This window comes from Bos mutus, chromosome 16, assembly GCF_027580195.1.
Source record: "Bos mutus isolate GX-2022 chromosome 16, NWIPB_WYAK_1.1, whole genome shotgun sequence".
NCBI classification, from domain to species: Eukaryota; Metazoa; Chordata; class Mammalia; order Artiodactyla; family Bovidae; genus Bos; species Bos mutus.
Window position 1 is genome coordinate 2,980,527 of NC_091632.1, and position 142,711 is coordinate 3,123,237.

Sequence of the window (142,711 nt, forward strand, 5' to 3'; positions counted from 1 at the left end):
CTGCAACTCCATGGACTGTAGCCCACTAGGCTCCTCTGTCCATGGAATTCTCCAGGCAAGAATACTGGAGTGGGTTGCCATGCCCTCCTCCAGGAGATCTTCCTAATCCAGGGATTGAGCCCATGTCTCTTTTTGTCTCCTGCATTGACAGGTGGCTTCTTTACCATCAGTGCCATCTGGGAAGCCCTTTAGGGTCCGTAAATGCTACTAAATAATTTTCCAAACTGCTCATGTTAGTTGACACTCCTGCAGGCAGTGTCTTAGCATTCCAATTGCTCCACATCCCCATCACACTGTCGTCACTCTATAATGATTTTAAAATGTTAGCCGGTCTGCTGGGTGTGCAATGGTACCTCATAGTGGTTCAGTTTTGCATTTCCTTAGTACTGACTGAGTTTAAGCACATTTCCATATGTTTATTTGCTATTTGGATGTCTGTTCAAGTACTTTATTTCTTTTGTCCATTTTCTTAAAAAAATGTATTTAATTGGAGGCTAATTACTTTACAATATTGTGGGTTTTGCCATACATTGACATGAATCAGCCATGGCTGTACATGTGTTCCCCACCATTCTCTATTAGGCTTTCTGTATTACCGTTTTATAGGAGTTCTTTATGCATTTTAGATATGAGTTCTTTGTTGGTTATGGGTATTGCAAATATCTCCATGAGTATATAAATACCGAAGACCTCGGTTTTGCAGGTCTTCTGAAGCCTCAGGGCCACTGGGTCACTAATGTATTCCCAGCTCTTAGCACTTAGGTGGTGCTAGTGGTAAAGAAACTGCCTGCCAATGCAGAAGATGTAACAGACATGGGTTCTTCTTCTGGATGGGGAAAATCCTCTGGAGGAGGGCATGGAAACCCACTCCAGTATTCTTGTCTGGAGAATCCCATGGACAGAGGAGCCTGGAGGGCTACCATCCATAAGGTTGCAAAGGATCAAACACAACTGAAATGCCTTAGCACACAGCACACACAGCACTTAGTAGGTACTAAATAAGTGTGTTGAATGAATGACGGATAAAATGGATGAGACTCATCCAGGTAGTCTGTTCTGTGCTGTGCTGCTTCCCAGGACCTCACACTGAGAGGGGCTAGAGGGGACAGATTTTCTTCCAGCCCAGCCAGCTGTGTGACCCTGGGAAGGGGAAGATGCCCAGCCCTTCCCTGCTGAAAAAGCAGAAATAGATACAGTCTGTGAAGAGAGAAGCACAGATATAGGGAACAGAGGTCACAAGTGAGAATACAGGAACTAGCGGCAGGTAGCAAGCCCGCCAGATGCTCCAGAAGGAGAGACTGGGAAGTGCAGGAGGTGATGGTGTCAAGGAGACGGTGAGGGTCTCTGAGCATCACAGTGGGTCTCCGTATGACAAGAACCTCCAAGCTCATGTAGGCGCTGCTCCTACTTACTCTCTCTCCCTCCTTTTTTTTGGCGGGTCTGCTTGGCTTCCGGGTTTTTAGTTCCCTGACCAGGATTGAAACCAGGCATCCCCCAGCAGTGAGAACACCGAGTCCTAAGCACGGGACTGCCAGGGAATGCCCTCCTGCTTACTCTTAAAGCATGTTAGGTGAGGCAGCTCTTCGATGGTTTTCCTTTCCAAAGGAGAGAACTTAAGGGGTTCTCATTCCTATCTCCCCATTAAGGAACTCTTTTTTTTTTTTTTTGGTCATGTCTGAAACTTCCTCATGGCCTGTAATGTCCATCGTGAAGATGGAAGACGGTTGCGTCAGTGCCGGCCCCCTCCTCTCCAGGGCGTCTTTCCCTAGGCCTGCACATTCTCTTGCCTTCTTATGTCACATTCTCTCCCCTGTCCTCTCTTTCTCCTCCTTCAGCTACAGCTGATACCAGGTCAGGCCAGAAGTCTGACCAACTTCCATGAGTTCAGAAGAGAAATTGCCCCCCTCGCAGCACCACAACAAACTCACAGCATCCGCTTCCCAGGTCTTCCCTCCAGAAGACAATGAGGCTGCAGCTGCTCCAGAATTTTCTATATAGGATAAACTTGGGGGCTTAGCACTTTAGTTGACAAGGGGTCCATGGAGTGTCATGGAATGGCACTCTTATAGCAAGCACAGCATTTCACTTAGACTATGAGACGGTTGACAGGAGAGGAGGATTTAGAGGAGGGAGGAGGTGTGGATAACTGCTGGGGCCGGTGGAGTAGCCTGTGAGGGACGAACTTCTGTGGGCAGCCAGCACTTTTCTAATACATGGTTCTTTTAGCTTCTGTACTGGGGTCCCCCAGGTCGTGTGGCCTTTCTTTCAGGAACAGCTGCTGTCTACCAGTGGCTTCTCCATAGACTACCTGCATGCTCATTCTGAAACATCGTAAAATTCCAGAGCCCTGTAAACCCTGAATCCCATAAGCAGCATGGCAGAGTCACAAGACTCACCTGACATGGCTGGAAAGTTTTCCGTTTTTCGTTTCTGCTGAGGAAGGGATGACGTGTCCCATTTTTCCCCTTCCTATAACCCCTCCCCAGCTATGTCCCTCCCAGAGGTCAACATCTTTCCTGCTGACCCGAAATAAGGTGATATCCTCTTCCGGCTTCCTTCAGTTCTAGGAGGATGTGGTGATGGGGGTGGATGGGGAAGTGTGGCCATCTGTGCTCAAAGCTGGGTGCTCTCATCATCCCCTTTTCTTCTCTCTGAACTCTATTCCCAAAGCTCCCTGGATACTCTCCCTGGATTCCTTCAGCCTGGATGGTTCCAGGTATTTTGGAGCTGTAGTTCTGAAATTCCTGGGTATAACTGGGAAAACTTAGCAGCAAGCAAAATAGTCTGGTGAGCTATAACTGGGGAGATGAAGTCATCTTTGAGAGACAGAGTTGTAGAGTGGAATGTGTCACAGCTTTGTAATCACATGGGTTTGAATCCATGCTTAGTCACACATTAGGTACGTGACCTTGAACAAACTCCTTTATGTCTCTGAGCCATATCTAAAAAAATGGAGACAGTGCTCACTTCCTTGGAGATGCTGTGGAGATTAGAGATACCATCACGTTTGGAGCATTTCCCGCACACAGTAGGAACAGGATGACTTCACCGAAGAGGAAGAGCCATAGAGAAGGGCTGAGGCCTCTGTCAGGGCAGCGCCAGCTCTCTGGGACTCACACTGAGGTCTGTCCTTCACATCGAGGGCCCTCCTGACTACAGAGGGTTTAAGAGGGCTGGTCTGTCACATGGGTGTGGCCGCAGACACAGTCTTGGGGAGGCAGCACCCCTGCAGTAAGTTTTCACCAAAAGTGAGCAAGCTTCACCTTTCCAGAGCCAGAATGCTAGATGATCATATTTTGAAAACCAGATTATCTAGTTTCAGAATGCCCCCTGTGTTTACTGCCCTTTGATTATCCACTAGCTCAAGGTTTCCTAAACAGGCCTGGTCATAGGAATCACCTGTGGGGACTTCTCTTAAAATATAGATTTCCAGGCCTCTCTCCTGGAAATTCTGTTTCCGCAGATCTGGCGCCAGGCCAGGAAATCCACCTTTATTAGTGTCCCAGGTGACGCCCACTGTCTGACCAGTTTGGGGAAGAGTGCCCCAACCCAGTGCTTCTCAATCATGGCTCCTAATAAGAACCTCTTGGGGGAGCTTTAACAACAATTTGGCTCCCCAAGAGGAGGAGCCTCCCCATAGGAGAAAACAATGAACACTTGGAAGGCTCTGGGGGTGTTTAAAGACACAGAGATGCTTCAGTTGAATCTTCCTGTGTGGATTTATATATTGACTCATTTAATCCTCATAATTACTCTATGAAGTAGGCTGTTGCAATATGATGGCTCAAAACCAAGTCATTGGATTGGAGATAAGTAGGTGCATTCTGGGGCTTCCTTGGTGGCTCAGATGGTAAAGAATCTGTCGGTAATGCAGGAGACCTGCGTTCGATTCCAGGTCAGGAAGATCCCCTAGAGAAGGGAATGGCAACCCTCTCCAGTATTCTTGGGCTTCTCTGGTGGCTCAGTGGTAAAGGATCCTCCTACAATGCAGGAGCTACAGCAGACGCAGGTTCGATCCCTGGGTTGCGAAGATCCTTTGAGATGGATTTGCCACCCCACTCCAGTATTCTGGGCTGGAAAATCCTATGGACAGAAGAGCCTGGTGAGCTACAGTCCATGGGGTCACAAAAGAGTCGGACATGATTTAGCAACTAAACAAGAAAGTGCATTCAAAAGTTACTTAGGGGGTTCCCTGGTGGCTCAGTGGTAAAGAATCCATCTGCCAATGCAGGAGACATGGGTTCCATCCCTGATCAGAGAGGATCCCAATTTTTGCGGGGAAACGAAGCCTGTGTGCCACAACTATTGAGCCTGTGCCTGGGAACCAGAGCTAATGAGCCTACCTGCTGCAATTACTGAAGCCTGAGGTCTAAAACAAGAGAAGCCACTGGAATGAGAAGCCCCAACTAGAGAAAAGCCTGTGCAGCAATGAAGACCCAGCACAGCCAAAAATAAATAAATAATAAAGATTTTTCAAAAACAAGTTACTCAAGACAGTCATGTATGCATCATAAGTCCCTTCAGTCATGTCTGACTCTTCCTGACCCTATGGACTGTAGCCTTCCAGGTTCCTCTGTACTTGGGGATTCTCCGGGCAAGAATATGGAGTGGGTTGCTGTGCCCTCCTCCAGGGGATATTCCTGACCCAGGAATCTGAACCTGTGTCTCTTAGGTCTCCTGCATTGCCAGGCAGTTCTTTACCACTAGTGCCACCTGGTAAGCACAGGATAGTCATGTTGTTTAGTCGTTAAGTTGTGTCTGACTCTGCAACCCCATGGATTGCAGTATGCCAGGCTTCCCTGTCCTTCACTATCTCCCTGAGTTTGCTCAAACTTATGTTCATTGAGTCAGTGATGCCATCCAACCATCTCATGCTCTGTTGCCCCCTTCTCTTCTTGCCCTCAATCTTTCCCAACATCAGGGTCTTTTCCAATGAGTTGGCTCTTCGCATCAGGTGGCCAAAGTATTGGAGTTTCAGCTTAAGCCTCAGTCCTTCCAATAAATATGCAGGGTTGATTTCCTTTAGGATGGACTAATTTGATCTTTCAGTCCAAGGGGGTCCCAAGAGCATCACAGTTCAAAAGCATCAGTTCTTCAGCACTCAGACTTTATAGTCCAACTCTCACATCTGTACTTGACTACTGGAAAAATCATAGCCTTGACTATATGGGCCTTTGTTGGCAAAGTAATGTTTCTGCTTTTTAATATGCTGTCTAGGTTGGTCATAGCTTTTCTTCCAAGGAGCAAGCATCTTTTAATTTCATGGCTGTAGTCATCATCTGCAATGATATTGGAACCCCAAAAAATATAGTCTGTCACTGTTTCCACTGTTTCCCCATCTATTTGCTGTGAAGTGATGGGACTGGATGCCATGATCTCGGTTTTCTGAATGTTGAGCTTTAAGCCAACTTGCATGTGTGTGTGCTAAGGCACTTAAGTCATGTCTGACTCTTTGTTACTCTATGGACTGGCTGTTTATCCATGGAAACCTCCAGGCAAGAATACTGGAGAGGGTTGCCATGCCCTCCTCCAGGGGATCTTCCCAACCGGGGAATTGAACTTGCATCTGCCTGTGTCTCCTGCACTGCAGGCAGATTCTTTACCCACTGAGCCATCTGGAAAGCCCTTAAGCTAGCTTAAGTGAAAGTGAAGTCGCTCAGTTGTGTCCGACTCTTTGTGACCCGTGGACTATAGCCCACCAAACTCCTCCATCCATGGGATTCTCCAGGCAAGAATACTGGAGTTGGTTGCCAGTTCCTTCTCCAGGGGATCTTCCCGACCCAGGGATCGAACCTGTCTCCCACATTGCAGGCAGACGCTTTAACCTCTGCACCACCAGGGAAGCCCTTTAAATGCAAGAATACAGTCTCTCAGAAAACCTCCTATAGAGACACAGAACTTCAGATCCAAGTACTAACATCAAATATTTCAAGGGAGGAAAGGAAGCCAGGTTGAAAGAAGAAGGGGGAGGAGGCGGGAGAGGTGGGGGGAAAAGGGTAGCCTTACAGACATCTCCTGCCAACTACAGATACCCAGGCATTATGGGACTTTTCCCTGGGCCTCCAGAGAAGGGAAGACTGGAACTCAGCCCTACCAGAAATCAGACAAGACCAGAACCAGAATTCGAGTTCTCTGCCAAGAGGAGGTGATCAGTCTCCAATCCTCAGCTCAGGCTGAGGGCCCTTTGACCAGATTCCTGCATCCAGGACCGGGGGACTAGAAAACCAGGGAAGGATAGGAAGGGTTAAGGAGAGGAAAGAGAGAGGGAAGGGGAGAGAGGTCAATAAAGTCTCTTGTTCCTTACCGGTCGGGGCACTCTGGCCAGTGGTCCATGTCAGGAGGAGACCAGGGACAAAAGGGTCCCAGTTGCAGCTGCTGGGTCTGGTCCATTGGTAGGCAAGCTGGCCCCTGAGTACCCCGAGTGGTCAGGATGTCAGTCTCAGCGAAGAAGAGCTTAAGGGAAATGCAAATCAAAACTACAATACGATACCACTTCACACTCACTAGATTGGTAATACAAAAAATAAGGGCAAAACCCAGAAAATATAGCAAGTGTTGGTGAGGACGTGAAGAAATTGGAACTATTGTACATTTGTTGGTGGAATGTAAAGTAGGGCAGCTTCTGTGGAAATAGTTCAGTGTTTCCTCGTAAAATTTAACACAAGATTATCATATTATCCAGCAATTCTACTCCCAAGCATATGCCCCTAAAGAATAGAAAACAGGAGAAAAGCATTCTAGTTAGAGGCAACGGAGTGAAATGACAGACAGGCAAGGGAGAATGTGTCATTTTCAGGAACAGGGAGTTCCCTACGTGGCTGCGTGCATTTGGAGAAGTGGAGGGTAAAAGACGAAATGTCTTTGATGGTTGTTACACAGCTTAAGACTCACTCTACCTGGATGTGTTGTTTCACCTGTTGATTTCATTCTCCCATGTAGGTCCTTGAACACAGAGATTTTATATTTTGAAATTTATATTAATTTTTAATGCCTTATGTTTTAAAATTTCTGTAATGTTTGCTGAGTCTACTTTTTATAATCTCTCTCTCTCTCTCTCTCTCTCTCTATATATATATATATATATGGGTTTTGGGGTTTTTTTTGGTCACATTGTGTGGCTTGTGGGATCTGAGTCCATGACCATGGATCCAGCTGTCACCCTGTGCATTGCAAGGCAGATTCTTAACCACTGGGCCGCCAGGGAAGTCTCCCTAAAGATTATCCTTTAAGAGCAGTTTTCTTAAAGAGCAGTTTTAAAATTTACAGTAGAGTTGAGAGGACAGTACAGAGATTTTCCTTATGCCCCCTGTCCCCATATGTTCATCGCCTCCCATTATCAACACTAATCAACAGAGTGGTGCATTTTTCACCAGTGTGAACCAACATGGACATCATAACCACCCAAAGTCTACCTTAGGGTTCACTTTTGGTGTTGTACATCCTATAGGTTTGGACAAGTATACAATGATATATTCCTCTCGTTATAATATCATATAGAGTATTTTCACTGCCCTGAAAATCCTCTGTGCTCTGCCTATTCATTTACTTTTAATATTAAATAATATTCCATTGGTTGGATGTACCATAGTTATGTATCCATTCACCTACTGAAAAATATCTTGGCTACTTCCAAGTTTTTGGCAATTATAAATAAAGCTGTTATGAACATATGTATACAGGTTTCAGTGTGGATATGTTTCCAACTCCTTTGGGTAAATACCAAGGAACCCAATTGTTGGCTTATATTCACTTTCTGCCATAAGGGTGGTATCATCTGCATATCTGAGGTTATTGATATTTCTCCAGGCAATCTTGATTCCAGCTTGTGCTTCTTCCAGCTCAGCGTTTCTTATGATGTACTGCATATAAGTTAAATAAGCAGGGTAACAATATACAGCCTTGACGTAGCCGCCGCCCCTACCTCAGACGTGGGGGTAGCTCCTCCCAGCCACTGCCCCTGACCTCGGACGTGGGGTAGCTCCTCTTGGCCGCTGCCCCTTGGGCATGGGGTCCTCCCTGCTTCTGCCCCTGACCTCGGACGTGAGGTAGCTCCTCTCGCCCGCCCGCGCTTGTGCGCCGTCGCAGCGACTGAACTGAACTGATGCTTAGTTTTGGAGAAGGGCATGGCAGCCCACTCCAGCACTTTTGCCTGGGGAATTGCATGGACGGAGGAGCCTGGCAGGCTGTAATACCTGGGGTCGTGGAGAGTCGGATGTGACTGAAGTGACTTAGCAAGCACACACTTAGTTTTGTAAGAAACTGCTGAACTGTCTTCCAAAGTGACTGTGCTATTTTGTATTTCTACCAGCAGTAAAGAGTCCCTGTTGTTCCACATCCTCAGCACCATCTGATGTTTTCAGTGTTCTGGATTTGGGCCTACAATTTTAATAGATGTGTGGCGGTTCCTCACTGTCTCAGTGTGTATTTCGCTGCTAACACGTGATGTGGAGCACATTTTCACATGCTTATTTTCCCTCTGTGTATCTTTGGTGAAGTGTCTGTTAAAGTTTTTGGCTCATTGTTTAACTGGATTGTTTCCTTATTGTTCAGTTTTAAGAGTTCTTGCACATTTTGGATAACAGTCCTTTATCAGATATGTCTTTTAACATGCTGATTTAAACTTACAAATTTGGTTCTTCTTTATTATTATTTTTTGATTAGACCCATAGCTATTAAGTATCATTTACTCTTTTTTTTTTAATTTTTAATTTTTTTTAATTATGAAAGTATCATAACAGTTACAGGAGACTCAGAAAATACAGAACAACATTACATGTAGTTCCACTGTATATTACAGTTACTTTTTTAAGGAGATAAATTAAGATTTTCAGTTGGAGTTTCAATATCAAACTCTCAAAAATTAATAGAATAAATATACAGAGAAGTAGAAGGATACAGTAGACCTGAAAAGCTCTGGGAACCAATTCAAGTCTCATTTACTCTTAAAGCGTTAATTTATGGTGCTACGTTGATGACTCCCAAGTATCTTTGTCTTAGACTTCTTCTGAGTGCCTCACTTGTGTGTCTCAACCCTTCTTACTTGTCATATCCAAAATGGAGCTCGTCATCTCCTAGATGGCTACTCCTTCAGTCTACCCCTTCTCAGTAAATGTACTCACTTTTCCCATTTGCTCAAGTCAGCTGGCTGGGAGTCCTTCTTGACTCCTTCTTTTACTTCTCCATCTCCCTTTGCTGTTGTTGTTTAGTTGCTAAGTTGTGTCCGAATCTTTTGCACCTCCTTGGACTATAGCCCACCAGGCTCCTCTCTTGATGGGATTTTCCAGGCAAGAGCACTGGAGTAGGTTGCATTTCCTTCTCCAGGGGACCTTCCTGACTCAGAGACTGAACCCATGTCTCTTGCATTGTCAGGCAGATTCTCTACCACTGAACCATCAGGGAAGCCCTCTTCATCTCCCTACCCTCCATCAATCATCAACTGCCGTCTACTGACTCCACCTCCTACAGACTTTTTTGATTTTTAAAAATTCAGATAAAATTCATACAACATAAAATTAATTATTTAAAAGCATACACTTAACTTGTTAATGGATAAACGTCAAGGTCCTACAGCATAGCACAGAGAACTATATTCAGTATCCTATGATTTAAAAAAGGATTACATAAAAATAATGTGTGTATATATATACATACATATATGTATAGCTGAAACATTTTGCTTTATAGCATAAATTAACACAACGTTGTAAATCAACTATACTTCAGTAAATAAAATCAAAGCATACAATTCACTGACATAGAAAAGAAACTTACACTTACCGAAGGGGAAGGTGGAGGGGATAAATTAGGACTTTAGGTTTAAAAGGTATACACGGTGTGCGTGTGTGCGTATGAAGTCACTTCAGCAAGAATACTGGAATGGGTTGCCATGCCCTCCTCCAGGGGATCTTCCCAAGGCAGGGATCAAACCTGCATCTCTTATGTCTCTTGCATCGGCACGTGGGTTCTTTACCACTAGTGCCACCTGGGAATCCCCAAAAGATAAACACTGCTATATATAAAATAGATAAACAAGGACCTACTTTATAGCACAGGGTACTATATTCAATATCTTGTAATAACATATAATGGAAAGGAATATGAAAAAGATTCACTTGTGTGTGTGTGTATATATATATATATGTAAAATTGAGTCACTTTGTTGTACATGTGAAACATTGAAAATCAAATATACTTCAGTTAAGAAAAAACATATAATCTGTTAGCTCTTAGTATATTTACAATGTTGTGCAACTATCACTTCTGTTTATTCTTTATAAGACATTTTCATCACCCCAAAAGGAAATTTCTTAACCATTACTCCTCACTCTCTCCTTCCCCTAGCTCCTGGCAATCACTAACCTGCTTTCTGACTCTATGGATTTTCCTATTCTGCTGCTGCTGCTAAGTCGCTTCAGTCATGTCCAACTCTGTGCGACCCCATAGATGGCAGCCCACCAGGCTCCGCCGTCCCTGGGATTCTCCAGGCAAGAACACTGGAGTGGGTTGCCATTTCCTTCTCCAATGCAGGAAAGTGAAAAGTGAAAGTGAAGTCACTCAGTCGTGTCCGACTCTTAGCGACCCCATGGACTGCAGCCTACCAGGCTCCTCTGTCCATGGGATTTTCCAAGCAAGAGTACTGGAGTGGGGTGCCATTGCCTCTCCTTTCCTATTCTAGACATTTCATAAAAATGGAGCCGTGTAATATGTGACCTTGTGTGTCTGGCTTCTTTCTCTCTCCACGTGATTAATTCGAGGTTCATCCATGTGGCAGCATGTGCCATTTCTTTCTATGGGTGACTAGTAGGCCATGGTGCAGACACAATGTATTTTCTTTATCCCTTCACCTATTGGTGTCCAGTTGGGTTGTTTCCATCTACTGGCTACTGTGAACAGTGCTGCCAGGAGTGCGAACTTTTGTTTGAATATGTGTTTCAATTCTTTTGAAGGAATGCTTCGGAGTGGAATTGCTGGGGCCTTCCCAGGTGGTGCTAGTGGTAAAGAACCTGCAAAGAGTTCGACAGAACTGAAACAACTTAGCACAGCACACACAGTGACTAACTGGAATATATTTTTAATACACCTACCTTTCTCTGATCCACTGACTGGATCTTTCACCTGTTACATTGTAACAGCCTACTTCACTGGGTAATTGTCGGTATTAAATGATTATAATTATATAATTGAATGACTATATACACACAAATATATGTCTATATATCTATTTCTATCTATTGTTGTTGTTTAGTCACCCAGTCGTGTCCGACCCTTTGCGACCCCATGTACTGCAGTGAGCCAGGCCTCCCGTCCCTTACCATCTCCAAGAGTTTACCCAAGTTCATGTTCATGGTGATGCCATCCAGCCATCTCATCCTCTGACGCCCTCTTCTCCTCTGCCCTCGAGTTTTCCCAGCATCCGGGACTTTTTAAATGAGTTGTCTATTCACCTCAGATGACCGTAATACTGGAGCTTCAGGTTGAGCATCAGTCCTTCCAGTGAATATTCAGGGTTGATCTCCCTCAAGATTGGTTTGATCTCCTTGCTGTCCAAGGGACTTTCAGGAGTCTTCTCCAGCATCACAGTTCGAAGGCATTAATTCTTTGACATTCTGCCTTCTTTACAGTCAAGCTCTCACAATCCTACGTGACCACTGGGAAGACCATAGCCTATGTGGACTACATGGACCTTTGTCGGCAGAGTAATGTCTCTGCTTTTCATCACACTGTCTAGGTTTGTCATTGCTTTCCTGCCAAGAAGCAATTGTCTTCTGATTTCTTGGCTGCAGTCACCATCCGCAGTGCTTTTGGAGCCCAAGAAGAGGAAATCTGCCACTACTTCCACCTTTCCCCCTTCTATTTGCCATGCAGTAATGGGATCAGATGCTATGCTCTTAGTTGTATTTTAATATTTAGTCTTACGGTGGCTTTTTCTACATTCACCCTCATCAAGAGGCTCTTTAGCGCCTCTTGGCTTTCTGCCATTAGAGTGGTATCATCCGCATATCTGAGGTTGTCTATGTTTCTCCCACCTGTCTTGATCCCAGCTTGTAACTCACCCAGACTGGCATTTCTTATGATGTGCTCAGCGTGTAGGTTAAACAAACAGGATGATGGCAGACAGCCCTGTCATACTCCCTTCTCAATCTTGAACCAATCAGTTGTTCCATACAGGGTTCTAACTGTTGCTTCTTGACCTGCATACAGGTTTCTCAGGAGACAGGTAAGATGGTCTGGTATTTCCACCTCTCTAAGAGTTTTCTTCAATTTGTCATGATCCATACAGTCAAAGGCTTTAGTGTAGTTGATGAAACAGAGATAGATGTTTTTCTGAAATTCCCTTACTTTCTCTATAATCCATCGAATGTTGGCAGTTTGATCTCTAGTTCCTCTTCCTTTTCTAAACCCGTCTTGGACATCTGGAAATTCTTGGTTCGCATAATACTGAAGCCTAGCATGCAAGATTTTAAGCATGACCTTACCAGCATGCGAGATGAGTGCTATTGTCTGATGGTTAGCACATTTTTATCCCTATTTCTATACCTACCCCTTTACCTATATTTATATCTAGGTATAATTATTTAGTACAGTGCCTGGAATATAGCAATCACTGTATGCATGTTAGAAAGAAGGAATAAAGTGAAGATGAGAAGGATGGAAAGGTGGAAGTGAGGGAAAGTGTCCCCTCACCTGTTCTGCCCTCTCCCTCTCATCACGTCAGGCTCCAGAGTTCCTGTCCTGACTCACGAGGCTCATCAAGCCTCTTTCCGTTTTCCTGAAGGCATCAGGCTCTCATTTGCACACTCTCTTCTGTTTGGCACATCCTTTATACCCCCCCTCCCCTATTCTCCCCACTTCTTTGCCTTGTTAACTCTTATCTAATCTTGAAGTCTTAGCTTATTCATGACCTTCTCACCACTAGGGCTTCCTGATTGCCCTGACGAGGCACCGTAAAAGTGAAAGTTAAGTCTCTCAGTTGTGTCCAACTCTTCGTGACCCCGTGGACTGTAGCCCTCCAGGCTCCTCCATCCGTGGGATTTTCTAGGCAAAAATACTGGAATGGGTTGCCATTTCTTCCTGCGGGGGATCTTCCTGACCTAGATCGGGAACCTGGGTCTCCTGAATTGCAGGCAGACTCTTTTTACTGTCTGAGGCACCAGGGAACCCTGACCAGGAACCATGGGGCATATAAAATAAGATTTTACCTCCTAGATCTGAGCAAGAGAGCTCCTTACCCCCAGCCTCATGCTTTAGAAGGTACCACAGATTACAGCCACAAAAGAACTAAATCTACTAAAAACCTAGAGGTGCTTCTGTCCCCCGGGGTTCAGCTCTCAGTGCTGGTTCAGAGCACCTGGTCACGCCAAACACGCGTTTCTGAGACGAACACAGTTCGGGTCCCAGAGAACCACTTCTCTACACAAGTTGCTCTATATCTTCGGAAAAGAAAAGTTATATCTGAAATGTCCCAAAGATGTGGCATTGTGGATTGTGTCAGTGTGAACTTTGGAGATGACATAGCTTTGGAGAGCAAGGAGGAATTGAGCTGTCAACGTGTGCTTACCTAAGGGAAAAGAAAATTGACTTGTCAAATCCTTCCTCTCAGATAGCAGGACGGCAATAGATTTCTGTACAGTGTGTTATTTCCCAGGAGTGCTGAGCGACCACCTTCTTGCTTCTCTTTGAGTTCCAATTTCTGGTTCTGGAGGCACTCAAGAATTAGTGTAATTTTGCTGAGGACATTTTGTAGTATTAAATAACTTATAGCATTCTTAAATTTGTAGTGTTGACTTAAAAAGTAATGCACAACATGAGAGTTAAGTTTTATTTGGGGCAAAATAAGGACACTGCAGCCTGGAAGACAGAATCTCAGATAGCTCTGAGAAACTGTTCCAAAGAGGCAGGGAGAAAGGTAAGTATGTATGTGATTTTGGTCAAGGGGGAATACAAGCAATCAAACACATATTTTCTCAGAAGGTTTCTGCTAGTCTCATGAAGCTTTTGCTAGTCATGAGAAATAGTCATCACCATGAAGGGTTTTAGTGCTTTTCTAGATTTGGGAAATATAAGAATTGGGCTCATATGAATAAAATTGGCTCCTGAAAATATCTATCTGAGGACTTGTCCTGCCAGTTCCCGATTCCTCCCTCATACTGGTTGGGGGTGGGGAGTTGAAAGATACCGGGACACATCCATCCAGCATCTAGACACTGGGTGGGGTTTGGTTGGAAGATATCAAGGAATACCTGCCCAGGTGAAAGAAACTGGGGTGGGGGCTGGTTGAAAGGCACCAGGGTTTGCTCAGTTGTGGGAGACTGAGTGGTCTTGCCTGAGTGGTCAGGAAAGGCTGATCTGACACTTTTCCTCAATCCAGCTGCCTTAATAGTAATTTGTTAGGATAAAAGTGAAGATATTACATGAGAGCTCAGCGCTGAAGTAAAAAGATGAGACTCCTCCTGAGCAGTTACAGTTTTCTCAGGTGACTGAGAAATTTATGGGAGTGGTAAAGGCTGAGTCCTCACGCCATTAATGAATGGGTTTCCCTATGGGTCCTATAGGGAAACCCATTCATTAATTAAAGCACTTGCTCTGCTAGCAGAGGGTGGAGGCTAAGAATTGGCGATTCAGTGCTCTGAGTATCCTTGGTGGTCTTAGACTGCTGGAGAGAGAAAACAGACATGTAAGAAGAACTTGTTAGGTAGGTAGACTAGGGAAAAAGAGTCCAAAATGGCGGTGGCTAAAAGACAAGGAAGGGAAAAGCCCATGAAAATAGAACAAAGGAAGGTCAAAGGAAGGTCAGAGGACCAGAGTGAAGACTTCAGGTAGAACAAACAGCACTCCTGGTTAAGCCCAATTTGCATAGGGCAGGCCCAGGTGGAGGAAAAAATATATAAAAGGAGGAGCCAAAGCGCTTTCTCCCTCTCTTTCTCTCCCGCGTGCGTGTGCTCTTTCTCTCTCTCCCTCTCTCACTCTCTCTCTCTCCCTCCCCCGCGCACTCCTCCACTCTCTTCTTCTCAAGTCTTTGGGTTGGCATGCCCTCACGCTTTGAGGATGGATTCTCCTGCTATCTTCTAAATAAAATAGAGCTGTAACACTGATTTGCCTAAGAGCTATAACACAGTTTGTCCAAGACCCGAGAGCTGTGACGCGCTGAGGGCTTTAATGTCCGTTGCTCCAAATCTTTGTTGTGACGAGACAAAGAACCGAGGAACATACACTCGTGTGACATCTATGGTGCTGTGACTCAGGTTTAACTTGGCTGAAACAACCTCTGCGTGGAAGAGGCCAAGCACAGCAGGAGCCCAACTCAGCGAAGCTCCCGCGCTAGAGGCGGAAGGTGAAGAAACCCAGCGCAGGGGAAGGCCCATCGTGCTGGAAACCGGGACAGCGAAAAATGAACTCAGCAGAAAGCTCACGTGGCCCAGTCTTAGATTCCAGAAGACCTCCGTTTAAGGAAAGAGGTCCTCATTCCTATGGCTGGAGGGACCTTTACGATCTCTGGTTTCTTGTTTCCTCTAACCTCCCGCGAACAGGCGGGTGGCAGAGGGCACAACTGAGGGACTCTGGAGAGGCTACTCCTCAACATGTCCCAAAGGCGCTATCTGCTGAGCCCCAGTAGCTGTTACCCAAGCCGGTGGGGGTTCTTCTGTCCTTTCTCTTCTCTGTGCCAAGGCTCAGACCAGTGAAACTGAGCACCAGTCAGATATTTAGCAAAATTTCCGGCGGGCTATGAAGGGGATTCCTTGGCACGGTTTTCCCACTGCTTTTTCCTCCTGTCCTTCAGCCCTCTCCCGGGACTCAAGCCCTGCCAGAACTAATGAAACTCAGGCTCTGATGTCTCATTGCAAACATTCATTGAGAGCAAAGCGGTAAGAGGTGGATTTGTTAGGATCCAGAGAGAAGCCACTGTTCAGGGTGTGAACCATTGCCGAGGGCAAGGGCTGGGGCCAAGGAATTAGGCCTGGCTAGGTTTTGTGAGGGGGTGGAATTCATAATGAGTGGGAGGATCATCCCAGCCATTGGGGAACCACCCACTCCTCCCTCTTTTGACTGTGCCTTGGAGCTGTCCTGCCACCTCTCGGTGTGTCTGTTGGCTTAGAGATTGAGGATCAAGGCTTACTTGAATTTGACTTGTCATCTTGGATCCAGTTGATTTTAATTGGTTTACATTACACCCTTGTGCTATGTCATTCTTTCAAAGGTTGTGCTCTCCCCTTCCTCCTGTTTCATACTCTTCCTGAGGCCCAGCCAGACCCACAAGTTTGCCTCTGCAATCTTCTGGAGAGACAACCAGAAAATAGCTGGCCTTGGGAGGGAAATACTCTATAATATCCAACCCCCTAATCCTACCCGGTACTGGTCACACTGGAGATCTTGGGGACGCCCAACTTCAGTCCGGGGGTCCCAGGAGGTCATCACGCCTTGACCTGCCTAGGGATCTGGTCCTCGAAAGTTTTTCACGCCTCAACCTGCTCGGGGATCCGCCAGTCCCAGGGGTCCCAGGAGGTCGTCAGGCCTCGACCTGCCCAGGGACCCAATTCTCAGGAGGCCGTCACACCTCGACCTGCCCGGGGATTCGATCTCTAAGGAGGCTGTCATGCCTCAGCCTGCCTGGGGATCTGCATCCTGACCCGGGGACGCCTGGTTCTCAGATTGCAACAGTTCTGGGTCGGATAAGCTTCAGAAAGACTCACCCCTAAGGAACTCCACGCATGAAAATCAAAAGAGGTCTTTTTCTTTTTTCCCTGTCACGACTGTCTTTCAGATGGGAAATAACCAATCCACTTCCCGGCAGATGCCCTTGAGATGCATCCTTGGTAACTGGAAGCTGTTCGACCCTCTAGCTCTAAGGAGAAGTTGCTTGAAATTCTTTTGTGCCACTGTGTGGCCACAGTATCCACTGGGGGAAGAGGAACACTGGCCTGAGGATGGAACTTTAAATTACGATACCATCCTGCAATTAGAATTATTCTGCAAAAAACAAGGGAAATGGACAGAGATCCCCTATGTCCAAATTTTCTTCCGACTAAGAGATATGAAGGAACTCTGTCTTAAGTATGGGATTGTTGTATGCCCTAGAAGTGAGCCCACTAGGTGTTAGGCACAGGCAACCAAGAAAAGGAACCCCCTCGTGAAGGCTCACCTCCCACAGCTCTCGAGTTGCCTGGTGCTCCTTCCCTGTATCCAAACGTGCCCCCATATCCGGGAGCACGCCCTCCACAAAAGCCAGCTCGAGTATGTCCCTTAGTTGAAACTGGAGAATTCGGACCAACCCGGGTCCATAAGCCCTTCTCAGTTTTAGAACTAAGACAGATCAAACAAGACCTGGGAAGCTATACAGATGACCCAGGCAAATATTTAGATACATTCCAACATGTTACCTTGGCCTTTGACTTGACGTGGAAAGACATCATGGTCATATTTAGTCAAACTTTATCTGACCCTGAACATACTAGGGTCTTAAAGGAAGCCCGGAGGTATGCAACAGGGTTTCACATGTCCAGTGATAGATACCCAGTAGGGGAAACTGCAGTCCCCTTCTCTGATTCTAATTGGAATTATAATGACCCTGAGCACATCTGGGATAGAGATCATTTTCTAATCCGTGTGAAGGCAGGACTGAAAGCAGCCCAACAAAACGTAATTAGCTATGCCCTGGTCTCAGCAATAACTCAGGAGCCCAATGAGAACCCCATTGCCTTTCTGGAAAGGCTAAAAGAGGCACTCCAAAAGTTTACCAATCTGGACTTAGACTCTTACGAGGGACAGGAGATTTTAAAGGACAAATTCCTGTCCCAATGTGCATCAGATATCAGAATTAAGTTACAACAGCTACAACAGCAGGACCCTGCTGCCTCTTTAGATGAGATGGTCCAGACAGCCACTGATACCTTTTATAACAGAGAACAGGAGAAGGAGGCCAAGGCCCAGGAGAAGGAGAGAAAGAAAGAGACAAGGCATGCCCAGATGCTGGCCGCCCTCCAGAGAAGCCCTATGGCAAACCCCGAGTCCTTGAAGGACAAGGCATGAGACAAATGCCTGATCTGTAGACAGGCGGGGCATTGGGCCAAAGAGTGTCCAAACCGTGACAAGTCTCCTAGAACGGCTTGCCACAAATGCCATCAACAGGGACACTGGGCAGCACTCTGCCCTTGGGACCCAAGAGCCTCAAGGTCAAGCGCCAAGCCTACCCTCACGATGGTTCAAAAGGACTGAAGTTGCCCGCTCCAGCCAGCCCGCCTGTCACAGATAATCATCACGGGGCTGGAGCCAAGGGTGCGACTGGGTGTGGCAGGTAGGTTCGAGAATTTCTTAGTTGACACAGGGGCTACCTACTCTGTCTTGATCTCCTACTCCAGAGCCTTCTCCTCCCAAACCTGTACCATTTTGGGTGCTACAGGAAAAGCAACTACTAAAAGATTCACCCAAGCACTTCTTTGTTGCTGAGATGGACAAATATTTTCCCACCAGTTTCTGGTGGTCCCTGAGAGTCCTACTCCCTTATTGGGAAGAGATATACTCACTAAACTGGGGACCACCCTTGTGATGGGAAGTTTTTCAGCCCCTAGAGCTCTACAGCTCCTGGTTACTACTGAAGAACCCATTACACCTTCAATAGAGAGGAACCAAAAACTATGGGAAGACAAAATTAACCCCCAGGTGTGGGACCAGGGGATTCCTGGACAAGCCCACCAAGCTGAATCGGTCATCATTGTCCTCCAAGATCCCACTCGGTTTCCTAACTGGAAACAATACCCTCTCAAAAGAGAGGCTCGGGAGGGACTACAGCCTTTAATAAATAAATTCCTTGCTTGTGGGCTATTGGTCCCCACCAGTTCGCCATGTAACACCCCAATCCTCTCAGTAAAGAAAAAAAGGCAGAACCTGGTGAATGGTTCAAGATCTCTGGATCATAAACGAAGCTGTAGTCCCCCTCCATCACACAGTACCCAATCCCTATGTAATCTTGGGAGAAATCCCACCCAGTGCCAAGTGGTTTACAGTCTTGGATCTCAAAGATGCATTTTTTTGCATACCACTGGTTAAAGAATCCCAATATCTTTTTGCCTTTGAGTGGGAAGCCCCAGGAGAAAAACACCAACAGATGACTTGGACAGTATTACCTCAGGGGTTCAGAGATAGCCCCCACCTGTTTGGACAGGCCCATAGCCAGGATCTCCTAGATCTGGACCTGGGACCTAATGGGAAAATATTACAATACGTAGATGACCTACTAATCTGCTCTCCAGATGAGAAAAGTGCCCAACAACATGCAATTCACTTTCTAAACTTCTTGGCAGAAAGGGGATATAAAGTCTCCCGTGCTAAGGCACAGATGGTTGAGACAAAGGTCACTTACCTGGGAGTTCAGATTACACACGGGTCCAGGAGGCTATCCTCTGATCGGGTACAAGGAATCCTCCAGTTGCCCTCCCCCATGACTTGAAAACAATTTCGAGCTTTCCTGGGGCTAACTGGATATTGTAGAATCTGGATACCCAACTATGGTCTAATTGCCAGCCCTTATATGAAAGCTTAAAGGGATGAGATGATTCAATCCCACTGATGTGGGGAACTCCTCAAAAGAAGGCAGTTCAGTTCAGTTCAGTCGCTCAGTCGTGTCCGACTCTTTGCGACCCCATGAATCGCAGCACGCCAGGCCTCCCTGTCCATCATCAACTCCCGGAGTTCACCCAGACTCACATCCATCGAGTCAGTGATGCCATCCAGCCATCTCATTCTCTGTCGTCCCCTTCTCCTCCTGCCCCCAATCCCTCCCAGCATCAGTCTTTTCCAATGAGTCAACTCTTCGCATGAGGTGGCCAAAATACTGGAGTTTCAGCTTTTAACATCATTCCTTCCAAAGAACACCCAGGGCTGATCTCCTTCAGAATGGACTGGTTGGATCTCCTTGCAGTCCAAGGGACTCTCAAGAGTCTTCTCCAACACCACAGTTCAAAAGCATCAGTTCTTCGCACTCAGCCTTCTTCACAGTCCAACTCTCACATCCATACATGACCACTGGAAAAACCATAGCCTTGACTAGACGGACCTTTGTTGGCAAAGTAATGTCTCTGCTTTTCAATATGCTATCTAGGTTGGTCATAACTTTTATTCCAAGGAGTAAGCGTCTTCTAATTTCATGGCTGCAGTCACCATCTGCAGTGATTTTGGAGCCCAAAAAAATAAAGTCTGACACTGTTTCCACTGTTTCCCCATCTATTTCCCATGAAGTGATGGGACCAGATGCCATGATCTTCGTTTTTTGAATGTTGAGCTTTAAGCCAACTTTTTCACTCTCCACTTTCACTTTCATCAAGAGGCTTTTTAGTTCCTCTTCCCTTTCTGCCATAAGGGTGGTGTCATCTGCACATCTGAGGTTATTGATATTTCTCCCAGCAATCTTGATTCCAGCTTGTGCTTCTTCCAGCCCAGCGTTTCTCATGATGTACTTTGCATAGAAGTTAAATAAGCAGGGTGACAATATACAGCCTTGACGAACTCCTTTTCCTATTTGGAACCAGTCTGTTGTTCCATGTCCAGTTCTAACTATTGCTTCCTGACCTGCATACAAATTTCTCAAGAGGCAGATCAGGCGGTCTGGTATCCCCATCTCTTTCAGAAATTTCCACAGTATATTGTGATCCACACAGTCAAAGGCTTTAGCATAGTCAATAAAGCAGAAATGGATGTTTTTCTGGAACTCTCTTGCTTTTTCCATGATCCAGCGGATATTGGCAATTTGATCTCTGGTTCCTCTGCCTTTTCTAAAACCAGCTTGAACATCAGGAAGTTCACAGTTCACATATTGTTGAAGCCTGGCTTGAAGAATTTTGAGCATTACTTTACTAGCATGTGAGATGAGTGCAATTGTGCGGTAGTTTGAGCATTTTTTGGCATTGCCTTTCTTTGGGATTGGAATGAAAGCTGACCTTTTCCAGTCCTGTGGCCACTGCTGAGTTTTCCAAATTTGCTGGCATATTGAGTGCAGCACTTTCACAGCATCATCTTTTAGGATTTGAAATAGCTCAACTGGAATTCCATCACCTCCACTAGCTTTGTTCGTAGTGATGCTTTCTAAGGCCCACTTGACTTCACATTCCAGAATGTCTGGCTCTAGGTCAGTGATCACACCATTGTGATTATCTGGGTCGTGAAGATCTTTTTTGTACAGTTCTTCTGTGTATTCTTGCCACCTCTTCTTAATATCTTCTGCTTCTGTTAGGTCCATACCATTTCTGTCCTTTATCGACCGGCGCACTAAGCTCGGCCGTGAGGAGCTACCCCACGTCCGAGTTCAGGGGCAGAAGCCAGGAGGACCCCATGCCCGAAGGCGGCAGCCAAGAGGAGTTACCCCCACGTCCGAGGTCATGGGGAGCGGCCAAGAGTGCCAGGCTGCGATGGCGCAGGAACGGCCGAGAGGAGCTACCCTGCGTCCAAGGTCCGGGAGGGTGGCTGAGAGGAGTTACCCCCCGTCCGAGGTCAGGGGCCACGGCTGGGAGGAGCTACCCCATGCCCCCACGCCTGAGGCCAGGGGCGGCGGCCGGGAGGAGCAAACCCCATGCCAGAAGCCAGGGGCGGTGGCCGGGAGGACCAACCCCACGTCCAAGGAGCCATGGCTGCCCGGGCGCAGGAGGGCCTAGAGGAGCTATCCCATGTTGAAGGTCAGGAAGGGCGGCAGTGAGGAGATACCCTTATCCAAGGTAAGGAGCAGCGGCTGCGCTTTGCTGGAGCAGCCTTGAAGAGATACTGCACGACCAAGGTAAGAGAAACCCAAGTAAGATGGTAGGTGTTGCAAGAGGGCATCAGAGGGCATCAGGGCAGACACACTGAAACCATACTCACAGAAAACTAGTCAATCTAATCACACTAGGACCACAGCCTTGTCTAACTCAATGAAACTAAGCCATGCCCGTGGGGCAACCCAAGATGGGCAGGTCATGGTGGAGAGATCTGACAGAATGTGGTCCACTGGAGAAGGGAATGGCAAACCACTTCAGTATTCTTGCCTTGAGAACCCCATGAACAGTATGAAAAGGCAAAATGATAGGATACCGAAAGAGGAACTCCCCAGGTCAGTAGGTGCCCAATATGCTACTGGAGATCAGTGGAGAAACAACTCCAGAAAGAATGAAGGGATGGAGCCAAAGCAAAAAGAATACCCAGTTGTGGATGTGACTGGTGATAGAAGCAAGGTCCAATGCTGTAAAGAGCAATATTGCATAGGAACCTGGAATGTCAGGTCCATGAATCAAGGCAAATTGGAAGTGGTCAAACAAGAGATGGCAAGAGTGAATGTCGACATTCTAGGAATCAGTGAAGTAAAATGGACTGGAATGGGTGAATTTAACTCAGATGACCATTATATCTACTACTGCAGGCAGGAATCCCTCAGAAGAAATGGAGTGGCCATCATGGTCAACAAAAGAGTCCGAAATGCAGTACTTGGATGCAATCTCAAAAACGACAGAATGATCTCTGTTCATTTCCAAGGCAAGCCATTCAATATCACAGTAATCCAAGTCTATGCCCCAACCAGTAATGCTGAAGAAGCTGAAGTTGAATGGTTCTATGAAGACCTACAAGACCTTTTAGAACTAACACCCCAAAAAGATGTCCTTTTCATTATAGGGGACTGGAATGCAAAAGTAGGAAGTCAAGAAACACCTGGAGTAACAGGCAAATTTGGCCTTGGAATATGGAATGAAGCAGGGCAAAGACTAATAGAGTTTTGCCAAGAAAATGCACTGGTCATAACAAACACCCTCTTCCAACAACACAAGAGAAGACTCTACACATGGACATCACCAGATGGTCAACACCGAAATCAGATTGATAATATTCTTTGCAGCCAAAGATGGACAATCTCTATACAGTCAGCAAAAACAAGACCAGGAGCTGACTGTGGCTCAGATCATGAACTTCTTATTGCCAAATTCAGACTGAAATTGAAGAAAGTAGGGAAAACCACTAGACCATTCAGGTATGACCTAAATCAAATCCCTTATGATTATACAGTGGAAGTGAGAAATAGATTTAAGGGCCTAGATCTGATAGATAGAGTGCCTGATGAACTATGGAATGAGGTTCGTGACATCGTACAGGAGACAGGGATCAAGACCATCCCCATGGAAAAGAAATGCAAAAAAGCAAAATGGCTGTCTGGGGAGGCCTTACAAATAGCTGTGAAAAGAAGAGAAGTGAAAAGCAAAGGAGAAAAGGAAAGATATAAACATCTGAATATGGAGTTCCAAAGAATAGCAAGAAGAGATAAGAAAGCCTTCTTCAGCGATCAATGCAAAGAATAGAGGAAAACAACAGAATGGGAAAGAGTAGAGATCTCTTCAAGAAAATTAGAGATACCAAGGGAACATTTCATGCAAAGATGGGCTCAGAGGCTACACTAAAACAGGCCTTAACTCAGGCACCTGCCTTGAGGTTGCCAGACCCAGAAAAAGCATTCCAACTTTATGCCCATGAAAGAGAGGGAATAGCCTTGGGAGTGTTAACTCAAAAGTTAGGATCTGAGCCCCAGCCTCACTTATCCAAGAGGCTCGATCCAACCACCCGAGGCTGGCCCCCCTGCCTTCGAAATCTTGCAGCTATTGCAATCATGATAAAAGATGCTTTAAGACTCTCCTTTGAGGACAAACTAACTATTTTTACCAGCCACCAAGTAAAACAACTCCTAAATGGGAGAAGCCATTTATGGATGTCTGATCAAAGAATCCTCAGATATCAAGTAATGCTGATGGAAAATCCAGGCCTCACTATATCCCCTTGTGAGGTTCTTAACACAGCTACCCTCCTGCCTACCCCCGAGGGCTCTCTCCCCTTTCACTCTTGCCTAGAAACCTTGGACCACTGGACAAAACCCTGAGAGGGATTATCAGAAGATCCTCTGACCAATCCTGAGGAAATCTGGTACACTGATGGAGGCAGCTTTGTCTTGGATGGAAAAAGAAGAGCCGGGTATGCAGTAGTCTCCAATTTTGAGGCCATAGAGGCTAAGCCTCTGCCACCAGGTACTTCAGGCCACTTAGCTGAGCTCATAGCCCTGACTCGAGCTTTAGAGCTGGGAAAAGGAAAAAGAATAGCCATTTACACTGACTCCAAGTATGCCTTTCTGGTGCTACATGCACATGTGGCTATTTGGAAAGAAAGGGGCCAGTTTACCACCCGAGGGTCCCCAGTCAAATATGGTGATCAGATTCTTCAACTCTTGGAGGCAGTCCATCTGCCCACTGAGGTTTCAGTCTCCTACAGTAAAGGACACCAAAAAGGGAGCACAGAAGTGGCACGAGGGAACCAAGCAGCTGATCAGGAAGCTAGGAGAGCAGCATTACAGAACCATGACCTAATAGGGATTGCCACCTTAGTTCCACAGGCTAATTTGCCAGAAACTCCTTCATATACTGAAGGTGAGACTCTTAAAGCTAAGAGCAAGGGCTTTCAAGAAGATCATATGGGGTGGTTCCAAAAGGAGGGACTCCTTTTTCTCCCTGGGAACCTCCAATGGAAATTGGTTAACTCCTTACATGCCACCACTCATTTAGGAGAAAAGGCCCTCCACAGATTACTAGAAATCTTTGTTTGTCCTCTGTCCTTCGGAGGAACAGGCTTCCAAACAACTATAAGACAGGTGGTCTCCTCTTGTCCCACTTGCCAATTAAACAACCCCCAAGGAGCTCAAAGACCCCAGCTGGCCCAGCCCGTCCAACGACGTGGGGCCTACCCAGGAGAGGACTGGCAGATGGACTTCACCCAGATGCCAATTTCTCAAGGGTATAAATACCTATTAGTCATGATAGATACATTCACAGGATGGATTGAAGGCTTTCCCACCCAGACAGAGAAGGCTGAGGAGGTGGTGAAAAAACTGCTCCCTGAAATCATTCCAAGATTTGGTCTGCCCAGGTCATTACGAAGTGACAATGGGATATCATTTACTTCTAAGGTCACCCAAGGCGTCTCAAAAGCATTGGGCATTACTTATTATCTCCACTGTGCCTGGAGGCCTCAATCTTCAGGAAAAGTAGAAAGAGCCAATCAATTCCTAAAATCAGCGATAAAAAAGATAACCCAGGAGACCTCCCTGGGATGGAAGGAGGCTTTACCAATAGCTCTCCTCTGCACCTGCATTGCCCCTAAGGAACAGGTTGGTCTTAGTCCTTATGAGATGCTATATGGGAGACCTTTTGTTTATGTCAATGACCTCTTCCTAGATCCAGAGGTTCAGACCCTCCAGTCTTATACAATGGCCATTGGGCAATTCCAACAGGATATACGCTTGTTGGGTATGAACCAGGACCCAAAAGATTCTAAAGAGTCACCACTATATGCTCCAGGGACTCAAGTCCTAATTAAAGTCTGGAAAGATGGGTCCTCAAAGGCTCAACTCCAGCCCACATGGACGGGCCCCTACCCTGTAACACTTTCTACCCCCACAGCAGTCAAGGTACCAGGACGTGACTCCTGGATTCACTACTCACGAGTCAAGCCGTGGAAGAAAACAGAAGAGGACACTCAATACACCTGTGAGCCCCTGGAAGATCTCGGATACCTATTCAGAACTACAAATGAGTGCCATTCCAATGAACACACCAAAAATCTGGTTTCTGGGGATAAGATTTCTCAGAATAACTCTAAAGAGCTAACACAGCTTGACAGAGACTGTACTCCAAAACAGACCCGAGATAGATCTTCTGATCCCTGAACAAGGAGGGACTTGAGCCATCCTGGCCATGTGAATTTAAAATTGACTAATGCCCCTACTAGTCCTTGTTATGCTATATTGATGATGCTTATGATTATTCCATGTACTGTCAATTGTCTAACCTGTTTTGTCTCTGCCCAGGTCAACCAGCTACAACATGCAGTGCCAGTTCAACAAAGATATAAAACCACAGCCGACCACGGAAAATATCACACACCCTTAGATGGACACCGCTATAAGGACTCTGAGGCTTGAGACTAGCAAGAGGGGGAGGCCCAACGTCCCTCGCCGTCCCAGTTCAGCAGGAAGTAGCCAGAAAGACCTCGACACCCCTATTCCCAAATAATTGGGCCTCCCATCTCTTGAGGGGGAATGTTAGGTAGGTAGAATAAGGAAAAGGAGTCCAAAGTGGCGGTGACTAAAAGACAAGGAAGGGAAAAGCCCGCGAAAATACAACAAAGGAAGGTCAAAGAAAGGTCCGAGGATCGGAGTGAAGACTTCAGGTAGAACAAACAGCACTCCTGGCTAAGCCCAATTTGCATAGGGAAGGCCCAGGTGGAGGAAAAAACATATAAAAGGCGGAGCCAAAGCGCTTTCTCCCTCTCTTTCTCTCCCACGTGCGTGTGCTCTTTCTCTCTCTCTCCCTCTCTCACTCTCTCTCCCTCCCCCGCACGCTCCTCCACTCTCTTCTCTTTGAGTCTTTGGGTTGGCACGCCCTCACGCTTCGAGGATGGATTCTCCTGCTATCTTCTAAATAAAATAGAGCTATAACACTGATTTGCCTAAGAGCTATAACACGGTTTGTCCAAGACCCGAGAGCTGTGACGCGCTGAGGGCTTTAATGTCCATCACTCCAAATCTTTGTTGTGACGAGACAAAGAACCGAGGAACATACAGTCATGTGACAAACTGAAATGTCTGGGGTGACGGCTAGAGGAGCTAAGCTCACAAGCAGCACAAGGGCCCACCACACAGTTTCACTGGGGAATTTTACCTCTGACAAACTCAACTTAAAACGGGAAATAGAGGCTCTGAAATACAGAAATAAGGCGCATCAGAGAGCCAGCCTTTAACTAACACCATAGCCAGGGTTATGTACATACAAAACTTAAACTTGCAAGTATCTACTTAATTTTGGGAAATTATACTAAAGGAGATCTCAACCTAAAATGACCAAATTGAGGTTCTTTGATATTCCAAAATTGATAGTTTTGTGCACAAAGAAAATGTTGGTCACAACATCAAACAGACTGAATAGAACTTTGATTGGTTCTATTGGTTCTTACTTTGATTGGTATCTAGAAACTTCTTTTGAAACTTCATCAGAATGAAAAAAGGCTGCTAGCAGTACTCTTGCCTGGAAAATCCCATGGACGGGGGAGCCTGGTGGGCTGCAGTCCATGGGGTTGAGAAGAGTCGGACACGACTGAGCGAATTTACTTTCACTTTTCACTTTCATGCATTGGAGAAGGAAATGGCAACCCACTCCAGTGTTCTTGCCTGGAGAATCCCAGGGACGGGGGAGCCTGGTGAGCTGCCGTCTATGGGGTCGCACAGAGTCGGACACGACCGAAGTGACTTAGCAGCAGTAGCAGCAGCGGTCTGTCATTGACTTGTTCTTCCTTCAGCCCAGCATTTCTCATGATGTACTCTGCATGTAAGTTAAATAAGCAGGGTGGACAATATACAGCCTTGACGTATTCCTTTCCCAATTTGGAACCATGTCTGGTTCTAACTGTTGCTTCTTGATCTGCATACAGATTTCTCAGGAGACAGGTCAAGTGGTCTGGTATTCTTATCTCTTGAAGAATTGTTCAGGAGAAAGTTAGCCTGAAGGAAAAAGAAAATGTCCTGAGGAAGGAAGTCTGACTTAGGAGAACCTGGTTTTCACTCCCTGTGCCTTGAGACCAGAGCTCTCAGGATCACTTATCTATCAAGGCCATCTCTATTTCCTGAAACCAAAAAACAAACACCAAAAACAAGGAATGAAGCTAGATCTCTCATTGTGTCTGTCTGAATATATGTATGTCTCAGCATGTATCTGTCTTTGGATAGAATTCTGAGGTTAATTTGCTAATGAGCTCTAATTTAATTTGCCTGAAGAAAAGTAAGTGCTTACAAATCAAACAATTCTAAATATAAGAAAAATTAAACTAAATGAATTTCACATTCATGTGAACTGGGAAATACTCAGTATTAAATTAGTACCTGTCAATGCACATGAGTTTGAGCAAGCTCTGAGGGATGGTGAAAGACAGGGAAGCCTGGCATGCTGCAGTCCATGGGGACACAAAGAGTTGGACATGACTGAGTGACTGAGCAATGACAACCTGGCATTAATGTTCAAGTCTGTTGATCTGATTAATACCGACATGTCTTAGAGTCATCAGTATAATACTTTCATTGTGCTTAGGTTTAATATAGACTAAATAAGATCTCATTGTATCTGTTACAAATTTGTCAGCAAGGAAAGGAACTTAATGTGAAGAAACTTTAAAGGAAAGAAAATGTAAATGAGATAAGAGCTTTCAGATAAGCTCCATTAAGAGTAATTATGTTTTAGTCTCTCCAGATTTTGAGAAATTGAATTACTAGGGTTGTGCTAAGTTAAGAGATGAAAGCTTATTGAATACCTAGGTCACTCCCAAATAAAATGAGATACTAAAACAGTAATTAATAATCACTGGCTTCCTCTTACAGAGAGACTAAGGATATTTTAGGCTATTCATGAATATGTGTGCTGCCATCTTGAGATGTTCTCTATAAGAAAGGAAGTGTTTTTAGAAACTATCACTAGTATTTATGCTCACCAATCTACAGAATGCTAATACAAAGGTCAGCTCATGGTTGCTTAAGGAAAGTAGGATGTGTTTTCAGTAAAAAAAGCATGAAGAATAGAATTGCATTTTATTAAGGGAAAAAGAAGTAGGTCTGACGTACAGATGTCTGTTTCTGAGTGGGAAAATAGTGATGGTATAGAAAGTTATGGCTACAAAGAGGTTTGTGAAAAGTGGGCCCTGAGAAAAGATTTTGTGCATCACAAGTTTTCTTAAGATGCTGAACTGCCTTTGATAACAGATTTTAAGCTCTTTACTTTTAAGTGATCTGCTCTGTATTTGTCTTTGAAATTTGTTACTTTGGCTAAGTGAATAACTATGGCTTCACAGGGACCTATGATCCTATCTGATTGAGTGTTCTAAATTCTTTTTGATAAAACTTCCTATATCAAAATTTAATGAAGTCCTTTGACCTCTAGCTAACTTTGGTATGCTTCAAAGGGCCCCAGAAACATACCAAAGAGAGATGTAAAATAGGTTCATTTGATACATTAAATTACATTCGAAGTATTGTCAAATGAGTAATAGATCTTCTCAGGTTATATCGTATGGTAAATGTTACTAATATAGATATTCTGAAATTTATATGGCGTTCCTAAAATTCTGAAATGTCCTGGTAAGATGTTATCAGTCATAATTCTAATTATTATCTGCAAGTGTTATGTCACAGCAGTAACCATGTTACTTTGTCAGTTGCATCGTAATCAGATTTTAAATGAGCCTTGTCATTATAGACAGTTACGGTTTTATGCTGATGCCTTTGCAAAAAAGCTTCCTCTTCAAGAAGATTACAGAATTGGATAAATGTAAGTTTCTGACTTTTAGACCATAATGCTGAACTGGGTAAGAAATTAAAGAATCCTAAGGAGCAACTGAACTGAACTGAACTGACTGAAGGAGAAACCAAATAGGGAAAGGAGTACGTCAAGGCTATATATTGTCACCTTGTTTATTTAACTTCTATGCAGAGTACATCAGGAGAAACGCTGGGCTGGAAGAAACACAAGCTGGAATCAGGATTGCCGGGAGAAATATCAATAACCTCAGATATGCAGATGACACCACCCTTATGGCAGAAAGGGAAGAGGAACTAAAAAGCCCCTGATGAAAGTGAAAGAGGAGAGTGAAAAAGTTGGCTTAAAGCTCAACATTCAGAAAACGAAGATCATGGCATCTGGTCCCATCACTTCATGGCCAATATATGGGGAAACAGTGGAAACAGTGTCAGACTTTATTTTTTGGGCTCCAAAATCACTGCAGATGGTGACTGCAGCCATGAAATTAAAAGACGCTTACTCCTTGGAAGAAAAGTTATGACCAACCTAGATAGCATATTGAAAAGCAGAGACATTACTTTGCCAACAAAGGTCCGTCTAGTCAAGGCTATGGTTTTTCCAGTGGTCATGTATGGATGTGAGAGTTGGACTGTGAAGAAGGCTGAGCGCCAAAGAATTGATGCTTTTGAACTGTGGTGTTGGAGAAGACTCTTGAGAGTCCCTTGGACTGCAAGGAGATCCAACCAGTCCATTCTGAAGGAGATCAGCCCTGGGTGTTCTTTGGAAGGAATGATGTTAAAAGCTGAAACTCCAGTATTTTGGCCACCTCATGCGAAGAGTTGACCTATTGGAAAAGACTCTGATGCTGGGAGGGACTGGGGGCAGGAGGAAAACGGGATGACAGAGGATGAGATGGCTGGATGGCATCACCGACTCGATGGACGTGAGTCTGAGTGAACTCCGGGAGTTGGTGATGGACAGGGAGGCCTGGCGTGCTGCGGTTCATGGGGTCGCAAAGAGTCGGACACGACTGAGCGACTGAACTGAACTGATGTTGAGGTAGGTTCCTCTGTGCCCATTTTTTGAAGAATTTTAATCATAAATGGCTGCTGAATTTTGTCAAAGGCTTTTTCTGCATCTATTGAGATTATCATATGGTTTTTATCTTTCAATTTGTTAATATGGTGTGTCACATTGATTGATTCACTTATATTGAAGAATCCTGGCATTCTGGAATAAACCCAACTTGATCATGGTGTGTGAGCTTTGTGATGTGTTGCTGAATTCCGTTTGCTAAAATTTTGTTTAGGATTTGTGCATCTGTTTTCATTAGTGATATTGGCCTGTAGTTTTGTGTGTGTATGTTGTCTATGTCTGGCTTTGGTATCAGGGTGATGGTGGCCTAGTAGAATGAGTTTGGAAGTGCTCCTTCCTCCGCAATTTTTTGGAAGAGTTTAGAAGGATAGGCCTTAGCTCTTTTCTAAATGTGTGATAGAATTCTTGTGTAAAGCCATCTGGTCCTGGGCTTTTGATTTGGGGTTTTTTTTTTTTTTTTTTATCACAGCTTCAATTAGGTTGTAGTTGGGTTGTTCATAATTTCCATTTCTTCCTGGTTCAGTCTTGGAAGATTGAACTTTTCTAAAAATCTGTCCTTAAAAAAAATTATAAAATAAAAATAAAAATCTGTCCTTTTCTTCCAGGTTATCCATTTTATTGCCATATAGTTGTTCATAATAGTCTCTTATAATCCTTTGTATTTCTGCATTATCTGTTGTAACCTCTCCTTTTTCATTTCTAATTTTGTTGATTTGATTCTTCTCTCTTTTTTTCTTGATGAGTCTGGCTAAAGGTTTGTCAATTTTGTTTATCTTCTCAAAGAACCAGCTTTTAGTTTTATTAATCTTTACTATTGTTTCTTTCATTTCTTTTTCACATATTTCTGCTCTGATCTTTATGATTTCTTTCCTTCTACTAATTTTGGTTTTTTTTTTTTGTTCTTTTTCCAGTTGTTTTAGGTGTAAAGTTAGGTTGTCTATTTGATGTTTTTCTTGTTTCTTGAGGTAGGGTTGTATTGCTGTAAACTTCCTTCTTAGAACTGCTTTTGCTGAATCCCATAAGTTTTAGTTGTCATGTTTTCATTGTCATTTGTTTCTAGAAATATTTTGATTTTCTTTTGATTTCTTCAGTAACCTGTTGGTTATTTAGAAACGTATTGTTTAATCTCCACGTGTTTGTGTTTCTTATAGTTTTTTTCTTGTAATCGGTATCTAGTCTCATAGTGTTGTGGTCAGAGAATATGCTTGATATGGTTTCAGTTTCCTTACATTTACTGAGGTTTGGTTTGTGACCCAAGATGTGGTCTGTCCTGGAGAATGTTCCATGTGCACTTGAGAAGGTGTATTCTGCATTTGGATGGAATGTCCTGAAGAAATCAATGAGATCCTTCTCTTCTAGTGTATCCTTTAAGACCTGTGTTTCCTTATTAATTTTCTGTTCTGATGGTCTGTCCACTGGTGTGAGTGGGGTGTTAAAGTCTCCTACTACTATTGTGTTATTGTCGATTTCTCCTTTTATGTCTGTTAGTGTTTGTCTTATGTACTGAGGTGCTCCTATGTTGGGTGCATAGACATTTACAATTGTTATGTTTTCCTCTTGGATTGAGCCCTTGATCATTATGTAGTGTCCTTCCTTATCTCTTGTAATCTTTATTTTAAGGTCTATTTTGTCTGATATGATGATTGCTACTCCAGCTTTCCTTTGCTTCTCCTTTGCATGGAATATATTTTTCCATCCTCTCACTTTCAGTCTATGTGTGTCTTGAGGTCTGAAGTGGGTTTCTTGTGGACAGCATATATATGTGTCTTGTTTTTGTATCCATTCAGCCAGTCTATGTCTTTTGGTTGGAGCATTTAATCCATTTACAGTTAAAGTAGTTATTGATATATGTGTTCCTATTGCCATTTTCTTAATTGTTTGGGGTTGATTTTGTAGATCTTTTTCTTCTCTTGTATTTCTTGACTATATAAGCCCCTTTAACATTTGTTGTAAAGGTTGTTTGGTGGTACTGAATTCTCTTAACTTTTGCTTTTCTGAAAAGCTTTTGATTTCTCCATCAATTTTGAATGAGATCCTTGCCAGGTACAGTAATCTTGTACTGTAGTATTTTTTCCCTTTCAGTACTTTAACTATATCCTGCCATTCCCTTCTGGCCTGCAGAGTTTCTGCTGAAAGATCAGCTGTTAAGCATATGGGGTTTCCTTTGTATGTTACTTGTTGCTTCTCCCTTGCCTCTTTTAATATTCTTTCTTTGTGTTTGGTCTTTGTTAGTTTGATTAGTATGTGTCTTGGCATGTTTCTCTTGGTGTCCTGTACAGGACTGTTTGTACCTCTTGGACTTGATTGACTATTTCCTTTTCCATATTGGGAAAATTTTCAACTATAATCTCTTCAAAATTTTTCTCATACCCTTTCTTTTCTCTTCGTCTTCTGGGACCCCTATAATTCAAATTTTGGTATATTTGATATTGTCTCAGAGGTCTCTGAGGTTATCCTCAGTTCTTTCCATTCTTTTTACTTTATTCTGCTCTTCAGAAGTTATTTCCACCATTTTATCTTCCAGCTCACTGATCTGTTCTTCTGCTTCAGATATTCTGCTCTTGATTCTTTCCACAGTATTTTTTATTTCAGTACTTGTGTTGTTTGTCTCTGTATGTTTGTTCTTTAATTCTTCTAGGTCTTTGTTAATTGAGTCTTGCATTTTCTCCGTTTTGTTTTTAAGGTTTTTGATCATCTTTACTATCATTATTCTGAATTCTTTTTCAGGTAGTTTGCCTATTTCCTCTTCATTTATTTGGACTTGTGTTTCTAGTTTGTTCCTTCATTTGTGTAGTATTTCTCTGCCTTTTCATCTTTTTTTTTTTTTTTAACTTATTGTGTTTGAGTTCTCCTCTTCCCAGGCTTCAAGGCTGAATTCTTTCTTCCTTTTGGCTTCTGGCCTCTTAAGGTTGGTCCAGTGGTTTGTGTAAGCATCTGTATAGGGTGAGATTTGTTTGTTTGTTTTTCCTCTGATGGGCAAGGCTGAGTGAGGTGGTAATCCTGTCTGCTGATGACTGGGTTTGTATTTTTGTTTCGTTTGTTGTTTAGATGAGGCCCCTGCACAGGATGCTACTGGTGGTTGGGTGATGCCAGGTCTTGTATTCAAGTGGTTTCCTTTGTGTGAGTTCTCATATTTGATACTCCCTAGGGTTAGTTCTATAGTAGTTTAGGGTCTTGGAGTCAGTGCTCCCACTCCAAAGGCTCAGGGCTTGATCTCTGGTCAGGAACGAAGATTCCACAAGTGGTTTGTTATGACATTGAGATTAAAGCAAATATCCGAAAATGAGATGCCAAAGATGAACCCCAGACAAATGGCAGTTACAAAATCAGGGAAATAATAATTAAAATAATGGAATATATACATATACACCCATGAGCAAAGTCAAAACAGTCCAACAAAAATAAACTACAATATATTGACCCAGTGAACAAAGAAAATCAAAAAGTATATTTACCAGTTAAGAACAAAACTAACTAGAGCACAAACTGGAAAACAAAACTAAAGCAAGGTGCCAAGTGGGCAATAGAGCAATGAAAACAAAACTAACAAATATATCGAGAGGACAGAAAAGAAAGAAAGAATAGATATGCAAAGTTAAATAGAGGTAGATGAAGAAGATTTATACACATTGAAGATTAACTGCAAGGGGAAAAGAACAGTAGGAAGGCAAACAAAGGAATAAATGTAGAACAATAGGTATTAAAAATTAAAATTAAAATTATAAAAAAAAAAAACAGAAGAAGAAAGAAAAGAGGGGGGAAAAAAGGAAAACTCCACAAAACTACAAAAGCCCAATGTAGAGGCAGAGATTTATAACAACATTAAAAAATGTGACTGAGAAAAAATTTAAAAACTCAGATGTTTAATTAGATTTCATAGTGCCAATAAAATCAGCAACTACTATGGTGGGGGGGTGGAGTGGGAGGAGGAAAAAAAAGAAAAAATACAAAAGAATCCACAGAACAAGTCAAAACCTAAGAATAATAAATGTTTCTCTTGAGTCACTGCTCTCAGAGTCCTTTCCCTCGCTGGGAGTCACAGTCCACCTCACCACCCTAGGATGCCCTCCAACACTGTGCTGATCTCTGGACCTGCTATAGGGGCAGATCAGGTTCTAATCTGGTCCTACTCCTGTGTGTTCTTGCCTCCAATGTCCACAGCTATCAAAACTAGTGCATTTTCTTTTGTGGGAGCTCTCAATGACTTTTATATGTTCCATAGACACAGAGGCCTGCTAGTTGATTGTGTGTATTTAATCTGCAGCTTGTACAGCTGGTGATAAGGTTTTAGGTCTTCTTCCTTAGCCACACTGCCCCTGGGTTTCAATTGTGGTTTTATTTCCACCTATACATGTGGGTCGTCCACTGGGGTTTGCTCCTGTGGGTGCCCTGGAGGACTTGGGTTTGCCCCTGTGAAGGCCAGGTGTGGAGGTGGTGCAGCTGCTTGGGTCGCAGGGGTTCTGGCAGCACCAGGTACTCAGGGGAGTTGGCGGCTAGGGCAGCAGGAAATACAGTGCTCTAGAAGGGTATGGCAACCAGTAGTGGCCAATACAATCCAGTATTCTTGCCTAGAGAACCCCCCTCCCTGACAGAGAAGCCTGGCAGGCTGCAGTCTACAGGGTCATAAAGGGTCGGACACAACCAAAATCCTGCGCACATAGACACAAGACTTTTTTTGCCTGTGGCAGGTCTGCCCCAGTGAGAGTTGAGTTTAAAGGTGGCACAGCTACTTGGGTCACAGGGACTCGGGCAGCACCAAATATGCAGGGACACGGACTGCTTCTGCCGCAGGAGTTATGGCCCTATCAGAGTCTTTTTCCGAGCCTCTTATAGCTGGCCATCAGAAGGCCCCTCTGGCCACTCTTTCTCCATTGCTCCGCCATTCAGGCCCTTAGAGGGCTCCCTTGCCTGGGGTCCTTCTCTGTTGTTCAGCACATCAGGCACACAGAAGGGGCCCCTGGCTGGGGTCCTACTCTGTAGTTCGGTGAGTCAGGCATTTGATGGGCCAGCCTCTGTATTGTTCAGCTGTGGATGCTGGCCTGTGGGGAAAGAGAGGCTATGGTGATGGCTCCACCCCCTACGTGTGACTCAGCAGTATTGCCTTGCTTCCATGGCTGCCTGGCTTTCCTCCACAGGCATTTCCCACCACAATCTCCTCCCTCACCTCCCCTCCATCTGTCTCTCCGCAGTCAACAGCAGCCCTCAGACTAGGATTACTCCTCAATCGCTAAACTCCAGCTCCCAACCACTGCCCCTTCCAGGAGACCTGCGTTCCTGCCCAGCATATGTATGGCTGCAACAAGGACTGTCTGATTCTCATTTCATTTATTCTCATTCCATTCTCTATTCCACTCCATTCTCATTTCCATTCCAGATCAGGTGTTTCACTCTCAAGCCTTAAATGTTTCTCCTCTGACCCAGACAATTGCCCTGATGCGGGGATGGGACCCCTGCTTCAGTTCCCCCTCCCGCCGAGGGCAGGTCCAGTCCTTCTAACACTCCTGTTTTTCCCCTGGTTCCTTCATCCTACCGAGTTTTGCGTGGTTCTATAAATTCTTTTCCTCTGGTCAGGTACTCCTGTCCACTCTCAGCTGGTGTTCTGCTTGCACGTCTGTGTCTGGAGGTGTATTCCTGATGTATCCGTGGGGAGAGATGCACTCCACGTCCACCTACTCCTCCGCCATCTTGTTCTCTCCTGAAGTCCCTTGATTTTGATGGTAGATTGCTGTAGACTTGGCCATTCTCAATCCAGTATTCTTTTCTTCCAGAGGAAATAATAGAGACAAAGTTCTTTCTGAAGAGCTGGACACTTCTTTAATTTTTAAAATATTTAAACCTAATTAAATATTTTAATAAAAATGAAGCTATCTGCAATTTCTGTGTTCAGTGTCCATGTGGCTGTTAATAAAAAACATAAGTATCATGTTTCATATGTGACATCTAGACCTACTTTTGACTTTTAAAAATGCACACCGTGGGAGTTGCAAGTTAAATTTTATTTGGAGCAAAGTGAGGACTTCAGCCTGGGAGACAGCACCTCAGATAGCTCTGAGAAACTTCTCCAAAGAGGCAGAGAGAAAGATCAGTACATACGTGATTTTGGTGAAGGGGGAATACATGCAGCCAAGCACATATTTTCCCAGAAGGTTTCTACTAGTCTCATGAAACTTTTGCTAATCACAAGGAACAGTTGTCACCATGAAGGATTTTAGTGTTTTTCTAGATATGGGGGGATACAAGAATTGGACTCATAAAATCAGCTCCTGAAAACAGAAGACCTATCCTATCAGTTTCCCCCCCAAGCACAGAGTGCCTCATTTCTGCTCTCTATCCTGAACTCCTTTCAGTGGGTATTGAAGGTCAGCAATAGCAGCAGCACAATTTTATCATTGTAGAGGTAGATGGTAAGTGCCAATTTGTAGTTGACAGAGTGCCATCACGGCCATAAATTCGACTTTGGGAGGCATTTCATGACTATTTCACTATTTCATGGTGCAAGGAAGGCTCATTCCTAGGTCTGGTGAAGATTTTGAAGATAGGCTACTCACTCAGTGTGCTATTACTGAACTAGGTCTTATCAGTAGCAATCAAAGGACTCTGGACCAACCTGTCTTCATCTGTTATGGTCCAGGAAAAATTCCCTCTTATGGTACCTTCCCATATCTAGAGTTACACTATTACAGTCATTGATCACGTACAGAACTATATATTTGATCAACTGCTTCAAATTGCTTAGTTGTTATTATTTTCATTGGAGGTTCAGTCACACATTTGGTAATGCCAAAAACAACTATCTTGTAAAACAAACAAAGTACAAATAACATAGCTAGCCATATTATTAAAGTCTTAAGTAAGAATGAAGCCAGAACTTACATTAGGTGCATCCCAGTATATTCTCAAGTCATCTGACTTAGACTATTCTGTACCAATTTTTATCTTTCAGGGAAATTTTATGTTGGCACTGTCCATAAGACTCCTAGCCCAGTTTCCTAGTGTGACTAAGGCTGGTTATCCTTAGTATAATTTAATTGTTCCCAAGATAAAGAAGGGGGCTTAAATCTGAAATGACCACAATCTAGTGTTAATGTCATAAACCCATCCCATAATTGTGGGAGGTTTTATTCCTTGAATTTTTGCTGCTGCTCTGATTGAGCTTGAATAGCTTAGAGGAAAATTCATATTATGGCCAGGGTCAAAGAAAGTGTTATTAATTCACCAGGTGAGAGAATTCCACCTAGTAATATCAAGAGTAGCCTAAATAGGACTGAACTTTCTTCCAGTTAGACTCTTGGAGTGGAGAAGTCCACCAAGGTAATCTAGAAGTAATAGATGCAGATAACTGACCACAACTCAACAATTGGGGTTGATTTTTAAAACTAGCATAGGATCATATCCATGATAGAAAATTTTTTATTTATATGCAAAAGTCTAAGAAGTCAAGATCACACAAATCAGGTCCAGGATCTTGGTAAGCTGTCTACTTCTCATGTCATTTTCTTCTCTTCCTGGTGTAGGTGTAGTTTCCTCTATTTAAGCATCGTTTTAAGATGAGTTTGAGGTCAGCAGTACTCTCTCTAGGTCAGTCCAGTATAGGGCCTTTAGAAGTGGGAATTCAGAGAAGGCAATGGCAACCCACTCCAGTACCCTTACCTGGAAAATCCCATGGATGGAGGAGCCTGGTAGGCTGCGGTCCATGGGGTCACTAAGAGTCAGCACGACTGAGCGACTTCACTTTCACTTTTCACTTTAATGCATTGGAGAAGGAAATGGCAACCCACTCCAGTGTTCTTGCCTGGAGAATCCCAGGGAAGGCGGAGCCTGGTGGGCTGCCGTCTATGGGGTCACACAGAGTCGGACACAACTGAAGTGATTCAGCAGCAGCAGCAGAAGTGGGAATTAATCCAAGAGTCAATTTCCCTTCAGTTTCACTGTACATGAACTAGTTAAGAATACTTGATTTAAAAGTCCTTCCATCCAGGTTGGAGACAGCCCTTTAAATTATGTCTTTTCCAGTGTATGTAATCCCCTGTTTGCAGGTCATGGAGCATCTGATCTTCATCCAGAGATTACCGAGATAAGCTTCAGAAACAAAACTTAGAGTGTCCTTTTAATAATTTGATTAACTTCATATTAATATAACATAACAACGAGGACCTATCTGGGAAGTGAGTGAGTAAATACAAACCCTCATTTACATAACTGGGATTTAACATTAATTGAAACATAATCATTTGAATCTCTAAAATTACTCTCATTTCTACCAAACTATCCAAATTAAGATTAATTTGTTTGCAAAATAAGCCTGGTCTCAAAAAATATATCTTGGCCTGATAATTTATATAACTATAATTGATCATATAGGCTTTTTGCTTTACTGAAATTGTTATAGGGAGTCTCAAATAACTTTTTTTTCCCAAAACTTAAAACTTCAAACTGAACTTTAAAAAAACCTCTCAGGGCTAGGAAAATCATGCCAAGGGCTTATTACATATTTCACCTTACAAATCTAGGTGAACTTCTCCCTTTACAAGGTCCCCAAAATACCTTAAGATTTCTGAACCTGTTGGTGAGGTAGCTTTCCTTTTGTTGAGCCCATCTTTGCATGAAATGTTCCCTTGGTATCTCTAATTTTCTTGAAGAGACCTCTAGTCTTTCCCATTCTGTTGTTTTCCTCTATTTCTTTGCATTGATCACTGAGGAAGGCTTTCTTATCTCTCCTTGCTATTCTTTGGAACTCTGCATTCAGATGCTTATATCTTTCCTTTTCTCCTTTGCTTTTCACTTCTCTTTTTTCACAGCTATTTGTAAGGCCTCCCCAGACAGCCATTTTGCATTTCTTTTCCATGGGGATGGTCTTGATCCCTGTCTCCTGTATGATGTCACGAACCTCATTCCATAGTTCATCAGGCACTCTATCTATCAGATCTAGGCCCTTAAATCTATTTCTCACTTCCACTGTATAATCATAAGGGATTTGATTTAGATCATACCTGAATGGTCTAGTGTTTTTCCCTACTTTCTTCAATTTCAGTCTGAATTTGGCAATAAGAAGTTCATGGTCTGAGCCACAGTCAGCTCCTGGTCTTGTTTTTGCTGACTATATAGAGCTTCTCCATCTTTGGCTGCAAAGAATATAATCAATCTGATTTCGGTGTTGACCATCTGGTGATGTCCATGTGTAGAGTCTTCTCTTGTTTTGTTGGAAGAGGGTGTTTGCTATGACCAGTGCATTTTCTTGTCAAAACTCTATTAGTCTTTTCCCTGCTTCATTCCATATTCCAAAGCCAAATTTGCCTGTTACTCCAGGTGTTTCTTGACTTCCTACTTTTGCATTCCAGTCCCCTATAATGAAAAGGACATCTTTTTTGGGTGTTAGTTCTAAAAGGTCTTGTAGGTCTTCATAGAACCGTTCAACTTCAGTTTCTTCAGCATTACTGGTTGGGGCATAGACTTGGATTACTGTGATATTGAATGGTTTGCCTTGGAAACGAACAGAGATCATTCTGTCATTTTTGAGATTGCATTCAAGTACTGCATTTCGGACTCTTTTGTTGACCACGATGGCTACTCCATTTCTTCTGAGGGATTCCTGCCTGCAGTAGTAGATATAATGGTCATCTGAGTTAAATTCACCCATTCCAGTCCATTTCAGTTTGCTGATTCCTAGAATTTCGACATGCACTCTTGCCATCTCTTGTTTGACCACTTCCAATTTGCCTTGATTCATGGACCTGACATTCCAGGTTCCTATGCAATATTGCTCTTTACAGTATTGGACCTTGCTTCTATCATCAGTCACATCCACAGCTGGGTATTCTTTTTGCTTTGGCTCCATCCCTTCATTCTTTCTGGAGTTATTTCTCCACTGATCTCCAGTAGCATATTGGGCACCTACTGACCTGGGGAGTTCCTCTTTCAGTATCCTATCATTTTGCCTTTTCATACTGTTCATGGGGTTCTCAAGGCAAGAATACTGAAGTGGTTTGCCATTCCCTTCTCTCTCCAACGTGAGAAGAGAAGCCTGCACACGGAAGGATGGGGGATGTTTATCAACCTAATCCTCCCGGATAGACCCACAAATTGTGGGTGGCCCTGTTTCCTGTGGTAACTCCCAGCAAAAGACCTCATTCTGTCAGATCTCTCCAACATGACCTGCCCATCTTGGGTTGCCCCATGGGCATGGCTTAGTTTCACTGAGTTAGACAAGGCTGTGGTCCTAGTGTGATTAGATTGACTAGTTTTCTGTGAGTATGGTTTCAGTGTGTCTGCCCTCTGATGCCCTCTTGCAACACCTACCATCTTACTTGGGTTTCTCTTACCTTGGGTGTGGGGTATCTCTTCATGGCTGCTCCAGCAAAGCACAGCTGCTGTTCCTTACCTTGATGATCCTACAGCAAACATTATTTTCAATGGTGAAAAACTGAAAACATTCCCCCTGAGATCAAGAGAACAAGACAAGTATGTCCACTTTCACCACTATTATTCAACATAGTTTGGGAAGTCCTATAGCATTTAGAGAAGAAAAAGAAATAAAAGGAATCCAGATCGGAAAAGTAGTAAAACTCTCAGTTTGCAGATGACATGATATCATACATAGAAAACCCTAAGTGAAGTCGCTCAGTTGTGTCTGACTGTTTGTGACCCCATGGAATGTAGCCTACCAGGCTCCTCCCTCCATGGGATTCTCCAGGCAAGAGTACTGGAGTGGGTTGCCATTTCCTTCTCCAGGGGATCTTCCCGAGCCATGGATCAAACCTAGGTCTCCCACATTCCAGGCAGACGCTTTAACCTCTGAGCCACCAGGGAAGCCAAAACATTACTAGAGCTAATCAGTGAATTTAGCAAAGTTGCAGGATACAAAATCAATACACAGAAATCACTTGCTTTTCTATATACTAGTATGAAAAATCAGAGAAATTAAGAAATAAATCCCATTCATCATTGCAACAAAAGGAATTAAATATCTAGGAATAATCTTACCTAAGGAGGCAAAAGAACTGTACACAGAAAATTATAAGACACTGATGAAAGAAATCAAAGATGACATAAACAGACGGAGAGATATTCCACGTTCCTGGGTAGTAAGAATAATATTGTGAAAATGACTATACTACCAAATGCAATCTACAGATTCAATGTGATCCCTATCAAATTACCAATGGCATTTTTCACAGAACTAGAACAAAAAAATTCACAATTCATATGGAAGCACAAAAGACCCTGAATAGCCAAAGCAGTCTTGAGAGAGAAGAATGGAGCTGGAGGAATCAACCTTCCTGACTTCAGATTATACTACAAAGCTACAGTCATCAAGACAGTATGGTACTGGCACAAAAACAGAAAATATTGCCCAATGGAACAAGACAGAAAGCCCAGAAATAAACCCATGCACCGATGGGTACTTTATTTTTGACAAAGGAGGCAAGAATATACAATGGGGCAAAGCCAACCTCTTCAATAAATGGTGCTGTGATAACTGGACAGCTACAAGTAAAATACTGAAATTAGGACACTTCCTAACACCATACACAAAGATAAACTCAAAATGGATTAAAGACCCAAATGTAAGACCAGAAACTATAAAACTCTTTGAGGAAAACATAGGCAGAACACTCAATGATATAAATCAAAACAAGATCCTTTATGACCCACCTCCTAGAGTAACCAAAATGAAAACAAAAGTAAACAAGTGGGACCTGATTAAACTTAAAAGCTTTTGCACAGCAAAGGAAACTATAAGCAAGGTGAAAAGACAATCCTCAGAATGGGAGAAAATAATAGCAAATGAAACAACTGACAAAGGATTGATTTCCAAAATACATAAGCAGTTCATAGAATTCAATGCCAGAAAAAAAACAACCCAATCAAAAAGTGGGAAAAAGACCTATACAGACATTTCTCCAAAGAAGACATACAGATGGCTAACAAATACATGAAAAGATGCTCAACATTGCTCATTATTAAAGAAACAAATCAAAACTACAATGAGATATCACCTCACACCAGTCAGAATAAAGTGGAGTCACTCAGTCCTGTTGGACTCTTTGCAGCCCCATGGACTGTAACCTACCAGGCCCCTCTGTCCATGGGATTTTCCAGACAAGAGTACTGGAGTGGGTTGCCATTTCCTTCTCCAGGGAATCTTCCCAACCCAGGGATCAAACCTGGGTCTCCTGCATTGCAGGCAGATGCTTTACCATCTGAGCCACCAGGGGAGCCCCTAAAAGTCTACAAACAATAAATGCTGGAGAGGGTGTGGAAAAAGTGAATGCTTTTGTACTGTTGGTGGGAATGTAAAATGTTGGTGGGAAAGTCACTATGGAAGATGGTATGGAGATTCCTTAAAAAATTAGGAATAAAACCACCATATGACCCAGCAATCCCACTCCTAGGCATATACCCTGAAGAAACCAAAACTGAAAAAGACACAGGTATCCCATTGTTCACTGCAGCACTATTTACAATAGCTAGAACATGGAAGCAACCTAGATGTCCATTGACAGATGATGGATAAAGAAGTTGTGTTACATATACACAATGGAGTATTACTCAGCAATAAAAAGGAATGCATTTGAATCAGCTCTGATGAGGTGGATGAACCTAGAACTTATTATACAGAGTGAAAGAGAAAGATAAATATTGTATTCTAATGCATATATACAGAATCTAGAAAAATGGTACTGAGGTATTTACAGGGCAGTACTGAAGTATTTACAGGGCAGGACTAAAGTATTTCAGAGAAGGCAATGGCACCCCACTCCAGTACTGTTGCCTGGAAAATCCCATGGATGGAAGAGCCTGGTAGGCTGCAGTCCATGGGGTCGCTGAGGGTCGGACATGACTGAGTGACTTCACTTTCACTTTTCACTTTCATGCATTGGAGAAGGAAATGGCAACCCACTCCAGTGTTCTTGCCTGGAGAATCCCATGGACGGAGAAGCCTGGTAGGCTGCAGTCCCTGTGGTTGCACAGAGTCAGACACGACTGAAGCGACTTAGCAGCAGCAGCAGCACTGAAGTATTTACAGGGCAGTACTCAAGTATTTACAGGGCAGAAATGGAGAAACAGACACAGAGAATAGACTTATGGACACGGGGAGTGGAGAGGAAAGGCTGAGATGTATGGAGAGAGTAACATGGAAACTTACATGACCATATGTAAAATAGATAGCCAATGGGAATTTGCTGTATGGCTCAGGAAACTCAAACAGGGGCTCTGTATCAATCTACAGGAGTGGGATGGGGTGGGAGATGGGAGGGAGGTTGGAAAGGGAGGGGGTATATGTGTACCTATGTCTGATTCGTGTTGTTTGACAGAAAACAACAAAATTCTGTAAAGCAATTATCCTTCAATAAAAAAAAATAAATTAATAAAAAAATCAAGGGTCTTCAGCCCAAATTTACTCCTTTCCCCTACTCTCTTTGCCTATGAATACTGTGTCTTGCTTCCAACCTTCGGGAGTGAGGTATGAATAAGATACTTGAGCCAAGTCCTTGATGGGAGTGTGCGGTATAACTGTGATTATCTGCTGGATCTCTTTCAGATGGATTTGGGGAGTGATACGTGCATGGAGTAAGGGTGGGGGAAAGTCCCAGGTTCATCGTCCCATCCTGCCCAGCATCATGTTATGTTGTTCTGGCCAGCACGTTCAACTGTTCTTTTCAGAAAACTTCAGAGGCCAAAGGGCTGAAATGTCTGTGTTCTCAGACCCAGGATTTGGAGCAGTTCCCTCTGGACAACTTCCCTCCCTGGGGGCTCGGAAGACTATTGTTCTGATGCTAGAAGAGAGAAGGGAGACCCAACAGGGACAGGGACCCCTTCTCACTTTTCCCCCAGTTATCCCACAGATCATTAGAGGCCTGGCTGTCCCCAAACTCAAGAAGGGAGAAGAGCTGAACACAGAAGCTGAGGGTGGGAGTGGCAAGGAATGTTGGCAGACAGTGGGACAAGTGTGAATAGCAAGAGGTCAGCCAGGGGAACAGAGAACTTGAGCTCAGAACCAAATTCAATAGAAGAACTGCCTTTGTCCTTGAGATCTCCCTGAATCAGAATGAATGAGCCACACACCAGAGGTTCTTGGGGGCAGGCAGTGTAGGATGATTGAAAAAGCAGTGGATTTGGGGATTTTTGAGTTGCATTTGAATTCTGAGGCTGCCCCTTCAGAACTGTGTCTTCTTGGGCAAATGACTCTTCTGCACACAAGCTTTGGATTCAGATAGGCTCTGCCCCTAACTCCTGCATGACAAATTAGTTAACCTCTGAGCCTCAGTTGCCTCATTTGTTAAAAACAGGGGCAATAGCACCTTTGGAGTTGTTGTCAGTGTTAAATAATATTTAATCTTGTTAAAGTAGATTTCATCTGTCACATTGGATCATGGAGTAACATTGAGCTTGGGGCCAGAGACATGCATTTGAATCTGCCTCCAGCTAGACGTGTAATCTCTCAGAGAAACAATTTCTCCTCAGTAAGAAGAATGATGCCTCTTCACGTAGCTCTCATGGGGCTCCAGTGAGATAAGTGGGGCTGCCCAGGTGGCTCAGTGGCAAAGAATCCACCTGCCAATGCAGGAGCCGCAGGAGACTCGGGTTTGATTCCTGAGTCAGGAAGATCCCCTGGAGGAGGAAACAGCAACCAGTTCTTGCCTGGGCGATCCCATGGACCGAGGAGCCTGGTGTGCTACAGTCCATGGGGTCCTGAAGACTCGGACACGACAGAGCACAAATTGGGTGATACGGGTGTGTGAAAGTACTTTGTACAGCTCTGTACAGATGTGAAGAATCCTTTTTGTTCTTCAGCTCACACTCTAACAAAGGCTGAATTAAATACAGAATTGGCCAAAAAAAGGAGGGCGAGGGAAGGGATGTGACTCTTAGGGGGAGTAGCAGAGAACCTGAAATAATCCCTGCTGTCCATGTTGAACACTTTCCATTAGGCTCCAGCTCCTGAGGAGCTGCTCACACCCACAGGTGGGTGGGAAGGGGCAGGGGATTGCAAGAAGGGAAAAGAAGCTACTGTCCCACTGCTGTTAAACCCCAGGAAGACGAGGAAGGTCCTGTCTGGACAGGAGAAAAAGAGGGAATGTCGTCTCAAGTCCCAGCTCCGTCTGTGTCTCCCTCTGTGACCTTGACTCCCTTGTGATCCACAAAGCATAGCTCCCAGCCTCGAGCCAAGAAATGCTGCCTTTCAATGCCTTGCACCTGACAGCTACTGAGCAGATTCCAATATGCTCCGGCTTGGACCCCACAGAAAACAGACTGGAGCTTTGTGGTCCCCTAAGGGAGGGCAGCTGGCCCTTGCCCCACCCGTGGAGCAGAGTCTCTGTAGGCAGTCCCCTCCCCACTTGCCCTCCACTTTCCCTCGATAAGTCTGATCCAGGACACGATGGCAGGGCCAGGGCCCTGCTGCTCCTGGGCTCCAGAGAGAGGCTGCCTTTCTCTTGGGAGCTCAGCTCGCAGGATGTGCCAGGGAAATGTTTCCGCAGATTAGTGTCTCCTGGGGTGGGGCGGCAGCAGCAGGTGGCAGGATAGGGCAGGGGAGCGAAACCCAGGGCGCCCTTGGGAGGAGCCCAAGGACGGAGGTTGTCTTCTCCAGGCTCCAACCTCCAGAACCAGGAGGTCTGGGGTTCCCCCAAAGCCCCCAGCCTCAGTTTACCCCCAGTGACCAGACGGTGCTGCACAGACCACTTTATTTGACCAGCTGTTGTGGTAATTGTGGTAGTGACATAGTTACAGTCCTGCTCCAGGTGTAGAATAAATGGGAGGGGAAGAGGTGAGAAGCAGGGGGAGGAGGGGAGAGATGAAGAACCAGATAAACAATCCAAGAAGAGAGGGGGAAAAAAAGGAAAGGAAGTTACGACAAGAACAAATTTATAAGCCGAGGAAAAGGCAGCCCAACAAGCGTGCCTTAAATTAAACTTTTAAAAGGTAAAATCTGGTTGATATTTTTCAAATCTGTATTTGCTCAGTTAGGCCTTAACAAGGAGCAGTGACATGACCAGTGCAAGGCAGACAAGCCAGATACCTTCTATTATAAGAGAGGAAAAAGAAGGCAATAACGGATGGCAAACCAAGGAGGTCGGGAGGGAGGGAGAAGCCAGCTTCCTGCTGGTCCTCCCCTTCTTGGCCATGAGTTTAGGAGTGACCAAGGCAGGTGGGTGAGGTCATTATAACATGATTTTTGACCAAAAGTTTCATCAACACTGGCTTCCCCCCTTGGGTTAGTCCTGGTCCAGCATCAGGCATCCCTAATCCAGCTGGTCCCCAACCTCACAGTTCATGCAGGTGAGGAACTGGCTCCACGTCTGTGTCACCATTCTGGATAAACTCGAAGATGAATTTCACCTGGGTCTCGTAGGCTTGGACCGAGATTTTCTCATTGATTCCGTGGATGCTGAGGGAGAGAAGTTTTGAGGGAGAGGCCATTGCTTTAGCACAAATGTTATTGCAGAGCACCCTACACCCCTGAAGCCACTGGCCTTTGACCCTCCAGGGGTCAAAGTGGGTAGGAAGTGGGAAAGGTGGGAGCAGCCATTTGGAAGAAGTGAGATTTCAGATGACAGGTTGGTCACCTCTCCAGGATCTACATCCACGGCAAAGTGCAGTGGGAGCAGATGATAGTCCTGGGGAGTACAAATCATCACCTGCTCTGGAATCCATTTAATAATTTCTCCTCTGAGGGGAAATTACTAAAGTTATCTTTTAATTCTCTCTCTAAGGCTGGAGTCCCAGCTAGACTTATCCCTATGCCAGCCACCCCTCCCCACATTATTAGGGGCACAAGTGGATAGGAACCCAGGCTACCTATGGGGTTCTCTGTTTCACCTCAAATTTCACTACCAGATCTGATGCCCACAGCCTGCGTCCACACAATACTACCGAAGCACACATGTAACCTTGAAGATGTAAGGAGATAAAGAATAGCTAACCCCACCTACACTCCTTAAAAAAACCAACGAACCCCCTTCCCATGAAATCTGTTCTTAAGTTCAAATTCAAATATATATTCAAACAACTTGACTTATGATGAGGAAATCAGAGCTGGGTATGGTAAGGAGCAGAGAGGTAAAAGGAAATCATGCCCCTATATCCCAGGACTAAAAATTTGCTGAAGAACCCACAAAGTAGTAGTTCACACACAGGAGGTGAAACTGGTGAATATGTTTTAGATTCCCAAAGTATGTTTTGAGAATTCAAAGCATGAGTTCATCTTTGACCTCAAATGTGTCTGCAGTTCACTAAGTGGAAGTTGAGAATTCTGGAGTACCCACTTTTGGGGGAAATGAGATCCAGAGGGGAGGGCTTCTCTCAAAGGAAGGAAGAGGTGGGACTCAAGGGCCCTAATTCTACCAGGTTCTTTCCAGTCATCTGATTATCTCCATCCCTGCAAAACAGTCACTGATTCCACCAAATTCTGGGGAGTGGCAAGACTCTGGCACTGAGAAAAGCTGGCCAGTTGGGCTCCGCAGTATCTTTTAGTTTGTACAAATTCCAGGTTTCCCCCATTCTATGGACTGTCAGGAGAATGAGTGGGAAAGGGACAGGTCAGATGTATCTCCTCTCTCCTCCAAGCTGTCCAAACCTGTTCCACTCACTCACCTACTGAAGTCCTGAGGTTGTAGGTAGATGGGGTTGAACCGGTAGATGCCAGTGGTAAGATTCAGATAGTGTCTGCTGTCTGTGTTGCCAATACAAGTACCTAGAAAGGAAGAATCCAGAGAAACGGAGCTTTATGTAAGCAGCCAAGCCAAGGAAGTGGTGGCAAGTAGGCTACCTAGAAAATTGGGACCCTTGTGTCACCACAGAAGACGTCTGGATCTTCCCTAGGAGACTGCAGCCAAGGATTTTTGTCCTTCAGCCTACCCATTTTCAAAACCTTTCTAAGATACCATTTCAGCCAAGAACATGGACTCAACTCCCAAGGGCATTAGAGAGACATCCCTTACATGGTCCAAGGCTAAGTGCCCTCTCTCCATGATGAACACAGAGGCCAGCGGCTTCATTTCATACCCATGGCCAGGTTATTCTATCAGTAGAAACCTAGATATCCAGAAATCTAAGCACCATTTCTTTATTGCCCAAGCTTTCTTGTGTATCACTCAGGTCAGAAACAAACACTCTCTGGGGGAGTTTTACTGCTGTAGATGGCAACCCTCTTAAAGTAGAACATGCTGTGCTGCTGTGCTTAGCCGCTCAGTTGTGTCTGACTCTTTGCGACTCTTTGTAGCCCACCAGGCTCCTCTCTCCATGGGGGTTCTCCAGGCAAGAAGAAAAGCAGAACATAATTTCTGGTTATTCCTGTCTTCTGAAGGAGGACTGTATCTTCCCAGAGTCAAACTTCAGGTCCGTATAGTCCCGGGATACTCTCTAGTGTCCCATTCTCCTGAAGGCAGTAGGTCGTCCCCCTCCCCAGCCGGGGCTGGGACTCCTCCCCATTATGAATGTTCTTTGAAAAAAGACTCCCTAGCTTATCAGTTAAAGTGTGGTGAGATGAATTTGAGATGGCAATTTGTGTTTTATTTTGATTGAGTTAACGCTTTTATTCTAGAAATGTATCCCATTTTTAAGTACTTTCAGGTGGAACAGATTTATCATGAAGCTATTAGGCTTATGCATAAAGATCCAGGGTCATAGCTCTGTATTCATGTAGTTGGATAGGTATTTTTAATAGTTTAAAAGTGACAGAAAAATTTCAAAAATACAACTGGCTGTTGCTTTATAGCAAACCTGGGATGATGTGCCGCACGCGCATTCTGTTTGAGCACCTTTTTAAAATCCAAGTATAGCTGACTTACAGTGTTGTGCCAGTTTCAGGTGGACAGCGAAGTGACCCAGCCATCCATGTTCAGATATACCTGTTCTTTCTCAGATTCTTTTCCATCACAGGTTATACAAGACACTGAATGTAGTTCCCTGTGCCACACAGTGGGTCCCCACTGCTCATCTACTTAATACACAGTAGTGTCTATCTGTTGTTCCCAAGCCCCCAGTCTGTCCTGCCCAACACCTTTCCCACTTGATAACCACACGTCTGTGCTCCGTGTCTTTGAGTCTGTTTCTGTTCTGCAGTAAGTTCACCTGTATCACTGCCCTAGATTTCACACGAGTGACACCATACGGCATTTGCCGTTCTCTGTCTGATTTGCTTCACTTAGTATGATAACCTCTAGGTCCGCTGCTCTACTTTCCACTCCTGGTTTCAAATGGGTCCCTTCACAATTCCTGGAGATTTCTGCCAGTTGATGTCTGCCTATCTTTATTCTGTACAAGCCTAACTGTGTTGATGAGATTATCGTAGGTGCCCCACAGGGAGAGGGAAAGGGAGAGAGCCTCTGAGGCCAACAGAGGAGAACCTGGGAGCCTGAAAGCCAGGGTTCCTCGATGGCAGGGGCCCAGGTCCTGCTTTGTGGCAGGAGTCCAAGGAGGCAGGGAATCTCAGAGGTAATGTTCAGGGGCAATCTTGGATCCAGAGCTCTCACCCCCAAGACAGGTCAAGGAATCAGAGGAAATCTGCAACCTGAAGTGACCTTGTGGGCAGGATAATGGATGTCTCAGAGGCAAACACAAGGACTGATGACCACAGACTAAGGGATCCTGACGCTATGCTATTGCATGAGACCCTGAGGCCTGATTCAAGGTGCGGGTGGTGGGGTTGCTTGGAGGCTTCAATAATGCCTGAGGTTGAATTTCTGAGAAATGAGTTAGATTTAAGTTGATTAAAAACTAAGAGTGCTTTTTTTTCCCCCCCAATACCCAAGGAGTTTATGGTTGTAGAATTTCACTATAATATCTTTAAGGTCCACGCCTAACAGGTCCTAAGAATTAGACTAGAAAAATGAAAGACTCCATGATTGAAGGTATATAAAAGCAAAGTGAACACAAGTCTTCACATTAGAGCATCTTTTCCTCACATCAGACCAGAGATTCTCAAACTGTGGTCAGCCATCAGCTGGTGTCAGAATCCCCTGGGATATTTGTTAAAAAGGCAGATTCCAGGGTGCTCTCCAGAGTTAATATACCTGAATCTTTGGGAGTGGGTCCAGGTAATCTGCATTTTAATAAGTTCCCTAGGTGATCCTCTTGTCCTCTTAAGTTTGAGAACCACTATCCATACAGCATAGATTTGGAAGGCATGCTGGAAGACTGGGGAAGGAGCATAGAGGCACTGCTACTGGGAGAGGTGAAGGGGGCTAATTCCAATGGTACAGCCAGGAGAAGTTCCTGGGCTGCAAATTCTGAGCTCTGTTGCTGAGCTTTTACCTTAGAACAGATCAGAACCAGACTGCATAGGTGGAACCCAACCCCCTCTGTGGCTCCTCCAGAGGAAGGGGAATCTGAGCCGATCCTTCCCTCTAGGCCAGAGTGGCCGGCCTAGGTTAAGCCAGGACCCAGGCTTGGCTGACCTAATTTATTGTTTCTGATCCTTTCCTGTTTGCTTTCTCACTTCCACTTGGAGGGGAAAATACAGCTCCAGTCCCATCAGGAGAGGAAGCAGCCAGCTGTTTCCAGGCTGAACAGCTGGCATGGGGGTGGGGCAGTGGATATCAGATAGGATACAGTTCCAGCACACCCCCTCTGCCCCCGCCAAACTCCCCCAGCCACAGCTGATGAAGTCATTACCTGGGGCAACAATGTTGACTTCCGGGAAGACAGAGTGTATGGTCTGGCGGAGCAGCTGGTAACCCAAGGCCTGATCATCAGAAGGGCTGATGGGCAGGGGGTCAAAGGCATCCAACACATGGAACTGGACCCGGTCATCAGCCACAATGTCCTTGGCTAGTTTTAGAACCTTGAGAGAGGAAACAAAGAAAGTCTGATTTCTTATTGATCTGCTATTCAAATACTTTATGAATCTATACGGTCCTGATTTCTCTCCAGCAAGGCAGAGCCTTTACAGAGGAGATTCACTGTAGCTCTGAGACCTCAATTTCAGCCTACTGGTTGTAGGAGATAGAATGGCTGTTCTTCCTGGAAATCTACAGCATAGTAGATTTAGGTTAGATGCTTGGAAGGCTTGCCTTATAGCCGTGAGGCAGGTCAGGAACTACAAAATCAGGATATTGGGTAATTTCCCTTAGGCTGAGAACCATGGGCTAGGTAAAAATGTAGGAGACAGCACAGTGGAAATCTCAACCATCTCGAGGCAGAGGGGTAGATATGATGACCTCACTTCAGCCTGGGAGAGTCTCAGACAGGTGGTGACAGGTCATACACTTTCTTCCTTCTCTGGGCATCCCTGCTTCCTGTTTGTAACCATCTGCACTGGGGCCAGGAAGATGAGCTCAACAGACAAAAAGTTAGAAGTTGGGGGGCTAGTATTCAAGTTTTCTCTCTGAGCCTCCTTTCCTCAGGAAGGAACATGAAGAAGCTTCTAGAAATTTCAGTCTGAAGTAACTAAAGCTGAACTCAGCAAAAGTCCTGGTCCCAGGCAGGATGTAGACCAGACCCTGAGGATCAGATCACATGAAGCTGTGTGGGAATGGATTAGGATGCTGACAGTCTAGCCCCACAAACCCACCCAGCCATCTAGGGAAAGCTCCAGCACCAGTCTCAAGCTATCTGATAAACACTTGCTTTAGGATGGTCTCTGCCCTAGAAAGGGGAGTGTCTGTCTCATAACTGGGGGGCATTATCTCGGGAGGACCTCTTTTAGGTCAGTGTCAGGTCTGGAAAGGAAATGAGGGTTCCTTCTTCTGACTTAGAAACCATCATTTGAGGCAAAGCAAATTCTGTGCTGCTGGACTGAGGGGAGGGGCAACTCACTTGTCAGAGCTTATTTTCACTCCAGCACAGATGTCTCAAATACTCTGATAGAAGAATTAATATATAGTCTAGATATGTTCTTGACCCTCTGGAAGGCTCCTAAAGTCATCCCCAGAAGTGTCTTCTGTGCCCTACCCCACATTACTTAAAGATTCCTGCCTCCAGAAACTGAAGAAGGCACACAGACTGGACCTCAGTGAGCAAGTGGCTCAGCAGCAAAGGGTCTGCCTGGCGATGCAGGAGACACGCGTTCGATTCCTGGGTGGGGAAGATGCCCTGGAGGAGGAAATGGCAACCCACTCCAGTACTCTTGCCTGGAGAATCCCATGGACAGAGGAGACTGGCAGGCTACAGTCCATGGGGTCGCAAAGAGTGGGACATGACTGAGCCCACACACCTGCAATGAGCACTACAGAGCTCAGGTTTCCCACCAGCTGCTAGGCTAGGTCCGGACTCAAAGGCCTCATTTCCTTATGTCTAGTACCAAGAATATAAAAGGTACGCAATGAATGTTGCATATATACATTTTACAAGATGTGAAACAATAATAATAATAAAAACAACAGGAGTTGTCTCATTAAGGAATTTGCCCAAGGTTTATAGAGGTGGCATCGCTGGGCTGGGCATCTGACTTCACAAGGATGGTTGTTTACTGTTTCCAAAGTGCCTGCAGGTTGAAATGGCATTGAGTAGAGGAGAAGGCAATGGCACCCCACTCCAGTACTCTTGCCTGGAAAATCCCATGGACGGGGGAGCCATGGGGTCCATGGGGTCGCTGAGGGTCGGACACGACTGAGCGACTTCACTTTCACTTTTCACTTTCATGCGTTTGAGAAGGAAATGGCAACCCACTCCAGTGTTCTTGCCTGGAGAATCCCAGGGACGGGGGAGCCTTGTGGGCTGCTGTCTATGGGGTCGCACAGAGTCGGACACGACTGAAGTGACAGCAGCAGCAGCAGCAGCAGAGCCAGAAAGAGGGTGGTGCTCATTTAAGACAGATTTCTTAGTGGTATGAATTTTGAGCCAGAATTTGAAGGCAGGATATGAGAATGATGGAGAAGAGGCAAGAGACAGTCTGAGCATGGAGGGGTCATGCACAAAGACTCAGCTCTGTGCTTCGTGGAGCCACTCACAGCTGTGTGACACTCCATGAGCTCCTTAGCTTTTTGCGTCTCAGGTTGCTCATCTGTTAACAGAAGGATAACAGCAGCACCTACCTGGTAAGGTGGTTGTTACCATGACTGGATGCATGTAATATGCTTAGGCTGGTTCCTGGCACTCAATGTATGTTAGTTGTTATTTGCCTGTTTAGAAGGGAGGGACCACTCTGGGCAACGATCAGAGGCACAAGGACGGGACTAAGAGGAGGGATTCATCAACGGTAACGGGGACCTCAAAGGCAGAGCACATTGATTCCTCATTTCTCTGAGCTCCTACAGTCCGTATTCCCACATTATGTTGTTTTCTATTTTAGGCTAAGCTGTGTTTTCTTCTTGAGTGAATAAGTTCGAGGGCAAGGACAGTGGGTACTTAGCAAGACCGGCTTCCACCCGACTGTGAGGCTGGTCATCAAAACAACCACGACAGGCTGTCACTGGCTTGTGCTTCAGTATCTCCAGCGGCAGAAAGCTCACCATCATGTGTTTCAATCCATCTCATCTTTGAACTCTGCGATGAGCATCTTCTTAATGATGAACTGAGGTACGGCTTCCTGTAGCATCTAACCTACTCATACTCTTTTATTTATTTTAAAAATATTCTGTAGAGTCCACAGGATAAAGTATCAATAGTACTCGAGCCATCAGCAGGATTTCACCTCTATTGAGAATAGAGGCCTGTGCTCTTGATGCCTGAATGCTGTTTCCAGGTCTTTGCTCCTTTTTGGGTTTTGGTGTAAATGCCTCATGAGAGAGGACTGTGTATGTGCTCAGTCATTTAGTCACGTACGACTCTTTGCGACCCCATGGACTGTAGCCTGCCAGGCTCCTCTGTTCATGGAATTTTTGAGGCAAGAATACTGGAGTGGGTTGCCATTTTCCTCCTCCAGGGGATCTTCCCGACCCAGGGATTGAACCTGCCTCTCCTGTGACTCCTGCATTGCAGGCAGATTCTTAACCTGCTGAGCCATAGGGGAAGCCCCTAAGAGAGGACTGACCATGGATACAAAGCTGCTTACTGCCCCAACCCCACTTCACAACCATTTCGTGACACCTTGTCCTATGATTTTCTTTGTGGTGCCTACTTCTCCCACTTGTTCATATATTTGATTACTTACAGCCACTAGCATGTAAACATCTTTAGAATGGGAATCTTGGCCTGTTCACCATTTTCCCAAGTGCTTGGAAGAATGTCTAGCCCACAGTAGCCATTGAATAAACACTTAGTGAATGAATAAATGAAGGAAGACAGGAATTTTCTGTAAAACACTCTAGTTAGGTGGACATCCAGCCTCTGAGAAGCTCACTATCATGCGAGGTGCCATACTCTAAAACTCTGCTTTAAGTGGGGGCTCCCAGAAACATCTCCCAGTGGCCTTCTCTCTCTCCTTCGAGGGCCACAGGACAAGCCTTCCTTCCCACGTGGCAGTGTGTTACGTTTCTGAAGGCTCTTGTTCCTCACAGATGGGGCCACAAAGTTCATTCAGATCCTTCCTGGAAAAACTTATGGGTGAGACCAGGTAAAGATGGACGAAGAGGGCTCAGGGAGCCATTTAGAATCAGGGCATGAGGAAGAGGCGTGACCAGGACGAAGAGGTACTGTGTGCTCCTGGGGTGATGGGGGCTTTCCATTCCCCACGTGTGCAGGGGAGCAGGGGAGCAGGGTGGGCCTACGGAGCCCAGAGATCTCATCAGATCGGCAGGGAAGGAAAGCCACTGCGGCAGGGGACTGGAGAGGAGGGCAGCGTGCCAGAACCTGGGGAGATGAAAGCCCCAGCTGGTGGAAAACAGCCCTTGGAAAGGGCATGGAGTTGGAATGAGGCTGGAAAAAAACTGGTGGAAAGAAGCTCAGTGAGGGGAATTCAGTGATTTCCTGGCCCCATGAGCCCCCAGGGAGACGACAAAGGCTGGCACTGGATGAAAAGCAGCAGAGCCCAGGGCTTACACTGTCCCAGCCCCCTGCCAATGCTGGGTGACTCTGGGCAGGCTGCCCCAGCCCCTGCAACACGGGCACGCCCCCCAGCCTGTGCAAGGACACAGCATCCTCCATAGGGAAGGCCCCAGGCAGAAAGGACCATAGAAATTGAAGCGTGGCAGACCCCTGAGGATCCGCCAGGAGGATCATCAGGAAACACCACCTGGCCCTCACCTTGCTTAATCCTGGAATATAATGCTCATCTCATAGCTGTCAGGTGGGTTTTTTTTATCATTTTCGGAAGGATCAGATTTACCTTCTGAATTATTTTTAGCTCAACCTGATGTTTAAATAAACTAGTCTTTCCTAGATATGTCAAATGTTCTGTGTATTTCTTCTCACCCTTTAGCTTTCAGCTCAGATATCACGCAGGGAAGTCTTGCCTGACCTGTGGACAGATTCTCATTCCTTCTTAGATTCTTCGATAGCAGCAGCCCCCTTTCCTCATAGCGCTCATCATGGTTTGCAGTTACACATTCATTTTTCTATCTTTTAAATTGATGTTCATAGCAGAACATCACAAGTCTGTCTGCAACCTCTTCTCTTCAAGGAGTTACACACCCTTCCCATGGTATTTTATTGGCTCTACAGGTTTCAATTAATAATACTCCAGCCTCTGTCTCTATTATCTCTTTGGATCTAAGGAATTTATAACTGTCTATTAATATATTAGAAGCCTCTCAAATTTCTAAACCATTATATTTCTCTGAGAAATTGCTTTCCTCTTGAATTCCCAATCTTGGTTACAGGCACCAGCACCCGACCAACCACCATCACAAACTGCGTCCTGACGAGCCAGCCTCTCACTCCTCGGCGGGCACCTACTCTACCCCACGACGAGCTACCATCACACACTGCGTCCTGATGAGCCCACCTCTCACTCCTCTGTGGGCACCTACTCTACCCCACGATGAGCTACCATCACACACTGCGTCCTGATGAGCCCATCTCTCACTCCTCTGCGGGCATCTACTCTACCCTACGACCTACTAACATCACACACTGCGTCCTGATGAGCCCACCTCTCACTCCTCTGCGGGCACCTACTCTATGCAATGACCAACTAACATCAAACACTGTGTCCTGAGGAGCCCACCTCTCACTCCTCAGCGGGCACCTACTCTACCCAACGACCAATCATGAAACACTGCATTCTGATGAAGCCACCTCTCACTCCTCTGCGGACACTTACTCTACCCAAAGACCTACTAACATCACACACTGTATCCAGATGAGCCCATCTCTCACTCCTCTGCAGGCACCTACTCTACCCCACAACCAGCTACCATCACACACTGCGTCCTGATGAGCCCACCTCTCACTCCTCTGCGGGCACCTACTCTACCCAAAGACCTACTAACATCACACACTGTATCCAGATGAGCCCATCTCTCACTCCTCTGCAGGCACCTACTCTACCCCACAACCAGCTACCATCACACACTGCGTCCTGATGAGCCCACCTCTCACTCCTCTGCGGGCACCTACTCTACCCCACGACCAATCATGAAACACTGCATTCTGATGAAGCCACCTCTCACTCCTCTGCGGGCACCTACTCTACCCTACGACCTACTAACATCACACACTGCATGAGCCCATCTCACTCCTCTGAGGCTCACCCACCTACTCACTCCCCTGATGAGGCACCTCACTCTGCACTCTACCCTACGACCTACTAACATCACACACTGCATCCTGATGAGCCCACCTCTCACTCCTCTGTGGGCATCTACTCTACCCCAACCTACTACCTCACACACTGCGTCCTGATGAGCCCACCTCAACATCTACACACTAACATCACACACTGCTGATGAGCCCACCTCTCACTCCCTCTGTGGGCATCTACTCTAACCAAACACGACCTCAGTCCTAACATCACAACCACTCATCAAACAAACACTGCATTCTGATGAGCCTCACCTCTCACTGGCCAACTAACTCAAACACTGTGTCCTGAGGGCATCTACTTCTGCGGACACCCTACCCTATGACCTACTAACATCACACTGCATCCTGATGAGCCCACCTTTCACTCCTCTGTGGGCACCCTGATGAGCTCACCTCACACTGCTCCTGAGGGACACCTGCGGACACCTACTCTACGCAATGACCAACTAACATCAAACACTGCGTCCTGAGGAGCCCACCTCTCAGTCCTCAGCGGGCACCTACTCTACCCAACAGCCAATCATGAAACACTGCATTCTGATGAAGCCACCTCTCACTCCTCTGCGGGCACCTAGTCTATGCAATGACCATCTAACATCAAACACTGCGTCCTGAGGAGCCCACCTCTCACTCCTCTGCGGACACCTACTCTACCCAACGACCTACTAACATCACACACTGTATCCTGATGAGCCCATCTCTCACTCCTCTGCAGGCACCTACTCTACCCCACGACCAGCTACCATCACACACTGCGTCCTGATGAGCCCACCTCTCACTCCTCTGCAGGCACCTACTCTACCCTACGACCTACTAACATCACACACTGCATCCTGATGAGCCCACCTCTCACTCCTCGACCTACTAACATCACACACTGCATCCTGATGAGCCCACCTCTCACTCCTCTGTGGGCACCTACTCTACCCTATGACCTACTAACATCACACACTGCATCCTGATGAGCCCACCTCTCACTCCTCTGTGGGCACCTACTCTACCCCATGACCAGCTACCATCACACACTGCGTCCTGAGGAGCCCACCTCTCACTCCTCTGCGGACACCTACTCTACTCAATGACCAACTAACATCAAACACTGTGTCCTGAGGAGCCCACCTCTCACTCCTCTGTGGGCATCTACTCTACCCAACGACCAATCATGAAACACTGCATTCTGATGAAGCCATCTCTCACTCCTCTGCGGGCACCTACTCTACCCTATGACCTACTAACATCACACACTGCATCCTGATGGCACCTGGGCACCTACTCTATGCAATGACCATCTAACATCAAACACCTGAGGAGCCACCTCCTGAGAGGACACCACCTCAATGACCACTAACATCAAACACTGTGTCCTGAGGAGCCCACCACTCTGGGCACCTACCCACCCACCTACTAACATCACACACTGCATCCTGATGAGCCCATCTCTCACTCCTCTGCACAGGCACCATCTAACATCAAACACCCCCTGACCAGCTCTCACCATCACACACCTACTCTACCCTGACTTACTAACATCACCACTGTATCCTGATGAGCCCACCTCTCACTCCTCTGCAGGCACCTACTCTACCCTACGACCTACTAACATCACACACTGCATCCTGATGAGCCCACCTCTCACTCCTCTGTGGGCATCTACTCTACCCTATGACCTACTAACATCACACACTGCGTCCTGATGAGCCCACCTCTCACTCCTCTGTGGGCATCTACTCTACCCTACGACCTACTAACATCACACACTGCGTCCTGATGAGCCCACCTCTCACTCCTCTGGGGACACCTACTCTACGCAATGACCAACTAACATCAAACACTGCGTCCTGAGGAGCCCACCTCTCAGTCCTCAGTGGGCACCTACTCTACCCCATGATCATAGCCTCAGTTAAGACCTCCATACCCACTGCCTGAGATGCTGCAACAATTGAATTGTTTCTTCTTACTTCAAGGCTTCCTCAGGATCGCCACCAGCAGTGTTTCTCTAAGAGAACCTGAGTCTCTCACAGCCCTGTTTGAAGACCTCTGACATTTGTCCACAGATTAGAGCCCAAATTCGTTGGCATGCACACAAAGCCTTGAGCCCCAAACTATCAATACAACTCCATTTTCATCTTCCATCACTTTCCCCCAAATTATTCTACTCTTTAGATTTCATTTTCCCTGTACCCTGAATGTCCTGCTGCTGCTGCTGCTGCTAAGTCGCTTCAGTCGTGTCCCACTCTGTGAATGGCCAACTTCTAGCAAATCCTATTTGTCCTTTAAGTCCTTTCTAGTGGTTGGAAAAGACTTCCTTGGTTCTTCGAGGTAGCATCAGTCCCCTGTTTTGGCTCAGGTTCTATGGTAATTTGTTTATCCCTCATTGTTATAATCCTAGTATGGTGTGAGGCTGAGAGCACAGACTCTGGAACTGGTCCTGGATGTATAATACTGGGCATGTTACTTACCTGCTGTGTGGATCTGTGCCTCCATTTTCCCTGTTAAATGAGGATAATACATTCCCCACTTCACAGAACGGCTGCAGGGGTTAAATGTATATGTATAGTATATGTTTACTGTACATGTATATAGTATGTGTGTGTGTGTATATATATATATATAAATATATACTATGTATATAGTATAGTGTATGTATACCTGAGAACAGTGCCAAGAGCACAGCAAACCCACTATCTGTGTTGCTACTATTATCATTTCCTATTTATCATTAATTATCATCATTCATCTCCCACTCCTAAACTCCACGTTCCCTAAAGCCAGAGATCTCCTATCCCAGCCAAGCACTCGGCACATAGGAAGCCTTTGAAAAATCACCGAACAAATGAGGCCCTGGGCCAGCTCCGCCCAGTCCCAACGGACACACTTCAGTGGGGCTGAGCCAGTCCTCGGGAGCACATGGTACGTACCTCCTGAACAGTCTGTGCAGGGTGAAGTCGGAAGTTGATGATGGCCTCGGCCACAGGGGGGATGACATTCACCTGGAGAGAGAACCACAAACCTTGGCCTGAGCTGACCTCTAGTCCCTCACACCTGACCCCTGCCCAGGAAAAGCCAATTACCACCAGTAGAGGGAGAGGAAGCTGATTTGACTGAAGAACTCAAGGCTTAATATTTTTAGCCAGCCACTGTCTTCTCTGGGCCCTTGACATGTGGTTATGTTCAATGCTAGTGGCCTGTCTCTGCTTCAGGCCAGACCTTCATGTTTCTTGGTCCTGGAGGGCTCACAGAGAGCTGCTCAGAGCAAGACCGCTTTCCTGGGGCTGCCAGGACGCCTCTGTTTTGGCCTGTACAGTGCTGCAGGCGGTCTTCCGTATGCGCTCTTTCCAGGGTGCCTAGGGCAGTTCTGCAGTGGTCAGAGTCGGTTCTCACTCAGGAGGGGCACCCCAGAGCCTCTGAGGCCCCATTAAGCCCTGAGGAGGATGATCACTATAACCGAGGGTGGTAGTGATTTTCCATATCCTACTGTGAACTTTGTTCTCTGTCTGATGAGGAAAAAACTCAGGACTAATTAGAAAAGAGGGTTGAGCTATGGAGGGAATTTCTCCTCAGAGCCCATGAGAGAAGAGATTACCCAACTGTGTATCTTTCTTTGAACTGCTATGGTGCAAAAAAGCACCAGGCTAGGGCCAGGAGAACTGGGCTGATACAAATTGGCTGTGTGATTTTCAGATATGACAACCTCTTTGTGTCTCTGTCTCTCAGCTGGCTCCTCCTCTGTTAGGAGGACCAAATGGAAAAACAGATGTGAAAGTATTCTGGACAGATAAAAACACCATTCAAATGCAAGGACATAGTACACAGTACTATTATTTTGGTGAATTCTCTAGGCAGCTGGTGAAAACAGCTCAGGTCTGGCTGACATGCCAAACACACCGACCAGCCACAGCAGAGATGAATTCTGAGGCACCATTCACTTATTCTCAACCTGGGCTGCACGTTAGCAGAGCTCCGCAAGGCTGCATTGGGTGAATGATCCTCCTTGACGTTGCACTGGTGGTACTGGTAGAAACTGGAACGGTCTAACTCCTTTCAAGATTTCAGAAAAGTCTCAGCCCTGGTGAGCTAGTGTGGCTAGTTCAAACAGAAAAGCTCCTTAGCGGCTTGGTCTAGCTGAAAGTAGACCGATTTGCTGAAAAATAGTTCTCAGAAAAAAACTTTATCAAAGTATTGGTTCACCTGAGACTTATTTCTATAAAAGTAAACCTTAGGGGTTCCCTGGTGGTCCAGTGGTTAGGAGTCTACATTCTCACTGCCAAGGGCCAGGGTTCAATCCCTGCTCAGGGAAGTAGGATCCCACAAGCCAAAAAAGTAAATCTCATATAGAATTTATATATTTGAAGGCCACCCAAAATTTACCTTATTTTGGAGAATGACAATGTATGTATTTTAAGGCTGTATACATCACAAATGTTATAGATTTTTAAAATAGTAGGTGAGTTTCTCTAATTTAACTCAGGGAAAAGATATTAATCATTCATTAAATTTGTGAGGTGAATAAAGCTTTCAAAACATGACAAAGAATAATAAAAAGGTGGTAAAGAGGTTGGGAATCTTTAGCCTACATGACCAAAATGCTAGATGAATATATTACATGTTAAATGAGTATAGGTCACAAAAATTAACTCCCAAATAATGTCTCTTCACATCAGTGTAATGGTTATGTTTTTCAACGGGTACAGTCCCAAAGAACCTGAGGGAGGCCTCTGAAACACACATACATGAAACTTGGCCAGCAACTTCATGGAGTTTGCAGATGTCAGTTAGAACCCTTGCTCCTGAGGTTTACCCATCTGATGACATAGGACAGTTCAGCACTGAGCCTTCCTACTATCCAAACTGTAGCCAGAGAAGGAAGGAGAAGCCAAGAAGATAAAGCCAAGGGATGGAGGGGTGTGTGGGAGGAGTCAGGTGGCGTTACCTTGACCCCGGCATTGAACATGGTGAGCGCCGTGGTGGTCCTGACCAGCGAATTGGTTACGTAATTCCTCTCCATCAACCTAAGGCAAAAGGAAGAGAGGGTTGTAGGATACCCCCTTTCCTGAACCTTGGAGATCTTTAAGACTAGGAGGGATGTCCTGCGTACCAGTTAGATGTAGTGTCTGGTGGCTGAGGGATGGTTAGTCAGGCCTGGTTAAGCCAAAGAGAGGAGATGGGGAAGTGGGTAGGTTTGGGGTGGGGATGTGAGGAACGGAAAGATAAAACTTTACCTGCTTACAAGGGGTCGAAAGAGCCACAGGTTGTTCAAGACTATATTGGTAGGGAAGGGAAACTGAAAAGGAAAGCACCAGGTCAGAGGGTTTCAAAGGGGTCAGCATAACAGGCTCACTGTTCGGGACCTGGGCCTGTCCTTGCTTTAGACCCGCCTCGAGGGCCTGGGGCAGTAGCCTCAAGGGTAAGTGGGAGCCACCTCCCTCAGAGTGGCTGGTGTTGGGGCTCAGGTTCTCAGCCTGAGCACCAACAGCCCCAATGAACAAGCTGTGTTTTGGCCCAGCCAGCAGCTGGAAATAGGGGAGAATGGGCAGAGCACTGGTTATCAGTAGGGCCCCTTTATTACTCTGAAGGTGGCTTCTCCACCACCCTTTCTTCCCCTTCCACAGCTGACCAGAGTCTGTGAGACTCCTCACACCTCATTTGCCAGTTGCTCCACTGCCGTCATCAACGGCCCACTTCCAAACATGTTCGGCATTGGTGTCTGCTCCAGTCTGGAAGAGAAAGGGAGCTTTCAAGACTCACCCAACTCAGCAGTCCAAGGAGAAGACGAGAGACAGGGCATTTCCACAGGCCTGGCCAGGAGGTCTCCTGCTCACCGCCCCATCACCTCCACCATTCCAGATCTCCAAGCACAAGTGGGGCTACTTCTACTGCACTCACAGGAGCTGTCCCCGAATACCAAATCTGAGAGAGGGCACCCCCGTCTCATCACACCTACCACACTGTAGCAAAGCTGTCAGCCTCTCCTACTAGCTGTTGAGTTCCTGGAGGAAAGGGACTGTCCGTTTCTTCCACCACCACGTGCCCATTACTGGACACAAAGTCTCAAACATGGTAGATAGTTAAATATTTAGCTGAAAGAATATAGCTTTTCTTCCTACTCTCCAAGAAAACCAGCCAGAGGTAAGCTCTGCTGTTACAAACCCTGCTGTCCTCATCCACAGACAGCAGCCTTTGCTTATCTTGAAGTCATCTTGCTGGGGCAAGGGGAGAAATTAGATGGTTCTTTTCCAGCTTGTGATCTATCATTTCTGGCCTGGACTATTCCAGCTACCTAACCTAGCTTTTGTCTGCTGGCCCTTGCTTGCCATACGGATAGGTCCTTTTCTGACCTATAACCCTTGCCAGGGTACTGCTAGCTCTGTCCTCCCTATAACCTCCATCGTGGCTTCTCAGCCCACCATCAGGACAGGAAGCTTAACCTCCTCAACTCAAAGTGGGGAAGTGCCAGGTCTTCTAGCCGGAGTCTGGTGTGGGTAGCAAGGCCAGGAATTGCTTACCGGCTGACCGCGGCTGCGAGAATGCCTATGCTTGTTTCTTTTGGAGGAGCTGAAGAGTGGCCTGTAGTCGTGTTGACTTGCAGCATGAGGTTAATCGCACCCTTCTCAGAAACGGAAACCCTGTAAGAAGGATCAGAGAAGGCCCTCCTGACTTCCTCCCACCCTGAATGACCCCCAGGCCCATCTGTACAGGGGTCTGGTAAGCCAAGAGGTCTGTTTCATGCTGCTTAAAGAGTTTTACTTTAGAAGAGATAGGGAAAGGAGAGCTCAGACTTGGTCAAAGCTTGGGGTGATTAAAGCAAGTGCGTGCCTGTGTATATGGCTCAGTCGTGTCTGATGCTTTGTGACCGCATCTACTGTGGCTCACTAGGCTCCTCTGTCCATGGGATTTTCCAGGCAAGAATCCTGGAGCAGGTTGATTAAAGCAAGAGGAGTAGGCTTATCGATAACCAGACTGAGGTCAACTCCCATGTGAGAACCTCTTCTGAGGTAGGGCTGGGGTGCTATACTCACATGGCAAAGGGCTTCTTGAGGTAGGGAATGAAACCGTCCAAGATGAAGCTCCCCTCATCCACCACGAAGGCTAGCTGGACACCCCTTGCCTGTAGCAGGGCTGAGATCTTCTGAGCCCCGTTTATCCCTGATATCTGCAGATATTAAACCCAGAGCCACAGTTCTCCTCAGTCAGATCTCCAGAGATAGCTCACAGAGACCCATTCAGCATAGCTGGGTGCTCCAGAGCCTCCCCATCCAGGCTCCTTCATGAGGGACAGGGCCCTCAACAATCCTGCCTCAAAGAATCTGGAATGTCAGAGCCGGAAGGGCCCAACCCCCTCATTTCCCAAACTAAGAAACCAGGACCCAGAGTATGAAGTGATTTGCCCAGGGTCAAAATAAGTGGCATCATTAGAAATAAAACACATTCATTGATCTGCCTGTTCTCTCTCTTCCCATTACACTGGTGTTTCTCAAGGTGTAGTTGATGGACTATGTGCCTACTGCAGATGTCACCAGGGAGTTTGTTAAACATTCAGATCTGTGCATAACACTGGGCGAAAGAAGCCAATCTGAAAAGACTACATTCTGTATAGTTCCAACTATATAACATTCTAGACAAGACAAAATTATGGAGGTAGTCAAAAGATCAACAGTTGCCAGGGTTTGGGGAAGGAGAGAGGGATGAATGGCAGAACACAGAGGTTTCTTAAGGCAGTGAAAATACTCTGTACGATACCATAATGACACACCATTATAGTGTACAACACCAAAAGTGAACCCTAATGTAAACAATAGCTTTGGGTAACTATGATGTGTCCAGGTAGGTGCATCAGTTGTCACAAATGTATGACTCCGGTGGGGGACGTTGATATTGGGTAAGGCTGTGCATGTGTGTGGGTTGGAGAAGAAAGGAAATTTCTGTATCTTCTAATTTTTGCCGTGAACCTAAAACTGCTCTTAAAAAGAAATAGAAAAAAACATCGAGTCTGTGGCACAGAGCCCAGGCATCTACATTTTGGTCAAAGTCCTTAGAAATTTCTGGTGACACATGCACAGTGTGTGTGTACTCAGTTGTGTCCAGCTCTTTGCAACTCCTGGGACTGTGACCCACCAGGCTCCTCTGCCCATGGAATTTTCCAGGCAAGAAGACATATCCACAGAGAAGTTGGCAAACTGTGCAGCCAGGGAGCAAACCGGACCAAAGTGAAGCTTACTCCCTCCCCAAGGAGGGGACCCAGAGATAGGCTTAGGATGAAGGCATTCTACCTCCTCATCATGGCCCAGAGCAATGAAGAAAGATCTTCGGGGGATGTAGTTTCTGATCAGTAGAAGCTCCAAGGCCTGCAGGATTGCCTGGGGGACAGAAGGACAATGGGAGAAGAGAAAGGCTTATTATCTAAGTGGTGGTACCAAGGCATCAGAGATATTCAGCAGCTGGGAACAGGGCTAGGATGTGATTCCTTTTAGAGAGAACACATTAAAATGGCCCCAGGGATGGAATGGAGGGAAGCAGCGGGTGTATGCATGGTCAGTCACTCAGTTGTGTCTGGCTCTTTGTGGCCCCACTGACTGTAGCCCACCAGGCTCCTCTGTCAGTGGGATTTTCCCAGCAAGAATACTGAAGTGGGTTGCCATTTCCTCTTTCAGGGGATCTTCCCCACCCAGGGATTGAACCCACAACTCCTGCATCTCCTGCATTGATAGGTGGATTCTTTATCACTGAACCACCTGGGAATCCCTGTAGGGAAACAGAGCTCACATAAAACCATCCCCGCCTGGAGAAAAGCATAAATTTATCAATGTCAGAGCTGAAAGGGTACCTGGGATCATCTACTCTGATCTATATTTCACAGTTGAGAAATCAGGACCCAGAGAAGTGACCAACTGATGACTGGAACTCAGATCTCCTGGCACCAAGGTTTTCTCTACCAGAACCTCCCACCTCCCAGGGGTTAGCAGAGCACTCCCACCCTGGATCGATCTTTAGGACTCTAAGGCAGAGGGAACACAGCATTTCAGACCATAAGAGAGTTCTTGTTGTCCAGTGTGCCTCGACCATAGATGAAGCCATCACGCTCCAACCCAGAGAAGGGGGGCACGTCCCAGCCTTTGTCCGGGGCAGGCACCACGTCAATGTGAGCGAGGAGCATGTAGGGCTGCATGCTGGGGTCTGAGCCTTTGATAGTGAACAGGTGGCTGTAATTTCCTACGACCTCATGCCGGATAAAGCTGGTATGGAACACAGTAGGAAAGACTAGAAGCAAAGAGATGCAAAGCAATGAGAGAAAGCCAGATTCAACAGTTGCCTTTGGTTTTCCTCCTAACTGATTCTCCCTGCCTTTTTCCTCCCCTTTAAAACAGGCAGCCTCCTTTAGGAAGCCCTCTGGGCCAAAGCTAGTCTGATTCCTGATTCGCCCAGACAATCTCTGAAATATCTCTTCCTCATATTACAATGTGCTATTACTGTGTAATCACATGCATATCAAGACCGCATCATTTATGACAGATAAAGAGCTCAAGATCTGGACTGACCCGACCTCTAATGTTGTCACAAATACAAGTTATAGAGTGATGCAGACTAGGATTACATTAAATTTTAAATATAATAGGCCCCAGTATCCAAATTATTTGGAACCAAACATGACTCTTATCTATATATATTAAAAAATCAGAAATATTTTTCCTTTGCAAAACAATACTCCTAATGTTTGTGTTATATGGAGATAAAAGATGATCCTGTCGAGCACATGGCCATACTTCCGTGTTCAAGTGTTCTCAGGGTCAACTATGCTAGTTACAGATAGGTAATAACACAGGTGGCTTTAGAAGCATGGGAGAAAGAACTTTGATCTCCCTTTGTGCTGTGTTGGAAGAATCCATACACGCCTCTGTGGATAACTGAAAACAAGCAAGCAGGCAAACAAACAAAAAACTGAAGAAGAATAAACATTTTTTCTTGTCAGCCTGCTTATCTAGTCTACTATTGCTGAACATTTCTTTCCCAATTTTATTTCCTATTTAGTGAAGACTTTCAGCCTGGCCACTGGGGATTGATCCCAGATTCCCACCCCACCCCAATTGCCCGTCCCAGAGTGTTAGAGAAGGGACTACTTGCTGTGCTGTGCCAGCCTCTCCCACTCCTGATGACTTGAGAGGGGGCTGTTTTTTATTTGATTTAGTAAAGTGGCCTCACTACTCTGCATGAGCTTTCTCTATGGGGAGGGGGAGCTCCAGGTCTCCTTTTTCCCCTTGACCCATCCTTCTTTAGCTCATGGGCAGTGGGGTGAGAAGAGAGCAACTATGCGACAGTTTAAAGTTTTTGACTGCCTAGCAGCTCAGTGTTAGTAATGAATCTGGAGCAGGGCCTGGGTAGGTGGAGTGTGCCTGTGTGTAGGCTGTAGGTGTGTGTATGGAGGTAGGGAGGGGAGGAGCCCGTGGTGCAGTTCTGGAAACTTGCAAATGAAGAAGGAATTCCAAGTCCTATCTTTTTATTTTATTGACTGACATTAAAGGGCAAAAATTGACAGCCAACCCAATGGCTATATTGCCTTGGTTCTTCAAAGGGTAAATCTAGTCTCTACTCTGTGTCTACTCTAACTCCTGAACTCTCCCTTCTATCCCTCCCCCTTGTATACAAACACATGCAAAGAGGCCCAAGCACACTAGGTTGCCCTCTGGTCAGTCACAAGATAAACTTCTTTATCACCTTGTAAAATCACTGTGTCTCCAGTGCTACCTCTCCTAACCCTTTCCCATGGTTTGTGGCTGACCTTTACGAATGTATTCTCCAAACTCAGCCAGGGCTGTTGTGTTGAGCTCCTTGGGGCTGAAAGACACTGTTGGAATCTGGATGGCACCTGTTGGAGTCAGAGATGGAAGATGATAACAACCACTGATTTTTCCACAGCCCTGTGTACATAAAAAGTTCTCTTGCACTCATTATCCTATTGTGGAGGGCAAAACAATCATTCCAGGTAGGCATTGTTGTTTTCCCTAATTCAAAGGTGAGGAAACAAGCTTAGAAGCATTAGGTGAGCTGCTCAACATTGTCCAGTAGAACTGGGATTTAAACTCAAGTCCTTTGTTTAGGCTAATATGGTTTTAAAGGAACATAAAGTCCAAACTGGCATGGGGTGGGGGAGGTCAGACAGGAGTAAATTTTGATCCTAAGTGGGAAGCCGCTATAAATTGCTGCTAAGGCCTCACTCTGCCTCTGAAACCACCAACCCTTTGATGAATCCAAGGAGCCCACTGTCCTGGGTCCCTTTGCGAACAAAGCTTTGTATCTTTTTGTGTACAGTGAGTATGTGAAAGTCCCTCAGTCGTGTCTGACTCTCTGTGATCCCATGGACTATACAGTGCATGGAATTCTCCAGTCCAGAATACTGGAGTGGGTAGCCTTTTCCTTCTCCAGGGGATCTTCCTAACCCAGGGATTGAACCCAGGTCTCCCGCATTGCGGGCAGATTCTTGACCATCTGAGCCACAAGGGAAGTACTCTTTGTGTACAGAGAGTAGGCTTATTCCTCATAGACTGGTTAATCCAGAGTGTCATTGATCTCAGCCCAAGTCAGCTTTGGGGGCACATGATGCCTGGGAAGGGGGCGGGGATTTAGAAGCTCCCAAACAAGCTCCTTTGTCATAAACGATCTAATCCATTCTACCCAGAAGTCCAGTTCTTGAGTTGTCACTAGGTTCATTCCTTGGGGAAGGTTTTATATTCTTAGAGTTCCACTGTCAAATGCAAACAGTAGGGGGTGGGGGTGGGGTCAAAAGATAATTTGATTAGAAAGTGAAAGAAAGTGAAGTCACTCAGTCGTGTCCGGCTCCTCTGTCCATGGGATTTTCCAGGCAATAGTACTGGAGTGGATTGCCATTTCCTTCTCCAGGGGATCTTCCCAACCCAGGGATCGAACCTGGGTCTCCCGCATTGTAGACAGACGCTTTACCGTCTGAGCCACCAGGGAAGTCAATTTGATTAGATGGCTATCCAAAAACAGTAGGAAGAAAAATACCCAGAGCAGCTTGATGTCAAGGGAGGCCTCTGACTTCTGTACTCAGTTTTGTGAAGAATCAACCCTGCACCATAGCCTACCAATAGGTGGGGAAGCCAAGGTTCAAAAAGACTAAAGGAACTGCCTATGTGAGATTGAGAGGCAGACTCAAGATCTGAACTCAGATGTTTTGCCCTCGGCCCACAATGCTGGAGACCCAGGTTCGATCCCTGGGTCGGTAAGATCCCCTGGAGAAGGACATGGCAACCCCACTCCAGTATTCCTGCCTGGAGAATCCCATGGATGCAGGGGCCTGGTGGGCTATATGTATAGTCCATGGGGTCACAGAGAGTAGGACATGACTGAGTGACTTCAATATTCCATATATTTGGGGTTCTAAGTCATGGTGCTATGAGGTCTGTATTTTAGTTTCTTATTTAGCTTTTGCTTTCTTTTGTGCAAAGAGACTCTGGTGAATGGCTGCCCAATGCCTTTCAGAGAACTCTTTACACTAGGATGCTTTGGGAAAGCCCTGCTCTGCCTCCCAGGCCTATCACTCCAGCACAAACACAGTTTATATTTAACAACAAGGGCTAGCTTTTGCATTTACCTGCAGGTTTATTTAGGCAGTTTCTTTCAATCCATTACTTAATGGAAGGGAAAAGACTGAAGGTAAGCCCAAGGGTGAGGAAGGATCTCATTGTTTTCATTGTTGTTTATTCCCTAAGTCATGTCCTGACTCTTTTGCGACCCCATGGACTGACGCCTGCAGCCTGTCAGGCTCCTCTGTCCATGCGATTTCCCAGACAAGAATACTGGAGTGGGTTGTCATTTCCTTCTCCAGGGGATCTTCCCGACCTAGGGATTGAACCCGTGTCTTTCCCATCCTTTCAATATTGAGCCACCACCTCTTTTCTCCTGGATAATGCAGACTGAGAAGGTAAGTAAGTTTTTAGCTTGGTTTGATGTCTAGGGGAAAGATGTCCTTTAAGTGGTAGAGGAAATTAGGAACATCTCACACCTCAGCAACAGCCCCATACTTCTTTATGGAGCCATCTAGAACCCGCAGGATCCTACAGGCAATAGAGGCTGTCACCCAGTGCTTTATATGTAGGGTCCTGGGGAAGATGGTTCAGCTGACCTAAACTTCAGTTTCCTCATGGGTACATAAGGTTCAGATCGTTTAGTCCTAAGAAACTTAACAAGTGAAGACTGCCAAAGGTTAAAGGCTGTAATGTTCCAGGCAAGCGGAGGTTGGTGTGGGGGTGGGGTGGGGTGGATGACAGCCTGGTCAACCCGGGCGAAGTTGAAGCTTCCAGGGTAGGCAAGGAACGCCCTGGAGTCCCCAGAAGGCAGGTCTAGGAGCAGAGTGCGGTCTCCAGGGGCCGGAAATGGGTCCGGGGCTTGGTGGTGGGGTGTTGCGGAGCTCAAGCTCGAGGGGCGGACCTCTGCGGCAGGGGAAGGGAGTCACGGGTTGGCCCGAGGAGACGGGGACCTTTATCTGAGAATAAGCGGTGAAGGGGACCAGGGTTCACCTTTGAGCGCTTCCTTCATGGCGATGCGCTGCTCTTGGCTGAACTGAGAAGGGATTCGCGGCTCCCTTTGACTCTCCGTGCCCCGCAGGCCCTTCGATCTGGAGACGGCGGCGATACCTAGGAGCAGCGCAGACAGCGAGGCCAGCAGGCAGACGGACGGCCGAGCCATTCTCCTCTCACGTCCTCACTGCCAGTCGGCGGCTGGAGTTTGGACCTAAACGCGCAGACCGAGTTCTTCCCCCTTTCACGGCTCCAATTCCCGCAACTGCCTTAGCCCCGCCCATTCCCAGAGCTGGCCAATCGCCGCTCTCCTGGAGACGCTGGCCCACCAATCCATGGACTGCCCTGCCCCAGGCCCGCAAGGCCTTTCGGGGGTTGTGGCCTCCAGCGGGTAGCGGGTCGCGGTGGAGCTGAGGTGTAGTGGGGCACCAGGTTAGTTACCCAGCAGGTCTTGCGTGCGTCTCACCCTCTGCTTTGAGATGCTAGTCAATCCCTTTCTTCGTGACAACAAATCAGATAAAAGGGGGAAGAGGTAAGTAAATGAACCAAGCTTATCAGACCTTGATCTCGCTTCCTCTGAAGCTTAGGGTTTGACCATTCTCCTAGGTACCTTGAGGGAGCTCTCCAACACTCGGCTCGGTTTCATTTGAATCAGGACAATATTGTTCTGTCCATGGACATTATTCTAAAGTATTTTGGAACAGAAGGATTGCTTCTGCTTAGGAATTCATTGGAAGTGTTTTTGATATCAATGTTAAATTCCATTTTTGCAATTCTAGGCAAATGCATTAAGACTGAAGGATTTTTAGAAAGATTATGTGTTATTAGACTTCCCTGGTGGCTCGGGCGGTAAAGCATCTAGCCTACAATGTGGGAGACCCGGGTTCGGTCCCTGGGTCGGGAAGATCCTCTGGAGGAGGAAATGGCACCCCACTCCAGTACTCTTGCCTGGAAAATCCCATGGACGGAGGAGCCTGGTGGGCTACAGTCCATGGGGTCACAAAGAGTCGGACACGACTGAGCGACTAAACTTTCACTTTCATGTATTACTAACTTCAGTGTGTCCAACAAACTGAAATGTGATAGCTTTCAGAGTAGAGGGTCATTCTGGAAAAAAAAAGTCTTGTAAAATACACTTAAAATTAGATTTCTTGGAACCAAAAAAACTTTTCCTTTCAGATCCCTTGATGCAATTTAATATGATATCACTTTCACATTTTACAATTCTCTAAAAAAAACTCATGGTCAGTAACTAGTCATGACCAAACTTGCAAATTCACACTCCTGGTGTTTGCAAAAGCTCAGAAAGGAAGTATTTTGCTCCAACTCTTTAACTTATCCTACTTGAAAAACCAAAATAAAAAAAACTCTGCAATCATATACTTGCTTTTCAATAGAATTTTGAAACAATATTATGAAAACTTCACACATGTAGAAAGATGTAAATATAATAAAATGAACATTTCTGTATTCACTACGCAGCTTAATCCCTAGAATATTAAAGACGGAATTGACCTGGGGTCCAGCTTAGACCCTCTAGCCGCCCGCCTGGCGCTTGGGGAGAGTGCAGTCTCCTTCAGCTGCTTCTTCTGCCACTTCTGGCTGTGGGTGGACTGAAGGGCCCCTGGGTTTCTGAATGGCTGTCCAAGGGGCTGGGATGCCCTTTGACGGTGTGGAAGCTCACTCCCCAAGGGGCAAAACTTGGCTAATGGGAAGAGGGAGACTAGATGGAAAGTGGTCATTTCCCCTCTTTCCTCTTTCCTCAGCTGTCCTGGGGGTGTGGTCACATCTGCTGCAGGGCCAACTGTGTGACTCCTGGTGAACCAGGGCCCAGCCTCCACCCACACTCACTACCCTTTGGGATTGTGTCTCTCCTGTGAAATATTTGCCCCTGGCTCTGATTTCAGGGAACCAACCATGCATGTCAGAACAAGATACCCAGATCTTAGAGGCTTAAACAACTTTGTGTCTCATGATCTGTGGGTCACTCATTTGGGCTGGGCTCAGCTGGGGGCAGTTCTGCCAGTCTGGCCTGAGATCACACTGTGACCATTGTCAGCTGGCAGCAGGCTTGAGTCTGGATGGTCTAACATGGCCACACTTAAGTTTGGCAGTAGGGCCAGGCCCTGGCTGGTGGGCTGGGGAGACTCAGCTGCTCTAGGAGGTCCCTTGTCACCCCTTCCCTGTCTTGCCTGCTGCTGGGAGTGGGCTCAAGGGGAACCATAGTCCTCCCGTCTCCCTGCTGGGATGGGGCCAGGGAATGCATTCCGCCTCCTGCCCCGAACCTGCCCTTTGTGCTATGGGCAGCTAATGGCGCTGGCCCTCTGTCCACACTCCCGGTAGGGTATGTGGTCCTGTTTGTAGGGTCCCCCACCCCTCCATTCTTAAGGCTCAAGCACATCAAGACCCAAGTCTGTGCTACTCTGAAGATGATGACAAAACACAAGTGAGGAAGTTCCAGCTAATCTTCTGAACACCACTGCCCAGATCAGCACAGACCCTAGATGTGTGGCTTTCTGGCTACCTTGGCCCACTGCTCCCAGCTCTGTACTGCCTCCCTCCAGGTTCCCACAAGGTTGACCTGGGGAGAGGGGAGGCTCTCTCCCCAGCCTCCCCAGCTCCGGCTGCCCGTGGTCTGTAAAGTGGACCTTCGCCACATACTATACTCGTGCCACAGACTTGTGTTGCCATTTCTCACCAAAAAGAACTAGAAGCATCACTACAAACAAAGCTAGTGGAGGTGATGGAATTCCAATGGAGCTATTTCAAAGCCTAAAAGATGATGCTTTGAAAGTGCTGCACTCAATATGCCAGCAAATTTGGAAAACACAGCAGTGGCCACAGGACTGGAAAAGGTCAGTTTTCACTCCAATCCCTAAGAAAGGCAATGCCAAAGAATGCTCAAAGTACCGCACAATTGCACTCATCTCACATACTAGCAAAGTAATCTCAAAATTCTCCAAGCCAGGCTTCAACAATGGACCATGAACTTCCAGATGTTCAAGCTGGTTTTAGAAAAGGCAGAGGAACCAGAGATCAAATTGTCAACATCCGCAGGATCATGGAAAAAGGAAGAGAGTTCCAGAAAAACATCTATTTCTGCTTTATTGACTATGCTAAAGCCTTTGACTGTGTGGATCACCACAAACTGTGGAAAATTCTTCAAGAGATGGGAATACCAGACCACCTGACCTGCCTCTTGAGAAATTTGTATGCAGGTCAGGAAGCAACAGTTAGAACTGGACATGGAACAACAGACTGGTTCCAAATAGGAAAAGGAGTACATCAAGGCTGTATATTGTCACCCTACTTATTTAACTTCTATGCAGAGTACATCATGAGAAACGCTGGACTGGAAGAAGCACAAGCTGGAATCAAGATTGCTGGGAGAAATATCAATAACCTCAGATATGCAGATGACACCACCCTTTTGGCAGAAAGTGAAGAACTAAAGAGACTCTTGATGAAAGTGAAAGAGGAGAGTGAAAAAGCTGGCTTAAAGCTCAACATTCAGAAAACGAAGATCATGGCATCTGGTCCCATCACTTCATGGGAAATAGATGGGGAAACAGTAGAAACAGTGGCAGACTTTATTTTTTCGGGCTCCAAAATCACTGCAGGTAGTGACTGCAGTCATGAAATCAAGAGACGCTTGCTCCTTGGAAGAAGAGCTATGACCAACCTAGACAGCATATTAAAAAGAAGAGAAATTAATTTGCCAACAAAGGTATATCTAGTCAAAGCTATGGTTTTTTTTTCAGTAGTCATGTATAGATGTGAGAGTTGGACTATAAAGAAAGCTGAGCACTGAAGAAGTAATGCTTTTGAACTGTGATGTTGGAGAAGACTCTTGACCCCTTGGACTGCAAGGAGATCCAACCAGTCAATCCTAAAGGAAATCAGTCCAGAATATTCATTGGAAGGACTCATGCTGAAGCTCCAATACTTTGGCCACCTGATGAGAAGAAATGACTCATTTGAAAAGACCCCGATGCTGGGAAAGATTGAAGGCAGAAGAAGGGGACAACAGAGGATGAGATGGTTGGATGGCATCACTTACTCAATGGACATGAGTTTGGGTAAACTCTGGGAGTTGGTGATGGACAGGGAGGCCTGGCATGCTGCAGTCCATGGGGTTGCAAAGAGTCGGACACAAGTGAGCGACTGAACTGAACTGAAGTTGCTTGTTGGCCAGAGTCTGCCCTGAAGTTAGGCAGAGGGTTGGGGCAGGGGTGCAGCAGAGCTGTAGGTATACCTGTGCCCCAATCTGGGTCATAGTCCCAGCGGCGCTCCCGTCATGCCATGTTAGCATCTGTCCTTTCACCATGGGGCCATTATCACCTCCCCTGTCATCCCTCAAGCAAAACTACTCTGTGGAAGTACAAGGTCCTAATGGATATGTCTATTTTTTGCACCACAAATTAGATGAGATTTCTGAATGTGAAAAAAAAATAGAGTTGAAATGATTTTTTAAAATGGGACATTGACAGAATTTTTATTAAAAGTAGTTTAATTCTTACCAACTCAATTTTTTTTTTTTTTTTTTTTTTTGACCAAGCTGCTGGGCTTGTAGGAACTCAGGTCCCCAACCAAGGATTGAACCCTGGGCCATGGCAATGAAAGCTCGGAATCCTAACCACCAGGCCATCAGGGAACTCCCCCCAAACTTAAAAATTTTAATTGTCAACTTAATATACATTTATGCTCCTGTGAACTATTTGGAAAACACAGGAAAGAGAAAGAAAAAAAAAATCAGGTGCCATCCCAATATCCAAAGATATTCACTCATAATATTTTGATGTTGCCCAGTTTTTTCCTACGTTCACAAATATTCACACATGAAGTATGTTTAAAATGAAACAGATGCATACTATACGCAGAGTTCTATATTCTGCTTCTTTCTTTTGGCATTATCACGAATATTACCCTGTCCTTAAATATTCTTTAAATTCTCTTATCATGTAATATTTAAAAGTTAATGAGTATATGCAATGACTATGTAAAGCAAATAATAATGCAAACAACTGTGACCTCCCCACAATGGTCAATAACACTGAAGATGTGTATGTGACCCATTGCCTCTATCCCTCAATTCCTGCCCAAGTAACCACTATCTGAAATCGTGTGTGTCTATGTGTGTGCTTTAAATAGTTCTACCACATATGTGTGAGCCCTGACATGTATGTATTTGTATGAGAGGAGAGTTTGGTTTTGCTTGCTTTCATAAAAATGAGAGCATGCAATCCAAAGTCCTATGAAAAGTTTTTTCACTCAAAATTTTGTTTGTGGCATTTATTTATACTGTTATATCTAGCTGTGGTCTATTCACATTCCACTACGCATGATATTGCATTCTGTGAACATATAAACATACATTGTACTTGTCTCTTGGGCTACAGGTGAGAGAGATTCTCTGGTGTATATCCCAGAGTGGAAAAGCTGGGTTGTTCTGTATGAGAGTATTCAACTTGAAATTCTGAATCATTTTCCAAGGCTACTGAATCGGTTTGTATTCCCATCATTGGGCTGTGCATAGCATGTAAGTTCCTGTTGCTTCACTTTCTCGCCAGCACTAGACACTTCAGATGAATAATTTGGCTTATTTTGTGGCTGGAAAATGATATCTCATTGTGGTGTTAATTTGTACTTCCCAGTTTATTAAGGAGTTTAAGTATCTGTTCATATGTTTATTTGCTATTTGTGTTTTCCCAACAAAATGGCTGTTTACTTCTTTTGCCCATTTTTGCTTTGAGTTGTTTTCCTTCTTATTGACTCTTTAGAGTATCTAAATATTGTGGATAGTAATATTCTGTTGGTTATATTTATGTTGCACATATTTATGTTCATTTGTGTCTTATATTTTCACTTTCTTTATGTTCTTTTGATGAACTGAAGTCTAATTTTAATGTAGGTGAATTTATCAATCTTTTGTTTTCTTGTTTAATGTCATTTCCTATTTAAGGTTATAAATATATTTTGATATGCTATCATTTTAAACTTTTGCCTTTTACATCAAAGATCTTAATCCATCTGAAATTGCTTTTCTATAAATGGTGTGAGGTCAGGTCTAATTGTATTTTTCTCCAACTAGATAGCAGTTTTCCCAGGACTGTTCATGAAACACTCTATCCTTTCCTCAGTGATCTACAAGGACAACTTTCCTATTTACTAAGTTTTCAGTTGAATGAGCCCATTACTGGGCTTTCTATATTGTTGCATTGGCTTTGTTTATTCCTATGCTAATATGACTGTCTTAATTACTATAACTTTAAAATATATCTCAACATCTGGTGGAGCATGTTTCTCCTTTAGCCTGTTAATGTAATGAATTCTATCAATAAGTTGAAAAAATGTAAATCACCCTGACATTCCTAGGATAAACTCAACTTAGGTAAACCCATTGCTGGGTCTTCTTTTAGGGTTTTTGCAATTCTCTTTTTAAGTGTGATTGGTCTGTAATTTTTCTTTTTTGGATTTGGTATCAAGTGTATAGTAGAAATCTAGTTAGAGAATATTGTAGTGATTTCTAGCTGCCCCTGTAATCGTTTCTCCTTCTTTCTAAGTAATAAGAACCCCGATGAACTCAACACATTGACACCCAGATAAAAAAACAAATTTCCCAGACCCACCCTTGTAGCTAGGTTTGCCATGTGACTAAATTTGGAGAATGAAGGATAAGTAGATACTCTCTGCTTAAATCACTTTCTCCAGTTTCACATGTGATGGCTGGCAGCTCTAGCAGGCACGCTGGACCATGAGGATCTGCTTTTATGGGGAGGGAAGGAGGTAGAGAGAGAGAGGGAGAGAGTTGGTTGTGGGTGGAGGTGGTGGAGAGAGAAGAAGGAGGAGAAGAAGAAGGGGAGGGGAGGGAAAAGAAAGGGAAATCTAGGCTTGACTTTCCTCCCACTTGTTTTGTTTGTTTGTTTTTTGTATTTTCTGGAAGAGTGTATATAAAGTAGGATCAAATATCTAAGATATTTTCTCATAATTCTAAAAAATAGAATAATTTGGACCTGATGTTGTCTCTGTGGGAAGATTTTAAACTGATGATTTCACTTAATAGTTACAGGACTTTTCAGCTTTCTACTGTTTTCTTGATTCCATTTTTGGTACATTATATTTACTAGCAATTTATTCATCACTTAAGTTTTCAACTTTATATTAGCTAAGAGTTTAAACTCTGGAGCCAGATTGTCTGAGCTAAATTCCTAGGCCTTCCACATTCACTGAGTTGTGCTGAATGATCTTGGGAAATTCACTTAACCTTTCTGAGCTTCAGTTTCCTCATCTGTAAAATGGAGATACTAACAGTATGTACCTCTTAGAGTTGTTAGGAAGATTAAATTAGTTTATGTACATGAAGGACTTAGAAGATCACATGGCATATAGTAATTGTTGAATGGATGTTAGCAGTTCTTACTGTCTCCTGTCTTTTGTTTTCTTTACATTTGCTTGTTTTCCAACTGCCATAGTTGAATATTTGGTTCATTAATTTTTGTCTTTTTTTCTTTTTTGATAAAAGCATTTAGAGCTACAAATTTATTTTGATGCACTCTTCCCTGTGTACCAGGGGTTTTGATATTTTCATTATTGTTTAGGTCTAAGTGTTTTAAAGCTTCCATATAATTTCTTCTTTGTGAGTTTTTCAGAAGTGTTTTTAAAATTTTTAAAAATGCATACCATTTTATTCCCTTTTTGTAACTGATTTTTAACTACAATGCAGTGTCACAAAATGTGGACTGATACCTCTGTTTGAAATTTGTTGAGCATTGCTGTGGGGCCTAGTATATGAACACTTTTTGTAAATATTTCATGTGTACTTAAGAAGTGTGCATTTTAGTTGTTGTGTGCATAATTCTGTGTATATTCACTTCCTCAAGATTGTTTATTTTATTACTTAACTCTTTCCTACCTAACTTTGAAAAAATCTGTGTGAGTTCCCAACAGTATATTGAAAGCTTCCATTATGTTGCTGGATTTGCCATTTTTTCCAGTTTTTAAAGTGTCGATTTTGCTCTACTTACTTTGAGACTTCTATTGGGTTCATTCAAATTTAGAACTGTTGAAAATTTTATCATGACATAGTGGCCTTCTTTATGCTTCAATGGCCTCCTGGTCTTAAAGCCAATTTTTTGCAATTAATATAGCTACCTCATTCTTTTGGTGAATATTTGTCTTGTATATGTTTTCTTCCATTTTTTGTGACCCTATGTTTTACAGGGTCTCTGAATTTAATTTTCAATCTAATCAGACAATTTCTTTTACTAGTGAGATTAGTTATATTTTTGGTGATTTCTTGTGTATTTGGGCTTATTTCTATCTTCGTTCTATTAGCACTACATTTTCTATGCTTCTTTCCCCCCATGTACTGGCTTTTTAAACAGCTTATTACATTTTCATCATGTGCATTTTTTTATTATCCTATTCTCCTCTGCCTCACTGGTTTGGAAATTATATTCTTTGCTATCTTATGATTTACTATTGAAATTTTATATTCATACTTAATAAATTTGAATTTAATACTATAGTTCTTTTCCTTTGAAAAATAAGAAGACATTTGAACACTTTAACTCTGGTTGCCTTCTCTTTATATGCTCTTGTAGTTTGTTATTTTAATTTTCAAATTTATTTTAAAAAATAGTATAGTTATTGCTATTATTATTATATAGACATTTCTTTATATTTACCAATATGTTTACCAGTTTTCTTGTTTAATCTTTCTTCTTGAATCTCAAACCTTACTTCTGGAATAATTTTTATTCTTCCCAAAATTCATTCTTTTGAAGCTACTTTACTGAAAGTCATGACAGTCAACTCTCTCAATTGTTGTCTATTTGAAAATATCTTTATTTTATACTCATTCTTGCAAGATAATTTTCTTGAGTATACAATTTTAAGTTGATGGTTGTTTTAGCACTTTGAAGACATTAATTTACTGTTTTCTGGCTTCCATTTTTTTCTGTTGAGAAGTTGGCTGATAATGTAATTATTGATGTTTTGTAGTGAACTGTTCTCTCTGGCTCCTTTTAAGGACTTCTCTTTGTTTTTAGTGTTCTTAAGTTTCATTACAAGGTGTCTAGATGTCAAATTTCTTTTTTTTTTAAGTATACAATTCAATATGTTCACAGAATTGTGCAACCATCACCACAGTCAATTTTAGAATATTTTCATCACCCCTTAAAGAAACCTTGTACCTTTTAACCATCATCCCTTAATTCCATTCACCTTTCTTCCTCAGTTCAGTTCAGTTCAAATGCTCTCACAGCACGCCAGGCCTCCCTGTCCATCACCAACTCCCGGAGTTCACTCAGACTCACGTTCATTGAGTCAGTGATGCCATCCAGCCGTCTCATCCTCTGTCGTCCGTCCCCTTCTCCTCCTGCCCCCAATCCCTCCCAGCATCAGAGTCTTTTCCAATGAGTCAACTCTTCACATGAGGTGGCCAAAGTACTGGAGTTTCAGCTTTAGCATCATTCCTTCCAAAGAAATCCCAGGGCTGATCTCCTTCAGAATGGACTGGTTGCATCTCCTTGCAGTCCAAGGGACTCTCAAGAGTCTTCTCCAACACCACAGTTCAAAAGCATCAATTCTTCGGCGCTCAACTTTCTTCACAGTCCAACTCTCACATGCATACATGACCACTGGAAAAACCATAGCCTTGACTAGACGGACCTTTGTTGGCAAAGTAATGTCTCTGCTTTTCAATATGCTATCTAGGTTGGTCATAACTTTCCTTCCAAGGAGTAAGCGTCTTTTAATTTCATGGTTGCAGTCACCATCTGCAGTGATTTTGGAGCCCAGAAAAATAGTCTGACACTGTTTCCACTGTTTCCCATCTATTTCCCATGAAGTGATGGGACCAGATGCCATGATCTTCATTTTCTGAATGTTGAGCTTTAAGCCAACTTTTTCACTCTCCACTTTCACTTTCATCAAGAGGCTTTTTAGTTCCTCTTCACTTTCTGCCATAAGGGTGGTGTCATCTGCATATCTGAGGTGATTGATATTTCTCCCTAGACCTAAGCAATCACTAATCTACTTTCTATCTCTATATACATGCCTACTCTGGACATCTCATGTAAATGGAACAATATAATATGTGATCTTTTGTGCCTGGTTTCTTTCATTCAACATATTTTTCAAGGTTCACCTGTATTAGTACTTCATTCCTTTTTCTGTCCAAATAATGTTACATTATATGAGTATACCACATTTCATTTATTAATCTTTTCATATATTGGTGGACATTTGGATTTTCACTGTTTGACTATTATGAATAATGTTAGTATAAACCTTCGTGTATATTAAAGAATAGTTGATTTACAATGTTGTGCCAATCTCTGCTGTTCAGTGAAGTGACTTAGTTATACATGTATAAACAATAAGATCCTAATGTATAGCACAGGGAACTATAGTCAATATCTTGTGATAAAGCATAATGGAAAAGAATATTAAGAATGTATAATATGGATAATTCATTGTGGGTTTGATTTGCATTTCCCAGGTGACAAATGATGATGTTGACACGTGCTTATTGGCCATTTGTAAATCTTCCCTGGAGAAATGTCTATTAGAATGTTTTGAGCTGTAAGTGTTTTTTAATGTTCTAGATACAAGTCGCTGCTATCAGATGTATGATTTGCAAATATTTTATCCCGTTCTGTGGGTTGTATTTTTACTTTCTTGACTGTATCTTTTGAAGCACAGAAGTTTTAAATTGTGATGAATTCAATGTACCTATTTTCTTCTTTTATTGTTCTTTTATAGTGCATTTGGTGTCATATCTAAGAATATTTTGCCAAATTCTAGGTCATGAAAATTTACCTCTTTTTTTTTTTTTTTATAATATCTTATATCTATATTCTTTTAATAGCTATTTCTTGAATAGATATTTCTTAATTTGCTGTTTTCCCTTTTAGGACCATTTATAGAGGCTTAAATTAAAAAAAAAATGTTACCAGTTTCACTGGGGAGCTGGTCAATGTAGTGTCTCACACTGTCATGAAAGACTGATTTTTCTCAATCCTTTTGTGATAAAAATGTGAAAAAAATTATAAAGTATATTTTCCAATACTAAAGTCAGAATTATGTTTAATAATAAAAAATAGAAACTTTAGCATTAAAGTCAGAGAATAAGAGAAGGATGTCTACTTTCACCGGTATTATTTAATATCATTTTTGCAGGAACTAGTCAAGACAAATAAATAAGAGAAAGAGATTAGAGGTATAAAGATTTGAAAAGGAGACAAAATTATAATTATTTGTAGACATAGTATGTATTGCTGACAAACTTGAAATATTCAATAGCCAAACTATCACAGAACTATTAATATTGTAAGAATTCAGCAGGTACTCTGGATACAAAGTTAATATACAGAAATCAATAGCAAACATCAACCAGTTAGAAAATACAAGATTACATTATATAAGAAAAAGGTAAAAAAAAAAAAAAAAAAAACTAGGAATAAACTTGAGAAATGTATAAGATCTATATGAGAAAACACTACTTAAATTATCAAAAGGAGATCTAAATAGGAAAGAATATTACATCCTTCAATAAGAAAACTATATCATAAAAATGTTGTAGGTGGGGACTAACCTTTCCAGATGTTAAAAAAATACTACAAATCCTCTATCTTCTATCTATCTAGAGGAAATGACAACCCACTCCAGGATTCTTTCCTGGAAAATCCCTTAAACAAAGGAGCCTGGCAGGCTACAGTCCACAGGACCACAAAGAGCTGGACGTGACTGAATCACTGGCAAGAGCACCTGAGATCTATCTATCTAGTATTGGTATAGTCTCAATTATTGTTTTTAGTGGTTTAAAATCCATCATTGTGTTTATTTTGGTGCCCCAATTACCCTACATTTGGTTAGTAGAAGGTGTTTGAATCTGATTTCTGTGACCTTGTAATATGCCTCCATCATTTCTGGGGAACAATTTCTTGCCTCCTGTCATAAAAAGTTGTTTCAGATTCATTTCCTCCCTACCCTGCCCTGGCCCTGTAACCAGTCATTGCTCTGAGGGGCCCTGGTACCTCTTAATAATGAATTGTATTAGAGACCATGTTTAGGAATGCATAGTCTTAAAATACTCCATTCCATGGTAGAATGGGGAGATCATCTTATAGAATTAAAAAATTGAGATATAATTGATATATAATAATTTATTAGTTTAAGGTATACAATATAATGATTTGATATTTTTTTATATTGTGAAATAACCACAGTAAGTCTAGCTAACACAGAAGTTTTGACACTTCTTCCCTAAAGACTGCTAAAGCCATGTTGTAGTTTTACAACTAATGGTAAAAATGGGTTTTAAAGATAGGTTAAAGAAACGCATCTGGTTTAGATGCTGCTTATATGCCACTCAAAACTCTCCTCTGAACCCTCTTGAGAGGTAATATTCTGAGCAGTCTTACCTACTGGCCTCTCCTGGAGCCAAGCACATCTCTTCCTTCCTGCCCTGGGGGGCTTTCCTGATGCCATAGCAAAGGGCCCCTCGGGAACTACTCTGTGCTCACGTCCTTGCAACCCATATAGGTCACCCTTGACCAACATAAGCTGGGAAAGATGGTTAAACGTTTCTCCAGGTCAGTTTGGAGGTGCGCTTCGCAGCCTCCGGGAGCTTGGAGCCCCAGTTGCCCTCCGTAGGGGCTACCACAGTAACTCATTCTTTTGTTGGTTTTCCCTCCCTGCCTGTTTCACTCCTTCAGCCTTTCACTCCTGCTCCCTGGTGTCGCTTCTCAAATACCTGTGTGGGAGCTTTTGTCTCATGTTCTACTTTTAGTGGTCAGGCTAAGATAGTATCATTAAAAATACATATACAATTCAAAAGGGAGGGATGCCCATTGCCAGCTTACTCAGATCTTGAAGGGCATTTATATAGCACGGTGAGGCAAGATTAATTTATTTTAGATACATTGTTGTTTTGGAACTCAATGGCTTCTCTGCCTCTGCAACCTATCCTCTTCCTCCTTCACCTGTTTCTCCCTTTTCTAGTGCTCTTGATGTCTTTGTTTCCATACATCTATCCTGCTGATCGTCCTTCCTTCTTTGCTTTGTCTTATCTCTAGTTCTCCCTCTCTTGCCACTTCATCCTATTTCTGCCTCCTTCAGATAGAAGGAGTCTTTGCTCTTTTTCTGTGATTCCTCTTATTTCCTACAGTTAGCAAACAAAGTTCCTGATCAGCCAAGCTTGTTGGACACTTGAGTCCTTTGGCCTTTTGCTCCCTGCATTGTCTCACAAACAGGGGAAGGAAATGTGGGATTAGGCTGTGTGCTCCCCCGAACTGGGGATTCTGAAAGCTCTGCTGAGTATTGATAGGATTGGCCCGTTCGAGAGACTTCTCATGAATGCTGAAGTACTAGCACATGAAACAGTGGAAGTTCGACTTCCCTGATAGCCACAGAAATCACAAAGTTGGCAATCAGAAGTCCTTGAGTTGGAGGATCCCTTGGACCGGGTGTTTTACCCTGTCTCTGTTCTTCAGCTGTATCATGGGAGTTTATTCATTCCCAGGAGTGGAAAACCAGACCCCAGAGAGGAGCTGGGAGACTCAAGGAGAAGTCTTAGCTTTCTGTTTCTTTCCCCCCAGGGACTGGGCAAAGAAAGGCCACCTCTTCCTGGAGGTGACTTGTTTGTCTCTCTGTAAAACCACCTGAACACATGCATTCGTTCACATTTCAAAACCACTTTATTAGCAAAATGAACAAAAGGAGAATGGCGTTTAAATTAAATAAATTACACAAATATCTCAAGAGTCCTGGTTCCAGGGAACCACATCAGTATCACTAAGAACATTCAGAAGTTTTGAAATCGTGGATGCTTTCTCTACCTTCCCACCTTCCCTGCCTCAGTCACGTTCGGTAAGTGGTCTGTGTGAGTTTGTGTTCTCGCTAAGGTATTCCAGCAGTGAGTTCTCTTCGGGTTGTCTCTCTCCACCCCAGGTGTTTCCCACCTCACCTCCGCCGTGGACTCTGGTGGCACTTACACTCTTAGACATGGTGCTGGATCCCTCCGTGAGCCCCCACTCGAGGCCCCTGTGTGCCAGCAATCCCCTTTATGTCTGGGGCTGGCCTGGGGGTTTGCAGTCACTTCAGCAAGTCCTCGAGGGTTCTAGACACTTGGTTCCCAAAGCACTTGTGACTTGGGATGTCCTGAGATACTGTGATCTTTCCCCCACCTCTTGGGCCTGAGCTGGACTTTGCAGGAGGTGGAGCAGGGGAGGTTGAGTTTTCATTGGCTACGGTTCTTGTCCTCCCGAAACTTGGCACTTCGGGCGCTAGGCACGGTGAATCCCAGATAACACTGTCCTCTGCCTTCCAAGTTTTGAGTTCCACTGGCAGCCAGATGGCATAATGAATTCACAGAGAAGCAATGCTTGTAGGCCAAGAATCTGTTGGCTCTTCACCAGCACCCCCTCCTTTAACTCTGTGAAGACTTGCTAGCTGACCAGCTCACGGTCAACAGACACACAATGCAGGTCAGGCAGAGATTAGGAACTCCAGCGTTTTCCCAGGTTGGGCCAGCCCAGCCTTTGGGCAGGGATCACTCACCGAAGGAGCTTGGGAGATGCAGTGCGGTGAGGCCAGAGCGTTTTCTGTGCACTTCCGTGGAAAATTTCCCAAAACACCTGACCATGGAACCTATTTATTTTCAAGTCAATAGTGGGTTTCTTCTACGTTTTTCTATAAATATGGAGAGCTTAACCCCTCTTCTCATCTTTCCTAGAAGGAGATGGCCTCAGATCCTGAATTTGTTATGGGATCCCTGTGGCGGAAGACTCAATCTGCATCAGCCCTTCTCCACACCGGGCACGCAGGTGGGATATGCCCTTGGAGGCATCTTCCCTCACCTGACTGAACCACTCAGGCCCCGAGTTGATAAGGGAGAGTTAAAACCATTGGCTCTTTCCCAAAGAAGAGGACAAGGCAGACTTCTCCAGTGGGGGAGGTGTTTCTAAGGTCAGGGGGGCTGTCAGGGCTTGGGCCCCACCAGTTGGCCCTGGACTGATGGAGCGTCCCTTCACCTCCACGTCTCCAGTACAGGGACTGCCCAAAGCTTTTGTGTGGAATAACTGGTATCTGTTGCTAGGCTGCCAGAGGGTTCTGCCAGCTACCCCTTGTTCCTCCTGGGTTTCTACCTGGTCTCAAGTAGAGGGGAGCAGCCCTCAAGGGTAGGGGGAGTGATAACGTTTCAGGAGGCTACCCCTGGGAAGGTACTTTTGGTGGCCGCTCCCCAGACTAGAGTCTGATGTGCCAAATAGCAGTGGGGGTCTCAGCAGCCTTGAGAGGAGGAGGAAGGGGGCACAGTCGCCAAGACGGAGATTCCTGGGTGGTTGGAGCCCATGGGCCCAGGAGTACAGAGCTGCCGGGGACTGCTTGGGGTAGTGGGAGGGGATGAGCCACAGAGTCGTGGGCCGGCTTCTCCCTGTGTCCTGTGACAGCGTGACATGACCTGACGCCGAGGCGTGCGGGTCTCAGGGCACTCTCAGAGCTTGCGTGCTACGTCAGCACGAGCTTTCTCTCCGTTCCCGAGTCACTCTTGGAGCCTGGCAGTGAAGGGTCCCCTCAGCAGCCACAGGCAGGGTGTGGGCAGGTGCAGAGCAGCCAGCAGGAGGCATGCTCATTGCGGGTTGGGGCCCCGCGGGTCAGTAGGAGGGCGAAGAGGTGTCTCTTCCTGCTGGTGAGATCGGCTAGCTCTAGAGGTGCCTGAGGGGACGTAAGAGTGAGAGACGAGGAGGATGGAGAGGCACCGGGGTTCCGTTGGAGGTGTTCTCCTTGACCCTCCACTCCCTGCAGCCCCAGGCTCATCCTTCACGGGCGTCCGAGGTGCTCTGGAGGCGGCCTGGGCCCTCACAGGGCAGTCAGGGTCTCTGCATGAAACATGCTTCCGAACATCTCCTGCAGCGGCCACAGGAAGCGGGGTGGGGGAGAGAGCATTAGATCTGAGTGGTCACAATTGCCAGGTGACCCTACGAGACCCTGGCTGGCGTTTCGAGGAAGGCGTTATGAGGAAGTGAGGGTGGGTGTGTGGATGTGTGTGTGTGAACAGTGGAGGGGCAGGGTCAGCCCAAGAGGTGAACTGGTGAGGGGAGAAGAAGCTTGAAATCTAGTTTTGAATCACCCCTGCTGCGCTGTGTGACTGTCACAGGTCCCTCCCTCCTTTTTTGCTCTCCTTTCTTCATTAGGTCAGGTGAGGATTGAGATCAGAAAAGCTCTAAAGTCGTTTCTTGCTCCGACAAGCTGTTTTGTCCTAGCCAGGTGTTTGGAATGTGCTGGAGATTCTGTGGGGGCCCAGAAATCAGTGTGCCAAGTCTTTGCGGCCTGGCTCTATTCCCTGATGCCTGCTGCATGCCACCAGCACTCCCAGCGATGGGCTCAGAGGACCATCGGAACTCACGCTCAAAAAGAATGGGAAGAGGCACAGAGTGAGCTGTTCTTTCTAATAGACCCAGAGCTGGATTTCTCTAAAGCTTTGGTTTCTTTGATTCAGGGCATTGGGGTGGGGCTACTTTTCATGTCGGGATCATAGAGTTCTATATGAAGTACACGCCACATCTGCATGGCTCGGAAGGGCTGCCCACCTGCAGTAGTATTTGTACCCCTGGAATTCATCTGTTCGGATATGTGCCCACCCTGGGACAGTGTCAGGCAAGTAGTAGGCACACCATTGATACCAGTTGAATTAACAAAAGAACAAAAGCATCCCTCACTAATCTTGTTAGGTAGATGGGACAGGTATTCCTCGTATTTCCCTTATTTTACAATGATAAACACTGGGGGCCTGGTGGTGTCACGTGGCTTGCCCAAGATCATGTGGCCAGTGCGTGGGAGAGGTAAGAATAGATGTTATTTCTCTAGGACTTGATCCAGTGACTCTCCCGTCCCCCATGATGCCTTTCAGGGAGTGAGAAGAATTAAGATCTGCTATTAAAAGAAAGGTGAGAAAGAAACATTATTGCCTTCAAGGTGACTGCTCTGGCTTCTGGTGGGAGAGCCCAGCCAACACTTTGGATGGGAGAGGGTCTCCTTCCTTCCCTGACCCCGCTAGTCAGCTTACCTGCTCTAAATCCCAGTAGCTGGGGCTGTCCTCCTCCGGCTCGTACAGAGAAAGCTCAGGATCCACGGGCGCCTGGGTGGGGGAAACCAGTGCAGAGTGAGCTGCAGCGACTGAATGATGGTCTGGCACAAATGGGCTCGGGGAGGGCATCGTGTGTTCTGATGTAACTCGGCCTCTTGTCCTTTCCCTCCCCTCCCTCATTTGCCTCTCAAAATATAGCACAGCCGCGGTTTCCCTCTTCCCTGTAGACAGGTGTGCATCGGGGTTGGCTCCCTTGGCGGGCACTTTAGAAGCAGGAAAGGTTTACCTAGCTCACCTAGCTGCCTGACCTGGGGAATCCATCTCCCTTCTCTGTAAAAGTAGGATGATCACACTCACTTTGCTGGCTCTCTGCCTTACCACGCTGTTGAAACAGTGTGTGTGTGTATATAATTTACAGATATGAATATATTCTATAATATGTAATATGTAAATATACAATTGGTATAATATACATCTTTAAGAATTTAAACTGTAGAAACTGGGCATTATTTGTGCAGTTATGACGATGAGGGTTTCCCCAGAATCTCCCTCTCTTTGCTCTGCTGGCAAAGGGCACGAGGCCAGGAAGGCCACTGCTCTCACAGTTTGCCTCTGTGTGTGGCGGGTGGGTGCCCGGCCCCGTGTTTCCCTGGACAGGCTTTCTGCACCCAGAACAGATGGCTCCAGCTTCATCAGTCTCAAAAAGCAAAGAGCAAATGGTTGCTCTAGGGCCAGAAAAGCCTTTCTTATGATCCCTGAGGGTAGAAGGGGTTTGCATCCTGGACTAGGGCACAGAAGCTTGGCAGGCCGAGGGCCGAAGATGAGCTGGCAGGGCAGCCTGGAAGATGGAGCTGTCTGGGGAGGCCTGGGCAGGGATGCCGATGGGATGGGCTTTTTCTGCCTCCCCAGCTTTCTGGAGTGTTATTTGTAGACACTGTTATTTGTAGCTCATTGGCATACCACTTACTGAGCTAGTAAATTAAATGTCAAGACACTGAGACAAAACCCTGATCCACACTCTTCATCCGTCACCAGCCTGAAATCTCTAATCTCGGTTAAATTAAAACAGGCAGGCTTACTCCCCTCCCTTCTCCAAAACGTCTTGTAGAAAGAGGGAAGGAATAGGATGGTTGAGCCATGTCAGAATACCAGGCATAACCTACTGTGCTTCGGGTGTTTGACCTCAAAACTGATAATAATAAATATTTTGTAATATACAAAGCTCTTTCAAGTGACACAAAAGATATAATTACCAGTTAATCCTAAAACCAAAACAAAAGAAAGATCCTGTGAGATCTTTAAGGCACCCATTCCACAGCTAAGAAAACAGAGATTAAGGAAAGTTAATTGATAGAACAGGTGTTGGAACGCAAACCGGTCTGTTGTTTCAATGCCCTGGGGCCTAGGATTCCCCAGGTGCAGAGGCCTTACCCCTTGGAAGTTGTGTCCCGGGGCCACTTCCCCGGCCTGCGCCTGGGCAAAGAGGACCGCATCGTGTATGCTGGGAAAGACGTGACTGCGCTCTAGACACCCGTCTTCAAAGAGGCCTCCGTGGCTGATGTCATTGTACACCTGGGCTGCAAGGAGGGAAAGGTCACCTTCAAAAGCTGACGCCACTGTGGCCTGGAGCTGGGGGTGGGGGAGACGGAGAGAGAGAGGCCTGGGGGTCGTGCCCTTGCTGCCTCACAGGGCCTGGGCCTTGGCCTTGCAGTATCAGTTCTGGACAGCAGAGGGCAACGTGAGCTTGAGGATGCTGAACCTTCAACCCCGGGCAGAAGGAAATAGCTTGATTCAGGGTGCCCGTACTTGGTGGTGAGGGAAAGCCGAAATCATGGGCCAGTTCTGTCCCTTGAGGGTCCATTCTTCCTCCTGTTCACCCAGACCTTTCCTGCAGAGCCCGGTGTGTGGCAGAGCCCTTACTCCGCCTCAGCCCTGGGGATGATTTCCTGAGACGTGTCCAGTGAGGGTGGGCAGGGAGCCTCTGATTCCAGCTCTGGCGCACACACACAGTAGGTGCGCATGCACACACGCTCAGAGCAGAACCCGTGCAGACTCTATGCGGGTGGAGCTTGCAGAGTCTGTGCCACGCGCAGGCTGGTGCAGGGGCTGGCTGGTCCTGCTGGAAGGCGCTGGCCCCCCGAGGGCAGTGGGGTGTGCAAACATGTGCCTTTCCCTTTCTCCTGTGCGTCTGTGTGTTCTCGCTGTGTCCACATCCCTGTACTCCGCACACATGCTGATGAGAAGTCCACTGCTGTGTGGACAGGAACTGGGGGCTGTGTTTGTGGGCCCTGTGGAGACTGCATGTATATCTTGTAAAACTGCATGTGTATCTTCCCTGAAGAGTTATGGTATATCTGTGCGTTCTGCCTATTTATGGACTTTTGGATTTGGAGAAGATTCCCTGGTTCATCTAGTCAACCTCTTCATGTTATGTAGGTGGCAATCGATCCCCAGGCAGATGAAGTGACTTGGCCAAGGATACATGGCAAATTGAAAGTGAAAGTCGCTCAGTCATGTCCGACTCTTTGCAACCCCATGGACTATACAGTCCATGGAATTCTCCAGGCCAGAATACTGGAGTGGGTGGTCTTTTCCTTTCCCAGCAGATCTTCCCAACCCAGGGATCGAACGCAGGTCTCCCGCACTGCAGGCAGATTCTTCACCAGCTGAGCCACAAGGGAAGCCCAAGAATACTGGAATGGGTAGCCTAGCCATTCTCCAGGAGATCTGCCGGACCCAGGAATCGAACTGGGGTCTCCTGCATTGCAGGCAGATTCTTCAACTGAGCTGAACATGGCAAATTAGTGGTGGGCAAATCAGAATCCTAGTTGCCGCTCCTTAACTTCACAATCCCCGCCGCCCAACTCTTTTATTGGGGCCGCTAGCGGTAAAGACGGAGAAGGCAATGGCACCCCACTCCAGTACTCTTGCCTGGAAAATCCTATGGACGGAGGAGCCTGGTGGGCCGCAGTCCATGGGGTCGCTAGAAGTTGGACAAGACTCAGCGACTTCACTTTCACTTTTCACTTTCATGCATTGGAGAAGGAAATGGCAACCCACTCCAGTGTTCTTGCCTGGAGAATCCCAGGGACGGGGGAGCCTGGTGGGCTGCCATCTATGGGGTCGCACAGAGTCGGACACGACCGAAGCGACTTAGCAGCAGCAGCAGCAGCAGCAGTGGTAAAGAACCTGCTTGCCAGTGCAGTAGACGCGGGTTTGATCCCTGGGTTGGGAAGATACCTTGGAGGAGGCCATGGCAACCCGCTCCAGTATTCTTGGCTAGAGAGAATCCCATGGAGAATCCCATGGTCAGAGGAGCCTGGCAGACTACAGTCCATAGGGTCACACAGAGTCAGACATGGCTGAAGCGACTCAGCATAGCACAGCATATAGGATGTTATGCTGCAGTCTCTTCTGACTTGTGCCTGAATTCTTGTGAGCAGGCAGTAGTTTAGGGGAACAGGTGCTGTTCTAGTTTCTACCCCCTCACTATTCGGCCTCCCACCCACCTAGTCCCACCCTAGGCCCTCGTCAGCCTTCCAGTCCCCGAAACATCCTTCTTCTCTTACCATGAATGTTCACCAAGAAGACCTTCACCCCTATCTTCTCATAGGTGGAGCTCAGCTGGAGGAGTCGGGAGCGAGTTGGGTAGGGAGACAGAAGGAAAGGAATGTTCTGAGTGGGCCTCCAAAGTGATTCACAAAATGCACTTGAGAGGGAAGGCAAACAAATAAGCAACCAGGAGAGCCCTGGCAGCCTGAGATAAAAATAGCAGCAAAGCACACCACTCCTCCCTGGAGTGTTGGCTGACCGCTCCTCTGGAAAGTGGGGCAGACATGGGGCTTTGCCAGCAAGGCAGCCACTTAGTGTTTGTGTGGCCCCTTCTTATGGGGCCAGATCTTTTCTTTCGATAGCTTAGAATCCCAGACCCCACCTCGTGCCTGCCTTTCAGGCTTAGGCTGAAGCCGCGGGGGAGGACCATGGCCTGGAATGGCTAATGCCTCAGCCACCTGGATCCTAGTAGACCCAGGCTGCGGGAGCAGGCTGAGCCCTTGTCTGGGGATGGAGCCGGCTGTGCGCTGGTTGACGAGGCCATCACCCTGTGTGTTCTCGTGCTCGGTTCTACTGTGCTGCCTCTCTCTGGGCCAGTCTGAGATGACTCTGCCATCAGAAGTGGCTGCTGAAAGCTATCAGACGGATGCATTTATTCAAGCAGCCCTGTGAGCCATCTGGCCTAAAGGTGAGGGCCGCTGATATTATTTCTTCTTCTTCCCTCGGTTGGCCAGACCCGGCTGATGCTAGAGTGTCTGGGTGAGTGTGGGGAGGAGCACTAGACCATGAACCTGGGCCAAACGAGCTCTACTCAGAGGACCCTGGGCCAGGTTCCCGCGTCTGCTAGAGAGGGGTGCTAGGATGGGGTAGACCCACGGGGCCCGGGCACGCATTGTTCTGTGCTGTCTGGGCCTGCTCTGCAGGCAGCATCCTGTCCTGGTGGCATCTGGGAAAAGGGATTTTAGGAGATGGTAGGCTCCCTGGTGAGCTTCCTCACTTAGTCATTTGAGATGAAGGCTCCGGGGAAAGGGAGTGTGGGAGGGTAGGGGTGAGGGAGTCGGGGTGGGGGTGGGCTGGGGCTCCCTCTGCCTTGGGCTCCCTCACCTTGGCCAGGGTTTTGATGCCCATCAGATCCACAAAGCTGACCCCACTCATGTCGAGGATGAGAGTGTGGAAGGTGACAAAGGGTGGGACGCTGGCCAGTGTGTCACTGGGCTTAGCAGAGGCTGGGGGCTCGCAGTGGGCAGCGTTGGAGCGGTCAGGGCTGAAGGTGATGTAGGATACGCTGGCGCCGTTAGCAGGCGTCTGGTTGTTGTTGGGGTCGGTCGGGGAGCCATTCTCAAAGTCCTGCTGCAGCTCCTGCAGGGAGACAGTCTGGAGCGGGGGTGGGAGGGCGCAGTCAGGGTCATCAGGCTCAATCAGACTTTGCTGTGGCTGAAGCTGGGGCAAGGTGCGTGCAGGTGGAGGTGAATAACAGGACTTCGTGGTGAGGAATCCAAGCCCCTGTAATCCCTGAGGACTGGCGCCTCCTAAAGCCTCCTCTTTGAGCAGGTCTGCACGTTTGGTCTCCGTAACGCAGGCAAAGTTAGAGGACCCTTCTAAGAGAGCCACTGAAGCTTCAGTCTACTCTGCTCTGGGAGGAAGCCCTTTTGGAAACAACTGAGACCCTTTTTGCATTTACCCATGTTTACCTTTTTCTCTGCAGAATTCCCACATCCACACCCACCTTCCTAGTTCTAGGTTGGCTGGGGACCCCAGGAAATTCACTTGCAACTCTTGCAACTTATGAGCAATCTGGGATTGCTCATAAGTCCATGGGTGTATCTCATCTTAGCCAGAAAATGAGGAGGGGGCCATGGAGTTAAGTGGTTACCCTGGGAGCTGACGGCTCCTCATCCAAGGAGAAGATGCCCACAGACAACATCCACCAGGCAGTGGCCACAGAGGCTTGCTGTCCTTGCCTCTGAGGGTGCTGGGAGGTGGGGCACCAGGTGGCAAGGTCAGAGAGGGCAAGGGAGAGGGCGTGGGCTGTTTCTAGCCTCAGTTCACCTTGGTTTTCATGAACAGAGACTTCCTCTGTTGCTTGGGCATTGTTCTCCCCTTCTCCTGCTTCTTGAGGCTTTTTTGCTTGGCCAGCAACACTTTCTGGGGGTCCACACCTGTCTGGAGGAAGAGGCCAGATCTTGGCTCCCAGCACCCTTTCTTGCCTCTGCCAGGCACACTCTGTCCATTCCCTCTGGTCACCAGGGGACTGAGCCTTACCTTGGCAATGACTTTTTGCCTGAAGATCTCTGAGTTGGCAAAGTAGAGAGGAGAGCAGTAAGTGATGATCTTTATACCTTGGATTTCTTGGACCTGTGGCAGGGAGAGTCAGCTCAGTCAGCAGCAATATCTTTTATCGGTTTTTCACAAAACCCTTTTATGTGGGGTGATGTAGGGCGAAAGAGGGCGGTCATGAGCTTGGATTACCCACCCTATTGTAGGTCTTGGGATTCACGTAAATGTCAGTGTCCATGACTTGGGCCAAAGCACAGCCATTACGACTGGATGAAGAAGAAAAGACAAACACAAGAGGATGCTATTAGCAGACGGGCCTGGAGGGACGCTTGGGCTGGGGTCTGGGCAGAGGTAGGGCAGGAGAGGGTCCTGTCCTGATCCTGGGCTTTTCCTGTTTGTCTTTCTGCGCTGGAGACACACGCCTGGTGGCCTGTGGCTGGGCTATAATCAGAGAGATGGCAGGCAGCTCCCTGACATAGCTCCCAGGCGGGGGCTCACTGGGCAGGAAGGTGGAGAACACAGCGTAAGTGGCCCCAAAGCTACCACTTCTTGGTTCTGAGTTCTCAAGAGGAGAAAACAGGTCCCTGACATTCAGGATCCTTCCTGCCCTGGACTGGATTCCCTGTCTGCTTCACTTAATGTTTTTATGGGAGAGACTTAGCTGTCCTCTGGCCCACGGCTCCCTCGGGGTGGGATCCCATCTAATCTGGGGTCTGGCACACTTTTGGAAGGACACTGAGTCTCACCCGCTGGCCCAACCCCACTTCCTCTGGGCCCCCAGCCCTCTATGACCATGATGGGTTCCCCTGGGTTTTCAGGACATGGGAGTCAGACGGCCCAGCCTGTGCCAGCAGTCCCAGCTGGGCCGGGCTCTCCTCGGGCCTGGCAGCCCCTCCAGAGCCAGACCCAGCGGGCAGCGGGGCCCAGGAGCTGGGCCAGGCCCCCCATGGCAGCCCCTGCAGACCAGCTGGGGCCTGATGGCCATGCCCTGGGGGAGGGGCCATTACTTACAACTGGGTCTGGAAGACCACAACCAGGGCGGAGAAGGTGACCCCCACTGCCACACCGTAGGGCAGGCTCAGGAAGAAGGCGGAGAGGAAGCTCACCACCCAGACGCACTATGAGGAGAGAGACGTCAGAGCAGGCCTTGGGGGGCCTGCCCCACTGGGGAAGTCTTCCGGGGTCAGCCAAGGCCCTTCTCTGCTAGCCCAACCTTACACCACCCTTCCCTCTTCATGGCAATTTCCCAGTATTTCACGTAGGCGAGCTTCGGTGACACCCGCCCATTTCCAGTGGACTGAGGGTGGCTTCCTGGTCTTGTCTGGATGTTAGCAGTCAACCCCCGCACCCACTGGGAGCTGGCATGGCACGAAGACTGTGAGTCTTGGGACAGATACACCTGGGCTCCAAGTTTTGTTGTCCTACTTGTGAATATTCACTTACTAGCTATGTGAATCCTGGAGAAGGTCATGGCAGCCCACTCCAGGATTCTTGCCTGGGAATCCCATGGACAGAGGAGCCTGGTGGACTACAGTTCATGGTGTTGCAAAGAGTCAGACATGACTGAAGCAAGTTAGCATGCACACACAGCTATGTGAATAATAATACCAGCTTCATGAAAGGACTGAAGAATTAATGAAGATAAAGTCCTGCCAAGCCTAGTGATGGGTACAGTAACGTGAGTTCCATTCCTCCATCTGATAGAAAGTGTGCACTCGACCGGCGCTCAGCTTCCTGACCTGATGGCCTGGGGCTGAGTTGTGTGTGTAAGCCGGGAGGGTGGGGGATGGAGAGCGGGAGGGTAAGATGGGAACCCAAAGCACGATGTGAATACCAGGACTATTGCTGTTGTGGAGTGATGGTTGGGATGCGGCAAAGCAGACCTTTGGGGTGGATACTGGGGCCTCATTTTTCTCCCCGTCCTTGTCCTTCACTCAAGGGGGACCCCAGATGGACCACTCATTTTCAGACTTTAAGGATTTCCTTCCTTACCATGTAAGTGTGCTTCCTCCCCCAGAAGACAGTACAGCTCAGAGATTTGGAGGCTAAGACTTGGGGCTCCAGCCCTGCCTCTGCCACTAACCAGTTCTGTGGCCTTTGATGAATTACTTAACCTCTCTGAGGCTTGCTGTCCTCATCTTGAAAGGAGGCTAGGAAATCCTCTCTCACAGCTTACGTCGGGCTCCAGAGGGGTAAGCAGTGTGGTCGGTACACAGTAGCCTCATTTCTACTGCCCAGTGGGAGATGTGTTCGGAATGTGACTATCAAAGCAGTAAGTCATGTTTGCTAAGTGTTCACGGCTACATGCTGCTTTCCAATTCTGATCTTGTTTAATCCTCAGAACCAGTGTATGGTGCAGCCATGAATATCACCCCATCACAGATGGGGAGATGGAATTCCACAGAAGTCTTAACCTGCCCAAGATCCTGGTCCACTGGCTTTATGTCCTAGGTTTTTTGTTTTTTTAAATGACTTCATTTTGCTTTTTGGAACTATAAAAATAATAACAGCTAAGTTTTATTGAACTCAAGATACAATTCAGACAGTGTGTTCCTTACTTGTTTTATCTCGTTTCATAAGCATCCCTGCGGGTGGGGGTGCAGGGTTGGAGAGTATAAAATACCTGTGACCACAGATGAGGAAGCCGAGACTCAGAGAGGTTAAGGGACTTGCCATTGGTCACAGAGCCAGTGAACAGTTGAATTAGGATTTGAACATAAGCTGTCTCACTCCAAAACCTCAGCTGTTAACACTCGGTTATGCTAATTAGGGCTTCCAAGGTGGCTCAGTGGTAAAGAATCTGCCTGGCAATCCAGGAGACACAGGAGATGCTGGTTCAATCCCTGGGTCGGGAAGATCCCCTGGAGGAGGAAATGGCAACCTACTCCAGTATTCTTGCCTGGAAAATCCCATGGACAGAGGAGCCTGTTAAGCTACTGTCCATAGGGTCACAAAGAGTCTGATACAGCTTAGTGACTGCGTGCGTGCTAGTTAGGGAGCAGCTGACCAGAGGCACCACTGACAGAAGTGCCAGGCTTGTGGGCTGGAGGAGGCAGTGCCTGGGGTGCCAGGCATGACAGGCACCCGGGGCCGCCTGCTACTCACACAGTCCAGCTTGCTCTTCTTCCACAGGTAGTAGGGGTCGGCGAGTTGCTTGAGAGAATTCTTGAGGTTGACAGCAATCAGGGCTCCTAGCACAGACTGGGGAAGCAGAACACTGTTCCCCGTCACCTGCGGTGTGGCCCCTTCTCCCTGCCCTTCCTACAGACACCAGATGCTGGAGCCTGGCAGGACAGAGTTGCAGTTCCAGAACTGGCAGAGCCCCCAAATCTTTGCACTCAACCTTAGGGTTGGAAAGTGTAGGTGCTGGAGCCAGAGGGCCCTCAGGCCTGAATTTTGCCATCCCCTCCTCTTCCTTCATCCCCGGACAGCCTGTGCCTAGGGCCCTCTGAGCCAGGGGCCCACAGACGCTGTAAACGCTGACTCGGGTGGGGACCCTGAGGTCAGAAGGCCGGAGTTTGAGACCAGCCCTGTGCTTGTGAGCCTTGTCACCGCTTCTCAGCCTCAGTTTCCCTCACCTGTAAAATGGCGAGAGTAAAACCTACATTAACTACTTCGCAGGCTGTGGCTAGGACACAGGGTAACAGTGACGGCACTCTGTAGCCTGTGAGGCATCACACAGCTCCTAAGGCCTGCTCTTCCTGGAGGCTCTCGCTGGCTTCTGCTCTCATGCTGTGCTCTTACCTTGGGGAGAGCGTAGAGATAGGACCCCAGGACCAGCATGGTGATCATCACCACCAGGGACACACACAGGCTTGACACCTATCCAGAGAAAGAGATGGAAACACGGCATAGGTGTGAAATTCTTGCTCTTGATTTTTTTCCCCAATAAATGCCTTTGGCGGAGTGGAGACTGAGGAGAGGAGAGGCAGGCTGGAGACCAGCTGACCTGGCTTCTCTGGGGCAACTGTTCTGCTACGCCCAATCCCTTTCCCACTGCCCTGGTCCAATGCTCACCTGGGATTTTCCTCCAGCTCCATCCACGGCCAGAGTGACAGAGAGAGCACAGCAAATGACATGGATCTTAAAGAAGGAGCCAAAGAAGTTGCTGCAGCCCAGGGCGATCATCTCCTGTGGGCACAGGGGCAGGATTGGAAGCTGGGGTGGGGGCGGTATGTGTGGGGGACACACGGTACAGACCAAACATAGTCATTCAAGCTAGCTGGATCTTGAACTTGAGAATGACCCAGCTGCTATAAAGCCATACACTCCCAACCAAGTAGAAGTCAGCCAAAGAGCCCCTGACATCCCGCGTCAGGCCTCTGTGGGCCCTGGCCCGTCCTGCTCGGCCCTGCTGGGAGTGGCTGGACCTACCTGGTTAGCATCCACGTCGTAGCCGTGCTTGTTGGCCAGGGTCCGGCCCATAGCCAGGTTGATGACATAGCCCACGATGGCCAGGGAGAAGGCCGTGCCAAGCATGTCCTTCCACTGCGAAACCACAGGCGACACAGGAGTGGGGAAACTGCCAAGGAGCCAGAAAGGAAGCAGGGCCCAAGGGTGTGAGGAGGGCACCTTGAGTCCTTCAGCGCCCACAGGGGGCAGTAGGGCCCCATGCAGTGCCAGGGCCTCTGCATGAACCACCACTTCCAAACTGGATGCTCAGTGTCACGCTGCAGGGCAGCTACCACCACTCCCCTTGACACCGCAAAGATTCGAGGCATAGAGAACACAGCTTGTCTGAGGTCACCACACTAGCAACTGGTAAGGCCTCATTCGTTCACGTCCAGAATTCGGACTCCTCACTCTCCCTGGTCCCAGAGCCACAGCCCCAGTGCTCTGAGGCCTTTTCTCCATTGTCTGCTCCAGCTCTGCCGTATAAACACTGGTCCTCTCCTCCTAGGGCCCCGCACAGTCCCTGGCACAGAGTAGATAGTCGGTGAATTCTGTTGATCCTAATAGCTTTTTCCCATGTGGGTAGAAGAGCCAATGCATTAAAGCAAGACAAAGAACCAGAGAAGGGCTGATCAGAGAGGCTTCACCCATCAGATGAAACTTTTGAGGGGAGTGTGGCAGTTAAGGGGGCTTCCCTGGTGGTGCTAGTGGCAAAGAACCAGCCTGCCGATGCAGAAGATGTAAGAGACGAGGGTTTGATCCTTGGGTTAGGAAGATCCCCTGGAGGAGGCCATGGCAACCCAGCCTAGTATTCTTGCCTGTAGAATCCCATGGACAGAGGAGCCTGGTGGGCTACAGTCCATGGGGTCGCGGAGAGTTGGACACGACTGAAGCGACTTAGCATGCACACACACGGCTCACTGTTCATGAAACAGCCAGCACTGTGTGGCTCTTCTCCATAGTAAGTGATAGTAATAATTCATAGCTGGTCAGTGTCATAGAATTTATAACATACTTTAGAGTTCATCTCATCTCTGACTCTGAACCTAGGTGGGGAGGACAGTGGGAGTGGGCCAGGCTTCCCAGCCCCCTGGACTCACCCAGGTTGGATCTCTCCCACGATCTGCATGTGGTACTTTTTGGGCATCTTGTAGCTCCCGGAGATAGCTGTTGCCACCACTACCTGCAAATCCCAGATAGGAGAACAGGGATTAGCTCTAAATTGGGGCCAGGGTAGGGGTCCCTCTCAAGTCTCCCTTTTGTCTGGGGACCCCAAATCCCACTCCTCTGACTCTTTGAGAGGGAACAACCTGAGGATAAGGAAGAGTGGGAACCACACACAGGGGGATGGAGTGGGTTCACCCCAGACCTTCTGTCCTACCAGCTCACAGAGGGCAAGTGGGTGGGGAGGGATGGGTAGAGGGGCTCTCCTGCTTCTGGCTGGAGCTAGATTCCTTTTCAACAGCCTCTTGCCTGGGCCCCAACACCCCAGCCCTGGGCAAGGTCCTTACCACAATCATCTCTGTTGGGATGGGGAAGCGGATCTTGTGCATGTAGCGGGCATTGAGCTCCTTTACCAGCACCAGGACCACACCGCTGATAAGAGCGAAGATGAGCGAGGCGATGTTGGTGTGAGCGAGGTTTTTGCAAATGTCAATGAAGGTCTGGGGGAGAGAGCATCATGCTCATGGGCTCCCACCCCTTCCTCCTGTACCATCACCACCTAGCATCTGAGCCAGTGGAGGGATGTCATCAGTGCTCTGAGAGGCACAGCAAGGCAGAATCCAGACCCTACTCACGGTCCCACTTCCCACCCCTGTCTCCATGCTGGGATGGGAAGGCTGATTCCCTTCCTTTTCCTCTAGGAAGAGTTCAAGCTAATGGAGGCGGGATGGAGATTAGACGTAAGGAAAGACTTTCCAGGTAGGGAGGGTTTGAGGCACTGGGATGGGGAACTGATGGAGAGTGTACCTCTCCTTTTCTGCAGGAATTAACCACAGAGATTTAACCATACTTCAGCTACCTGATACGAAGCGCTGACTCATTGAAAAAGACCCTGATGCAAGGGAAGATTGAAGGCAGGAGGAGAAAGGGGTGACAGAGGATGAGATGATTGGATAACATCACTGACTCAGTGGACATGAGTTTGAGCAAGCTCCGGGAGTGGGTGATGCACAGGGAGGCCTGGCATGCTGCAGTCCATGAGGTTGCAAAGAGTCAGACACGACTGAGCGACTGAACCACAATCACAGAGAACCTCAGCCAGCCGTCAAGGTCATGTGTTTGACCCTCCCTCCCCAAATGGAAACCTCTTGAAATCCATTCTGAACAATGGGTCAGACAGCCTTTGCTTGAAAACATCTCACAAAGAGGTGCTCACAACTTCTTAAGACAGTGAACTCGGCTCACGTGTCTGCTCAAGACCCTCTCGCAGGGGCGCACTCATAGACTCACAAAGACGATGGACCCTGGGCCTGCGTAGGAGGGGACGGTCAGTCCGAAGATATACTTGAGCACGGAGATCAGGATCTGCAGGCCAGCGGCCGTCATGAAGCCCCGGATGAAGGACTCAGAGAGGTAGATGGCCACAAAGCCAAACTGCATGAAGCCCAGGCCCATCTGAGAGCAGAGGGGTGGTGGGGTCAGACCATGACGGGCCAGCTGCTCTCACACCTGCCTGGCCCAAACCCAGGCCTGGAGTTCATGCAGCCCTGAAATAGTAGTAGCTCTAGGAAAACAAGTCCCTTGTGACCTTGTCCTGCCTTGTACTGACAGAGAAAGTCAGTCCCTCGGGGCACAGGCCTCTGACACTTGACCTCACTGGCTCCAGTCTCCTCCACTGTGCAGTGAACCTAGCACTCAACAGCGTTTGCCCTCCCAGTGATTGACACCCCCGTCCGCCCAGCTGGCCAACCCAGAACTTGGAAGTCGTCCCCCCTTGCCCTTCATTTCTAATATCCCAAGCCCTGTTTATTTTGTTCCTGGCAAAGCGTTCTTCCAGTCTACCCCCCGTCTCCTTGCCCGCCACTCTGGTCTAGGCCCTCATCACTCTTGCGTGGGCCTCTTCATAGTGTCCCAGCTGGCCCCGTGCTTTGATTCTAATCTACTTTCCATCCATCGTCTTCTCCAGAGTCTGACTGATCCAATCTGACTGCCAAATAGGAACCAAATTTGCTGCTTAGGGGACAGACCTCAGACTTCACTCACTGGCCCTGCCTACTTCTCTGGCCTCTTCTCTGGCTCGTTGTCTCAACGCCTCCTGCACTCCAGCCACAGCAAATGCCTTGTTTTTCCATGCCCTGGTCAGTTCACACTCTGTCAGGCCTTGGTGCTGTGGGGTGCTGTTCCCTCTGACTGGACTGTCCTTCTGTGCCTCTTTCCTATGGTTACCGGTCGACTTCTACTCATCCTTTTAGACTGAGGTCAAATGTCACTTCTTCTCTTTGAGGAGAGGCCTTCCCTGACTTTCTCTTTGATGTTCCCAAAGCTACTTGTATATAGCTCAATTCTGCTGCTTATCTTACTGCCTACACATTTATTTGTTGATATGGCTACTTCCTCCCCTGGGCTGTGAGCTTCTGGAGATCTGGGCCCCTTTCTTACTTATCTTTTATCCCCAGAGCCTAGTCCAGTTCCTGGCCTGGTGAAACAACCAAAAAACCTTAACTGAATGAATCAATGAATTAAACTTCTGAGGCCCCTTCCTGCTCTTACATTCTGTCCTGCTGCATTTGCCTGCATGAAATCTAGCAGAGTCCTTTGCATGTGGCGGAAATGCAATTTATCTCATGCAGGAGGTGCTGTGGCTTGGAGCAGAGGCGGCTGGAGGGGGATAAGGAATGTTACAGAAATGGAAAACTGCTGGCAGAGAGCTGGGCACGGGAAAGGGTATCGGAGAGAGGCCATGAGTCCTTTAGACAGTCATTAGCTCAGGACAGTTTTATTAAGTGTGGGTGCTGGTCTTAGGCATCTGCTGAGGGCAGGTGAGATACTCTGCATTTTTAAGGTCATTTGTGGCCTCCAAATGGGGAAGAGGGAGGATGGAGAGGCCTAAATCGGCTTTAAGGTCAAGGCTGGGCCTCTGTGGGAGGGGCGATCCGAGCTGATGCTGTACTAAGGGGGGGCCCTGGCAGAGACGGAAGCCGAGCTCCTCACCTGGATGACAGCCGTCAGGCAGGCTAGCGTTGCCGACACGTGTAGCCTGTCGGCCTCCATGGCCCCCGTGTCCACATAGCTTTCATTGGTGGTGGTGTTGAAGACCCGGAATTTCGACTCTGGGGCCAGCTGCAGACAGATGTTACCCACCAGGATGCTGATAACGGCAAAGGTACCTGCGGTGCCCCACCCAGCCAGCAAAAGTCAGAGGTTTGGAGGGCACCCATGGAAACCAGCAGGGGGCCCGGAATGCTCCCTAGCCCCCACAGGGATGGCGCTCCGGGCCTCCAGGGTCCTCTCTGGCATCACAGTAACCATTCGTATCTGATCATGATCCACACTCTTCCAGATACTTTCGCCCCAACTGTTAATATGACTTTACTGGACACGAGAGGAAACAGGCTTGGAAATATAAGTAGAGCCTGCGTCAGAAACAGGCTTTGTGACCAGGCCTTTTTCCTCTGTCTCACTTCGCACCAGAGAACTCCGAATGTCCCTGAAGTGGCCTGCTGGATGATGGCTGTCGGACGGCCATTTCTCCCATCTGTTCAGTCCTTTACAGGCTTTCTTGTCCTGCCAAGTCTTCTCCACGTTCCAGGGAGGGAGACTCAGCGGCTCATGCTAACTGAGCTCACGGAAGCTCTATGGCTTCTCCAAGGTCACAGAAGACCTGGGGTCGACACTCACGGTGACGGTCCCTCCGGGACCAAGCAGCGCCAGCAGGAGGAGAATGCAGATGGGAAAGCACCCGAATCCACTTTGCCACCCACCACCCATCCTCGCGGTCCAGGTCACCTGCCTGCTAAGAGGGGAGGGGCCTTACCTGGCACCATCTGGTGGATACCCCCCAGGAAGAAGTAGGTCAGGAGGGGGAAGAAAGAGGAGTAGAGGCCGTTGACTGCAGGAAGGTTGGCCAGCAGAGCGAATGCCATGCCTGCACAGGACACAGAGAGTCAAGGCCCGGGGGCACAGTTGGGTGACGCAGGTCACAGAAGATGGAGTGGGAAGGGGAATGGGCGTGGCTGAGGGGACCCCTGACCTTGTGGGACCTGGATGCATCCACCGCTGAGGCCGCCGAGAATGTCGGGGACAATGTAGTCTTTGATCTTGTACTTGGGGAGCCAAGAGAGAATGGGGAGCAGCCCGAACACTGTGGTTTTGATCTTGGCTGAGGAACATCTGGAGGGGAAGAGGGCAGGTTTTCAGTCAGCACTGCATTCAGAGTTGGGAATTGTTATAATATCCTGTTCTTGGTCATTCGTTCATGCATTCGTGCAAAATTCAGTGAGCACGCACACGATATGGCAGAGACTTTTCTCTTGAGAGCCTTCACCTTGCTCTGGACACTGGTTGGAGGTCTTCTGATTGCCCACTGCTAACCTGGGAAGTCTGCAGGACTTCTCTCAAAGGCATGGATTTTGTGGGTGCCTAGCATTCCGAGGCGTCAAGTCCAGCTCAGACGACCGTACTCTGATCTGCCTGAAAACAGGCCCAGTCACCCTCGCCTGGGCTCCTATAGCAATACCTCGGGTTGTAATTCTTGCTTTTCATCTCTCTCCCCCACTACACAGTAAAACCAGCATGGAAAGAAGTCTGGTCTCTGGTCCAGCTTTGTGTACCTCCTGTATCACCCTGGGATGCTTAGTGAATATCTGTTGGAAAAATGAGTGAATGAGTAAGTGAAAGAATGGGCCTGAATCAGAACTCAGTCTGAATGGGGGCGGCTGCTGTATTTTTTGGAACTCTCCCTAAAGGAAGGCTCCTTTTTCCCCACAGGGTTCGCCTCTGCTGACCCACCATCCTTTGTGTGTGATGATTCCAATGCTGGAGTTCTTTCCCCTGTTAATTCATCAAAAGAGGGAAGAATGGGGAAACTATTTGTCGGTCAGCGCAGGGTGGGGAGCATTGATCCCTCCCCTGTTTGCTGAACACCTTGAGGTCCTTTCATCAGAAACTCAGAAGCGGTAAAAACAAGGGACTTCAATCTCAAGGATGACAGCTGGTGGATTGATGACCAGAAGAGGTGGGGAGGCCTTTGCTTTTCTTCTCCCAGCTAAGGGAATTCAAATATTCAGGGCCCATCTGGTGACTCACTGGCTTGCTGTGATTAGGCCTCCTTTCCTGCCCAGCACCGATTCCTGTTCTTTACTGTTGCCCAACAATAGTTTCCCTGACACTGGGTCCCCTGGATGTCACCCAAAACTGAAATCAACACAGACAATGCTTTGTACCCTTTAAAATCTGGGTAGATTTTCTGTCCCAACCAGCACTTCATGGAACAGCATCGCCATCGCCTTTGAACTCCCCAGTCCCCTCTGCAGTGGGTAGTGCCTCTCCCATCCCTGGGAGTTGGACTGGTAGTAAATAGCTTAAAGCATTTCTAAAGGCTTGTCCTGAGAGAGAACCAGCCCCCCAGGAACTCTCTCAGGTTTGTTCATGGCAGGGAAAACTGGACTCATGAATGGAGAGCTGGCTGGGGGAGAAAAACAACCCTCTCAAGGGCTTGCACATGTCCAGCCTTACTTGCAAGCCTGCCATAGTTGAGCAAAGCAGTCTGACTTCTCTGAAGTCTGAGAGAAGATCTGGAAACAGATGCTAAACACCTATAGAGAGGTTCCAGAAGCCAAGTGGGAAGAGGATAGTGGGAAGTGGATTAGTTTTCTAAACATTCATTCATTCATTAAACGAAAATTTATTGGAGTATCTTCTGTGTGCCAGGTACCGTTCAAGGCTCTCCTTCCCGCCACATGGGAATTGTTAGCTCCCTACATCTTATTATGGTTTCCATCATTCTCATCTTTTAGGACAGCAGCAGATACCCTCATCCCTCCAGTGCAGAAACAACACAGACTTAAACTCCTTGGCACAAATGCTGACAAGGTCTTTATATAACCAGGCAGAGACGGAGCCTCCCAGGAGAGATAGGGCTGGGCTGATGCTTTTAGTGAAGACTCAAGTGGGTGATCCCCCAGCCTGAACCAGTTCCACCTGCATCTCCACTTCAGCCATTGCCAGTGACCTCAATTCAGGTAACTGAATCAGCTGTTTCCCCAGGGGAGTGGGGAAGTGACTTTTGCCCGGGACCACAGTGAGGCCTGAGGGAGGTCTACCAGCTGTCTGCGAGGGTGGGGGGTGGGGGGGTAGGTAAAGTTCATAGCCTCAGGTTCCTCGAGTGCAGGTATAGGTCACGTCATGGAGTCCCCTCCTTATAGGTGTGGTTTCACTACCCACCAGCACAGTTCCAGGGATCTGAGGGTGCAACAAGCTGGTGAGACCACATCCTGGTAAGTATCATTTAGGGGGGCCCAGGAATTTAGGGGCTACCTTTGAGCATTGTCTGGACCTGGGAAGGGAAAGAGGATCCAGGAGAGAAAGAGGACAAAGTCCTTGGGGTGGGAGAGGCTTCAGATTTTCCTTGATGAGGAAAGGACAGGAGAAGGGACAGCAGAAGAGGGAGCTCTGACCTGCTGTGGTGACGCACCATTCCCCAGTGCCCTTGAGAACCCAGGAGGGACTTGCGTGGGCTGCATGGTGAGACCCCATGCAGGGGTCAGGACACCTGCCAGCCCCTCTGGACCTGTGAGTGGTCCTCATCCCCATTCCCCATTTCCTTGAGGGTCTCAGTAAAGATGAGGTGTAGGATCTCAAATTCAGGGTTCCCAAGTCCCGTCTGAGGGACAGCGGTATAGGAGCCGTGCCCTGGTGCAGGGAGGGTTTGGTGGGGAGCAGAAGGGAGAGGAGTCTGGGCTTCAAGCCATGTTACCTGAAAGTGCTGCAAAGTTTCTCTCCCAGTGGGTACGTCCGGTCCTTCTTCTCAAACTCATCATCAAAGAGGGTGAGAGAGTATGCGGCTCTGTCTACCACGTAGCGGGGCCTGGGCTGGCTCATGTCTGGGGCATTTACAAGCTTTGGGAGAAACAGAGTAGGGAGGATGAGGGGCATCCCTTCTCAGTGCCGGCCTGGGCCATCTCTCTCTGGTCCTAGCTCAGCAGGGTTTTATGCTGTCTTCCCCGCCCCCAGCCAGCAAGGTGCCACCCTTCCCTCTTTCAAGTCTTTCCACCAGACTCACTTCTTCTGGTGGCCTTCCTTCCCAGGCACAGGTGATGCATACACTTGCCCTGGCTGTTTTGCTTGGCACCCAGCACGTGGTTGGCACTCCACATCTATGATATCACTGTCACCCCCCACTGAACACCAGGCAACAAGGAGGCGGGAGTGCAAGGGCAGGAGTCACGGCTGGGATTCAGCGGGTTGATCCTCTCCCTCCTTCCCTTGCATCCTCCCCGCAACCCATGCTGGCCCCTGGTATCCTCACAAGCCCCTTCGCCCTGCCCTCCCACCTCAGTTTCCCGGGCGGAAAGGCTCATACCATCCTGTCAGCCAGCTTGGAAGAAAGAAAGCAGGCCTGCCTGGGGATGGCCAGGGTGACCTTGGGAGGACCCTTCTTAAAGGAGCCGCCTAGGACTTCACCAACAGGTTTTCCCAGGGGGACAGCGGTGTTTGGGAAAATCAAGATGGTTTGCGCTGGCTGGCCCTCCCACGGCTTCCTGTGTCTAACCTTTCCCCCACCCTGTATACTGATGTCTCTCTCCTTGCTTTTTGCGCAACCTTGCTGACGTTCCAGGAGCTGAGCAGGGCAGAGCTAAGTGCCAGGCCCCCGAGGCCCAGAGGAGCTCCCGGTAGAGATCATTCCTCCTCCATCCTCCAATTGCTGGTCCCCTCTCCTGTCCCCTGCCCCCCAGAGCTGGGAGAAGCCTGCCTGGACGACCTCAGAGGAAGAAGGAGGGAGAGGAAAGAGACAGCATACGCTTAGAGGGAGATGATGTCTCCCAGGGGGAGAGTGTGGGATAGCTGTAGCCAGTTTGGCAAAAGATTTGAGAGAGAGTTAAAAGTGAGAAACCACACGGGGGACTCAAGATGCTCCTCCGCACGCTTCCCAGGGGAGAAGCTGGGTGAGTGACAGGTTGTCAGAGGGGAGCAGGCTGGTTGATGCTTTTTGTGGAAGACCACCCTGGGGGAGAGGAGGGAGATGCATTAACTAAGGGCCCAGAGACGGGTTCTAGTGCTGGCTTTACGGGTGAAGTGGAAGGGGCAGCATTCCTTTCTGAACCTCAGATTCCTCATCAGCAAAACCGGGGGCCATAACCTCACAAGGTTGTTTGAGGAAGAGATGAGTAAATGGACAAGAAAGGCTTGTGTAAAATGTGTAAGAGTGATATAAACGTAAGTTGCTATTGTGGATAAGACTGTGTCCAGGAAGACGAAGGTCAGGCTGGTGCGTCCCATTCCCTGGGTCACAGGACCCTGAGTTCCACCAGGGCCTGTAAGCATGGTGCCCTGCAGAACCCCCCAGATGCTACTCGGCTGGCAGGGCAGTTGTGCGTGAGCCTGCCCAGCCCTTTGCCTGGTGCTTAGTGTGCAGCCAACAATTGCTTGTTGAGTGATCAATAAATGTTCTTTTTGGAGAACACAGGGTTGAATTGAATAAGAGTAAAGGCCTGTAAGACATTTCAGTGGGACAAGTAGAGAGACTGAGTGGCATAAGGAAAACAGCATAGGTTTTGGAGCCAGGATGACCTGGGTTCAGAGAGTCGGTTTCTTCATCTGTAAATGGGGATAATAACAGTCCCAGGCATTTGCCATGAGGACTAAATGAGATCATGAGTGTAGAGTCTGGTCTTCCAAGGGCACCCAGTGAATGGTAACGGCAATGATTACTATGATTAAGATGGGAGGGTGCTTCCTTCCTCTTGGGAGAGACTGTTCAGAGGCTTCTAGCCCTTCACCTCCAACGAGGCAGTGTGGCCTCGCTCCCCCCTCCCCACCCCACCCTCTCACTGGGTCTGGAAGGGTCCAACCTTCCCAGTGCTTTGCCTGGTGGGCTCTTTGGGAGAAATGAGTGGGGATCATGACCCTCTGGAGGGACCCCAAGCTCCAGCCTGGCTTCAGAGGAAGACTCAGAGACTTGGGGAGTCTATGCCTGGCCACCAAACGGACCACTTATAAAGGAATAGCCAGGATTTTCAAGGGGGCTGCACCAGGAGAGGGAAGAGGAGGCAATGGAAGATCTTGTTTCCATGCCAAGCAGCATGCAGCGATACCAGAAGCTCTGCATTCTAGGGGTATGCCTGTGGGGCGGGGAGAGGATGGTCAGTATCTGATCCTACAGAACCCACTCACCCGGCTCCCCTGCCTGCTTGGTTCCCTCATGTCCTCAGTCGCACCTTTCGCTACCCGGCATACTTGTCCCTGCCCTCTCCCTCCTGCAGCCTCCACATTTGATGGGCAGCAGCCCATCAAATCCCATTGCTATTTCCTTCCGGTGTCACTCCCAGGTCTTATCTCACACCTGGACTGTTGCATTAGCCTTCTGACCAATTCCCCAGCCCACACCCCCAGCTCAGAAACTCTCAGCTTCCTCGCGTCTAGGAGGGGATCGAGTCCAGACTCCTTATTTTGGCATGTTTGTCTGTGCGTCGCCTGACTCTGTTTTGGTGGACTCAGTAGATCTGTAGGTTGCATCTGCCCTCTGTATCTGGGCTGTCCACTCACCTCGCCTGAGCAAGCTTCCTCAGTTTTCCCTCTGGGGCTCCATCCATACTTTCCACCTTACCTGAGATGCCCTGACTCATTCTGCCCTCACTCAGCCCTGCCCAGTCTTAAGACCTGCTAGGTTCCTCCTCCTCCCTCTCTTCCTTCTCCCTGCCCTCCTCCTCCTTTTCTCTGATGCCTTCCTGAACACCCTGGCCTGGGATCTCTTTCTCCTCAAAACCCCTTTCTTTGGACCCCTCCAGCCTGCACACCACTGTTGGCTTCTGGCAAAGGGAAGCAGGAAAGGGGGCATTGGTGCTGGAAATCCTTTCAAAAGCACAGATGAATTTGGATGACATGGGACTGTTTCCGCCCTTGTGGGCAGGCTTTATACAGATGGGGCTTAGATGTTAGGGGAGTTCCCATTGACAGAGGAGAAAAGATCCCTCCCTTTACTGGAATGTAAGATCTGTCTCTCTCCCCATATGTTGCTTGTCTTCATCTAGACATGGGTGCTGAAGGGAAGAAGGCCCTGGGAGCTTTCCCAATCCTGAGTGTCTATGTATAAAAATGAGAGCCCAGCAGCCTGTCAGCCTCAGAAAGCTTTGTTCAGAAGGGGACCTGAGGACCAGGCAGGTCCAAATCTCTCATTTTGTGGACGAGGAAACTGAGTCTCAGAGGTGGGACTTTGAGCTAGGCCTTTGACTCCAACTCAAGTGCTCCTGTTGAAAAGGTCCCAGACTTTTCAGAGATGACCCTGATTCTTCTCTGTGGCATCCCTGAGTGGTATCGGACACCCCGTGACCTTCCATCCCAGCCAGTGATACAGGATGTCCAGGTTCTGCTTTTCCTCCTGAGGGCTCTGTGGGAGGTTCTGGCTCCTCCCTGGGCCTGGACTTCCCCAGGACAGGGACGGACAGAGCAGAAACCTGCAACCCCCTGAGCTGCCCCAGCTCCTGGTGAGGAGGTGCCCCAGTCATACTTCCTAATTCCAAGACTAGGGGTTGAAGCTGGGTGGGGCTTCAGAGGGGAGGTTACTTCATCCCCAGCCAGTCCTTCAGGCCTGGAGGAGAGGGGGATGGGAGGGAGAGACGGAAAACGGTGAGCTGGCAGTGTGGTGGGAGCCACCCCTCCTAGATAGCTCCCGGGGTTCTCAGAGAGTCCAGGGCCTCCCAGGGACCCCCAGAAAGGGCTCCTACAATGCCTGGTTGGGGTACGAAGGTGAAAGAGGGAGCAAGAAAGGGAGGGGGTGTAGGGAACCCGAAGACTTGATCCCTGGTTAAACAAACACACAGCCCTGCCAAATGATGTCAGCATGGCTGAAAAAAGTCAAGTGCTCTATTGCCATAGGCATGTATCACCCAGCCTGCCTCCCATCAAACGGTGTGGGCCCCTCCAGAGCCCCCCATCCCCCACTGGATCAGGGACAAACAGCAGGTGCCATGTGACAGTATGGAGGAACAAAAGGGTGCCCCGCCCCTCCCCAGTGTGGAGGCACGGAAGGCAGGTCCTGAGTCACCGGAGAGACCTAGAGGGGGGCGTGGGGCTTAAGGGCAGCAGAAGGTGAGAAGAGAAGAGAGAGGGCAGGAGAGGTGGGTGTCTGGACAGTCCCCAAGGCTTGGCAGGGGACTGGGGTCACATCTGGGGCAAGGGGGATTGGGGGTTTTGCAGAGCTAAGGAGCTGGGGGTGGGGACAGGGGGAACTGGACTCCATCAGGAGTGCACAGACGGAGCAGACACTCCTCTTGGGTTCTTCCTCAGAATCTTAATCCCCCTGCAGTGAGCTCATTCGAAAGAAAGCCCACTGTAATCTCCTCCCAGTTGTATTTCTGACAAGGTCTGTCTACAGTGCCCATGGGAATACTGTGGGCTGGAACGGTGCCCGGCCATGGTATGTGAGCAACAAATTTGCACTGTGCTTATAATCACTCCGATTACCCTGGAGGGGTCTCTTCATCACGCCTCTGTAACCTCAGGCAGGTCATTCTGCCTTTCTTGGGCTTCTCTCTGTAACCTCAGGCAGGTCATTCTGCCTTTCTTGGGCTTCTTTTTCCACTCTGCTCTTACTTGCCTCCCACCCGCCCTTCCCCATGCCCTTATTCCTCCGAAAGTTTCCAGGACTGGTGAGAGGCAGAATGAAATGAAATGAAAGTCATTTCAGAAGGGCAGGACACCTGGGGAGCAGAGAGCTGCAGAGCCCGTCTGTGGGGTGTCAGTGGCCTGGGGGTGATCCCGTCATTGTGGCCCAGGCTGACTTCCTCCTCAGCCCTGCGGGTGTGTGTGTGTGTGACTGGAGGGGAGTCCTTTGATGTGCACACGTGCCAGGCACGGGAACAACCCCAGCTCGGCCAACCCACCTTGGTCTTATCACTGGTCCCTACTTGTGCGATCACTGTGTCCTGGGCAGAGGAAAGGTCACTTTCAGGCTTCCCCTTCGCTCTAGCTGCTGGTTCCTCCCGTCTCACCCAGGGTGGGAGCCAGAGGGAAAGGCTGGGTGCTGGGGTGTGTGGGGTGGGAGCTGGGGATGGGAGAGGAGGGCTGGGGTCTCAGCTGGTGACTGCGTCTCTGGCATGAAGGAGTGTGGGTGGAGAGGCCTGTGAGTTTCCAAGACCTTTTATCAACATTGCTCTTATCTCTACTGCCTCCATGTTTCTTAGGCAGATCTCCCACCCCTTCTTTACCCCAGGCCAATTCTTTCACCAGTAATGCTAGGGGAGAGCGTGAAATCTCCCTGTGTTGCCTTCTTGCTTTCCGGCTGTTCTAGGGCCTGGCATCCCCCCCGGGGGGAATCCCTGCCACCCACCCCATCCCACTGTTCATCTCTAAGCTCGCGAACCCCCTCTCTGCTTTCTCGGCCCCAGACAGCTGCTGGGCTGAGGAATCAGCTCCAGCAGGAAGGCACTTCCCAGCAGTGAGACCTGACCAAGGTCATGGGTGCATGAAACCCTTCAGGTCAGGCTCCTGAAGGTCTGTATGGAGATTAGGGTTAGTCTTGTGCACCTCTTGGAATCAGCTGGGTGTCCAAGGACTCCAGTGAGGGGCCCGCTGTTCTGGTTTAAGAAATCTGGAGCTTCCTCAGGGCTGACCTGGTCACTCATTCCCTCGGGGACTTCCCTGGGATCAGATGTGGGTTGGTTGATTTAGCTCAACACACATTCACTAAATACCTGCTTTGTGACCATCCCTTGAAAGACTCTGGACACCAGGAGATAAAAATGAATCCTCCTCTGTCCCCCAGGCTTTCATACAAATGAGTCTTCAGGTTGGTCGCCCAGGCTCTGGGAGGCGCCCACAGAGACCATCCTGGTGCTGAAGGAGCTGTGTGTGCCAGTCTTGGTGTTGCCCAGGGAGGGTCTTGCCGGATCCCGAATGCCAGGGCCGAGGGAGGCCGGGAGGGCCGTGCCAGAGGGGTGTCAGTGGGAGTGATGCTGTTGGGAGGCAGGCCTCTCTTGGCTTGCCCTACTTGGCATGCTGTGCCTCCCCAAGGGGCATGACCTTAAAGCTGGTCTTTCTCTGGTCCTCAGGCTCAGTGCGGTCAAGTGTAAGTGGGGGAGCTTGTGCTCAAATGACAGATTGGCTTGGCCGAGCCTGGGGACCCTGTGAGCTCGTTGGAAGGAGTGGGGGTCCTGCCTGAGGGTGATTTGGGCCCCCTCCGAGCTGTCGGATGAGGAGTTAGGAGCTGGCCCAACCCGAGTGAAGCATTCACCAGGGAGTCAGGTTGCCGGTTCCTGCTGCTGCCTGCCTGCCTGATGGAGCCCTGCTTGCTGTCTCTAAGCCTCACTTTGCCCTCCAACCTCCTCCAACCTCTCAGGACTCAGGGGGCACAGGGGACAGGGGGCAGGTGCCTTGAGCAGGTGGAGAAGCAAACAAGTGAGAGAGAACGCCTTGGGGCAGAAGGACAGGGAGACAGTCGCACAGAGACTGGAGAGCCAAGCATTAAGAACCTGCTGCTTCCAAGACTTGCAAAGAAGGAGAGGTGCAGCCAGCAGCCTCGAAGGCCAGCGCCCCAGGGAAGGTCCAATATTTTTGTTCTTTCGTCTGCAAAGGGAAGAAGCCCGTGCAAAGCAGCCAGCTGTTTCTCCTCACCCCATCTGGGGGTCTGGCGGGTCTCTCTGCTGGAGCTTCTGTCCTGCACACTCCCTTGGCCCCTGGCCCTGCAGCTGAGACCTTCACATGGAAGTGAGGGCCCCAGGGGCTTCTCAGGGCTAAAGGGCTGGGCGCTATTCTCAGACCCTGGGGGGCCGGAGCCTGCTCCCCACAGGTGCTCAGGTTGGCAAACAGCTGCCGCCGTGGCCAGCTGGTCCCTGTCATCCCTCCCCTCACGGACCCTCACCCCCGCCCCCCTCCAGGGATGACCCCAGTCCAAGGGGCGCCTGGCTGGTGCTTACCGGTGGGTGAGCAGGGCCGTCTGGGCAGGGCTGCAGGCGTGTCTGGGGAGCGGGCAGCCGAAAGGTGTGTGAGAGGTGTGCGAAAGGGCTCTGCTCAAATAATCCAGGGAGGCGTTTATAAATAACTTTACCTCAGGGCCGCGGGGTGAGCCCCGGCTTCCGATTGGCTCGGAGGGGAAGTGGTTTTGAACACTACACCATAGCTAAGCCTGGGGAGATAGGAAAAGGAGATAAGGGAAGAAAGGTCCCAAATGAACAGCCCTTTTTTTGTTTTGCCCAAGGAGCAGGGCTGTTTGATGGGAGCTTGGCACTTCCTAAATCCACCCTGGAGACAATAGGTCACATTCAGCGGCCCCGGCCCCACTGGCTCCCCTGGGCCAGCCAGCCGTGGCTGAGGAGGGGTCAAAGCAGACCCCTCTCCGAGCTTGCTGTCCTGCTGCTTCTGGGGTCAAGCCACATGGCCTCTTGGACAAGGGGACGCATTGAGGCCACCCAAGGGGAGGGGGCCTGGGGCTTCTTGCTTTGAAGGTTGGAGACTTGGGGTGTTACGGGGGACAGTAGAGCTCTGAGAACCCCTGAGGAAGGCTGCAGGCCACTTTTGGGGAGGCCTGAGGGCCTTTGAGAGGTTTGGGGCAGTGGTGGAGACCTGGCTCGCAGGTCCGTCCCCAACCTTAAGTCACTTGTAAGTTCTGTGTCTGGATTGATGCCCTCCTAACTTCCCAGGTAGGGTGTGCGGGGTGCATGGGGGTTTGGGATATGGTAAAGGCCCTCAAGAAACTGGAGTGCCAGCAGTTATATGGTGGCCTGAAGACTTGCACATTTCTGTCACAGGCCTCTGTCACCTCAATCAATGAGTTAATGCCCATCGGTTGTGGCTCGGCTCATGTTGCCATGTGCCTTCTGGGTTAGAGCTGCCCACCCACTCCATGCCCACTGAGCATTGTTGAGAACCTCATAGAGGGCAGAGAGGTGGGTTAGGGGAGTTTCTTGACGTATTTCCTGAGAGAGGGAGTCCCCAGCTGGTGCCAGAAGCCCCTTCCTTCTCATATCTGGGGCGGTACTGTGTTAGTCTGAATTGTCCTCTCATCTCTCCAGAAGACAACAGAGGCTCTGAGATGGGTTGGAATCAGTACAGGGGGTTTCAGTAAGTCCCCCTGGAAGCTAAGGAGAAAGTCCCACTGAGAAGATGAAATGAGCTAGCTGCAGCACATAAAAAGAATTCAATAAAAAATGTAGGGTTCTTTTGGCTGCATAGCATGTGAGATCTTAGTTCCTTAACTGGGGATCGAACCCATGCCCCCTGCATTGGAAGCAGAGTCTTAACCACTGGACCGCCAGGGAAGTCCCACGATAAATATTTGTTGAATGAATGAAAGAATGAATTGTCTGCAAGCCCAGCCCAAGGGAGAGTTTGCAGATGCATTGCTCTTGGGGATGAGGGTAACACCCAAGGTCACTCAGAGTTGTCAGGGTGTAGCCAGGGGCCTGAACGAAGCTGGCCTGAGAATGCCCTGCCACTTGCCGAAGGCAGGGTATGTACGTGGATGCTTCCTCCAGCAGCCCTTCCCCAGGCCCCCGCACAGGCTTAGCTGTTGTGTTCCACGGTTCCCTCTGCTTCATCATAGTAACGAAGCACTGGTCACAATGGATGGAAATTATGTGTTCAGTTACTGTCTTTCTCCAAGGACTGTGAACTCCACGAGGAGGGTAGGGCAGTGCCTGTTCCATTCACTCCTGCATCCCTATCATGTAATGCAGTGCCTACCACTTAGTAAAAGTTCAGTATAGATTTGTGCAGTGGGTGAATGACTGTGTGATGAAATCTTCAAACAAAGCAGAGTCAGAGGTCCAGAACTGGCACATCCACCTCGTATTCCCAGGGGCATGGGCAGCATGACCTGGTCTAAACTTTGCACAGATGAGTTATCAGTGTTAGTCGCTCAGCTGTGTGCAACTGAGACCCCATGGACTATAACCCACCAGGCTCCTCTGTCCATGGGATTCTCCAGGCAAGAATACTGAAGTGGGTAGCCATTCCCTTGGGATCTTCCCGGCCCAGAGATTGAACTCAGGTCTCCTGCACTGCAGGCAGATTCTTTACAGTCTGAGCTACCTTATCAGACTCTCCCTATAGCCAGGTAACCATGAGTACCAAGAATAAACAGGTAAGTTCCCTTGCTGGGATACCATGCCTGCGAGGGAAGTCTTTCGGTTGTACTTTGGTTCTTTTAGTGCAGAGAATGTACTGTCCAACTGTCTGAAGCATCTAGGACTGCCTGCCTGCAGGTACATTTCTCTCTTTTAAATGACCCACGGACATTTTGGTCTATCGATTGATCTAGTGTGAGTTTTGTTAATGTGAGTCAGTCTCTCCTGAATCTGATTGACTTTCGATAGTGACACTGGGCTTTCAGACAGGTTATCTGGTTTAATTCTCATAGCAACCATGTGATGTAGTCATGTTACTGTCATTTTTAGGAGGAGTAAACTGAAGTTGAAACTAAAGTGAAATAACTTGCTCAAAGTCACAAAGGCTTGGATTCAAGAGGCAGAAATCCAAACTGGATATTATGGCTTCAAATTCTATGCTTAGTTCATTTTATCATTTTAACTTTGACCTACAAAGCAAAGGATGACATTCACCTTTTAAGACTCCACCTTTTATACACTTTCAGCCTCCCCATCAGGTATATCTTCCAAGATAACTTGGATAAACATGGCTGAGGCCTACAGAATGGGGCTGGCAACTTGTTAACGCTCCTCCCTAATCCTTCTCCAACCGTCTTAGCAAAATTCTGGGAAGGTTGATCTTTTATAATAGTGACAGGAAGCATAGAGCCTAGAGGGTTCTCTGAAGTCACCAAGGGAGATAGACGGAGCCCTCAGAATCTGGGGAAAGCCAGATCAGAGGCTAGAGAAGCAGAGGACAGGAGGGAGAGGCAGATGGCTCAAAAGGACATCTTAGGGGTATCTTGGATGGAGTTAAATTATGAGACAGAGGGTAGGTGGGGAGAAAACAAAGGTGGGGAGAGACAGATGGCAGAAATGACAACACAGAGAAGAGGCAGACTCAGAAACCAAGAGCAAGAGGCAAAGAGCAAGCACATCAACATCCCAGCAGCTCACAGTCCTGATTGTTGTTAAATCATTGTCCATTTTTTATGGTAAAAACATTTCAGCATCAACCCTGTACTTTCTTGGAGCATACAGATTCTCCTTTGGTAACAACCTTACCCTTAGAGTTGAAAACTGTATTCATCCATCCATCCATCCATTCATTCACTTAACTTAACCATTGCCCAGTGCCAGGATGCTGCACTGGGGGTACGGAGATCCACGAGGCCCACCCCCTGCCCTGAGAAGATCTCACTCTGGGGGGAAGACAGCGAGGTGAAGAGACCCTCATCACATGCAATCACAGGAGCATAGCCATGCGGAGGAGAGGCTGTGGCGATGGTGGGGGGTGGTTGGGAAAGGCTTTCCCCAGGAGGGGACACAGAAGGGCCTATCGTGGCCAGAACCTGGGACTTGAGGTTTAAACCCCAGGTGGCCACTCCCAGGAGGAAGGGGGACAGGGACTGTCCTGGAAGCACTGTTTTTATAGAGGAGGGGTCCCAGCGTGTCTCCAAACCTCTGACCCCCGACTCCATCCCAGGTTCTCCCTTTAAAGCCTATCCCTGAGTTTCCATCTGACCAGAGCTCCACCCTATTCTTCAGCAGATCTTAGAGCGGTGTGTGTATAGACACACATATGCTCATACCAAACAGATTTGGGGGATTTACTGAGTTATGCAGGTAAAGCCAAAGTAGTCACAAAGTACCCTTCTAACGATGTCACCTTGGAGCTGGTCCAGCTAAGGAGCAGCTAGTTTCCACACTAGTAAACTCCTCAAGAAGGAGACGAATCCTGCCACCTCTAGCCTTATCAGCACCTGCTGGCTTCTTGTACCTGTGCCCTGCGTGGGGCCTGGGCCAAGCGTGCAGGCAGGATCATGTTTTGGGCAGAGCAGCCCAGCAACTTAAGCAAACACCTCAAGGCTGGAGTCAGAAAAATCTTCAGCACCTTGCCCTGCGGTGGCAGGATCTGACCTGGCCCTGCAGGTACCAGTTTCCAGAGTTCCCGGGAGCTGGCAGGGCTGCAGGGGTACCCACAGAGAAGCCAGCTTGCACCTCTCTCCTCAGGGAAGCCAGAGCACAGAGCGGTGAGGATCTGAGACGGGTGAGGGGACAGGGGAGGCAAGGCGAACGCTGGGGACGCCAAGCTGTGTCCAGTCTTAACTCAGGGAACCGGAGCTTCTGCCGTGTGCCTGGCACTGTGCTATGTACTGGCGACCAAGACTGAAGACTGCCAGGCCCCGTGAGGCCGTGATCCTGAAGAGCAGGCAGAGGGAGGCTTCCGAGAGCACACACAGCCACAGGGCTGGCGGGCAGTATGTCGGAAGGAAGCTAAGGGGGGCTCTGAAGGCTGTAGAGTGAGGACAGGATCCGTCTGGAGAGAGTCGGATCAGCGCTGGCCAAGACCCCCTAGCATCTGGGACCAGAGGAAGGGGAATGTTGCTGAACCCTCGGATGAGGAGCGGAAGAAGAAGTCTCAGTTTACAGGTGAGAGAGAGATGGGAGGGACCTGCCCAAGGTCACCCAGTGAGGCCGTTTCAGAGCCCAGGCTGGGCGCGACCCAGGACCCCAACCTGGCCCTCCAGCCTGACCTCTCTCCACAAAGGGGTTGGGAGGTGGCTTTGTGACCCTCTCTCCCTTGTCCGTGTCACCCAGGGGCTCTCCAGAGACACCGGGTATCCAGAGTGCTGCCTGCAGAGGACTTCCCTGCTCGTGGGGCCTGGACACTTGGCCGTGAGGTTTGGGACAAGCAGGTCCACAGCGTCGGGCCTGGGAGCCCTGGTGTGCTAGTCCTGCAGCTGCCAGACAGAGAAGATTCTGCTCAGGGCCAGACCTTGGCGGGCTGGGTGAGGGTGTTCAAGGCACTTCCCACTGCCCTGGGAACCCAGCGAATGAGGCTGGAGGTGAGGCGAGGGTGAGTTCCAAGTCTAGTCACATTGACCACAATTCTGGCTTTGGGGCCTTAAGCCAAGCGTGTATTAGCCTGGTATAGGGGTTGCCTCCAAGAGGAGTATAGAGGCTGGGGTATAAGAGGACCCAGACCCCCTCCCAATTCTAGGAGAACTGAGATAGCTGGAGAAACAAGGCACTGGCAAACTTGGCTCCAGGGTCTCGCCCTACCTCCAGGGTCTAGCTTGGGCAGCGAGACAATTTGATCACAAGAGGGGCTTGACATTGCAAAGAAATTGAAAATGAGGTCTCCACATCTCCCCTTTCTTATCCCACATTTTCCAGGAAAGAATAAAACCAGAAGGTACCTATCACTCACCAGCCAGTCCTGTCCTCCCAGCTCTTCCTTCCCATCACCGCTGACCACACAGGCCTCTCTCTGAGTGCTGACAGCTGTGCTCTCTGAACCCCAATTGGCCAAAGGTGAGGTGGTCTAGGTCTTCTAGTTACTGTCTCCCCAGTAGCTCTTTGAAGTCAGTGACTATGTCACAGGTACGTGAGAGGCATCAGGATGTACTGGGAAGAACAAAGACTTCAGGCTGAGATTCTGGCTCTGGGTTTGCTGGTCATGTGATCTTGGTCCAGTTTGTTCATTTTTGAGGCTCAGTTTGTTCACCTGTAAAAGGGGATACGTGACAAAAAGGAAATGCTCTTGTAAGGCAAGTTCCTTCCCTTGGGGCATGACCCCTCGCCTTTCGCGCATACCCATTACCTCTCCAATACCTGCTACCCTCAGCCCTTTGGCCCCACCCCAGCCAGTGACACCCTTTGCCACCCTGCACCTCAATGACCCTGCTCCCTCGTCTCAGGAGTCAGGAGTGTTGGGCTCCCACTTGCAGGCCTTGCCCTCCTGGCCTCCCAGGGATGCAGCCAAGTGGCAGACTGGGTTCAAGAAGGCTCTCTTCCCGAGTTGCTGCAACAAAACATCAGGGCAATTGTCACACCTGGGCCTTGGAGCCCCTACCCCCTTCCCCTCCTACCTCTGGGAGGTGCCAAGCAGAGAGGGTGTGAGCGTGAATGTCGGTGTGCGTGTGCACGATGTGGGCACTGAACAAGTTGCTTTTCTAAAACAGAGTGGGGCTCAGGGCATGTATACACCCCTACTTTTGCCCGCCCTCCCACCTCACAAACTCCCCAGTTACTTTCTGCCTGTGGTCTTTGCCTCACCCTGCAGCCTGTGGGCTGGTGGGCTAGGGTGGGTCCCCTCACCCTCTGGGTCCTGGTGCCCTCCTATCTGAGGAATATGCCCGACTCTCGAGAGCTGAACCTGCACGAGGCGTGGGCAGCCCTTGCAAGAACAGAGCCTTGCAGCTGGGACTCCCCTCAGTTCATGCTGGAGAGAGGGATGGTGGAGGGGAAGGTGTCTCCCCGAGTTTTCCCCCAGGGGCTGTGTTTGGGCGATAAGTCCAGAAAGTTATTCCCCAAATAAGCCTTCCTTGCTGTGTTTTCTCAGCCCTCCAGGGTCAGGTCACCTAGCATCCTGATTCTGCCCTCTCCTTGCCCAGAACCAGCCATCACAGGCTCAGGCAGAGGAGGGAGCATGCTGGGGTAGGTTTTCAGCCCCAGAGAAGAGGTTGTCCACTCTTGGTAGGGGGCTGGGCCGGCTCAAGGCTTCAGCCCGGGACATGCTCGGAGCTCCTCAGTCCTGAGCAGCCTGAACACCATCCCTCTGGGAGTCTGGGGGTTGGGGCGTAAGATATGCATGGAATTCCCTGAGAATGTGGGAGAATGTGGTCCCAGAGGGACGGATGGTGCAGGAGGGGGCCTAGGCTAGTGTGCTGGGACCTCGGCTGGGGCTGTTTCTCTGGGTCTCCCAGCACAGCAGGCAGAGACGGGAATGACGGAGGCTGGCCGTGAGGCTCTGAGGTCCAAGGCTCAAGAAGCACATGTCCTAACTCCAGAGTGCAGGGAGCAGGCCACAGCACGGACGGCTTTGGAGGAGTCCCCAGGACAACTTGGTCGCTGGGGCTAGTTCCTGTCAGCTGTCCAGGGCTGAGCTCTGGCCCGGGCTGCTCACAGAGCCGCATTGTTCCCTGGGAACTGCTTGAGCGTTTAGCTCGTCTCATCCTGCTGGTACATTCGTTGGCTGTGATTCCCACTGAGGACATCTTCAGAGGCAGGCAGGGCGCCAGGCTTGCGGGCAGGCCCCGGACTGCTCTGTCGAGCAGGGAGCTGGGAGAAGGGGCGCTCGCCAGCCTTCAGTGTGACCCTGGGGCTGTTTGCCAAGGGCAGTGGCAAGTCTGCCTGGGAAGTTCTGATGCCGCTGCTGGCCCTGCCAGGAGGCTGAGAGCAGACCCTGCTGCCAGCATGTCCCGGGGAGCAAGCTGTGTGACTGGGGCAAGCTGCTGAGCCTCTCTGATCTCCTGGCTTCCTCATCTCCAAGGTGAGAGCGATAGCAGCACCTACCGCAGAGTGATACCGGAAAGATTGAACAAGGTAACTCATGAAGCCCTTGGGCAGCAAGGAGGTCCAACCAGTCCATTCTCAAGGAAATCAGCCCTGAATATTCACTGGAAGGACTGATGCTGAAGCTAAAACTCCAATACTTTGGCCACCTGATGTGAAGAGCCGACTCATTGAAAAAGACCCTGATGCTGGGAAAGATTGATGGCGGGAGGAGCAGGGGACAACAGAGGATGAGATGGTTGGATGGCATCACCAACTCAATGGACGTGAGTTTGAGCAAACTCAGGGAGATAGTGAAGGACAGAGAAGCCTGGCGTGCTGCCGTTTATGAGGTTGTAGAGTCAGCTCAGATATGCCTAAGCAACTGAACAACAGCAACAATTCAGGAAAAACATTTATCACAAGATCTGGCGATTTCCAGAGGGCCCACCCCACCCACTGGTCCTTTCTCTTCTCGCCTGTCCCCGCCCAGCTTGAAATGCTCTCCTTCCTTCTCAGCTCTCCACGTCCTTCAGCTCAAGCCACCTGTCCCCTGTGCAGCCAGCCTGTTTGCTCCGACCGCGTTCAGACTCCTGCAGCTCTCTCAGGTGATAACCGCAACCAGACACTGGATCATGTGCTCTTAGGGATTTGGCTTTAATGGTTTACAAGGGACTCCCTTCCTGGATCATAGGATTTGGGTGTTTTGCTTCTATTGTGTCCTTCACAGACCAAAATGTCCTGAGCTTATTAATACCAGTGCTTACCTACGGACTGAGAGCCCATACTGGGTCCTGCCTCGGGACGATTATAGGAGGACCATCGTTCATTGTGGTTTCAGCCTTGCTCTGTGAGGGTCCAAGCTTTCCAGAAGGTGTGTCATTTGCAGCCACGTCCCAGCAGCTGACGAGACCCAGTCGAGGGTCACAACTGACCCCCATTTTGCCAGCTTGTGCCCCATCCCTCTGACTGAAGACCCACTTCCCCTCCAGGGCTGAGGTTCCTGTGGGCAGGCTTGGGAGTCCCTGGGCATCCCTGGGTAGGTTTTTCTGCTCTTAGCTCATTCTTGCTCTGCATTGCACACTGGCCGTGGAGAGAGGGCCTCTCTGGAGAGTTCTGCTCTGCTGCCTCCTGGGGCTCCCGCCCTCGAGGTCCAGTGTCTCACTGTGCCCTGTGACCAGCAGCACTCTGTGCGTCCCACAGGAGCACGGTAGGTGCTTCCCTCCAGGCTGTCTGGCACTGTGGTGACCCAACCCCAGCGAAGCCATGGCACAGACTGCTAGCTCTCTACCACCAGCAACAGCATTGCTGTGGGCACGTGATGGCACGCTAGAGTCCATTTTCCAGCCTCCCTGACTGTGTGACTGAGTGCGCACTAATGCAACGCAGAGCCAGAGGAGCTCCTTCCAGGTCTGGGCCTTGAGATGCTGGGGAAGTCTCCACGCTCTTTCCTCCTCCAGCCATGCTGGTGACCCAGCATCAACCGTGCACAACGACAGTGGCCTGGCAAACGGGAAACAACAGATGGAAAGGCTCTGACCTCGTGAATGACCTTATGAAGCCGAGGGCTCCAGTAGTCTTGAGACTGCTGTAGGAAGAAAGAGCGACTTTATTCTGCAGTCCACTGTGTGGGGTCCTCTCCATTCATTGTAGTTTGGTCTTTAACCCACACGTGGGCCCCGAGTATGATGAAAACACTGCCCTTCAGCTTTTGCTTGTAGTCACCACGGCTTGGCTCAGGAGAGAGAACGTAGACGCCCATTTCCTGGGTTCTCCTCCTCTGCCCCGGAGACTTGACCACAGGAACTCTTCCTCTCCTGTAAATAGAGGTCTGGAGGACCTCTGATTCACCGGCTTATCGGATACACCCAGTCTCTGGATCCCAATTTGGGTCAGCTGGGACTCCCAGCCCTGTGCTTCCCAACAGCAGAATCATTTTTTTCCTCCTTTCCCTTTCTCTCTTTTTTAAAAAAGATTTTATTGAATTATTGATTTATAATGTTGTGTTAATTTCTGCTGATACAGCAAAGTGATTCAGTTCTATCTCTCTCTCTCTGTATATATATATACATTTTTCATTTTTTTTCCATTATGGTTTATTGCAAGATACTGAATGTAATTCTCTGTGCTATACAGTAAGAACTTGTTGTTTATCAATTTTATATAAAGTAGCTTGTATTTGCTAATCTCAAACTCCCAATCCTTCCTTCCCTGACCCTGACTCCTTGGCAACCGGAAGTCTGTTCTCTGTCTCCAACAGCAAAATCTTTATAGTTGATGCCCCCGGTTAAGGTGAGCCTTCCTGGATGAGGGCTCTACCCTCCTGCTTAGTTCACCTCTGTCTTCTGCTTAGAATGAGAAGATATGGGAAGGGCTGGGGGTCTTAGGGTTGGGAAAGAACCCCATGGATTGGTAGTTTCTAGTCTGCTAGGGTCTCCCTGGGATTAGCAAGTAGATGAAAAACGGAGTTGTGTTACTAACTAAGGTTAAGGAAAAATGGTGCTTTATATTTATAGAGTGCTTACAATTTATAGGGTGCTTTCCACACGCACCATCTCATCTAATTGTTGGCCACAGCCCTGTGGCAGGGACAGGGGCTATTCATCACTGTTTTGCATATGTGGAAACCAAGGATGAGTTACCCACGCCTGGGAAATGCCCAAGCTTGCATCAGACCTCTAGACCAGCTAGAAAGGGTTCCCGACTTTCTAGCTTTGTGCTCTTATGTCTCCACCCTGCCAGGCTGAAAAAAATGGTATGTTTTGATTTATGCTAAGGAAGTACCAGGCCTGCATTTCTTCTGAAAAGGGAAGGACTTCCTTGATGTGAGGGTAGGGGCAAGGGAGACACTTAAACCGGACTTGTCTAGAGACAAACAGTTGAATGGGATGTACAGTCCCTACTGGTGAACACTGTGAAGCCCCAGGACTTCCCTGAAATTCCCAGACCAAATAAAGGGCTTGTTGTTTTTCCCTCACATCCTGTCGCCATCCAATTCCTGCCCTTACTCCAAGACTGCAAGGCAAACAGGTCTGCAGGCTTATATGGGGAAGGTAGGGCCTGGGCAGCGGGGAGAGATGTCCCAATGGGGTGAACCCCACTAGGCTGCTCCTGGAAAGTGTTAACTGAGAGAGTCCTCAGCCTAGGGAGACTTGGGGGGAGGGGGCAGAGATTGCTCTTTCACCTCCAGTGGCTCAGCCACACCAGGTACTTGGGCGGAGTGCAGGATAAAGGCCAGTGGAGAAGAAAGGTTGGCTTGACCCCAGGTGCTCCTGATTTTGCTGCCCCACCAATTACACAAACAGTCCTGAGCACCCAACATGAGCACACCCACATGTCTAGAACCACAGACCCCAGGTTCAGGCCCCGCTGGCTTCTTTAGTAAAGCAGCACACAGGATTTAAGTTAGACACAAAGGAGAACTTCCTGGAGTGAGGGTATTAGATCAGAGACTGGGCAGTGTGGAATCTTCTGAAGGAAGCTTGAGAGTCTCTGTAAATGTGGAAGAAATGTTTATCTCTCTGATTGTTGGGGCGAGGGAGACACTTCAGTTGGACTTGCCCAGAGGCAACCAGATGAATAAGATGTGCAGTCCCTACTGGCGAACACCTTGAGCCCAGGCAGAAGGAGAAGCAATAAAGGAACAAAGTAAAGAGGTGCACAGGACTCTCCCCCTTGCTTATTTCTGTACCTGGAAATGGGAGAGGGAGGAAATCTGGGGCTTGGAATACTGCAGTGGGGCACTGCTTGACTGCTGGACAGAAAGTTTTCAAAAAAGAAGACTCTTTGGTCCTTAGAACAGGGAAATGGTGAGGAGTCTGTGAGAAGGAACATTTCCCTGTATTCAGGAGGCCAGGGACATTGGGAGTCGTCATCAGATCGGCCTGGGCATGTGAATTCAGCAGGCAGAACAAGTGGGAAAGGGGTGAGGCAGGCTAGAGAAGGGGTGCTGGGCTCTCCACTCACTTAGCCAGGCTCTACCGAGCCAAACCGACCGAGACCTGTGAGAGGGGCTCAGAAAGTCCTAAGGAGGTAGGATGATTCCTGGATACTCTAATTATTTTTATTTCCACATTTTATTAAGAAATATTTTAAACATACAGAAAGGCCGAAACACTTCTCCATTGAACACCTTATACCCACCACCTAGATTCTACCGTTAACATTTGCTGTATGTGCTTTATCACATGTCCCATTATCCATCCCTCTATCCATCTAATTTCTGGATGCATTTTAAAGTGAGGAGCAGGCCCTGAAAAAAATGCTAATTATTAGATACATGCAAATTGAAACTACAATCAGCTCACACCGGTCAGAGCTACCACCATCAAAAAATCTACAAATAATAGATGCTGGAGATAGTGTGCAGAAAAGGGAACACTCCTACACTGTGGGTGGGAATAGAAATTGGTACAACAGCTATGGAAAACAGTCTGAAGTTTCCTTTAAAAACGAAAAATAGAGTTACCATACGAGACAGTAATCCCACTCCTGAGCAAATATCTGAAAAAGATAAAAATTCAAATTCGAAAAGATACATTCACCCCAATGTTCAGAGCAGCACTGTTCATAATAACCAAGACATGGAAGCAACCTAAGTGTCCATCGACAGACAAAGAGTAGAGAAGGTGTGATATATGTATATGCATCATACATATGATATATATAATGAAACATCACTCAGTCATTAAAAAGAATGAAATATTGACACTTGCAGTAACACGGATGGACCTAGAGATTAACATACTAAGAGAAATAAGTCACACATAGAAAGACAAACACTGTATGTAGAATCTTAAAAAACATAATACAACTCTATTACAAAACAGACTCACAAACAGAGAAAACAAATATATGATTAGTGAAGGGGGAAGGGGAGGGGGAGGGATAAATTAGGAGTTTGGGATTAATAGATGCACCCTGTATAGCACAGGGAGCTATATTATAAATCTTGTAATAACCTATAACAGAAAAGAATCTGAAGCTGCACACTTGAAACTAACACAATATTGGAAATCCACTATGGGTTAATATAACACAGAATTTTAAAAAGTGAGGTGCGGACATCAGTACCCATTTAGGCCAGTACGTCAGCATCATATCATGAACAAGAGGTCAATATTTGTTGCAGTTATTTTTTGTGTGTGTGTGATAAGGTTTACACACAATGAAACACACAGATCTCGTGTGCCAGGGATGAGTTCTGACAAGCGCATACACCTGTGCAACTCAACCCCCATCAAGCTACAGAACACGGTGATGACTTCAGAAAGTCCCCTCAGACCCCTTCCTAAGAAGTCCCACCCCCCCCAAAAAAAAAACCTCTTCTGATTTCTTTCTCCCGTAGATTAGTTTGGCCTTTCTGTAACTTTATTCACACAAATGAAACCATACAATTGGATTTCTTGGGAGGGCTTCTTTCCCTTCACATAGTGGATCCTGCATTCTTTGGAAAAGAGTCTGTTTTATATAAAGTCAGACTTTTTTTAAACCAGCAGGAAACACGTCCCCAAATCTAATCTTCGTTACAAGCTGGGACACTGTGTTTACAAAGGCATGCGCGACATCTCAGTGCCCATTCTGGGTGTCCTTGACCAGCTAAAGGTAAACAGGGCTGCTCCCACTGGCTCCAGAGAGCTGTGAGTGGGTGCGGGGAGGCTGGCAAGACTTCTGAACCCCCAGCCTACTCCTGCTGCTGTGAACTGAGCTGGCCTTTCGGGGTCCCCCAAGCCTTATATCCTTTCCCCACTCTGGCACTGAGGATCCTGCCTTCTCACCCTCCCCTCCTCCCTAACCCCCACCAGGAGGATCTGATAACCAGTCATTTACACTAGATAGCTGATAGTCTGGTTACACTGTAACTGGACCACCTTCCACCGAGGTGCTGCCTCTATCGGTATTGACTTGTCCCCTCTTTTATCTCCCAACGTGGCCGACAGACTCCCGGTTCTGGGCCTCTCTGACTCCCACCGAGGCTCCCTAAGGACAGGCAGCCCCGCGGCCCCCACTGAGCTGCTGTGCTCTGACGTCATGGATTTTTAGTCATTCCTGGAATCAGTCACAGGTACAGCACAGGAGGCTCAACTCTGTGATGACACGCAGGCAATGCTGTGCAGGAGACGGAGGAGGGGCGGAATGCTCTGTCTGGGGGGCCAGTTCCACGTCCTCCCCTGGGGGGAGATGGGTCACCATCCAGAGATGACGCACAAAAACAATCATCATAAATAAAGGTTGAAACATACTGAGATCCAAAGGTGGCTGCCGGAAGACTCAGGAAAAAAAAAACAAACTAGGCAAGCGGACTGTGGGGACCCAAACAGTTTCAGAAGTGTCGCTCAAGGACCATCTCCTCACAAGTGCATGTGCGTGAGGCATCCCACTACCCACCGGGTCTGGGTCCCACCCTTCCCATCCCCCGCTAACCCCCTGCGGGGTCTCTGCAAGGCTCTAGGATCTGGCAGGTTTCCCCCTCGCCTGGGGGGTTCTCTGACTCCCCCAGCCCACCAGCAGGCCCTGGAGATGAGACTTGTGCAAAGGCATTTTAGGCACTGCTGGGAAACGGGATCTGAGGGACCCGGAAAATCACTCTGAGTGCATTCTGCTGGCCCCCGAAGGGAAACCAAGTTGTCTCTTTCAGCAGGACATTGGTTATGGGAGAGGGCGCTGAGTGGGCTGGAGCCCGATCTGCAAACCCCGCTCCCATCCCCACCTCTCCCCGCCAGAGCCTCTGCTTCTGGGCAGAGCGAATGAGCTGGGGACGCTTCTTTCTGGAACAATGAGTCCGGGTTAGTTCCGGACAAGCTCTCAGCATCAGGAGGCCACCTCAGAATGGGCACAGGACTCCTTCTCTCCAGGTCTTCCCTTCTCAGAGCTGGGCTCCCTGCCCTCTCCCGCCCTAGCACAGTGGTTCTTTGCCCCAGCCTCCATCCTCATCTTAATCACAGTTAGGTTTCCCCAACTGGTCTATACTTTAAACACCTGGAGGGTTCAAAAAATTCTTAGGCTTTGTCCCTAGATATTCCGACTCACTGTGTTTCCGGGGACCTGGTCATGAGTATTCTGTAGACTATTTAAATACTCAGCTAGGTAAGGGAGGCCCTACCATAGCCCTAACCCCACCTTCTTCCCTCCCTAGGCTCCCAAATATGTGTTTTGTCTCCTGGCACAAACGATGCGATTTTGGTTGGTAACTGATGATCTTTCACATCATCACTTTTAAAATGAAAAATTCTCTGAAATGTCCCTCCGTCTCCTGTGTCATTTCCACCCTGATACTGACACCTGTCATCTCTGTCACCAGCGGTATCACTGAATGAGACATGTCCCTGTCTTCTGGAGGGTTCCTTATCTGCTGAGGCTCTGAATGCACACCTCCCTGAGGGGAGAGAGAGCGGATCCACCTAGTTCTAACCAAAAGAGAAGTGATCAGACTGGGGATTGGCTCTGAACCAAGCTCCTCCTCTGAAAGCTGACTTCTCCCGTTCTTTTCTTGGGAGACTCTTCACAGTTCTCAGTGGAAGGAGGGCATGGGTAAGGCACACCAAACTCATACCCCTGGTTTGTTCCCAGGCACTCTCCACTTTCTGAGCTTTTTAAACAGTGGAACCAATAATACCAAATTGATCTGAAATCTCTGCTGAGAAAAATATGCACCACCAACAAACCTGCGTTACATTTTTGGGCTCTAACCTGATCCTAGCATTTGTAGTCGGGTGGGGGGAAGACAGAAGCTTTAGGAAGAGGATGAGCAGTGTCCAACTCTAAAATACAATTCCAAATACGAGTGAAGGAGATTGGATTGGATTGGACTCATTGCAGTCTCTTCGTATAGATTCTGCTGAATGGATGAACAAACTGTAAGCGTGTGTGTGTTTGATACACCTGAGTTATAGCTTGCAAGTTACTTCCTCCTTCTCTGGCTAAGGACAAATAGGGAAAGAGCCTACTAATACTGAGGTTGTTAAAAAAAAAAAAATGACGTCTATAGAAAATCTCTTCGAAAGGTCAATAAGATCAAAATATTTTTTTTGTAAACGACCTTGTTTAAAGAGCTTCAGGCATTTTGTCCTTCACTGGTCTAGCCCAGTTGCAGGCCTGGGAGTGAGGTAGTGGAACAGAGACAGAGGCCAAGAGAAATACCCAATAGGAGCCTAGAACCCCCTGATGCTGCCAGTGGAATCACTTCTCTGCCTGACCTCAGCACGGTTCCCCGCCTAAAGGAAAGTGGGAGCTTTAACTGGGGGGCACCGGAGCCACAAGGAACTCTAGCTGGAAGACATCGGCTCCAGCTGCCCTGAGCCTCCCCAGGAAAGGACTTGCCCAACGACTGAGCGCTCCAGCTGCTGCCTGCAGGCTAGAGTCAACCCTCTACTGCTCCAGGCCCTGGGGACTTTTGACAGCTCCTTGCATTTTCTCCTTCAGTTTTACACTCGTCAAACGTTGTGCTTTTTCACTTCTATCATACACAAAACATTCTCGCCTTGTGTGTTCTTTTTTCTGCTAATGAAAATAATTCCAGCTCGTTGTAAACATTTCAAGTGAAATAATGTGCAAATAAGAAAGCAAAAGCTTCCATAATCTAATTTTCTGAGATAGCCAGCCTAGCACCTGAGGGTACACCCTTCCAGATCTTTCTCTAAGCATGCACAAACAGCGTACACACCTTTGCTCACGCTGTCTACACCTGCTTCCTGGAGCGGCATTTCTTCTCTCTTGCTAGACTTACCTCTGTACATACTGCTGAACTCAGCCCACTTGCTCCACCTGTCGTCCCCTAGCCTGGACCAGGTGCCCCTCCCTGGGCTGCCTGAGCCCCTGTGAGCCTTATCAGAGCACCTACCAGGGTGAATGTTCAAGTCCTAGTTGATGTGTCTATTCCCCGCCCGCCCCAACCCCCCAACTAGAATACAGGTCATGCAGGTTAGTGGCCAAGAGGTGAAGGCCAGGGAGGACCCTAGCCCCACTTGCAGCCCGGTCCCTCTGGCTCTGCTGACTGTCCTTGTCGCTCGAGCAGCCTCAGTGCCTAGCACCCTGCCTGGTCTGTGGTTGGTGCTCAGTAGTTGTTTGTTGAGTAAGTGAGTGAGTGAGTCAGTGGTTCTGGGTCACAGAAGCTGTCCCCACCGTGGGACTTTTATGCACAGGTGGAAGGCTACAGAAACCAGCCAAGAACAGCAGATCTCCACGTTGCCTGGTTCCAAGAGCTACCACTGGTTTACAGTGGTTGTATAACTTTGGGAACAGTCTTCTCGAGATATTGTGAAGGTTAAAAATTCAAGGAGTGAGGTTTCCTCCCACCGCCTACAGTGGCCACTCTCCCACTCCCACTTAGGAGGCCAAGGGCCCTTTTCCCTTAAGCCCAGTGAGACACAGAGAGCTCGGGTCTCTAACAGAGCTTGGTGTGACAGGCTCCGAGGCCAGAGCTCCAGACGTGTCAGCTGTGTGACCTCAGGCAGGTACCCTAACCCCTCTGAGCCTCACTCCCCAATATTAAAATTAGAATGCTACTAATTATACCTACCTCACAGGTTGCATGCCTGCGTACTAAGTCACTTCAGATGTGTCTGACTCTTTGGAACCGCATGTACTGTAGCCCACCAGGCTCCCCTGTCCATAGGATTCTCCAGGCCAAGAATACTGGGGTGTGTTACCATGCCCTCCTCCAGGGGGTCTTCCCCACTCTGGGATTGAATCGGTATCTCTCATGTCTCCTGCATTGGCAGGTGGGTTCTTTACCACTAGCACCACCTGGGAAGCTCTACCTCAAAGGTTGCTACTGCTGCTGCTGCTGCTAAGTCGCGTCAGTCGTGTCCGACTCTGTGCGACCCCATAGACGTCAGCCCACCAGGCTCCCCCGTCCCTGGGGTTCTCCAAGCAAGAACACTGGAATGGGTTGCCATTTCCTTCTCCAGTGCATGAAAGTTAAAAGTGAAAGTGAAGTCGCTCAGTCGTGCCCGACTCTTAGCGACCCATGGACTGTAGCCCACCAGGCTCCTCCATCCATGGGATTTGCCAGGCAAGAGTACTGTAGTGGGGTGCCATTGCCTTCTCCAACCTCAAAGGTTAGAGGAGACTAAATGAAATACAAATGTGAGAGTGCTTTGACATTTTGTAGCTCTTTAGCCTATATTCCTCCCAGTGGAGTTCACAGTCAGATCAGAGCGCTAGGAAATCGAGACTTTTTAGCTCTGTCCTTGTCTCCTGAGGTGACCTTGGGACTTTCTGTGAAGTGGAGGTGGGAAGGGACATGGGAACACATGGTCCCTAAGACCGCTTCCAACTCTAGAATTCTATATGCTCTGAAGAGTCAAATGCCCTGGATCCTCATACCACCATTTGGATGTGAGCACAAAGGTCTCTGCTGGTGGCCAGCATGACCAGGGAGGGTCTCTTTCTTTCACCAAAGCCCTTGAATAGGAATTTTGAAGGGCTTCCCTGGTAGCTCAGCTGGGAAAAAATCTGCCTGCAATGCAGGAGACTCTGGTTCGATCTGGTGAACACTGATTGGCAGGCCATCACTGGGATGCCCCCAATCCTGAATTTCTATGGTGGGCCACCATCATACCAGCTGGTACTAGAAAATCCTCAGCTAGTTTCCAAGTTCCTAGAGAGGGATGGATTTGGGAATGGTGTGTGTGATGTGTCTTTTATGATATTTTTGGCTTCTTTCAGTTCAGTTCAGTTGCTCAGTCGTGTCTGACTCTTTGCAACCCCATGAACCGCAGCACGCCAGGCCTCCTTATCCAACACCAACTCCCGGAGTCCACCTAAACCCATGTCCATTGAGTCGGTGATGCCATCCAGCTATCTCATCCTCTGTCATCCCCTTCTCAGCCTGCCCCCAATCCCTCCCAGCATCAGAGTCTTTTCAAATAAGTCAGCTCTTCACATCAGGTGGCCAAAGTATTGGAGTTTCAGCTTCAACATCAGACCCTCCAATGAACACCCAGGACTGATCTCCTTTAGAATGGACTGGTTGCATCTCCTTGTAGTCCAAGGGACTCTCAAGAGTCTTCTCCAATACCACAATTCAAAATCATCAATTCTTTGGTGCTCTGCTTTCTTTATAGTCCAAATCTCACATCCTTGTAGTCCAAGGGACTCTCAAGAGTCTTCTCCAATACCACAATTCAAAATCATCAATTCTTTGGTGCTCTGCTTTCTTTATAGTCCAAATCTCACTGGAAAAACCATAGCCTTGACTAGATGGACCTTTGTCAGCAAAGTAATGTCTCTGCTCTTTAATATGCTGTCTAGGTTGGTCATAACTTTTTTTCCAAGGAGTAAGCGTCTTCTAATTTCGTGGCTGCAGTCACCATCTGCAGTGATTCTGGAGCCCAAAAAAATAAAGTCAGTCACTCTTTCCACTGTTTCCCCATCTATTTGCCATGAGGTGATGGGACCAGATGCCATGATCTTCGTTTTCTGAATGTTGAGCTTTAAGCCAACTTTTTCACTCTCCTCTTTCACTTTCATCAAGAGGCTCTTTAGTTCCTCTTCACTTTCTGCCATAAGGGTGGTGTCATCTGCATATCTGAAGCTATTGATATTGGCTTCTTTGGAACCTGATTATTTAAGGCTAGGATCAAACAGGTAAATTGTAGAGTTTGCTTTTGGGGTACATGGGGTCTAGGTGATGAGAGAAGACTGACAAGTGACCCTGATGCAGGGAGCAGGCTGGAGTCTGCGGGCTTAGAGAGATGATCAGGGTTTGGGTATGTAGAGGGAGCACGTGGGCGTGGTGCAGAGGACAAGCCAGCTGAGACAGGGATATTGAGTCAACTGTACCCGTGCTTGACTGATCAAGCACTCATAGCCTTCTCAAGGGCACTCTGGAGGTGGGGATCATTAGCCCCACTTTACAGATGAAGAAATTGGGGCTCAGAAATGCCTGGAGGCTGCCCTAGCTCGACTCTAAATCAACCAGGATGCCCGGGAGGCAGGCAGCTCCCCTGGGGTGCGATGGGATTGCACAGAGCTGCACAGAATCAAGGATGGATTGGGACTGCGGTGGAGGTCCTGAGTTTGATGGGTCAAGGGGTGATGGGGCGTGGTGTTTGCTGCTCCTCTGCGGTTGGGACCTGACGGGTGGTGTCAGGAAGCTCAGGAACTTTGAGCTGGACTGTCAGTTTCAGGGGCCAGAATGACTGCAAAGGGCAGGGAGGCAGAGACTGGAGGGACAACCGGACAAGCTCACAGGTCACTAAGGGGCCACTCACTCGGAGGGGGGAGGTAGACCATTGCTCCATATCCCCTACCCAGCACCCAGCACCCTTCATCAGCTAGGCACCCAGCCTCTGCCCGCTAGTTGCCCTGGGTGGAGGAAAGCCTCTGTCAGTGTGGAGGCTGCACAGCGTTCTTCTCTTGCGGCCTTCCTGCTCCTGCCTCCGCTGGCTTCCTGACGCTCTGGGCCCCGGTGGGGGGACACCTGGAAGAGGGCTTCACTTTCCACCACCAGGACCAGCTCCAAGGTCCTGGTTGCTATCCAGCCCCCACCTCAACATTTGCCTCATGCCTGGCATGGGCACCAAGACCAGGTCTGCGCTCCTTGTAGGAGCCACCCATCTCTCAGTCCGCCCTTTGGTCCCCTGGAGAGACGGTCCATGAGCAGTATTCCTGGGCCATCAGCATCTGGGGGGCTTGCTAAAAAGAAGCTGGTTGGGTCTCACCCCAGATCCTTGGAATCAAAGCTGCTGAGGACGGGGCTCGGGAATCTGCGTTCTGAATAGGCTCCCTCAAGGAGTTCTGAGGGATGGTAAAGGGAAAGATCCAGGGCCTGAGCTCATCACACTGTACCCTGCCAGGAAGGGGTCATCTCCCGGGGTTCCGGGAAAGAGGCTGGGTTGATGGCGCTAAGATAAGACTGGTTGAATGGGCAGAGTTTCAGAGACCAGGCAGGGAGGCAGCGCCCTGGCTGCGGGCCCTTGAAGCGGAAGATTGCTCTCACCTCCGGGTGCCCACCCCCTGCCTCAGGCTTCTTCACACGAGAGCTCTCTCCCCTGCAGAGGAATGCGCGGCTTTGGGTCCAAGCAGGAAATCTGAGGAAGGGCTTGGAGATGGGCCAAGCGGAGAGCCAAGGAAGTGATGAAAGATATTTTTAGGATTACTTATTCCAGAAAAGGCTGAGGGGGCACCTTATCACCATCCAAGAGCTTGGAGAGGCTTACTTATTAGACTCTTGACCCAACAATCGGAGATTCAGTGGCAGCTTCAAGGTCTGGAGTGAGATGAGAGGACCGGACTCCTGAGGGCCTGACATGGTCCAGGAAGAGGCTGTGAAAGGCTCCATCCTGCTGTTTTTTGAGGACAGTTCATGCAGTCGTCCCTCCGGTATGTTTTGGTGTTTCCTGTGGGCCTGGCCCTTGCTCCACAGAGGGGAAAAGGCGTGAACCAGGCAGCCCTCCCAAGCTGAAGGCTGGGGGGAGAGTCCCTTCTGTCTGGAAAGCCTTTCTCCTCATGAAGCAACCGCATCGAGGGCAGACTCCTGGGTGGCAGGCCCCGTCTCCTGACAGCTGCCCCCTGCTCCTGTAGGGAAACAGCCAGAGAGCTGACTAGCCGCCAGCTCTCCAGCATGTCGTCACAATTCCACAGAAGCCTCCTTCCATATGACTAAAGGCCTGTTGGCAAGTGAGCAGCCCAGGCTGCCTCTGCGCCTGGCAGTCCTGTGTCAGAACCAGTGCCCCTGGCCCTGCTTGCCAGGCCTGTCAGGAACCTTCCTGCAGCTGCCAGAGTCACCTGGGCATTGCTGTCCACCTCTGGACGTCTGGGCTCCCAGATACCCTTGGTCAGCTTCTCTGAGGAGCCCGAGGGGATTAGGGAATCGTTTCTGCTTTGCTGTCCATCTCTCAGTATGTGAGCCATTGCACTAATTTTCGAAGGTTTCTATATAGCTCAGCACTACCAAGGGGGTAAGAGATACAGGAGAAACGTCTGTTGTTGCCCCACGGGGTGGCTGGATTTATACACACGAAGTAATGCGAGATGAGTCAAGTTCCAAACCATGAGGAAATGGGAGTAGAAACTGGGACAGCCCAGGTCTTCGTGCAGCCTTCCCTGAGTCACTGGTAACTTCTCGTAAGTTCCGGAACCGCTCTGGGATCGCCTTCTGTGAAACGGGAGGATGACCTCTGGGCTCCCCGAAACAAGGTGAGGGTGAGACGGGGACAGGCAGGAACAGCGACTGTGTTTACGGGGTGCTTGTGAGGTGCTGAGAGCAGGGCTCAGTGTTTGCACAGTCATCTCATCCAGGCTTCTCAGCAGGCCTGTGCGGGGGCACCGTTTCCTCTCTGTTTCACAAAGAGCAACGAATAACTTGCCCACTAAGGGGCGGTACTCAGCCCCTGCTGTCTGACCAGGCCCCTCACTCACAGGAAGCGGGTGAGCAAAGGGGCTGGCGCACGCGCAGAGCCGGCTGGCTTTCAGGCTCCAGGGTTGCCTCCTGACAGTCCCAGGCCCAGAGACGCACGTGCTGCCCCCTGACCTGCGGGCAGGCTCCTCGTCTCCAGCCCGGCCCCTAGTCCTGAGTGACCTCTGGGCACCGACCCGAAGAGCCCTTGTTCCCGCTCGTGAGGCGTCCCCACCAGGCCCCTCCCCGGCCCCAAGCCAGGGTCTCACATTCCCCTCCCTCCCCCCAGGTCATGCTCACACCTCAGCTCCGTTGCTGTGTTTGGTGCCTCCTCCTGCTTCACCTCGGAGAAGGCAATGGCAAGCCACTCCAGTACTCTTGCCTAGAAAATCCCATGGATGGAGGAGCCTGGTAGGCTGCAGTCCATGGGGTCGCTACAAGTTGGACAGGACTGAGTGACTTCACTTTCACTTTTCACTTTCACGCAATGGAGAAGGAAATGGCAACCCACTCCAGTGTGCTTGCCTGGAGAATCCCAGGGATGGCAGAGCCTGGTGGGCTGCTGTCTATGGGGTCGCACAGAGTCAGACACGACTTAATCGACTTAGCAGCCTGCTTCACCTTCCCAATGTTATTTTTCCCATTTGCCAGACGAGGGGACAGAGGCTCTGAGATCAGAGACTCACCCAGCGTCTCCTGGTAGGTAGACTCAGTCCCGTGCTCTTCAATAAACAGAGGAGTCTCCATAGAAGGCAGCAAGAGATTCTTGGTCCTTTCCTCCTCAGGGCCCTTCGTGGTGCTAAAGCAGAATTCTGAGGACTCAGGACCAGGCATAGCCCACACCTGATTGAATTCATTCAGTCGTTCATTTGCTCAGCCGTATTCACTCGCCACGCTCTAAGGGCTGTGTTACGTGAGGTGCAATGATGAGCTGCCTTGGGGACCTCAGAGGCCTGGGTGTCGGAGGGACGAGGGAAGCAGAGGGTGAGCAGGAATCTATAATACCCAGTGTGAGCACTGAGGAAGGACACCTAAATTTGGGAAGCAGGGAAGGCTTCCTGGAGGAGGTGATGAAGCAAAGTCTAGGGTGAGACCAGAGGAATAAGTAAAACCAGCCCCTGAAAGTGAGGCTGAGGAGAGGGAGGGAGGAACGTTCCAGGCCGAGCTGAAGGAGGCCTGATGGCAAGTGAGCGCTTAGTGCCCCTGCTGCTGTGTCCTTGGCTCCATCCGTTTCCCTTGCCCTAGATCCTTCCATCTCCCAACTGCCTGGGACCCCTGTTCACCCCAAGAATGCCCAGCCCTGCTCTTCCCCTCGGATGGGCAAGCCTGGAAGTGGGCATCATGGCCTCCGCCCGCCCACCGCCTCGGAGCAGAGACGGCTGGTGTGAACGTGGGTCATTTCCCTTCAGGGGTAACTGGAGAAGAAGTGGCAGGTGAGGCAGCAGGTACGGTATTGAGGAGCATCCTGGTGTCGGCTCTGTCCTGGAGACCCGTGGAAAGCCTTTGTCCTGACGGCCTGTAATGAGTTTCAGGAGAGAGCTTCAATATTTGCAGCAAACAGAGGCACAAAGGATGTGGAGGGCTATTGTGGACTCTCCAAAGAGGAGCTAATCCTCAGGCAAGCTGCCTGGCCAGGAGGGGTTCAAATGCTGGGCGGCCGCTGGGGGGGTGTTGTCATTTACGAGCAAATGTAGGAGACAATAGCAGAGAGAGACTCTCCACAGGTGGAGGGAGGCAGTGAGAGGCACTCCCCACAGGGAGGAAGGGGAAGCACCTGTCCTGGAAGCTCAGAGCCCAGGTGATACTCCCCCACCCCCACCGTCTGAGCGCCCTGCTTCCTCCTGGAGGCCTGGGCAGCCTTGTCTGCATCCTTTGTCCAGGGCTTAGAAGAGTCTAGGCTGGGCAGGGAGGTGGTGGTGGTGGGTAGGATATGTGTGTGTGGGGGCGGCGGTGGGTGATTGGATGGGTGGGTGGTGTGTCAGCCAGGGTTCTCAGGCCACTCTCTTTCTTACTTTCCTGCTCTCTAGCTCACTCTCTGTGCCTCTTTTTGGTCCAGTGCACATAGACAAGACTTTTCTTGGCTCCAGGGGGCCAAGAAAAGAAAACCAATTGTATTTACATATCATTAGCATAAAGGAGTTCTATTTGCATGAATCTATTTTAAGCCCTTCCCTCCTTCACACTTGCCCCATCGTCTCTAAATATGGTACATAAATATTCTGTCCAGGCACTAGGACAAAGGGTGTTTTGGGGAGGTAGGCATGGGCAAAGGCTTTCCCCACGTCCCTTTGGGAGATGCCTTGTGGCCAGAGTGGAGGGAAGCAGAACTGAAGGAAGAAATCTGCAGTTCTGGGAGTGGAAAACTCAACTCTGCCAGCTTTGCACCAGCACAGGGGGTTCTGCCAGGATCCCCTCACCCCAAACACCTCTAGGGTACAAAAAGCTGAAGTTGGAAATAGAAGAGGAAATGTGACAGTGTACTGAGCTACACTACAATTAGCATAATCCGATGTAATTTGCATGGGTGAGATTACTCTGTTGTCCAGAAATGTTCAAATTCGATCTTTTTTGCTTCTTACAGTTTTTCTTTCTTGGAGTTTTCTTTCTTTTGCTTCTTCTTTTTTCTTTTTTAATTTAAATTTATTTACTTTTTAATAGAAGGATAATTGCTTTACAGAACTTTGCTGCTTTCTGTCAAACCTCAGCGTGAATTTTCTTTTGCTTCTTGGAGAGGACTGGCTAGGAACATGGTAAAGGGGATGGGGAGCAGAAGACAGGCAGTGTAGACATCTGAACTGGAGAAGGGGTGGTGTAGACATCTGAGGCCTCTGCTTTCTGTCTCCCCTTTCTGTTGTTCCTACTTTGTGGGATTGTCTTTCTACTCACAAATTCATGGCTATAGAGCAGCGATGAGGCTGGGCTGTCTGCCTGTTTCCCAGAGGACAACCAAGGCTGTACAATAAGAACCGCGTCTCCCAGACCACAATCTGGCCAAGACTGAACTGTATCTAGAACTTAAGAGTTTTGCTCCTGAGGAGAAGGGAATGGTCCTAAGAAGCATTCTCCAGACTGCTACCCGGGTCTCCTGCTGGGGTCCAGCCCCGGCTGATCCAGGGTATTCGAAGGAGAGACAGTGTAGGCGAAGATCAGGAAACAACTGCTTAATTAAACGTTAATTAAGGATATAAAGAGTAATAGAATGAGGATAGCTCAGTGAGGAAATTCAGTGGAGAAAAGAGGCTGAATAATTCAGCCAGAAGGTAAGAGAAAGAACGACATGGGGAGACCAAGTTTCGGTGAACAAGGCCCGCACTTTATTTTCCAAAGTAGTTTTTATACCTTAAGTTATGCATAGAGGATAATGGGGGAAGGGGTAGAGTCAGGCAGCAAGCCAGGCTTTCTTCCTGCAAACTTATCATATGCAAAAGCTTAGGTGATTTGCATCATCTTCTGGCCCAGAGGCCTGTTAACATTTTAAGACCCTTTCTTCAGAAAACTTATTTTTCTCTAAAGGTGATTGGTCAGGCGCCACCCTCCAAAAGCATTAGATAAAGTTGCATTCCTACAGAGCAAAGGTGTGGTGGGCTATAACAAGACAAAGAATTAACTCAAGGGTCCCAGGTTACAAACATTAAAGCTACTACTTACACCAATTATATTAATCAACACACTGCCAGGGACACAGCAGGTAAGGGATATGGAGACTTAGCAGCAAACATTGGCCCAACAAGTGAAAATCCTTCACCAATACAATTTCTAATCAATCTTTTAACTGCTCAAAGGAATCTGTATTTAGACAGTTTAGAACATCTCATGCCTCTCACAGTTGGGAGGCTCTGAGCAATCACATGTGGCCGGAAAAACCTATTCAGGCAGGCTAGAGGACTTCCAAAGGAGTTTGTAGGTTGAAACACTGTCACACCCAGGAATTATTAACTGGAGCTGTAAGCTAACTCTTTTTTCAGAGAGGTAGTGGGGGACAGCCCCCCGTAAAGTCAGAGGTGTAGGTGAAAGCACAAAGCAGAAAGTAGGCAGACTCTGGTTTTGGGGGTAGATTGCTCGAGAATTTCCAGGGAGACTCCTGAGGCTCGATCCCGCCTTTGCGTATGCCAAGCCTCCTTCCTCATGACCTTTGCCAGGGGCGGAGCTCGCTCCCCGCAGTCTCCTGCATGGCAGGCAGATTCTTTACCGTCTGAGCCACCAGGGAAGCCATTGCTCAGTTGTGTCTGACACTTTGTGACTGCAGGCTGTGACTGCAGCCTGCCAGGCTTCTCCGTCCATGGGATTCTGCAGGCAAGAAAACTGGATCTGGGTCTCCTGCCTTACAGGCAGATTCTTTATCATCTGAGCCACCAGGGAAGCTGCTAAACAGATAACCCTGCTCCAGACAGCAGCAGACAGATCCCCTCAGCCCTGGGGCGCTGGGCCACCTCTCTCCTTGGGAGTGGGTAGAGAAAGGGGAAGAAATCTGATCCCTCTCACAGCAGAGCTCTGGAAATCTATTTAGTTTTTTCCATTTACAGCCCATGATTGTTATATATAAAATAAATGAGGCTTAATTATGCTGAAGTTCAGATGCAGGGAAACACTTGGGAAAATCATTTGCTGAACTATCGTCCCTACTCCCTACTCTTTTTGCCCTTGTCGCTTGTCTTCTAAACATGTTTTTTAAATATTGTTATAATTAGTATCGGCAAACCCCAATTGCATTTAAACTACTACCACTACCAATGTCTTTTCTGAAACATACATCAGATCACATCACTCTTCCACTGGGAAACCTCTGAAGGTCCCCACGCTCCTCTCCACAGTCTCTGAGGTCCTGCTCCGGTGCAGATCCAGACTTCCTTTCCTACCTCACCTCTTACTTTCTCATGACTCTTCAGACCAACTCATTGCCCTGCTGCTTGGAGAACGTTCCCCGCTCATTCACACCTCAGCTTGTTTTCTTTGTTGGCCCTTCCTCCAAGATCTTCTGAAAGTCAGCTTCTTTTCATTTCTCAGGGCTCAGCTCTGCAGCCCCTGCCTCAGGTAGGCCTTCCCTCTCTCAACCTGGATAGGACCCCCAGCATGTCCAAGTGGGCCTCTCTTAGTTCTTTGTTAATGTATCGGTTCTGTCTTCTTTGTGGACAAGCGCACACCTGCCTTATCCATCTCCATGCCTCCAGCACCTAATAAAGCACTTAGAACATAGCAGGTGCTCGTGAAATATTTTGTTGTGTGATGGATAATCAGGTGATAGCTTGGGGTTGGTGACAGATCCCGGGTTTTGGAGGCAGGGAGATGAAAGCTCCCATCCTGCTTTGGTCACTCGCTGGTGAATGGCTGTGGGCAGGGCACTCACCTCTCTGAGTCTCTTCTGGTAATAGAGATAATATGAAGGTGAAGTGTGTGGCACTAGTAGGGGTTCACTGAATAGAGATTATTCATGTGGATAATTACACCTTTATTTCACACTTACTCTGAACGTAAATCTGTTGCTGCCATCAAAAATTCAGTTTATTGAGAGAAACAGAGACCTGCATGGCCAACCATGAAACAATGGTGAACATTCAGAGATATGAACCAAATACCACAGGAACAGCTATGAACAAAAAAGTCTAAAATGCCTGCACTAGAATAGCATTTTACAGTTTGTGTACCATGGACACTTCTGTGCTTTATTGGACTGACCCCTACACGTTTGGAGTAGGCAAGGACTCAGTAGCTCCATTTTACAATAAGAGCTTTGAGGCTCAAAGAGATAACATTATTGACCCATAAGCTCAGTTCAGTTCAGTTGCTCAGTCATGTCCGACTCTTTGTGACCCCATGAACAACAGGCTTACCTGTCCATCACCAAGTTGCAGAGCTTGCTCAAACTCATGTCCATCGAGTTGGTGATGCCATCCAACCATCTCATCCTCTGTCATCCACTTCTTCTACCTTCAATCTTTCCCAGCATCAGGGTCTTTTCCAAGGAGTCAGTTCTTCACATCAGGTGGCCAAAGTATTGGAGTTTCAGCTCCAGCCTCAGGCCTTCCAATGAATATTCAGGACTGCTTTCCTTTAGGATTGACTTGTTTGATCTCCTTGCAGTCTAAGGGACTCTCAAATGTCTTCTCCAACACCACAGTTCAAAAACATCAATTCTTCGGCACTCAGCTTTCTTTATAGTTCAACTCTCACATCCATACATGACTACTGAAAAAACCATAGCTTTGACTAGATGGACTTTTGTCAGCAAAGAAACATCTCTGCTTTTTAATATGCTGTCTAGGTTGGTCATAGCTTTTCTTCCAAGAAGCAAACGTCTTTGAATTACATGGCTGCAGTCACCATTGGCAGTGATTTTGAAGACCAAGAAAATAAAGTCTGTCACTGTTTCCATTGTTTCCCCATCTATTTGCCATGAAGTGATGGGACCGGATGCCATGATCTTAGTTTTTGTAATGTTGAGTTTTAAGCCACCTTTTTCATTCTCCTCTTTCACTTTCATCAAGAGGCTCTTTACTTCACTTTCTACCAAAAGGGTGGTGTCATCTGCATATCTGAGGTTATTGATATTTCTTCTGGCAATCTTGATTCCAGCCTGTGCTTCATCCGGTATGGCATTTCTCAGGATGTACTCTGCATATAAGCTAAATAAGCAGAGTGACAATATACAGCCTTGACGTACTCCTTTCCTAATTTGGAATCAGTCCATTGTTTCATGTCCAGTTCTAAATGTTGCTTCTTGAACTGCATGCACATTTCTCAGGAGGCAGGTAAGGTGGTCTGGTATTCCCATCTCTTTCAGAATTTTCCACAGTTTGTGGTGATCCACACAGTCAAAGGCTTTGGCCTTTGACTAGTAGTCAATAAAGCAAAAGTAGATGCTTTTCTGAAACTTTCTTGCATTTTCCATGATCCAGTGGATGTTGGCAATTTGATCTCTGGTTTCTCTGCCTTTTCTAAATCCAGCTTGAACATCTGGAAGTTCACAGTTCATGTACTATTGAAGCCTAGTTTGCAGAATTTTTAGCATTACTTTACTAGCATGTTGAGGTGAGTAAAACTGTGTGGTAGTTAGAACATTCTTTGGCATTGCCTTTCTTTGGGATTGGAATGAAAGCTGACTTTTTCCAGTCCTGTGGCCACTGCTGAGTTTTCCAAAGTTGCTGGCATATTGAGTGCAGCTCTTTGATAGCATCATCTTTTAGGATTTGAAATAGCTCAACTGGAATTCCATCATCTCCACTAGCTTTGTTCACAGTAATACTTCCTAAGGCCCACTTGGCTTTGCATTCCAGGATGTCTGGCTCTAGGTGAGTCATCACACCATTGTGGTTATCTGGGTCATGAGGATCATTTTTGTATCGTTTTTCTGTGTAGTCTTGTCACCTCTTCTTAATATCTTCTGCTTCTGTTGGGTCTGTACCATTTCTGTCCTTTATTGTGCCCATGTTTGCATGAAATTTTCCCTTGGTATCTCTAATTTTCTTGAGATCTTTAGTCCTTTCCATTCTATTGCTTTCCTCTATTTCTTTGCATTGATCTCTTAGGAAGGCTTTCTTCTCTCTCCTTGCTGTTCTTTGGAATGCTGCATTCAAATGGGTATATCTTTCCTTTTCTGCTTTACCTTTAGCTTCTCTTCTTTTCTCAGCTATTTATAAGGCCTCCTCAGACAGCCATTTTGCCTTTTTGCATTTCTTTTTCTTGGGGATGGTCTCAATCACCGCCTCCAGTACAAAGTCACGACCTCCATCCATAGTTCTTCACGTACTCTATCAAATCTAATCCCTGATTCTATTTGTCACTTCCACTGTATAATCATAAAGGATTTGATTTAGGTCATACCTGAATGGTCTAGTGGTTTTCCCTACTTTCTTCAATTTAAGTCTGAATTTGGCAATAAGGAGTTCATGACCTGAGCCATAGTCAGCTCCCAGTCTTGCTTTTGCTGACAGTATAGAGCTTCTCCATCTTTGGCTGCAAATAATATAATCAATCTGATTTTGGTATTGACCATCTGGTGATGTCTGTGTGTAGAGAGGTCTCTC

General features: G+C 47.8%; 2 protein-coding genes and 2 long non-coding RNA genes across 4 annotated transcripts; 2 read left to right on the plus strand and 2 right to left on the minus strand.

The window, feature by feature from the left end:
• Positions 1–46,080: 46,080 nt before the first annotated feature.
• PM20D1 (peptidase M20 domain containing 1) lies at positions 46,081–70,768 on the minus strand. The gene is made up of 13 exons (XM_005909476.3): positions 70,514–70,768; positions 67,756–67,842; positions 66,007–66,239; positions 65,252–65,338; positions 64,001–64,134; positions 63,488–63,607; positions 62,623–62,698; positions 62,204–62,265; positions 61,915–61,993; positions 59,903–59,974; positions 51,036–51,204; positions 48,015–48,114; positions 46,081–46,809 (listed from the first exon to the last, which is right to left on the minus strand). The coding sequence occupies exons 1-13, from the start codon at positions 70,680–70,682 to the stop codon at positions 46,686–46,688; spliced, it is 1,512 nt and encodes a 503-aa protein (XP_005909538.2). The 5' UTR covers positions 70,683–70,768; the 3' UTR covers positions 46,081–46,685.
• A 15,381-nt stretch (positions 70,769–86,149) lies between these two features.
• SLC26A9 (solute carrier family 26 member 9) lies at positions 86,150–113,011 on the minus strand. The gene is made up of 21 exons (XM_005909475.2): positions 112,901–113,011; positions 105,745–105,887; positions 103,021–103,160; positions 102,805–102,915; positions 101,982–102,157; positions 100,281–100,445; positions 99,338–99,490; positions 98,927–99,009; positions 97,809–97,956; positions 97,452–97,565; positions 97,179–97,256; positions 96,540–96,635; positions 94,446–94,552; positions 93,631–93,700; positions 93,420–93,512; positions 93,207–93,320; positions 92,262–92,531; positions 91,175–91,229; positions 89,037–89,182; positions 87,585–87,656; positions 86,150–86,425 (listed from the first exon to the last, which is right to left on the minus strand). Exons 2-21 carry the CDS (start codon positions 105,867–105,869, stop codon positions 86,378–86,380), a joined length of 2,364 nt encoding a protein of 787 aa, XP_005909537.1. The 5' UTR covers positions 105,870–105,887; positions 112,901–113,011; the 3' UTR covers positions 86,150–86,377.
• On the plus strand, positions 91,248–105,321 carry LOC138991220 (uncharacterized). Its single transcript, XR_011467183.1, has 6 exons — positions 91,248–91,845; positions 99,814–100,403; positions 103,553–103,656; positions 103,758–104,004; positions 104,878–105,010; positions 105,194–105,321. It is a non-coding gene; the product is annotated as an uncharacterized lncRNA (long non-coding RNA).
• A 4,127-nt stretch (positions 113,012–117,138) lies between the features above and the next one.
• LOC138991159 (uncharacterized) lies at positions 117,139–123,078 on the plus strand. The gene is made up of 3 exons (XR_011467124.1): positions 117,139–117,502; positions 117,671–117,918; positions 118,250–123,078. It is a non-coding gene; the product is annotated as an uncharacterized lncRNA (long non-coding RNA).
• Positions 123,079–142,711: the final 19,633 nt, after the last annotated feature.

Coding starts and splice junctions, on each gene's coding strand:
- SLC26A9 (XM_005909475.2), bottom strand. CDS start 105,869: ATGAGCCAGCCCAGGCCCCGCTACGTGGTAGACAGAGCCGCATACTCT. Junction 99,010..99,337: donor TCCCAACAGAGATGATTGTG/GTAAGGACCTTG, acceptor TGGGATTTGCAG/GTAGTGGTGGCAACAGCTAT. Junction 96,636..97,178: donor ATCTCTACGCTCTCCCCAAG/GTAAGAGCACAG, acceptor CTGCTTCCCCAG/TCTGTGCTAGGAGCCCTGAT.
- PM20D1 (XM_005909476.3), bottom strand. CDS start 70,682: ATGGCTCGGCCGTCCGTCTGCCTGCTGGCCTCGCTGTCTGCGCTGCTC. Junction 64,135..65,251: donor CTCTGGGCCATGATGAGGAG/GTAGAATGCCTT, acceptor TAATATCTGCAG/ATATCAGGGATAAACGGGGC. Junction 61,994..62,203: donor TTTCGACCCCTTGTAAGCAG/GTAAAGTTTTAT, acceptor CTTTTGCCTTAG/GTTGATGGAGAGGAATTACG.